This window comes from Enoplosus armatus, chromosome 17, assembly GCF_043641665.1.
Source record: "Enoplosus armatus isolate fEnoArm2 chromosome 17, fEnoArm2.hap1, whole genome shotgun sequence".
Taxonomy (NCBI): Eukaryota; Metazoa; Chordata; class Actinopteri; order Centrarchiformes; family Enoplosidae; genus Enoplosus; species Enoplosus armatus.
This window is the reverse complement of record NC_092196.1, coordinates 20,729,946-20,872,364: the sequence shown is the minus strand read 5'-3', so window position 1 is coordinate 20,872,364 and position 142,419 is coordinate 20,729,946. Positions and strand designations below refer to the sequence as shown.

Below are 142,419 nucleotides of genomic sequence, written 5' to 3'. Positions count from 1 at the left end.
ACCTCAAACCTTTTGTTGACGATTATACTCATCACACTGGTGTGAGTTGCATCTAAGCAACTCTTAAATTCTTTCACTGGACGGAGTTCATTTATTTTAGTACTGACCAAAGTACCATTTAAGTACTTTTAGTTTACATGAGTATTTCTGTTGTATATCAATATATTTCTACTTGTTTCTAGTCACTTGCACATGAAGATTTTGCAGACTAATGATTGGGATCCAGACAAAGTACCATTTTTAGCCCAATTTTTACAAGCACAAAAATTGTTCTTGTATTAAATATAGTGAATATAATAGAGGTCAGTGGGGGAAAACGAGGAGACTTTGCTTGTTCATGTGTTTGATTAGATGAATTAAAAAAGTATCAATAACTAAATCAATAAACATGTTCCAAATCTTAAATTCTGATTAAGTTCTAAATTACTTTAACCTTGAAACATTGTTAAATGTGTACACCCCCTGGTCCTGAGCGTTACACAGTGGTTTTCTTTCATTCATGACATTTAATCTGCCCAGCAAAGTAATATCAAAGAACCGTCTCCGGTCATATTCCTCACAGCAGTCTTCGTTTCCGGTTCGCCCTGCTGTGCACGTATTTTGTCCCTTCCAGGGACCCTTCTGACTCCATGGCAACGCAGCTACCGCCACAGCTAATCCCGTTCGTTTTCAGCTGCAGGCGGCAGAATTTGCTCTTTTTCTACAGTTAACGATAAAACAGAAAAATGTGACTTTACTTAAAACATACCAACGTGTAATTCTTTTTACACCGGACGCGTTTATGAAAGTACGGGACCACACAGAGCGGTAAGATGTTAGCAGTGTTAGCTGCCGTAAACATACAACCGCTCGTCCTGTATTCTTCTTTCACAAAACTTCAGTTATCTCCAAGTTATGTCATTTTCTTGATTTAGACATTTTCATAAGCATTTAACACTCTGAGGTACTACTCTATAAGTACTTTGATACTTGAGTCAATTTTACTGCTAATAGCTAGCTACTTGTGTACTTTTACAGTACGTTGGAAGCAGTGTTCTTTTGCAGTTTGGTATTTGTACACGTATCGAACAAAGGATTTGAGTACTTTCCCACCATTGAAAGTCGGAGAAATTAAACGGAACCAGACATCACATTTTGTTTTCTTGCCCCGGTTGTAAACAGTTAACTTGTCTCGTTTCAGTGCTTACAGTACTTGTAGTTAAATATCTAACGCTATACTCAGTGGTGGAAAGTGTATTTAAACTAGATCCTTTTCTTAAGTAAAAGTACCAATACAACAATTTCAAATAAAACATATGCAATCAAAATTGAAAAAGTAAAAATACATCAAAAGTAGAAGTAGTGATTGTGCATATATTGTGTGTTAGATTCTTACATAATATATAATATTTGACCATTATTATTATTGTTATTATGTTTTTAATAATATACATTACATTAATGTTTAGCAGTATTTACTTTGCAGTTACTGGTTAAGAGCTGATTTGAACTGTTGATATTTGAGATCATCATGTTTGTGATTACATTTTAAATCAGAAATCTAACTAGTAACTATAGCCGTTAAATAAATGTTTAAAATACAATACAGCAGCACACACATACTTCAGAATTGTACTTTAGTACAGTACTGGCTATACTAAACATAACATTTTAACATACCCCACTCAGATCAGACAGAACTTCCAGATATGACGTGACGCCTTGTGACAGTTAAAGGTGTCTTCTCAGAAAAGACAATGCAAGTAAGCAAGAATACTTGGATCTTTCATCCGGATGCCATTCATGAAATATTTACTCAGCTCTACTCCGTCAGATGGAGTTATACATGTCTTTGATCCTGTTCTTCAGGTGTTGCCTGTTTGGGGGCTTGCCATCCCTCTCCCAGCAGTGCTGATGATTACTCTGAGTCTTTACATGATCGTCCTGGGGATCGGGCTGTGGATCCGGTCCTGCCTCAAGGTTGGTGCTGCTGGTCCAGTCACAGCCTTTTGCTTTCTACAGTTGCTGAATAAATGAAATGTGTTGTTTACTGAAACTTGCTCAGATGTAGAGGAAAATAAATAGGAAAGTGGACTTTGACCTCCAGTTTATTTATGATCAGGATTAACTCAAGTCACTATGTTCCACTGTGTCCTTGTTTTTCACCACACACAGTAACAGTGTCAGTGTGACAAGTGATGCCGATTTTTGTCGCCGTTTTCTCTCTTCCAAAGGACCGCTGTTCTTCAGAGTGTGGTGATTGCTGTCCAAACATTTCTATATGTGAGCAGTGCTTCAGATTGGCGGAAATGTGTGACTGTCGGCTGCCAACGCTGCACTCATGTCGGGCTGAGCAGTGCCCTTCTCCTTCTGTAAGTAACCTCCAAACACTCTTATCACGAAGGGTTTCAGCTAACAAGCAAAGCATAGCATTAGATCCATTTCTAAGGCAGATGTTGGTTTGATTTTATTTCAGTCTGCTATGAAAATCAACTTACAATAGAATAGAACTTTCTTGTCCCACCAGGTCTGGGCATTTGTCCTTGTCTCACTAACTTGCAAAGACCAATGTGTAGACATTTGAAAACCTTTTCTCTCCATTTTGTTCAGTGGTTTCCTCCTAAAATGGGTCTGCGAAAACACTCTCCAGAATTCATGCAGAAACACATTGTAGTTTGGATCTCTGAGTTCAAGCTTGTCAGTGTCTCTTGTTGAATTGTTTTTTCCCACAGTGTGTCAAATGGGACTGTGCCTGCACCTGTCAGCCTCCTGAGTGTGACTCCTGCAACTGTCTCTGCTTCGAGATCAGGATCAAGTAGAAGAAGAGGATGGAGGTGCAGTAATGCCATCGTCAGCTGAGTGACTACAAGTACTTCAGCTTTTGAGTCCTTCATGAGGCCTTTGTTAGAGTTTACAGTGGAGAGCGAGTGATGCAACAAAGCTCCCCGGACCTGAACCGGAGACGTTGCGCTTCATGGTCAGCACCTTAAACCGGTCTTTAAGTTCTTGCTGAGCGTCAACATGACTACTCCTCTTTGACTACTTCCTCTTTTAACCTTTTACCTTTTAAAGAAGACTGAAAATGATTCTGTTGCTGCCATCAGATGGCGCCCCCTTTGTAATGTTTAAATGTACTTAACAGAACAGGGTCTCCTCAGTGTCAGCAGGGTCATCTGCTTTCACGTGTTGAAGGCTTCATCAAAGCTGCTGCTAGAAGTTATCTTCTGCATTTGTTCACTATCCTCAAATTTGATTGTTTGATTATTCATTGTATTCAGAAGGAGTGGGCGATATGGATAAAACCCTCTATCACAGTGTGGATTTTGTATCACGATATCTATATTTATCTTGAGTTAATGGATGAAATAACCAGACAGGAAATGTGCTTGTGTTTTGCACACTGATCGCTTAACTAACACAGTAATCACAGATCGGCTCACAGCATGTATTGTCACATCACACAACCCTAGTATTCAGGTTTCCCTCTGAAACGGTTTTTAAATTGTCACAGAATGTTAAAACTCAAACTAGAAAGGACATCTGTCCACACCACCTGTTGTTTAACTCTGCGTTTTGAATATGAGAGGCATTTCGTATGATATCTTTTATTTTTGATGAAAAAGTTGTTTCACAGCACTGCATTTAGCCTTACAGGCTTTCTTCTTGACTCTACATCGGTGGGATCAAACTGGGTTTGTTGCTGGAAGAGCCTTTTCTATTGTATATTTTTTACAATGGTTATGGTTTATAACCATAGTTATAGCTTAAAGCTGTTTTCATTGACAATAAATCTCACGTGCAGATCCAAACCAACGACCTGTCAGTGCGTCTCTTAGTCCTGTCTGACTTCCTGTCTGTGGCTCTCAGCTCATTGGTTCCTACTGAAGACGTCAATCTTTCAAAACACCTCACGAATATATGTTTAAAAAGACTCAGTCAATTCTTAAAACAGCTGTTCACTGTAGTTTGTAGGATCAAGTCATTGTTAGTTTTAGTCTTTTCATGCAATTTGTTGTCTAAAATAAAGACAGAATATCACCAGACTTGTACTTTAACGTTAGAAAATGGTGTACATGTACGAGAATGACTAAAGTGAAGTGGCTTTGTGCTGTTATTTTATACATCCTGCTTTTTGAAAGTTTGATTAAATTCAGAACTGTTTCAACCGTCAGTTGATGGAAGTTCTCATGTCCAGAAAACATTTAGCATAATTAAAAAGAAATTAAAAAGAACTTATTTTCCCCGATGCTGTCGACCGGGCGCAGCACTGCCAACTGTCTTTCTAAGTAGTTTTGAGGTCCTGGTACTATACATGAGTATTTCTAATTTGGGAGACTTTACTTTTTAAAAGGATTTTTTATTTTACTTTTTGTTATTAAATTTTCTGTGTTCTTCTCATATTCTGTTCCCACAACTCATGTCCTCTGCTTTAACCTACAGACGTCTCCTGGCTGGCTTTATGCTGGCACTGAGCCTGTATGGAAGGCAATAGTCAACAACTATCAGATGGATTGTGATGAAAGGTGCAGCCTCCAAAGTGATCATACAGGTGAATCAACAGGTGTCTGAACAGTTTCAACACAAACTGAACTTTCTAACCTTCATGAAGGAGGATTTCTTACAGGACTGTTGGATCAGACTCCGTTTGAGGTGCAGCAGAGGTGCTGTGAAGCAATCAATCACGTTTATTTGTCACATGTAATCATGTAAGGTACAATCACAGTGAAATGTGACGTGGTTCCTTTGATGAAAATCAAGCAGACAGTATGATCACTTCATTTAAAGGCAGGTTATTATGACAAAAAGACAGTGCAGTTGTATTCCATGGCAAAGTTTGGCAAGACTGAACATTTATCCTTCAAACCAAATAATTCTCAATGTAAAGTGCAGCTTAAGTATTTTTACAGAAAACATTGTGTTCACATTAAGTGAGGTGTCGCTTCAGATAGAAATGTACTGTTATGTTACAGTAGCTCTGGTAATATGAGGTAGATGATGGACAGGCTGATCATTGTCTCTGTGTTCCTCAGACCTCTAAAATATGCTTCTCCAAGTTTTTTCCAATCCATTTGTTAACAACTGCAGGAAATTCCATGACAGCTGATTTGTTTAATTCTTTCTGCATTGTGATCAATAAATACCGTCTCTTCTGGGATCCCTTTTGGTCATTTGAAGGAGAAGTTTTATGTAAATGTCTGGATCAACCAGGACGTAATGAACAATCATTCATCAAAATAATCTTCAGTAAATAAAAATTATATATTACAAAGACATCACACATTTTATCATTATATTGATTTTAAATCCTAATAAAAACAAGTGCAGATACTCTTAAGGTCCATGTAGCTTTAAAACCCATGAAATGCTGGGATGTTAGGCTGCATATACATACATTTGTTCAGTGCTTCTTTAACCATTCATTCTTCATTTTAGACTGAAAGCAACAAAAACAAAGTCAAGCTTGTGAGGACACTGACCAGATGATAGAGCTAACAGGATTAATCATGGTTTCATTAATTCTACTCAGGTTTTGAGTATGTAGTGTGTTCGCACTGAAAAAGTGACAAAAATAAGCACAGTATACTCAAAACAGTCAGTGTGCAGACTAAAATGTTTGATTTTTGAGTGTGCTTTGGTGGACACTCCAGTGGAGAACTGTAGGAACCCTGAATGCCTGATTTAACGTCACTCTGTCCCCAGCGGTCACCAACAGGCACAGTGGAGGATTAGTTGGAGGAGCGTTAATCCAACATCGTCTCTCAAATTCAAGGTTGTTTACATTCATTTGTGCTCGTCACATCGTGTAAATCACCGTTTACAGTTAAGTTGGAGTTTCTATGAGAAGAGGTGGAGACACATGGAGAAGATGAGGAGGTGGAAGAAGAAGAAGGGGGCGTGAGCGGGAGCGCCCCCGCTGGTGGTGGCCAGGTTGGTGGCAGCTGTGGTGGTGCTGTTGCTGCTGGTGGAGGCTGGAGATAAGAAGGTCCCCACTGTCTCAGCCAGGAACTTCTGAAAGTGGCTCAGTTTGGTGAAGACCATCACTGCAGCTTCTCGTGTTTGCCTGGTGCTGTTGTTTTCAAATGATAACACTGCTGCCTGGAACCACGAGCCGTCCTTCTTACACATCATTGGACCGCCAGAATCCCCCTGAACAAACAAACAAGACGGTACATTTAATGGCTAATTTAACATCACGGGACAGCAGGTGAACAGACACATTTACAGTGACGTTGATCCATGTGCATTGTCCCTGAAAATAAAATATACACAATAAATAAACAAGAGATAAGTAAATATGAAGCTACAGACGGGAGACACACTGTAGCTTAGCACAGAGACTGAAACGGGGGGAAGCTAGTCTGGCTCTGTCCAAAGACAACAAAATCCACCTACCAGCACCTCTAAAGCTCATGTTACGCTTCAGCTTTTTGCAGATTAAACAGAAAGGATGTAACATGTTAATTAGTGAGCTTTAGAGGTGCTGGTAGGTGGCTAGCTGTTTCCCCCTGTTTCCAGTCTGTACGCTAAGCTAAGCTAAGCTAACTGGCGGCTGACTTTAGCTTCATATCTAGCGGACACACTTGAGAGACCTTTACTGAACAGCAGCCACTGTGGCCACAAGTGGCAACTACAGAATAATGGGAAATGATCAAATGCAGCGTAACAGCAGCATGAGCATAGAACTTATTTATTTTCATTTGTAGGAGGAAGACTGTTTTGTATCGTCTTTCAAAAGTTATGCAGTCTCACTTTAATGAACTCATTGTCCAAACTTTACATTTGAGCCCACTATCTAGCTCGTAAGAAAACGTTCACATTGTGCCATGGACTGAACTCCGAAGCTAAAAACTAATGTTTAGAACCAGAAGAAAATATCTCCAATTCCATGACAACGGGCTAACTCCATCTGTCAATAAAGATCATGTGATATGAACTAAAGCTTCAGAAGCTACAGTTTAGAGATTGTTTCCTCAACTGCTGTTTCTAAGGTCAAGAACAAACTTTGGATGTGAAGTTATTTAAGGATCCACAAATACCTTGATCAAATAGAAAGACATATTGCTGTCATTACTCACCTGCTCCAGTGTAAAAGTTCCTGTACAAATGGTGTCAATCGTTGACGCATTCCTACAATTTACCACCGAAGTCTGGAACTCTTGCAGAACTTGTTCCTCTAAAGTTGGGAAAGATCAGAAAATCAGAAAATTATGAGAAACATCTGAATCAAGCCCAGATGGCAGGAACCTAAACTAAACGGGCATACATACTTTTACCAATTTGTTCGTGCCAATTACGATGTACAATGGCCTAAATGTTGAATCTGAAGAGGTGAAATGATGCAGAGAGTTAGCATTACTGTGGACTCACCCCCTCCTCGCCCGGAGTTCCAGCCAGCAGCCCAGCACGTCGAGCCCACGGTGAAGGTTTGTCCGTTGTCCAGGCAGATGGCCTGGATGTAGTCGGACAGGGTGGGTCGGGTTGCCAGACGCAGCACTGCTACATTAGACCCAGTGAGGGTGCTCAGAGTGATATTTGTCACATTCAGCGTCACCTCAAAGGGGTTGGATCCATTCTGTCTCAAACGGCCCAAAACGACGGTCCATTCAGACGCTATGGGTGAACTGTGGGAGATAAAATGAGCTGAATCAGGACGTCTGATTGGTTTAAAACAAGGACTGGTCCTTTAATCTCATGTGCATGTGGTTAGGTGAAAAGTAAATGGGCTAAATATACAAAAACATATGATCCTAAAAAAATTGGTCTCCAATGCCTGTCAGTCAGTCGCTCCTCCAACTGGACGGATTGACATGTAATTTGGTTCAGACATTCGTGGCTGACATGCTAAACTGGGATGGTGCCTCACAGAGCTGCGAGCAAATGGCTCAAACATTAAACAGATTGGCATGATACCATCCATAACATCACTCCAGGTGTCTCACCTTGAGAAGCAGTTGGCGTTGCTCAACACAGAGTCCACGGCCACCAGAGTCCCTCCACACACGTGACTTCCATTCTTCTGTAGGCTTGCCATCCATGGCCAAATACCAGCTGTCGCCACCGAGCTTCCTCCCAAAAGACGTGAATTCATAGGGGCTTGGCCGCAGACCACAGCTGCTAATAAAAGATATTTCTTTAAAAGTGTAAAGCCTCAGACCGGATACTGTCGATCCATCATTACCATGTCACATTGTTTAGTCCCAAAGTTTCCAAATATACCATAATATAACAAGTCAAGCTGAATTTTGGGTCTTTGGTTTGAATATTTAGAGCTGGAACACGCTGATACAGAATATATATGAAACTGTTGAAAAATAGCTGATGTGAAGTACAAATGTAAGGTTAAAAAACAGTGTTTACAAAGTCTGGACATGGCAGGGACTCACGTTTGGCTGTGGTTGTTGGAGCTATGGTGGTTGGAGGTGGTGGCAGGCCAGGACAGGTGACGCTGAGGTCACCGTCAGTCCCGGTGGACGTGAAGATGACGAAGCCTGGCTGGTTGCTGGTGATTTGGCTGTTGATCCAGGACTGATACTGGGACACTCTGGTGTAAACTCCTGGGAAATTTGGCTGGGCACAACCAATTCCAAAACTCACGATTCCCTCCTGGATCCAGCGACTGCCCTGCTTGCTCACCAGCGGACCTCCTGAATCCCCCTTTAAGGACAGAAACATTCAGGAGGAGGAATCTTTGCAGGAGGTCAAATCTGACAGAAGCCCTGGTGTAAAAGTGATCACCTGACAGGAGTCCTTCCCTCCAGCACGTAACCCGGCGCAGATCATGTTTTCTGTGATTGTGCCCACTCCGTAGTCACAGTTACACTGTCTGTTCCCCACAATTGGCACCTCCACCTCCATCAGGTTTTCTGGGGAGGGAAGGGGCACTAAAGAGACACAAATACAGTTTAATAAACATGTGGTGAAATATGGTTTCACACAACACAGACTGTTAAATAATAAGTACATCAGGAGGTCTGTGGCACTCCTCAAGTACTGCCAGGTGTTTCTCTCTGAATCAAACAGACCATGTCGTAGCCCTTTAAGGGTACAATCAGTAATTCCAACATTAAACAGGAGGACAGGCCCACCACCAACCTCAGAGACAGACCCTAGATCCAAGTAAAAACAATGTTATTATTGATCTTCTGATGCTGTTTACATCACATCTCAAGTTTGTGAAAAGAAATCTCTTGCCAGATTGCCATGAAATGTAATGTGGATATTCATGCTCCCAAGAGGATGAATCCTAATATTTCTGTTCCTCTTGCAGTTTGCCATGAGCACATTCATGCTCCTCAGACAAATGAACGCTTTGATTTTAAGTTTCACTCTATTCAACTGCTCGACAGTTGGTGGCAGTAGTGCAAAAAGTGTAGAAATGGGGCAACAAAGGCAATGACGAAGAAGACATCTAGCAAACAAACATGGATGTAAACAATGCATAATCTAAAATCTTTAAAAAAAAAAGCAGTTTACTGCAAAAGATTATGACAGATTATGATTAAAAATATTCCTGAAAACTGTAAGTTACAGGAAGGTGTTGTTGCTCCACTGGGTAAAGGAAGATCTATAGTTTTGCATATGATATCTGAGAAAACAGCAGCCATTGTAGTCACATTATCTATGAAAAGAATCCAGTGGCTTCATGACCCACCTCCAGATCCAATGTTGCCCCAGCCGGTGACCCAGGAGTCAGTGCCGCTGTTGAAGGTGCTGCCTGGGGCTGCCAGGCAGACGGGCAGGATGAAGGTGGTGAAGTCCACCGGTGAGGAGAGCTTCAGGAGGGAGATGTCGTTGTTACTAGTAGTGGAGTCGTAGTTGGGATGATTGATGATCTGCGTCAACGTCCTCGACACCTCATTGGGGTTGGATCCCTGTTGACTCTGGCGACCCAGATACACAACCAGATTGTTTGTGTTGGCGCTTTGTGAGGTAATCAAAAGAAAAACAAAAGTTGTAAACATAATTTGTACCCTCAAATTAATCATTTGTGCTCTTTGCATGTGTTGCTATGGAGACCTCCGACACACCAAAGCTGATTTTTTTATGAAACTACAAAGTTTATTAAACTGGGAGATGGAACAAATGGAATTGGGTGATAATGCTATTATTTGGACGGCAGTATTAATTGGATAGCACGATTCATTAATGGACACGACTTGTTAGGTTGAGGGAACAAATTGATCGATTGAAGGTAAATTAAGGAGCATGTATTTAAAATACCTCCCTGTCAAAGTAGTGGGGGGGGGGGGGGGGGGGTTAAACCTGCAATAACTGAAAACCTTGTTTTCAGCAGAACCAAGTTGTTAACACAACATTAAAATATCTGAAATGTTGAACTTATTTTCACATCCAGCAGCTACAGAGCAACATGGTCCTCCATGTGGAGTCACCTGATGGATGAAGTCTTCTCTCTCTGTTAGCTCTGGTTCTGGTCTCCTCCACCTCCTGAGGGAAACATCTGGCTCTGTAGCTGCTAAATGCTACACTATGTTCAGCAGCTGGTCTCTGAGTCTGTCTGCTGTCTGTGGACCAGGACAGGTAGACCAGGAGCCGAGAGTGGACCAGGACAGGTAGACCAGGAGCTGAGAGTCGCTATAAAGCTCCGTAAAGCTGCAGATTCAGTTGATAATAATCTGTAGGTTCATCACTACCAGACACCCAACACACCGTCACATTGACATATTATCATTATAAAGACATGGATGATAGCTGCTTTAACCAGGATATGTCTGTTACACCAGAGGGGCTCTTGGGTCACTTGAATACCCTTCTGGTTAGTTCTAGTGCTACGTAGGACCCTAAAATGCAGCCTGAAGTCTTGGTGCCCCTTTAGAGCAGTAGTTCCCAATGTTTTTGACTGGTGGCCCCTCAAAGTCAAGCACTGTCTGTAAATATGAGTTGTTATCAGCTCAAGAAGCGACAGAACAGTATGTCTCTGTTAAGATTTATCCCGTGACCCCTTTGAAGGGCCCTGACCCCCGGATTGGGAACCACAGCCTTAGAGAGGCTGCATGGCATGTTGTTTTTAGTTGGCTCACCTTGGGACGCAGTGAGCCGCAGTCATCACCCATTCTCTGTTAATGAGGGATCCTCCACAGAAGTGGCCCCCAGGTCCATGCAGACTGGCCTGCCAGGGCCAGCTGCCTTCGGGGGCCACCTCTCCTCCAACAATCCTGGTGTTGAGCGCAGGCTGACCACACACTGAAGAGAGACAGATGATAAGAGTGAGCGGTACTGCCCCCTCCCTGGATGGACTCCGACTGGATTATAAACTTTAACTGTGGCTTGAGGTTATTATGATCCCGGGGGAGGGCTGGGATGCTCTCAGCTGTGAAAGCTAATATTCCTGAGTAACACATTTAAAACTGTTCTCATTTCGTTGTCTAGACGTTTCATTGCTTTTACTTGACTAACAAAAATGAAACTATAAACAGTCTCAACATGTTTAAAATGTCCCAAATACAGGAAGTAAAAAAACTTTGACTCACCACCTTGTTGTGAGAGAGACTCTGAAAAGAGAAACCAAAAAAACAACATTTAAAACAACAATTCTGTATGTATGAATATAAATATGATATGTCTCTTGCTATTGTGATCATCTGTAACATTTATTACTAAACTCATTCAACACAAAGACTTCTTTTTATTCTTATTATTTTGGGGGCATTTCTGCCTTTATAGACAGTGACAGTTGCAGAGAGAGAGACAGAGGGGGGGACATGCTGCAGAGAGCTCAGGACTCAGCCTTAGTTTACAGTACAGGCTCTGCCAGATGAGCTGCCGGGGGGGGCCACAGCACAAAGACTTCTGATCAAGCACCAACCATCAGTTCGGAAAAGTTAAAGTTAAAAAAAACAGAGAAAAAAGTGCCAGGAGAGCCCCACCCAAGTTGATGGCCCCTCTTCCATCTACAACGTCTTACATGTGATGTTAAATAACGAAGACATCCAGGTGGTTTGAGTGTAAACACTGGAACTGAATACATGCGTCACTGAAAGTATGTAAACAGGCAGCAAAACAAACAAAAAAAGGGTTTCGCACAAAATCCAGAACAGAACGACAGCACCTGCAGCGCCAACATGGCCTGCCATGAAATCTTGACTGAAGTGCAACTACTGCCAAGCCAAACCTTTCGAGTTGACATACTTTGCAACAGCCACCTTTTACACGCTGTCATGTTGTTTTAACGGATCTCTCTGTTATGTAGAACCAAGCTGTCCCATCAAACTGGTTTTACTGCCTCGTCTAATTCAGCTTTTTTCTTCTTCTACAAACAGAATACACTGAAAACAACGACACGAACACAATACAAAAAAGAAAACCTAGTGCGACCCCCCCACCCCGTCCCATACCCATGGATCCATTTGATCTGCCAACATGCTGAACCAGTACCAGCTCCAGCACCATGCACTCTGGCCACTGATGGCTGATTTTATCAACATGTGTGTTAATCCATCACTGTGACTGTGTGAGGCGCCTGAGAGGAGCGAGTCTCTTTGTTTCTTTGCCTTTCTGCTCAGACAGGAAACACAGGGAACATATTTCTGCTAAAGCATGTTGTTTGTTAGCCATCATGATGACAGACGCGAGGGAATGTCAGCAGAGTGAGGTAACCACACACTGACAGACCGCTGATGATCACTGACCGACTCACTTTACATGTATACGCAACATATATATGTTATACTACTACTGCTGTTACTGCTGCTAAACGTATTACTACTACCAAGTTGTATTACTACTGTTATTGCTATCATCTCTCTACTGTCCCCCAAAGAGCAGGACATTTATGTGTAAACAAAGCATTCTGAACGGATCAGCTGGAGTCAAATGATGGATTAAAGGTCAGCGAAGTCGGCTGGTGACGAGGCGGTTTTTGTTGAGCAGCATTATATTCCCAAAGACGTATTTCTATCTTCCGTCTTCAGTCTGCTTGATGTTGTTTGGATGTCTGCTTTTAGCAGTTTTTATCATGAAATATGGTTTTATGTAGTTTTCATCAATGGTTTTACTTTGTGGGTATTTATTTCCTACGTTTTGGTAGTCGGTGTAGGTTGATTATGATGGGAGCATTGTAATTTCCATGTTTCTATGGATAAATCAAATGAACCTTGAACCTCATCTCTCACCACTGCCGAGGTGCCCTTGTGCAAGGCATTTAACTCCTGAACCTGCAGAAATGTTTGTAAAAGTGTCCTTCTTTCTTTCTTTCCTGCGTAAGCGTGCAACACCTTATTACTAAAAAGAGAATACTATTTTATATGAATTACAACATAATTCAGCATCGTGTACCTACAGAAAACCATATCATGTCATTGTATATTACTGAATATGTATGTATATTGCTCCACATCTGTTTTAAGTTTGGGTGAAACATTTCGGTAAATTTTAGGTTAAAGCTCATTTGACTTCTCATTTTCCACAATTTCCCCAACATTCAGAGAAGGATTGGCTGTGACGTGGAGGACGCCTCACTCTGAGATGACCAACTGTTCCCCTCAGTTAACGCTTTGCAGTCAGGGACATAAGGAGGTGTGGCTCCATGAAACCCACCTACTGTACACATTTCTCTGAGCCATGATGGTGGAAATCTGTAGTCACACGATGTTGGTACAGTGGCCTCGAACATCCCTTCCAACAGCTTAAAGTTGCTGTAATCTATTTATCTATCTAATCTATTCATGTAACCCTGAGAAATTTCCAAATTTACTATTTAAAACCCTTAATCTTACTACAAGGACAGACTGAAAAGAATATGGAGGTTTGGGCTTCGTTTTCGTAGCCTGATATCAGACAGAATTGATAAAACTTGTTTCACTCTGACATCGCCTCCACTCTAACCGATTGGGGGAGGGCGTAAGTCCCGCCCGTGGAGCTGATTGGCTAATCGTTAGTCTTTCATTGGATTGATTGCTTTTCAACCAAGTAACCGCTGTTTCATGTCACGATGCCAGACCAGAAGCAATCCCGGATTCAAAGGTCTGGTGCCAGGCTGTCCTTTTGGTCTACTAAGGATCAAATTACACAATTATACCCATTAAAGTGACTGATCTCCTGCACACGTCACCTTCGTGTTAATGTCATTTTTTTAAGGTGGCTTTAAGTTGTAAAATTAAATGACTCACAGCATGTTAGTCTCTTCAAACCTCAAATAACTGAATTAATGTCAAACATCCTTGAATTAGTTAAAGGTGGAGAAGAATTCATTAGTATTCTACTGTCTACTTTCTCTGAAAACACACGGGGGGCTAATCTCAAACCCTCTCATTTCTCAATGTAAGAGCTTTTTAAGTGGTTTGGTGTCTTTGACAGAAAATAAATGGAATGCCTTTGATTGTCAAATCAAGCACGACTGAATGTAATCAGTAAGGGGTTATTTAATAGACTTTAATGGTTTACAGCTTATTAAAAAATCTCAGCTCCGGACCAATTTAAGACTAATTAATACTTATTGAAGCATGTTCTGCAGGTGGAAGATTTTGCGTCTGTTCCATGCGGCTTGTCAATCAGAAGAAGAAATCACAGGTGTGACATAGAGTATATATACAGTATATATATATATATATATATATATAGCCTCTTAAATGTTGTTGTGTGGCGATTATAATCACATTACACTGTCGAAAAGGCTGCACTTAAAGTTCAGAAGACTAAATAGGGAGGTTAATTAAGTAAACAACTTAATTAAAAAAGATTAAGATTTCTAACCTATCATGTCAAACAATTGCCAAATCATGAATAAATCCCTTGAAAACATGGTGGGCTGTGTGAAGTGGAGGACATACTGCTACAATGAAAGATGCTGCGATTCATAGTGACTGACTTTATTGAATTACTTGAATTATTTGAATTACGGGCTGTACAGTTTCATGCAGACATTGATTGACAGGAACATTTCACTCCCTAAACTCCTTTAAAATAATTACCTGCTATAAATACAAACTAGTTCAAGCTCTTAGTCACATCGATAATGACAGTGAGGTTGTTGATGGCAATGAATGTGTGTCCTTTTACTTTCATAAGAATTTACTCAACCTAGGCAAGACTTTTCTTCTCTCCTAGATTTGATCATTTTCATACATGCTTTGGTTTTGTACATCTTATTGCTCCAATTCTGTAAGAAGTTTAATTTGAATGCAGGATCTGCACTTGTGATACTTTTCCCTTTCTTGTGCAACAACTACTCTCACGTAATTCAAATATTCTACTTCCTTCTCATACAGCAGTCAGTGGATCTCAAACATGATTGGTTCAGGTGTGTACAGTGAAGAGGGTCCTTACCTTGTGTCAGGAGAGTCAGCAGAGACGCCACACAGATCACGTTGTAGAGAGCCATCACTGTAAGTCCATATCATCAGATCTGCACCGACATAAATAACCTTCTTCTCCCCTCCCTCCCCCTCTCTCTCTCTCTCAAACACACCTCTCTCTATCTCTAACAAACATTGTCACCTGTCCAATGACACGCCCAACACCTCAATGCAAGTTGCCTGTTTCAACAAGGAAATTTACTCTTTACATGTATTCAGTAGAAACTATAACTTTTTTAGATTAAGATTTTACATAAAAAACATGATAAAGCTTAAATACAATGCAGGAGTTTTAATCAGTTCCACCAAAGAGACATTTCCACTCTAAACTTCTCACATGGTTTCATTTCAGTAAATGTTTGAGGCCCAAAGAGGTCAAATGATCCACTATTCTTTTTAAAGTCAAAGATCAGAGAAAATTTCAAAAACTGAAAACAGCTGTTATATCAGAACATCTCCCATGAATCATCTCATGAGCCCTCAGATTTATCTGGTGACAATTTGGAAGGGACTGACCCCTAGGTTGGGAACCACTGCACTACACTAGCTAACTGTAGCCTATATAAAGTAGTCCAAACAAGCTAACTGTATAAAGTAGTCCAAACAAGCTAACTGTATAAAGTAGTTCAAACAAGCTAACTGTATATAACGTAATTCAAACTAGCTAACTGTATATAACGTAGTTCAAACTAGCTAACTGTATATAACGTAGTTCAAACTAGCTAACTGTATATAACGTAATTCAAACTAACTAACTGTATATAAAGTAGTTCAAACTAGCTAACTGTATATAACGTAGTTCAATCTAGCTAACTGTATATAAAGTAGTTCAATCTAGCTAACTGTATATAAAGTAGTTCAAACTAGCTAACTGTATATAACGTAGTTCAAACTAGCTAACTGTGTATAACGTAGTTCAAACTAGCTAATTGTGTATAATGTAGTTCAAACTAGCAAACTGTATATAACGTCGTTCAAACTAGCTAACTGTATATAAAGTAGTTAAACTAGCTAACTGTATATAAAGTAGTTAAACTAGCTAACTGTATATAAAGTGATTCAAACTAGCTAACTGTATATAAAGTAGTTAAACTAGCTAACTGTATATAAAGTGATTCAAACTAGCTAACTGTATATAAAGTAGTTAAACTAGCTAACTGTATATAACGTCGTTCAAATTAGCTAACTGTATATAAAGTAGTTAAACTAGCTAACTGTATATAAAGTAGTTCAAACTAGCTAACTGTATATAAAGTAGTTAAACTAGCTAACTGTATATAAAGTGATTCAAACTAGCTAACTGTATATAAAGTAGTTAAACTAGCTAACTGTATATAAAGTGATTCAAACTAGCTAACTGTATATAAAGTAGTTAAACTAGCTAACTGTATATAAAGTGATTCAAACTAGCTAACTGTATATAAAGTAGTTAAACTAGCTAACTGTATATAACGTCGTTCAAATTAGCTAACTTTATATAAAGTAGTTAAACTAGCTAACTGTGTATAAAGTAGTTAAACTAGCTAACTGTATATAAAGTAGTTCAAACTAGCTAACTGTGTATAAAGTAGTTAAACTAGCTAACTGTATATAAAGTAGTTAAACTAGCTAACTGTGTATAAAGTAATTCAAACTAGCTAATTGTAAATATTAAAATTGGCAGGCTTTAACAGACAGTCTGTCCTGAAGCAGATCTCACCTTGCAACATTCCTGCATCGCTGCACAGAAGTCTGGTTGAATTTGACACTCAGTGAATGCCGTCTGACCTCCTGTCAAAATGTAAGCAGCCCTTTAAAGTTTTAGATGGCAAAGGTGAAGCTAATTTAACTGCCGGCAAAGTAAAGTTGTAAAATCAATGTAATGAAGGAAAAAGTACAATATTTCCCTCTGAAATGTTGTAGAGTAGAAGTATAAAGTGGCAGAAAATGAAAATATTCAAGTGGAGTACAAGAACATCAAAATTGTATTTAAGTACATGCCTTGAGTAAATGTATTTTGTTACTTGGTGGATTTACATTATTGCCTGATAGCACAGTGCTTCATTTTGAAATGAATCAGTGAGTCAGACATGATGAACTGAAACCAAAGACTGCCCGTAAGGAAGGAAGTCAATCGAAAAACTGATAAGATGATTTGGAAACCGACAGGAATGTGAGGTAACCATGTTTTGTAATGATTGGGTTAAAATCTGCAAAAACACTGGTCCTTTTAATAGTCAAATCAAGTCATGACAGCCCTAAAAATGTTGTAAAATGTACAAGATCGAAACCAGTTGTGAACCTGGGGACCAACACAAAGTGCTTTACATAGGCAACCCGAGAAGAGTAGAAGACATTCAAAACAGACGACAAGACAAAACAAACAGGAAAGAGCAGATAAACAAATCAGAATTACAACCAAACAACAAAAGGTGTGAAATGTCAGAAGTGAAAGGCAATACTAATCAAAATCACAGAAGCCACACCCATAAATAAACTTAACACAAACCACAGGAACGAAACCTGCGGTCCCTCCCAAACTGAATTACAGGCCTTTAAATACAACCACAAACACTGATACAATACAGGCCCACATGTGCACTAAAGAGTAATTAGTTGCTGTAATAATTCCTCCTGTTCGCGGTCAAATCAAGTGTTTTAGCAAAAATTCCCTCCTCGTGTTACTGTCCGTCCACTGCAGCGCGAGGAAACATTGTAGACACACAAAAGGGGAATTTTGTTCTAAAAAGACTTTAATTTTGGCCTCCTGATTTGTTTAGTACATATGGGCATGTGAGTATTGTATCAACAACAAGGCCGATATTTTCAACAATGATCAAATGAGAAACACACAACATAATGTCGAGATGTCTGTGTAAAAACTAAAAAATGACTTTCAACGCTGCACACGGAAATCCAGATCAGTCCTTGCAGGTGACGCAGACGGCTGAATGACGCCGATTCACCTTCTCCATCCATTGACTGTGAGACAGTGAGGAGCCCTGCTGCCTGCTCAGGAATGAACTGGTCAAACAGCCTCAGGCTTCCTGTGAACACATGAACTCTAAACATCGTCGGTTCCATCAGATAATGATTGTTTTGGAACAAGAGGAACCAGTAAACACTGGATTGTATTGTAGTGTCCAGCATCCTTCTTCCAGCTGTCTTCACAGTCTCCCACGTAGCTTCTGGCTAACTTTCAAAAGAAGTACTCAGATGCTTTACTTAAGTAAAAGTACCAATACCACAATGTTAAAACATCCTCTATTATACTACTTACTGAAGTATTATCAATTAAATATACTGAAAGGACCAAAAGTAAAAAGTAATCATGCACACTGTGGCTGACGCCGTACTCTTTTCATTGCTTGCTGATTGATTGAACTGTTCTCCAACGGACGTCCAGGAACTTGTTGACCCGACTTTTCCACCAAGTGATTCCCAACCAGGTGCAGTTGTAGCCCAGGTGGTAGCTCTGCAGTTGTCAGGGAGTGCTTGAGAAGATTGTATTAAGTAGTTAGTTGATTAACAAATATCCAAACACTGAGCCAGCTGTAACACCTGAACACATGTCGCGATTGAGAGTGTGTGAAAACTAGTGAGCAATGGTTAAAAAGTAGCGTATAAATGGTTTAAATAGTAAGTGATGGATAAATGCATGAAATGCATTGTTTATGTAAAAGGTAAATGGTTAAAATATTGACACAGTAAATGATTGAGACGTCCAGGAGACACTGTTGTTGCTTTGTCTTCATGACATATTGATGCACCAGAAGTTGGACCCTACAGGTGTTTTTATACAACCATCAATGGAAACCCTTTGAACGCACTCAGGTGATCTACATGTAACTAATAATGTGACTTCTAAATCCAACTGGCTGCACCAGTGATGATTCAGGTGTGAAGGGGATGAATGCTGTTGCAAACCTGTATTTTGTATTTTATACTTGTAATTAATTTAGATCTGTTTTCACTTTGACGTTAGAGTTCTGTTGATCAGTGTGAACAAAGCCACATTAAATCTACTTTAATCAGCGGTTAAGGGGAGTTTTAGGGGGATCACATGACTTTTCACATGTGAAGTCCAAGTTGATCTGCCAGTTAGAAACTGACATATTGAGGTCATCAAGGAAGTCTTCACTGAAAATACAGGTAGGACGACAGGAAATGTGCAGGAATGCAGAAATGCAGAGTCATTGTGGCAGATTCCACACGGCAGCAGGAAATGAACCCCGAGCCGGATAAACCAGTGAGACGAAGGAAAATCTGAGATAAAGAGCTGAAGGCTTTTTTTTAGCTTGAAAAACAAACTCGTACAACACACAAAAAAAACACATACAGAAAACAAACAGACACAACAAAATACATTTCATTAATTACAGGACTGTTGTATTAGACTGCACATAATAAATCTGTGCATACATTTTTACTTGTTTTGACAGCAACAACAATGATTTAATAACAAGACTAAAGGCGCGTTCAGACCATAAACGAAGTGATTACATGCAAAGACACGAATAGACACAAATTTGAGTCGCAAAAGCCTGTCAGCGTTGAGATTCTCCCGACGTCACAGGTAATGAGAAATAGAGGACTTATTTTCCCCTGGTCTCAAACAAGTCTTTGACTTTTTATCAAAGTTGAGAAGAAATAAAAAGCACCTGGATCTCCACGATTCAACGTCTGTACAGACGGAACAACAAGGGAAGAGGAGGAAAGTGAGCGAAACCTTAGGCCGACATGAAAGATCTGAAGATATCTGATTCCAGCTACCAAATGGACTTTACCACAAATCAAGTCAGCACAAGCGTTAGCCGCCTTCCCAGGACTCCCATTGGCTGTTCAGGGCGAATATTCACAGGTTGTGAAATACTCCAAAAAACACTCGAGCAGTCGTATTCGTGCAAGTAACGCCAGGCGACAAGTCCAGCTGAGGCTGATGAATGTAGTTCTGCAGGTATTTGGTCACAAACCAAAGTATGGGACACACGAACATGTTGACCTGATGAGTCAGAGGATCACCAGTTATTACAGTTCATCCAGAGGGGGACATTCATTTGTGCAATTTCATGACAATCCATCCAATAGTTGTTAAGACATTTCACATTAAATATGTTCAGTAGGATTCATCCTCTGAGGACCATGAATGTCTGTACAAAATTTCATCCATCAGTTATTTTCCTGATAAATCATTCATTGTTTAAAATGTCAGAACGTCCTGAGGTGACATTTTACAAACTGCTTGTTTTACCTGACCAACAGTCCAAAACCCGAAGCTGTTCAGGTCCCTGGATATTTATCTGGACATTCAGTGACGTGACGGCTCAGTGAGAAGCTGTTTGCTGCCTGTGTGCAGTCATGCAGTCATGGAGGTTACATGTTTCCCCATGTTCGTGTCGTTTTCCTGCAGTTGCTGTGGCTCCTCCTCTCCTCTAGTTAGTATGATGGAGACTGACATGGCACCGAGTTCGATGACTGATAACTGATCAACAGTCATTTCACATCATTACAAGTAGGCTGAAGTAGGTTATTATTCGGTCATAGCTCTATTATAAAAGCCTAAGCCTGTAAACTTACATTGTACTTTTCATTAGCAATCATCCGAAACACTTGGGGGAAATCATTGTAAATGTTTGTAGCGTGGTTTTGCAGGCGCGTATCGTGGCGCGCCACACGGTTTGTTACACAGAACCATCTGAGAAGTGGTTCTTGGAAACTGTTTGGAAAAGGGCAGGAAAGAAAATACTTGTCTAGGAGGAAACATCTTTTCCATTGAGGGAAGCCTTCAGAAATACTCTGTTGTGATGTAACTGATGCTACAGCAGCATCTACGCTAACGATAAGATGCCATGAAGGCCATTATCTGAATCTCAATGTTAAAATCAAAATCAAAAATGAGCCTGAGTGACTGAACCCTGCCCCTTGGAGGAGTTTTTAAAGCAGAAACTTTCAAACCAAATGTTTTAAAGCTGCAAGTCAAAGTCAATAAGAACCACAGATGCATTGTTTTGTTTTATCAACACTTTCATTTGAAAACCAGCACATGCACAGTACAAAAACAACTCATAAATAATAAATACACTATCAAGAGTTCTGTCTCAACAACATGAGGCCTCATTTACAAAAGTGGATTGACTTGATCATAGTCTGAAGATCTTCTTGTGAGGCAGAGGTTGTCATCTCAAATGAAATTAGTATTCAGTTTCAGGGGTGTGATGGTGGCACGAGTCCAATTCCGTTTGACAAGCGACTGTTGTTACACAGAAATCTCTGACCGTAAAAAGCTAAATGGTTTTGTGTTTTGTTTCCTTTACCACAAAAAGTTGCAGGAGTGGTTTAGTTTCAGTCAAACCTGTTCACAAACTGTAAAAGGAGAAAGACATTGAGCCTCATGCAAGAACATTTTCTTATTTTTACTTTTTACTGTGACGTTTGCAGAGTTCATAGTCAGATTCACCAAACTCTCTTATCGACTTGATGAATGCTATCTGTCCCAGAGGAGGTGCTGCATCTGTGAGATTTGATCATCAGCATAATCGAAACCCGTTGTTATAGAAGGTGACCTGTTTCATTCGTTCAAGTGTTACCTGGGAGAAAAAAGAAGAATTTCACAGTCCTGCTGTCAGAAATCAGCAGGCACAGTCATGAAGTTGGACGGTGAAAGTTTTGCTAAAGAAAAGTGGTCCATAACTTAGATGGGAGGCAGTCAAGAGGACTTGTTAGTTGCTGCCCTAAATGTTACTATGGAGGACGTCCCCTGGACAGCGACCTGCTTAAAGACCCTGAGGCTGTTGGAGTGAGAGAAAACGCATGCTGATGACGTGATACATGACATGTACGACTGGCCTGGACCACCCACGGTCTGAGAAAACGAGTGAATGTGACAGACTGGTACTAATGTGTTGTGTTGTGTGTTGGCTCTTACACCGGTTAAGCTGTCGAGCTGTTCTCTGACACAACCAGCAGAAATTCTAGTCTAGTTTGATTTCCCACAAAGCATGTTTTAAAGAATCTGGGTCTTATTTCCACAGTTTTGACCATTATTACCTTTTCACAAACTGTAACTCATTAACTTCATTGTTGACATTTGAGCATGCAGCAACAGTGGTAGCTACACGTCTTCTAATAGTGAAGACAACACGAGCCATCGGACAGGTCTGTAAATCCCCAGGTGTCAGTTATAACCATCCATTTCACTGCAATTACAAGTCTTGAAAGGCGATGCAGTTCTCACGTTAACTGCGACAGTTTGGGTGGAAAAAATGTAACGTTCACCTTTGTTCTTCCAAACCAGAATGACAGCTCATCCATGATCTTCTAAATGTATTTTACTGATGCATTTGTCAATGTTCAATTTGCAGGTGGAAATGCAACAAAATACACATATGGATATAATTACAGAATAAAAGAGCCAGATTTGTTTCATTCATGCAAGTGCAGCATGAGAAAATAATAATAATAATAATAATGTTGTTGATACATCTCCCATCTCCTCTGCACAATAATAACTAGTTACTGTCTAGTGTGAAGTTATAGAGCCGTTTCCAGTGATGATGCTGGTGAGTAAAGCATCACAATCATTAGGACTGATGGCCAAATATATGAACTCAGACTCCTTGTTTTTCTAAATGAGGCCCCACTGAGCAGAAGAGGGCAGTGTGGACAGACGTGAACATAGAGAGTGACATGAACAAGAGCAAACATAAAAAACAGGGACAGTCACATTTTGTACACACTGAGAAAAGAGGATGAAAGTTCACAGAGTTATAGAAAAGGTTTGGGCTGGGCCCAGTACAGACGAGGGTACACACACTGGTCTTTGTACTGAGTTGGGAGGGGGGAGAGTTTGTCCTTTGACGGATGATTTAGTAGGGACGGCCCCGGCGCTCCTGCCTGTGGTCACCCCTGGAAACAACAACACACTTATTACATCATCAGCATCCAACCAATGAACGTCTGCAGGATGAACAGGTGTGTGTGTTTGAACAGTGAGGGTTTTACACAAATGATAAGCTGAACGTGGGACCTTTCAGGGACATTCAGGTCACACCCTCCCAGTGATAGAAGAAGTATTTAAACCTTCCTTTATGTGACAGTTTCATCACTGAATCACAAGAATACTCATATATAAGTGATAAGTGACATTTCAGACAAAGCCAACAAGGTGGAAACCATCATAGTATCATAGCATTTGGTTTTTTGGTATTTGGTATATTAAGTTGTGAGCTAGTAGGTGAACTACTGCGGCAGGTGAGTTTACAGCTAACACTTTAGCCACCCAGGCTCGCACTAGTCAGTCAGAATAGCGCTGCAAGCTTCTTTCTATTTTCTCTGTAGTGTATTTTGTACATATTTTTATATGTCCCGTTACCATCAGTATGCACAGGAGGAACAATTACAACGACCAAAAACTGTATCATTCAACAAATGGACATGTGAGTATTGTTTTAAGACCTTTAATATATTAAGAATAGCCAATATGTGGGAAACACCGTATGAAACTCTTGTTTGGAACCAGGTGAAGCCCAGTTCCAAACTTAGAAGCCTATTTATCAAAGAGTGCTGTTTGTTTGAGTGTATCTGACCTTGCGTCCATCTTTCCAGGGCCGTATCCTACCCGGTCGCCTCCTCGACCCCCTCTGAAGCCCCCGCGGTCGCCACCTCGGCCCCCTCTGAAGCCGCCCCGCTCAAATCCCCCTCTGCGTTCTCCTCCGTAACCTCCTGACAGCAGAACAAGCAATTCTGTGACAATTTGTAAACTGCTGAAAGTCAAAGTGTCTCCTTTACGATGTTTGACCGCTGTCCTGCAGTCAGAGCTGCAGTCTGGCGCTGGGGAGTTATTGGGGAGTGGATGACTCACAGCAATAATATATTTCTCTACTGATGAAACCAAAACTTTCTGCACAACAAGACAAAGCCAGAGGTAAGCGAGTAAATAAGAAAATGTTTGTAATTTGGGTGAATTTACTCTTTAATAAAAAATGTTCTCTTCACGTTAACAGCATCATCAATATCTTCCTCCAATAAGAGACTTTTCTGACCATGTCAAGTGGTCACATGACATACAGACTGCAGAGGTCTAACCTCTTTCCATTGGGGGCATCCCACCAGCATCCTCAGGTTTAGGGGCCTTGCACTGGTTACACTCGTTACGCCACGAGAAGTTCAGGTTGCCACAGTTGCTGAAGAGAAAAACAAAATAATAATTATCATTATACTTTTGTCAGGCATTCTAGACAAGTAGCTATATGTGTTCTATGAAACCAAAGCAATAAAGAAATCTGCTTACAGTATTTGTATGAAGTTTTATTATGAATAATAAAGGTAAGATTTCATTGAGATCTTTGAACAAGAAGTGAATAATCATTTTGTAGAATAAATGCTGTGCAGAAACACGAGGGCTGTACAACATGTTTCTATCCAGATCCCTCTTCAAGTGACAAGTGGAATCACCAAATCCTGACTCACGGGTTTGAACACTTCCAGTCTCCAGCTCTCTGTTGTCCTCCTCCTCCTCCTCCTACTCCACCTCCACCTCCACCTCCTCCACCGCCGCCGCCCCCATTGCCTCCTGGGAAACCTCCACCACGACCCCCTCCAAATCCACCCCGACCCATTGGCCCTACACAGAGCGAAGAACCAAACCAGCCAGATCTTCTGTCAGCGAAACACATGTGACTGGTGACGCCTTCACAGGAATTATCAGGTGTTTGTGCCCTCGCAGGTTCATACTTTCAGCATGTGCTTATAAGAGACTTGTTACTGCACACAGGATGGTACTGAGATCTTTTTTTAATCACAGAATGAGACTTCAGCTACAAAATGGACATGCTGTTCAATCTCAATTTGTCTCAAACAGACTTCTAAAAAACATCTCATACTGCTATTAACAAAATGCCAACCTTCAAATTTTAAATGCAAGTTTAAAAAACGGGCTCACCTCCTCGTCCACGACCTCCCCTCATGCCACCTCGGCCTCCAAAGTCAGCTCTGCGGGTGGCAAAAGACACCTTGATGGGATTTCCATTGAAGTCCTTACCTGTCGAGGAAAGACAGACATCAAGGCAAGAAATGAACGTGCTCACGAAATGGATAAAGTTGAGAAATGAGAATAAGCACAGAAGTGAACACAATACAAGAAGAACTTGTACTTTAAAGAGCACAGCAGCTGAATCCATATCAGTTTCAACAGACTCCGCCACTTTCGCTGCTGTCCATCCTTATGCTCAGTATGATCCAACTAACTAGGCAAAGCTTGATGAAGATGGACAACTCACCATCAAACCAGTCGATGGCAGCCTTAGCTGAGGGGGGGTCATCAAAGGAAACTGTGGCCTCCCCCTTCAGCTTCCCTGTCTCTCTGTCTGTGTACAGGTTGATCATGGGCAGGCCTGTCTTCTTGTTGACCTAATGGACAAAAGGAGACAGGGACACTGCAGTGATTGGATTAGGTCACATGGTAGCCTTGATACCAAGTTAGAGTCACAAAAATAAATGCTCCAGCTGCAAAAAGGTCTCAAATATGGGCAGATATCTGTGTCCTGTAGTTTAATTTAATTAATCACGTTCCGAAGTTGAATTTGATCAGATTCAAGCTTTCTGAGACACGACCTCCACTCACCAAGTAAAAATCAATTAAGTACAAATTACACTTTTAATTACAAATTAATTAGCCTCCTTAATGGTGAAATCTGTGCTTGTTATCTTTTCCCACTTTCCTGGACGTATTGGATCTATATGTATGTATTGAAGACCTGAATTAGTGATGAATTGTGCTGCAACAATTTCAGCTTTTATTTCAAGAATGTATTATGCTGGGTTTTGTTAAAACCTCAACACATCTTAACTACTTAACTACTAATAAAACATTTATAATTTTAAAATACAAATTCGGATTGAACAAATTCACACTGATCATCATGACTCCTATCATTTCATTTATGCTACTGACGGGCCACCACGTCCCATGCTACAGTCTGATAGCCACACTGCAAACACAAGACCTACATTAATAAACTTATAAATTACTTGAATACAGGCAGTGATTGATGACACACACTACCTTAATGATCCCAATCTGCTTAAAAAAGTCGGCCACTGATTCGACAGTGTAGTCGTCTCCCAGGCCTTGCACGAAGATGGTGTTATTATCAGAGTTATCCTGGTCTTGCACTGTTGGAGGATAACAGGAAGAGATGTTAAGAGAGCAACAAGAGGCTAACCGGTGTCCGAGTGTTAGGTCTTGTTGCTAGCAGGGCAAAAATAAAACAATACAAAACTTACTGAAGCCGGGTCCTCCATGTCCCGGGTCTCTTGGTCCTTGAGAGGACAAACAAAAAATTAATTGCGGATAAGAAAATGATAAACCACACATAACCACATTGCACATATGGAAAATTCTATATTTACAAAACAGTACCAGTATTAAACTTCTAGTCACTCGGTATGTAGAGACATGATCTAAAGTGCTTACCATGACAGCCTGTATATTTTACCATCCTGTCTTTCAACTGCGTCGTTATTTAATCTCATCTTTCATGATTACCACACTTCACAGCACTTGTATGAAGAGGAAACAGTAGCTGATAATCTCTTGAAGTCCCACAAGTGTACGAAACAAGATTGCCCACATTTTTGAGATACTGCCTTCAAGTTGATTTTGAGCATCAGAGCAACCACCATACTTCTCACAGTGTACTGCTTCATTGGTTTGGTTGTTTTTTTGATCCAACGAGGAAACATAGCCATGTATAATTCTATGACACTTCATGCAGCGCCACACAGGTTGTTGGATGTTAAAAACAGTCCACAAGTCAATGTATTTGTGTTGATGCATCTCTTGATATACTATAAGAAATGTCCTTTCACACAAACATTACCAACTCCAACACATTTCAACACGATCCCTTTTTTGAGTATGTACACCTTCAGCTGACACAGTAATCCATGTCATTCATTCATTCCTTTGTCTACTTTGGTTTTCACAGAGATTAACAAAGGATTCTTGGAAATCGTCCCAACATACATCTTGTAAAGACCACCATGTTTGTCATTCTGAGAACTTGACAGATTTCAACGCGTTTTGTTATTTAGTACGACAGCTACGCACATTTACCCATTCATAGAACCAACTTCCAATGTTGAAGTTTTCAGAGGTTAACTGAGACACCTTAGAAATGTTTTGGTCTGTTAAGTTCCGTCACCTTTTGGAAAAATGACTGAAAGCTGTGTCATTGGCAGCTTGATTTACCAGTTTCTGGAACTGGGGAAAAAGTCCCTTCTTTAAAACAAACTGCATTGGCATCAGAAGCCAGAGCCAAACCCCTTTCATCAACACAACATGTAGAAGATAAATCATTCAAGTGACTGTGAAACCAAGCGAACCCTTTTTCGCAGCAACAAGGATAATTTTTTACTTTGAAGAACGTCACTCAGTGAACTGACTAGACAGCACTAAGCTTGGCAAAACAGGTAGATGACTCATTATTGTTGTCAGGGTGTGTCACCTTTACCATGGCGTTGCCATGTCACCATGGCCGATATGTACAGTTGACCGTGTCTCAGGTATCAAGTGCAAGATTTCAAGTCCTAATTTCACTTTGGACAGAGTGATTGGTAAATTAATTTCATGTACAATGACCGTACCTGACATTAAATATATACGTATGATATATTGAAAAACTTTTTTCATTGCAATGGCACCTTTCCCCAACATGTGTTCTGTTGTAGCTTTTTATTATTGATGTTTTGTAATGTTTATGTTATTATTTAATTAATAATAATTATTTAAAGGTCATCTGACCAACTGGTCTGTGAACTGCTCTGCTCAGGACCATAAAGCCCTACAGAGAGTGGTGGACCATTAGATCTACAGGACTTACACACCAGAGGACCAGAACTAGTAGGATTATGAGGGATCTTCAACACCCCGGCAATAGACTACTCCAGCTTCGACGCTCAGGCTAACGCATCTGTAGCCGCAAGTCCAACACAGAGAAACAACACATATTGTTTGTGTATGCAACAAATAAAAATAAATCAGCATTGCTGGTGCAATTTATAATTGCAACTGCACAGATTTTGTTTCCAACACTGCACCCTGTTACACTTCAACTACAATAATTATCATTACAAAATTAATACTGTAAATTACAGATACTGTAAGCAAAACATAGAAAACACACTGCCTTTGGCAAACATTTGATGGTGAAACACGTCATGTTATCACTATAAAAATAAGTAGTGTAGATGATATTGTAGATGTCACTGACACACAACTGCCCCTGCATCAAATCTGGTTTATAATAACAAAAAGCATAAATAAATAAAAGCAACTTCAAGCTGAATAATGTCAATGCCAAGTATCTCTCTGTCCTCACCACAGACCTGAGAGTAAACTAACTACAACGTAAACCTATAACATACAATCATACTAATTAAACCAAATGTGTGATTAACAACCTTTGGATGTGGTTTACCATTACAACAGATCAAGTTTGAATACCACCTGGTCTATTGTTCCTGACAGACTCCCACATTGTTGACAAACCACAAACTTTCCTTCCATTCACCATACAATGTACCAGTATCACGTTACTGGTACATTCCACAGTTGTGCAATCAGATCACTTTTTGCTAACTCTTATCTCTAAAGGGTAGAACCGAAACCTTCAAGTTTTACAGCCATGCTGGTAGGGGGAACAGTTCCCAATTCCTCACACCTTAAGAGCATAAAGGTTATTTCATCCATTCATGTGCGACACACAACCGGCATCATGATGCCAAACCTATTGGCACTTTTCTTATTTCGTTTCTTTGGTTTTTGACACATTACCCCATCAAACACTGCAGGTTTTATGACTCATAGAAGACAAAAGCTCTGAACACCCATTCATCAAATACAAACATGATCAAATTCCAAAGATGCAAGATAGAGTAGCAGAAGAACTACATGTAAAGCCATAATGTACCATTTAACTCCCTCTGCTGGTATTTTCAATCACTGAGTATACTTGCAGTGCCTGAGATTATTGTCCATTCGGACAACACCTAAGCACACTGAGGGTCTTACCTGTAAGGCCGTGCTATGGAAAACATTATGCATCACACTCTACCTTGCGTAGCATATTGCAAATATGTCATATTAATGTTTTTCCAACTGAAATCTCAATATGTTACACATAATCACTTATTTCTCTGCATGAGTTTACACTCCTCTGTAATAATCAGGGAAATCAGAGCTGAAGTATAAACAGAATTTTCTTTTGACTTGAACTTACTTCAAAAATTAAGAATTATACATTTTTACCCACTTCATGCTGTAAGTATACTGATGTCCCCTCCTTTTAGCTTTGACTCTTCAAACTCAACAAACCCTTTTGCTCAAGTCTAGTTTAGTCACTTACCACCAAACTTACTGAATCCTCCACGATCGCCCATTCTGATGAGGAGGAAGAGAGAAACGACACGCATTGAAGGTTGGTGCTGACAGCCATTTCTCTCAATGGGTTGTGGGTAACCTTCACTCAGTCTCTCAATCAAACCCACCCCTCTTCATTTGGCACTTAACCTACTGAACCCCTACTTGAACTTGTTCAGAGTCTCTTGAATATACCTCGAGGACAAGAGGCCAGTTTAAAGACCTTGTCATTATATGTTCACAAGCAGCTGAAATTTGCCATTTTTACCCTAAAGTTCTATCAAGTCTTTAAGTGACTAACCCTGTGCACCCATTTTATTTCATGATATAACTCTGTTGTGTGTCAATTAACCAACCCAAAGATTAATACCTTTGATCCCTGGATGGGTGTTGAGTATTTTTTAGGTCTCAGACAACCTTTATCCTTTACACAAATTGCAGAAAATCCAAAAACAGGTGTTCTTTGAGGCTTTTCTCATGATCTCCCAAATTCTTAGTATTTTCAATCATTCTTTCCTCCAACTGCAAGAAGACTATTAACTGTCTGCAGACTCCCCCACGTTTGCAATTTCCCAATTGATGGCTTAAGAGCAGAAAGCCAGCCTGGAGAGAAGATAAAAGCCTAGGAGAAGATTCAAAGATTGATTAAAGCAGAGTATGACACAGTGATCCTGTAAGGGCGGGGTAGGTACTGGTAACAGGTGACAAAGGCAGGTGATGGTAATGCTTTGAAGTGTGTTAGTGTGTGTGAGTCAAGGCCACAGTCTACTTGCCATTTACGCAAGTTCTTGCAGTCAAAAAGACAATTGTGAAAAAACACCAACTTGGCTTTGGACTTTACAGTGCGTAGAGGATTACAGGCCAAGCTAGCTGAATATTTTACACGACTTCCAATGCATAGGGTAAAAATAAAAGTATCAAATAATTAGTTGTGATGTTGTGTTTTGGGCACGTGTGTCTTCATATAATAGAGTTATACCTCAGCCTTTAGTTTGCTTTTAAACACTTTAGTTAGTTTGTGCCTTTAATAAACCGTACAGACACTTTATTATACCAAGATATCTCGTCTAGTATGAAAAAACTGAAGTGTGGAAGGACACAAGCACCAGTTGCTTTTTTTTTACTCACACTTACATGTTCCTCCATTTTAAAATCTTAAACCAAGATCACTCAAAAACCACTTTAACTCTTCAATACATGAAGATAAAAATCATCATTTAACAATGCTTTTGGAGGATATCGGCTGATTACTGCTCAGTGCCATCTGCCTACTTAAAGCATACTGTGATGACGCAAATGGGGATTGACTTCCAGTATATTGTAATGATGGGGAAGGAGATTCGAATATAGTCCATGATGGATGAGAGAACATACAATGAAATGGCAAACTAACTCATCTATGAGTTCATCACCAACATTATGAGATTACAAGGAAGTACATGAGATACTGTACAACCTCTATAAGAAAAACATCAACTTACCATATTAGTCTCTGCTTCATAGCTTCACTCATTCAACGATGAGGCTCTTGTTGGAAAATCTTTGTTCTGTGATTTCTCTCTGTCCTGTCCGGTCTCATTTATTTGGCTTGTAAAGGTTTGCCCCAACCCATAATCTATTTCTCTGTATTTTTGCATGTTTATGTTTCTTTCTTGAATTTGCACAGAAACAGAGTTTGAAGAACAGTTTGTTTAGGTTTACTGAAACGGTTTGAAGTTTGTACAAATGACTTCACTAAACAGAAAGTAGCTTGTGAATTGCTGACTGTGTTGCAATCAATTCTCAAGTGCTGCATTTCTGAGCTACACACAAACAGCCACCGCAAATTCATTCTCAACCTATGTTCGATGCTACATTTTTAACAGAACTTCCTCTTTGCCAAAATGTGCAGATTTTGAAAATAAATTAAATTCAGTATTGCAACATTGCTGTTGTTCATAACCTGGTTTTCATACAATACTGAGGTTGAGTGTGATGAGCATCATTTCTGTAATAATGATGGAATGAAAGTTTGGGACCAGAAATTTAGTTCTTATAAAATCTCTTTGTCTGAGCACGAGAGAGCACCTAGCTGGTTTTTGTTTGGATCATCACACCGGTTCACCACAGGTTTTTTGTGTTTATAGTAATGTAAAAAAGGCAACAAGACCACTACCAGGTAAAGGTTTAATATCACGTATTTAATACAGACTTGCTGTAACATCACCGTGCACCATATGCAGCACCATCACCATGAAAAAAACACCATCATATGGTTATATGTTGCAGTTCAGTTTAAATAGGGTTTGTTAGTTGTTGTTCTCTCTGTGATCTGGTAGCGCAGATGTTTGCTATTAAAAGCTTTGAATTTGTGCTGTTGATGTTTACAAATGTAACTTACAGGCACATGTAGTTGACCTGTTTATGGTTACACTTTGGCCTTTCCCTCTTTCCTTCCCACATATTCGCTCTCTGTTGTATGTAAAGAATCCCTGAAACAAGCGCCTTTCCTCAAATGACTGACGGTGAGGGAGGTCATGTTTCATAACAAAACTGTAATTTGCAAGGTTTCAAACAGAAACAGGGATAGAAACTAACTGAAATCTGTTAGCCGTGGTCAGCCAGTCCAGTGGTAAAAGGCCGTAACTGAAGTGACTGAATGCTGGACCCAGCGCAGTGATTTACCCTGGTTCATAGTTCCTGTTGTAGCACTTTCATTCAAGGATCCATTTTTAATGCTTCATATGAGTCAATTGCATGCTCATTCCAACTTCACACAAGTGTCCTCTTGCTTGTGGTGGTAATAATGATAATATAGACTTTGAGGATATGGTTTCTGACCAGCATTCAGCCACAAGGACCTTAATTTAATGAGCCCAGCATGGCAGACAGCAGACCCCCATATGAAATGATGTCAACTCTGAATTTTACCCATTTTACAAGCTCAACTCGTCATTTGAAACACTACCTTTATGTTGTGCTTGGACACAGGCAACCATGTTTTCAACATTATTAGTTAGTCCTGCTTTGAGTTTTGAGAATCGACACTAAAGATACAAAAAACAAACATTGATCCGTCTCACGTTAGATCACATTCTGGACACATGAACACTCTTCTTGGTGCATGCCCTCTCTGCTCCTCTGCTGCTGTTGTGTGCATGCATGACGCGATCACCGCGTTAGTTCAGAGAATTCACACAATTAACATATTTATCGTTAAAAATTGTATTATGTTTTAACATGCATGTGATTAAGTAATAAAAGAGTAAAAAGAAATGCCTGATGTTTGGCATAACAACGTATTCAGAAGTAGCCTATTGATGCATTCACCTTATAAATCATGACACATGGCTTCTCCCTCTGTCATAGTACAGTAGCAGCTTTTAATAATAATGAGTATCAGGATCAATATTAGTGATGCTTGCCGTGGTACTATTTGGTAATGGATCAGAACCGATTTCATGTTACTGCTCACCCCTATCGGGCAAATACCCAGAGTTGCAGCACAGCACTTGTACCTTTCCTCAGTTTAACTCAGGGAGGTGCTGCGACACACTGATGAACTTTTAATGTGAATGTATATGTTCACCTTAGAAAGGTACATATACAAAACAAACCAAACTTTGTGCAGTTTTCACTGCAGATGGAGAACATATCAACTGCTTTGTGGCAATTTAAGAATCCCAGGGATTCATTTTCCTCAAAAGCAAGTGGGAGGGGACACATCAGCACGCACCTCTCAATTGCTTTAGCATGTAGCTACGAATGTGAAACAGTACTCTCACTCCTATTTAATTTTCCTCTACAGAGTTCCACACGTAACCAAAGGTGAGGAAACATTTACATGCATCACTGTGCTCAGATTCAGTCCAGGAGTCCTACTAAAACAGGACTGATAACATGGACATGGATGATTTTCAAAACACTTACCCCATGCCTCCTCTTCCTCTTGGTCCACCTCGGCCACCTCGGTCAAAACCGCGATCATATCCGCCACCACCGCGACCTCCAAATCCACCCCCACGACCCCGGCCACCACGGCCATCCTGAGCTAAGTAACCTCCATCAGGACTATCGTAGCCTCCACCTCCTCCTCCACTCAGCGGTGGGCTGTCGTCTCCATATCCTGAGAGAGTTAAGACAATCAGACGTCAACACATTTTACCCGTTTGAGAGTGCTACAAACACTCTGAGTGCCAAAACTGTATAATAAAAGCCAAAGCTATGTAATAGTTTATTTTCATCCAAGCCACTCTAGAAACTGTGGACACAGTGTATGTTGAGGTGAATGGAATAAAATGGAGATTAATGGAATTTGAGTTGCTTAATAACAGAAAAATTACATGTGAAAATCCATCCCTTACCTCCACCTTGACCATACTGGCTCTGCTGACTGTAGCTCTGTGGAGGGGGGGAGTTGTAGCTCAGAGGCTGGTTGTAGTGACCTCCTCCGTGTTGGGATGGTTGTTGGTGGCTCCCGCTGCCCCCGTATCCACCAGTCTGACCTCCACTGCTGCTGTAACCACCACCACTCTGTCCACTGCTCGGTGGCTGGTTATAGCCAGGGGCCTGCGAGTTACCTTCATATCTGTTGACGGTGGGGAGAAGAGAAGCATTAAAAAAAAATAGAAAGAATTTGACAGAAAACACATCCACCGAAGCTTGAAAAGAAACCTTAATGAGCAGTTTCCAAACTTTTCTTAAACCACATGATCCCCATAATGACCTTTTTGCATTTTTTGTAGCTCTATTTACAATGGTTGTTTGTGTCTTTTAGAGCGACTCAGTCCTTACAGTGTTTAGGAAGTCCAGTTAAACTGATTGTGAAGCTGATTGTGTCTTACCCTGCAGAGGACGAAGAGGAAGGCTGCTGCTGGCTGTACCCAGAGAAGGATGACTGCTGGTTGTAGCTCATGTTGGAGGGCTGGTTGCTGTTGTTGTAACCTCCAGAGCTGTAGGACTGACCGGAATGACTATAACCACCACCACCACCACCCTGGTTAGAGGGTGGAGAACCGTACCCTCCTGGGAGAAGAGAGGAGACAGGACAATTAAAGTTAACTACACAACAATGTGTGACAGAAGTGGGTTTGAACAGTTACTGAGTCTTCCTCTACCTGATGGGGGTTGACCATAGCTGCTATATCCTCCCTGGCTGTAGGAGCCGGAGCTGTTGTCAGGGCTCTGGTTGTAGCCTCCGTAGCCCTGCTGGCTATAACTCTGGCCAGAAGACTGACCATAGCCCTGGTTAGCACCGCCACCACCACCTCCACCTCCACCTCCACCACCATACGACCCATAGCTGCAAGAGGTAAAAGAAAAAAAGAGTTCACACATCAAACATGGACACACCGCTTAAAAATGTTGTGCATTGAGAATGAGCACTTTCCCATACATTTCCAAGAATATACAGATGCTTTAACCCAAACTCAGGACCTGATTCTAATGTCCCCAAAATGAGACTTATGTTTCTATTCTAGGCATTTATATAAGAATGAAGGGAGTGCTTGATGTATTATATAGGATGCATGATATATTCAAAACACTAAACAAATATGAGCAAGTCTTATATTCCAGTGACCCCGACCCCACAGTTGAGCGTAACATTACTTACCCCTGGGCAGATGTTTGGGAATAATCTATGGAATAAACAAAGTGTTAATATATAAAAAACGTCTTTTTAAAAGTACAGACATAATTAGGGTGATTCAAATGTGACAAAGTGTCATTCACACTGGAATCACTCTCAAAATATAAAAAGATATTAATGATAGCAAAAAGGAAATTGACTCAGAGGGATGCCGGTTTCTGTTTGTATTAATTATCATTAATTTAAAAAAAGACACGGTTTATTGTCTTTTGTAATTTAAATAACACCACCATCTTCTAACAGAAAGAAAAGCTGTGTAAATGAATAAAGTTAAAGCTGAAGCTGTTACACTAACTATGTGGTTCTTTGCCCAACTGTCAAGCGACTTTCATTAATTTACGACAGAGTTTGAGTTTAACGTGATGTGCTTTCGTTAATAAGAAAAAGACATGTATTGACTGTAAACTAACATGTAACAGACATCATCCTGTCTCCATCATCTAAACCATACCGCGTTAAACCCGCAGTCTGTGAGCACAGAGGCGGGGCCGCCATCAGAAACTGGGTCAGTGGCACAAGCGCCCTACTGTACCGTTAGCTAGCTGGCAGCAAGGAGCCCGTTAAGCTAAATGCTAAGTTAATGTACCGGTGTCTTCGTGCTAACAGTACATAGGACGGTGTTAGCTTCCCGGTAGGTTTTCCTCCAGTAGGGCAAACGATGCTACGAGATCCTTCTGTAATCCAATCGAGTAATTTGAAAAGAAAAAACGGCACATTTAAGCATTAACGTATGTTTAACGTCAATTAGCAGCTAGCCAATAACTAACATGATTCGACCTCAACGTTAAATACTAACTAGCGTCTGTCACTAGCTAGTCGCCGGTTACGTTACATCTCGGTGAAGATATTTTCTAATATTAGCTAACTAGCTTGTTAGCCTTCACTGGTAAACGCAACGTTTTTCAATCACTGAAGAGAAGTTCGATTTTTTCTTACCATTAGACGACATTTCGATGAACGAGAAACAGCCTTTCACCTTAAACAGAATCTATCAAACAGCGCGTTGTTTACGGACTGACTGGACCGAGGGGGAGGAGGAGGAGGAGGAACAAGATGAAGATGGATGCACGAACACCGGGCTTCCTGTCACAGTCCAGTCCTGCAGCTCCTCTTGCGGCCGCAGGGGGGCAGCACCATCTGTCTTCTTTTTAATCAAAGAAATAATAAATCACAAGGCGAGGAGCATTATTTATATTTAGACAATATGTAGTAGTTATAAAGTCTTTTATAGACATTTAAAGTCCAAAATGAACTCAAAACAAACTTTGAAAGAGAGAATAAAAGCAATATTGATGGTAGGATCAAATTGGAAACACAATAAAAGTGTTCGGTTCAGTTCAGGGGGGAATTCAACTTGCATCAGAGCACAGATAAACAATGACAGTACACAAACATAACAGTTCAACAATAAACTATAAAAAATGTATATATATGATATATGACTTTTATAGGATTGGAGATAAAGTGCTACCTTGCAAAGTGCGAGCAAAAAGTGCACAGGTGCAACACTTGTGCAAGTTAAGTATGTTTATTGCGCTAGGGACAAAGGCATTTTGCCCTGGGAACCCTGTAGCTCTGACCTGAAGGGAGAAGATCAGAGAGAGGACGGTCTGAGCTCCCTGAAGTAGAAACATAAAAAAACAGGGCAGAAAAATATTTAAAAGCAAATAAAGGTGCCCAGTCAACCAACAGGCTTCAGAAGTGAACTTGGATTCATTTATAATGTTTATGTTTGAAATTGCAGAGTGTAAATTCACTCTACAGCCTTCTTGTTTTCTTGTCACCGTGACAGCAAAGTATCCACAGAAGCAGCCCGGCTTATCTCAGGTGAGTAACAACAGAGCAGACGATGAAGGTATCGCCATTAATTCACCTAATTTCATCATGTGGGTCTAAATTCTCTCTTTATTCTTTGTTACACATTTCAAAAGGGATTTAATTTTGACTTATATATGTTGCATTTAAATATATATTGATTTCTTCCTGTAAAGCCTTGATGATAGACACATTTCCCTCAGCATTCAATGATTGAGTGCAACATATGTGGAGATATGGTGAGGTTAAAAACATCTGTTGGATCTCCACCTTTGTGTTTAATTTCAGATTGATATTTGTCTTAGCTTGCAGTGTTAATAAAATCACTAATATTCAGAGAAAATCTACACTCTGGTAAATGTACCAATAATCAAGTATAGCAGAATCAGCACCATGTAACTTGACTGTTGAGCGCTCCAGTTGTAAAATAATATTGTAAGAAGTAGTCCAAGAATTGAGTAAATCACAGTTGGGTTGAAACCCCCTTTTTATAAATGAAGCTGCAGTTGAAGCTGCAAAGAGAATTCTGTTTTCAACGTATCTGAGATGAAGAGCTGGGGAAGACTCTATCTTTAAGATTTACAAAGTATGAACACATTCTCTCGCTCTCTGAGATTCAAGCAGGAACTGTGAACCCGTTTTCTGTATATTCTGATTTATCTACTGTCGTTCAGTCAATAAAAGACTCTCAGAAGCTTTGGCTCAGGTGTCGACATGAACAGTCTGGTGGACGGTCACCTTGGTTGTCAGTGTCAAAGTAAAGCAAAGACCTCCAGACCGAGGCATCTGCATCAGAGCACCCTAAACTTGGGTGACACAGCACCCTGCTACACCACCACCCACAACCAGGTCAGCCCACTGTTAATAACTGATTCTGGAGTCAGATGAATCAATTTGAGGACGATACTCAGTCTGCAGTGGTCTCTTCATGTTTGTCAGAGTTATTCTGGAAGGTCGGCTGATGGACGTCCTCTCATCTTCCATCTGAGAGATCCCAGTTTCCCCTCACAGCATCAGAGCCGGCTGCTTCTCAGTAACAACACCACACCGCTGCAGTGTTCGCTGCAGTGTTCGCTGCAGTCACACACTGCAGAGGTGCACGGCCCCAAACACATCACTCCGGTAAGGTTGCAGCGTAAAACTCCAAACATAACATCAGGAATACGTCACATGACTCCATGCATCCCTTTAATGCATTTCTATGGTTTTAGACAGCTTTTGAGTTGTTTAAATGTGCTATTTAGGTTCTTTCTATGATGAAATCTTTCATATGATTATATTAGAGATTTTATGATCATGCTGCTGATTATTTCTGATTTTGAGGATTTTTTTTATCTGTCTTTTGTTGTCTGTAACACATTGTTATTGGTGGCTATCTTAACCAGGACACTCTTGAAATTCGATTTTTAATTTCAGTTAGGCTTCCTTGATTAAATAAACTCTCTGCATCTCTGTCGTGCTCCAGAGGATCGACCTGAAGGTGGAAAACTGGGCTCGGTATCACAGTGGCCAGGCAGTCAGAGAGCTCACCAACCCACAGCATCCATCTGAGTTCTGGACCACCTACAAATCAGAGCACACACTCCCAGTAACTGACGGCTCGCCACATCTGGCTGGCGGCAGACCAACACAGTGGCACCAACACAACATACTGACAGGTAGTGTGAACTCTGCATAGGTTTATACATACAATTTCAGTTGCTCTTGACTCGTAGACTCGTAGTGTGTGTCAGCCTAGGCTGCACCAGTGTTATCAGAGGTTTAGTCACAGGAATATTAGTCAGGTTTTGGGTCACAAAAATGTTTTTGAGTTTTTGATTGATCTGGGACAATTTCTCTGGTTGCATGATACCCAGGGTGATCAGTAAGGTCACAGTTACACCTGACTAAAGGTCACTCTGAATGGGTTCAATTACACCTAAATTATTCAAACATGAGACTGGCATGTAAAATGTTCAGTATACTATAATGAAGTGCATGTCTGAAAGGGGCTTCACTGTGACCACTAGAGGACAATGAACATGACTACAACTCCCACACACTTCAGCTGGAATAACAATCACGAGTGTTCACTGCCCTCCTGTGGTCAATACGCCATATTAACACACATATCAGGATAATCGTTATTATCAATATGCAACAGAATGTTTCAAATCAATGAGCAGGACTTTTTATGAGTTTGTGATGTGAAGTACCTTCATCTGTAAGTGTTTTTTGGCTGGTTCAGTCATAAACACACACACTAATCTGGTCATTTGATCCATAAACAGTTTTATCAATTGATCACCTGCTCCTGGTATTACATGGTGTAGGGGGTTTGATTAGCAATTCAAAGTTATGGTGAAATGTCATATCTACCTCTGTTATACTGTGAGGCAGTAGGCAGAGTATTGTCCTGACTAAACGAACCTGTCTGCAGGTGAACAGAGGCAGACGGCTGGTCCAGTGAAGCCCAGCAGACGGTGCAGAGACAAGCTGCTGAGGGCAGTGAGGCTCTGGGAGACGGACTGCTCTGCACTCAGACTCTACTGACACACTTTACAACCATCATACACTGAACTGCACTGACAGGAAATGACTGCACACCAACCTCCATTAAATATATGACTAGACATATCCATGACTCATCTGATTTCATGAGGTTCAACTTGAAGGATGAACCTTGTAATGAAGGTAGAAGTAGAGAAATACCTTCTCTTGTCGCTAGAAAGTGGCTCATCAGTAAAATTCCTTGATTGCCCGACTTCCATAGAAGAGCCGAGTTTCCCCTCTGTGCAGCTCAGTGAATATCCATGATAATCCGATCATTCAAAATGAATTGTAATTGCAGGGTGTGTGTCAGACTTGCAGCAGATTACAGTGAATATTCAGTGCGGCATGTCACCAGACATCTTCCTCTAAGAACTTGTTGTGAAAACTGGGAACAGCCCTGGAGGAAAACAACATGGAGTCTCAGTCATGTAAGATATGCAGCTACAACAGAAATTAGACATTTTAAGATCAGTCTGAGGGAGGGAAACAAAAGCATACTGTTTTAATTGATGTGCATGATCGGACCACATCTGTAAGCAACCCCATGAAACTGGTAAAAATATGAATTTGTTTTGAATGTTGTTGTACTGTAACACACTGAGAAACACGCTCAACAAGTCTGTCAAGTATTTATGGAGTTACATCACAGGTTATACCTGGCCAAGTGATCTTTTTGTATGTTTTATGAATTCTTATCAAAAACCTTATATAATCTAAAAATCCAAAAGATCCTCATCTTTGGCTCAGATTGCCACTTCTCCCACATTTCTTGTTTTGCTTTTTCACCAACACACAGCTTCCCGTTGCTGGTGGCCAAAAACCAAAAACCATCAGAGCGGCGAGAGGCCAGAAAACCAAAACAATGATCTGAAAGACGCTATGAAACTCTGTAAACCAAGAAACAACCTACAAAAGGCCAGTGAAAATTCATTTAAATCAAACTTTATTCATTTTTGTAAAGATCTCCAATAAAGACAAATAATGAAATGAGTTGAGAGACAGTGATCAGACCAGACACGATGAGACTGAGGAGGAAAGAACACAGATAAATAACAGAGAAAAGGATGACTGACAGGGATAGAGTCTGGGATAGGTCTATTTACACAGACGCCCACACCAGTAACACACTGTGGGGTTTTATAAAAGAGCTAATAGACCACAGAGTCCAGCTAGCAGCGGTACAGCAGTAGGCTTGTATCTAGACAGTTTCACTCCCGACGAGCTCTGTTTTAAATCCAGTTTTGTTTTCAGCGCTATTTTTAAATACAACCAAAGCGGAATAAGCACATATGGTAAAATTTACATGACCTGTTCTTATGTGACAAAAAATGTCCTGAAACAAAAAAACATTTGTGAGGAATCTATGAGAGTTAAAATGATGCAGTAATGCTACAAATACTTCTCAGTAGTCACTTTGTCTAAGTAGAGGGAATGGCTTAAAAGCATTACTGACATCTTAAAATGAAGCACAATCAAACTAAGAAACAGAAGGAACTTTGTGCACATGGCAGGGGAGTGCGTGTGCTGTTGAGCATTTCAGTGTTGTGTATGAACGTGTGACAATATCAGATAAACTTCACGTGGTAGTTGCATGCAAGGCAGATCAACTCAAAAACAACCAAAACAAATCATGTGGGTGATGAGGTTGAAATGTCAAATGGTGGGAGGGAGAAATGAAACTTATCCAATGTGTGAAAATAAAAATAAAAAGTGTGTCTTCCTCCGTGGCAGAGACCAAGGAAGCAGGAGGCTCTTTTTTACTTTTTGCTCTCCTCTCTCTTCTTCAAACAACTTCCTTTCACCTTCAGTGTTGTGGTTAATCTTTCAGAGATTCTCCTCCACACTTCCGTCTACTCGTTCTTCTTCTCCTTCTGTTTGAGCAGTTTGTTGATCTCCCTCTTGGCCATGGATGCGTATTTAGTGATGACGCCGTGCTGGTTCAGGCCGGGCAGCAGCAGCAGGAAACTCACTGCAGAAGAAAAAAAGTTAACAGTTTAGGAGTGCCACAGGTTAAGCTTTTATTCATATCATCTAATCACGTGGCCAAAAAATATTTTTATTACAGTGCTGCGATTACACAATAAAAGGTACATGTTAATACACTGATAGGATTAGTTTGAAAGATAGCAACCACATCTTTAACACATAGTGCAAATAGTTCCAATGAGATTTGAATCCAGACTTCTAGGGTCTGGATGTTTACCAAATATTGTATGAAAGGCTGCTAAATAGAGTTATATTTGGCAGACAGACCTGTGGGAGCCCTAAATTGCTGACTTCAAAAGAAACTTGTGAGTTCTTGTTTTTGACGCAGGAAGCTCAGCAGATGAAACGCTTGATGTTCAAGTGGTTATCATGAAAATACTGCTGCTAGACAACTGAAAAAGATGCCAAACCATTAACAGAACTCCAGTTTCTAAATCAAAAGGATGTTTCACATTCCAACACAACTCTGAGGAACAAGAAGAGAGTGGATACAGAACTATCAGAAAACCCCTCAATCAATTCACTGAGCAGTGACTGGTTCTCTTGACCTCATCTGAAGGCACCATCGAGCCTCATGTCTGCCTGTATATGATCTTTTTCAGTACAGGTTGGATGGTGAACGGACAGCACTTTTTAATACAGAAGGTATTGATAGGATTGTGGGATTAAGTCCTAGAAACATGAAAGCAGCTAGTGAACCAAGTGAGCCTCAAGAGAAACGTGATCTGAGAGTAAAATAAAGAATACTTTGTTGTTCAGAGTCATGCGCCCACTGAAGTCATTTCTTCTTTCTACATGGTTTTCCCATCGGATGAATACTTGACATGTCTCAGCTTATGTAACTGATGGCTCCCACACAGCCAGCAGACCTGCTGATTCACTAACTGTCGCTTTCCCTGAGGCACCGCTGTGCCTCTGCAAGGCTGACAGGTTTGTCCTCTGTTCATTTGAAAATTCACAGTAGAGCTAAGAGTCCATCTCAAGTTTCACTGCATTTTCCTCCCATTTTGGTCTCAATTTGCAGCACAGACAACTTCCCCAATGTACGTCATTAATAAGGAAGAAAATACCTCATTTAATTCTACTGTTACTGTAACTGTCTCAGGGATCCAGGTATTGATCTACATTAATGCTGCACTTCTGAGTCACAGTTCCAGGAAGCCGTAATGACGGGCAGAGCTCATGTGATGGGAGGAATAAATCCCTTTCCACAGCAGAGGTACTGCAGATTTTCAACTCCAGAGTCACAACATGCAAAACAGCTGCCTCTGAAGGCATTGAATGCATTAAAAACAAAAAAACTCATGACAAGCAGCAACATTTGCAACTGCTGACAGAGAACTACTTCCTGTTTCTGTCACGTGTGAATAGTGTCAGACCTGTCATACACTCATACACCACAGCAGCCACATTTACAAGGGTAAACCTACACATTCAGTGAATGCAGCTAAAGAGGATCAAGAAGCATTTCCTGACTTTTGACTTCAAAATATAACAAAACCACAGATTTCCTCAATAACTGTGCATTTTGTGTTAAAGAGCAATAGAATTAAAAAAAAATCCATCAACACATGGACAAAGAATGGTTGATGATCATGTCTTGTAATAGCAGCATTTTAAGTTATAATGGCAGCGTTATGGTTCCGATGTTTGCTCACTTTACTGACAATCACACTGTAGTGCAATCATTATATAAAGACAAAAGAAATGCATCAAGTCTAAACAGGCAAAATAAAAATTCATGGAACAAATGCCAATCCAGAAAATTAGATTATCAACACAAGGGGATTTTTAAAAAATGGGAAATTAGTTGTTCAAACAGCACAATTACTGTATGTTGTAATATACTCACCAATCAAGTAGGTGAGGAACAGGTTGTGCACCTGCTGTCCGATCCAGGCCACTGCCAGCAAGCTGCTGATCACTGAGGCAAAGTACTGAGGAGAGCAGGGAGGTCACATTACAACACAGAGCAGTTCAGCTACTCAAACACACAAACTGTATCCTGACTGCACGAAGACCTTAAAGAGTTTAAAAGGATCATTCTTCAGATGTATTGCAACATAACTCTTCATTTTTATTAACAGAACATATGCTGAACCAACAAAGCCGTCATTGAATTAAAGAATGTGATTTAACAGTGTGTCTAATAGTGTTAAAGCATGCTGTGAAAAACCCGGTTATCACAGCCTGTAACCCACTTTGAGGTCTGCTAAGTGGAGCAGCAAAGCCAAATCAGCTGAGGATATTTTTATCTGGAGCACAGAGAAAGCTCACCATTGTAATAAACAGAAGGAATGGAAGGCTCCATTTACTGCAGTCAGCTCTATGGCTGATGCCTACAGTATGTAACGGCCAACTTTCAGTGACGGATTCAGTTTCTTTATGTGAGGGTGGGGAAGAATAGGATTAAACTTTTATATTTTCATTTACCATTTTGGGCTTCTCCTCCTTGAGGGCGCACAGACGCTTCCACCAGCCAACGACCCGACGCTGGGTCTTCACCAGGTTACCGCAGATCTCGTGGAAACGCTGTTGCTGCTCCGTGGTCCTGTGCACGAGCAAAGGTTGAGAACAGTTGAAGCAAAGGCCAAAAGGATGCTTTGATAGACGAATATTCAACACGAGGAAGATAAGTTCAATGTGGTTTGTCACATAAACAAATTTGCAACAACTTCCCTCATTCATGTAGACTGTAGAGCTTGTGTTGTTACATTAATGTTCTTTATAACATGACCAAATGAAGAAAATAAATACCAGGTTTCATCAAATTGTTCACCATGTGTAAGTCGATTAGGAGATAGACAGAAAATTAATCTGCAATTATTTTGATAAGAAATTCTTTAATTAAAAAAGGAGAAATCATTTAAGAAAAAGGTCCAAAGAGTCACAGAGTTGTTAAATGTGAATATTTGTTGGTCCTTAATCTTTTGTTATAGAAAAGGATATTTTTGGGTTTTGGCTCAACAGGCTATTTGGAGACATCAACTTGGGCTCTGGGCATTTTTCAGTATTTCACTTGAGAGGAACACCTGATTGAGAAGTGGCAATCTCTTATTTCCCTATAACCACTAGTCAGGTATGAGGGGACAGAAAGAATCCTGCATTTGTACGTTATGGTGTTGACTGCAGGAGGGAAAGAGGGCAGCTGGGAAAAGTGGCCTTCATTTTCTGCTTAGCCATCGTTCCCTATTTCCATCCTTGTTGTCGGGGAGCCAAATGGGGACCATGACCAGACTTTAATAGCTGCAGGCTCAGTGAATAAGCAGCAGCCTGAGGTACACAGCATAATCTCAAAGAATCTTGATCACTCTTCAGAACAATACCACTGAATATGAAGGGTAGCATGCAATTCAAAAGCACCCTGAAAACTCTTCACTTAACGGTTTCTCTAAATAACGCACTCACTGCTACTCCTCGCTGAACAGACCCAGCGTGTCTGCTGCCTCAGCCGGTGGAATGTGCTGCAGTGCAATAGTGTGCAGGTCATGCTCTGCTGATGCAGGGTTATATATTGAGGCTGAAGGAGTCTGGTGGAGGAAGGACGTACAACACACTCTGCCAACCGCAGGCTGTTACTCTATCCTGTCCTGGGTGTCTGGTTCTCACCATCAAATACACGCAGCTAAGTCAAGGGGCTGTTCGGTAAGCACTGTGTAATGTCAAAGCTTTGGTTGGACACCCTATAGGACAGGTTTCAGGTAACAACATTCAGACTGTCTCCAACTGATGATTTGGTTCCAATTTAATACCACTATTATTGGCTTTGGCTCCTGCTACCAACAAGAATGCAAATGAACAGCTTCATTTACATTTTATTGTAGTCTGATTTGGAACTACATAACTTTTTCCTCTATGTGCTCCCTTTATAGTTCATTATTGTTGATTTTCAGTCTGCTTTCTATGTCGTGCAGATCACGTTAAAATGGAGTAAAGGAAAATAATGTCCCACTTACTCCAGACTAAGCAGGTATATTTTCGGATTACAACACGAGACAAACACATTCACTGAATCTCCAGGAATACACATCTCTAAATGTCAGTGTTAATCCATCATTTCCTAGGCTAGAAAAACCTGCCTAAATCTTGCATGCCCGGTCCTTGTACCAAGGCTTTTGTTCTGGAAACATCCACTAAGATTTGATTGGATGCAGCTGCTAGAATACAGAAAAATAAGATGTAGATGACGACGTGCCTTTCGCTCAATCATGATTTATGGCCTGTTTTACTCCTGACAGAAAATTCCATTTGAAATTCCATGACTAGCAGAAACCCTTCAACAAAACATAGGGAAAAGGACATTGAACGCCAAAACAGAAGAACATATTTTATAGGTTGGCAATAAACATGATTTTATGGTCTAATGGAAAACCTTTTTAAACTTTTTCCCACAAAAGTGACTTTATTCCTCTGGCTCTCACCACTTATTGGAGCCGAAGACTCTGGGTGCGAGGGTGGGTACCAGGTAGTCAGCCAGGCAGAGCAGCATGACGGAGCAGGAGAGACCAGTCAGCACTGATGGGTCCAAGTAGTAAATCATCCTGGAGAAGGAAGACAAAGCAGTCAGTCATGGTTATGAACCAGATTCATATCAAGTGCTCACAATGGAACTAAGAGCATTCTGTATCATCTGTGCATGAATTAAGATGTCTGTTGTTCACTTTCCCTTATCTTATAGTGGTTTCAATAGTTGCTTGTTGGGATTGAGAGATCAGTATATTATGGAAAGTGCCTTTTGAGTCTCTTGAAAAGTGCTATATAAATTACTAATAGTATTGGTGTTTGGGCAGACCTGCTATGCGATTGTCTTGGATTGGATTAAATTCAACAGTTCTGTAGGCCGCAGCCAGGTATACTTGCTGGATTCTGCACCTACAACGTTATTCAAGAATTACTCCACAAACAAAAGAACATTATGACCTAAGCTCATTTAACAAAATATAATGTGGTATAATCTACATTGTTTCCTTCTTCAGGCTTTGTGTTTCAAAAACGTGGGAAAGCTTAACATCACCTTTGAACCAGAGTGTTTTAAGACAATTTCATCCACCTGAGAATTTGAACCAGTGTAGAGCAGCTCAGTTAGTGTAGATACTTCTTGTCTTTCGTCTTGTTACAGATATCTCACTGCTGAGAGGAAGGAAATGTGTGCTATGCCAACTATGTGCCCAGCTGAGTGTAACCCTGAGGCAGCACACAGTAAAATTGACTCACAGGAAGAGCATGGTGGTGGCACCTATCAGGGCTCCAGGGAACCAAGGTTTCTCCCAGCGCACGACGCGATCCCCGGCCAGGATCACTTCACCCCAGCCCTGCAGCTGCTCCTCCAGCTGGGCCGTTTCCTGAGCCTGCACACAAAATCACCACATTACCACAACAACCACATAACTTATCAGTCTGTTCTTGAAACGTGACAAAATGTCTTTATCAGCACAACGTGGGAGTGAACAGGGACATCTCTTCAGAAGTTGGGGGCATGCAGCTTGGGCGTGAATGTGGATTTATTCTATGGCCATATCTATTCTAGATAACCAGCATTATACTCAACACGTGTATTCATCTTAAACCCCTTCAAAAAACTGACAATGTAATATCCGTTTACCTTGTTGCAAAAGTATCAGTAATTCAAAGCACAATTTTGTCTAAATTTAATTTAATTTTAAACCTTGACAAGAATTTTATTCTGATAGACTTCCAACTGTGCGGGATTTTTTCGGTCATAGGTGTTTTTGGAAAATAGTTGGTTAGGTCTGAAACAATGCCATGTATTCTGAATTTGAATGATAACATTTTATTTAAATCTGAAGGCTAGGGTGTGTGTGCCTTAAGCGATAAGCAAAGCAACGCTAACGGTATTTTCCATTATTGCTATGACTGTGCAGTATAAACCTCCATGCAAGAAAAAGGACATGGCCAGCGCTAACCATACACACCATCAAGCTACGTCGAGAGGAAATGTCATAACTCGATTCCAGGCTTCTATGCTTAGGTAACGTTACAACAGCTGAAAAGGCGTTAGCTCCGCTAGCAAGGTTACAAAGGGAAACGACTCTGCTGAGGCTAACTGAGTAAAGGCGTATTAAGCTAGCTGGCTAGCTAGCTGACGTTAGCTGCTGTCACCGTCACAACCTAGCGGCAGCGCTCTGACGGATGGTCGGATAAGGGAGCTAACGTTAGTTAGGTTGCTCGCTACCTTGGCGAAATTGAACAAATGTACAAATAGGGGCCATGTTCGGTTGCGTGAACGCCACCAGATTAGCAACATCAGTTTATGCTAACGTTGATGTTAAAACACACAGAACCCTTCAAATTCACTAACCAAAGAAAATTTGGTTAATACTCACTAGCATGTTTGCACTTTTGTTATCTCCTTCAGCCATCGTTACTGAACCAGCGTCGGTTTGGTTTCTATTGTGAAATTCGCAGTATATTTGTAGGGAAACGACCCCGCAGAACAGCGGCACACACGCCTCCTATATTGGCTTCAGCGTCACTAACCGTCGTATTCTAGCAGGATGTCTTTATCTCAAAATTTGCGTCAAAACCAGCCGATGGCATTCTGGGAAATGCAGTTTTGTATTCGTTGTGTCAAGTACGAGTCCTGGTCACACATAGTTCATTAACATATTTTTGGGCTGCTTTTTCAATGAACTACAATGAAATGAAGCTTGATAAAAATGTGATAGTTACTGTATTAAAAACAAGGTCAGGAACGTGTCATATACAATGTTACATGATGTAGAATTTATTCTGTGACAAATATACATGAAAGATTTAATTAGATTGTTGAAGATTAACTTACTTTCAGTATATTTACATATATTGTCATGAGCTAGAAAACGTTACTAGAAAACTTTACTAGCTTTTCCATCTTTTGTTTTATTTTGATCAGAATACGATAGATAAAAGCTTGTCAGTTGTAGTTTGTTTATTTTACTTGGGAAATCTCACCAAAGAAAATGGTTGTGATAAATGTAAACAGCAACAAATGTGTTACAGCAATAGGCTACTGAAAGTAAATTAATTAGTAATTAATAGTAAAAAAGCATTCAGAAGTTAATATTCTAGTTGACTTTAAAATGGTAGTGTATGACCCCTGGCCTTAATTGTAGTATAAGACCCCTTTCACTTTCTCCACCCAGATTTATCTTGCCAGGCATTGAATTGACAACCTTCCGGTCACAAGCCCGCTTCTCTAACCTTTAGGCCACTACTGACCAAAAAAAACTCTGAATGTGAAACCCACATTTCCTGAGTAAATTTGGTTCTTGAATGGAGTCAACTAAACTGTACTCTACTGTATGTCTGTGTGCAGTCCTTACTGTGGCCTATTTCTCAACTGGTGCCCATTGTGATAAATCACCCTGGACAATTTGTTCACATTGAACTGCTGACCAGTAAGTATCATCCTTGAACCTTCCACTTATATTTATCAAGAAGATGGAATTGGAGTTCTGTTCTTTGCCACAAAGGGGCAGTCTTTATCAACGTAAGGTGAACCTTGAAAAACAATTCAAGACTGCAGCTGCTGAAACTTTGTTCCAATCAACTCATCAACTTTTAGTAACTGAAACAAACATGTTTGGTATAATTTATGGCACACATAATTACAAAATGTACTAATATACTTGCGACAACTGGGAAACATCAATGGTCTCCCAGTCCATAATTAACTTCAAGTCAACATGCTTGAGTGAGTTCAACCTGACACAAAACAGCTCAAACTTAAACTCGGGCTTCAGCAGGGTTTACTCTGGGTTTTTCCACTAATCACTTGGACTTAATTGAAGAGAAAACATATTTGGGGTGTTATTTAGGGGATATTGTTAGCAAATATACACTGTCCCAGGAAACACAAAATATATTCTTCCACAAAAAGGGGGTGGAAACATATTTTTACACACAATATTACACCAGGGTAGGAGCAACCACTGAGTGCTGAGGTCAAATGTTGAGCCAAAACCAACCAGTATTTCTACACTGGAATACTATCCTGTCCCAGGTTTGCTGTGACACAGTTAGTTCAGTTTTGTGGAATAGGGAATAGATGTATAAAAAATATCAGCATAATATCAACATGAACTGAAATATTGTAAGTATTAAAACTCGATTTTTACATAGGCCTCTCTCAAGACAAGGTCTCAAGATTAGGTTAAAAAGAAACAAAAAACAATTTACCACAAAGTAATTGCCACACAGAGGAATGATGCACAAAGGTCAATGATCTTGACCCTAACCCTAACCCTAACTACTGGTTGTAATGTCACTTATTTTAGAGTAGAAAGACCCTTAATATTAAGAAATACTTAAAATGGCTAATTGCACAAGTTGCCTGCTTTGCTCAGTTGATAATCCAACCTTGTATAACACATCTGTATTCTCACACATATATATTCTGCGTTATCAAACATGTAATTGGAGCTATATGATAATTACACATACTCAGATATTCAAACCCAAGACGTCATGCTTTTTATTCATTAAATGTAGATTACTTCTGGTGCATAATTTATACATCATTTCACCTTTCATTATTAAACATATATTGTACAATCTTGCCCCCAACACCTGAACGCATCGCAGTTTAGACGTGCGTCTCGTACGTCTGACGTCATTAGTATTTCATCTCGTTCCACCTTTGGTTGGAGATCAGAACAGCTAGCTGATAGCTAATTAGCCATATTTCTTTATTTGTCACAGTTCTGAAGACGCCGTTATTGTATGGTCTGTTTCAGCGTCTGATTCTACAGGATATTATTTATCGGCAAATTCCTTCCGACACAGTTTTCTCTCCGTTCCCGGAGAAAACGCTGGTACGTAACAAATACGTTAGCTAGCTAGCTAGCTTAGATTGGAATTGTTCGCTAACGTCACGCATAAGTGTGGTTGGGCCTTAAGAAATAGTAAAGCATTACATTCACCCTGTTGTTTATTAAACTAAATATTAGAGCAGACGGTTTAAGCCCTGTTAGCCTGATCTAGTGAGTCCTATTGTAATACTCGATGGTTTGTCTTAGCCTTAGTCATCATAAATGTGCTGTCTTACATTCAAACGTAGCAACAGGCCCATTCTGGCGCACGTGTTAATGCGCGTCAAAATGATTTTTTATCGGGAATAAATTCCCAAGATATGAACCACAATGTATTTTTAGATCTGACAAGAGACGTGTAGAAGCCTTTCAGCAACTACGATACGTTGCGTGAAATCCGGGCCACACTTCTCATAAAACTGTGTCAACAAAATGCCGCCGAATTAACTAGTAGTAGTTTGTGTTGGTGTTCAGATAGCAGTGATACCATGAAACTGTAGTACTATATCTGCTGTTTAGTCTGCCATCTTTTTATATAGTTTAGGATTTCGAATGCAGTCGGGGCAATGATCTTGACTCACTACTAGTTTATTTATGTCAGCCATTTTAGAATACCAACTCCCCCAATGTTTTAAAATGCTTAAAATGGCAAAGTGATAAAAGAGAAGCTTGCGCTGATAGCCTTTCAGTTAAAAAGTTACAATACATAAATGTTAAGGATATTGGGTTCTAGTCTTGATCCGTTTTTCTTCTCTGTATTTTGGAGATATGCCTGTAGAGAGATTCGTTGTAAAGTGAGATCCTGGAGATCCTGCAAAAAAGGATAATTATTATCAAATGCTGGCCTCAGAGTAACCTCCCTATGGTCCTTTCTGTAGACACAGTCAACCATCTAAGCTTCATGTAAAATATGTAAGAACTCTTCAACTACTGAAAGACGAGGGTGAAAAATATTTGATCAAATGGGATTGTTATGTACTGGAAACATACACTGATTAGTGCTGTTTTTCATTATCTTTTATTCATAGTTTTTATTTTCAATATTAAGGAGTGATTGTGCCTAAATCCCATTTTTTGCAGAGCCATGTATAATGGAATTGGCCTGACAACTCCAAGGGGCAGCGGCACCAATGGCTATGTGCAGCGCAACCTGTCGAGCCTGCGGGTCAAACGGCCACGGGATGAGCGTGGTGGCGAGCGGGATGAGAAGGACCGGGAGAGGCTGGAGAGTCAGCTCAACAGGCAGCCCAATGCTGACATCCTGGAGCACCAACGGAAGAGGCAGCTGGAGGTCAAGTGTGCTGAGCTGCAGGACATGATGGAGGAGCAAGGGTAAGACGCTGTATATTTACACCAGCCTCCTGTGTGTAATCACACTAGAATTTGTGTAGATTCTTGCTTAGAGTTTAAAGCAATTATTGAATTTCAGGCTGTAAACAGTTGTATAATATCTTAAACCTGTGGCCACAACTATCAGCTATCTTTATTATTGATTAATTAATTGCTTTTCAATAATGATTGGTCTGTCAAATGGCCATCACAAGAACCAGAGCTAAAAATGATGTCTGCAGGTTGCTTAGCTTGTTATTACAAACAGTAACAAATCTAATGTAAATATGTAATTATTGAATTATTATTAAATCATTATTAGAAATGTATAATAAATTTATGTGTAAAACTTTGGAAAGCTGCATATTCTCTCTTTTTAAAGCTGTAACCATCACATCACATTTTGGATATTGTACTTGTTGAATTATTAGCTTGATACAGTGAGAGTAAAATAAGAATAGTGGCAAGATTGTTGCTTTTAATCTGTACAGTGTTAAATACTCTTCTCTGTTTGGATGGGCAGGTATTCAGCTGAGGAAATTGAGGAGAAGGTGAACAGTTTCCGTATGATGTTACAGGAGAAGCAGGAGCCGGCTCCCGCCACCAATGAAAGACCAGCGTGAGTGCAACACAAACAAACAACAAGAATTCATGTGGCTCCAATTTATTAAAAAAAAAAAAGTGTCGAAATTACAAATACTCTTGTCTTTTCAGTCAGTCACTGTGGCTTCACCGTAATGCATTGTTAGTCATCTTTGGTGAAAATATGGTGTAAATATTGAGGCTATCTATCACTGTTTCATTTTGCATTGGTCCCTCACCATTTACTATTCCAGCCTGTTTGAATACGTGCATGAAATGTTTTGATTCCAGAACACAATAAATTGAAAAACATGAAATGTCATCATCAAACTCTGTAAGGTGAAACAGCAACACAAACAATATCAAATGTTGTGCTGTGCCACATTAAGTACCCAGCACATCTCATTGGTTCATATTGCGCAGTGTCAGTAATACAGAGCTATTTGATTTGTTTCCTTTCAGGGTGACCGAGACTCATGCTCTGGCTGCAGCCAACCAGCAGAAGAATGACCGTCTTCGTGCTGCTTTTGGCATCTCCAGCGACTATGTGGACGGATCATCCTTCCACGCCGACCGCAAGGAGAGAGAGAAGGAGAAGAGAGAGCAAGAACGCCTGGAGAAGGAGAGGCTGCAGCAGCAGAAATATACGTGAGAAGGCCAAGCACAAAACACACCCTCAGTGTTGGTGTGCATATCAAATGAATGGCTCTTTTTCATTTCAGTATAGCAGAGTAGCAGAGCTGGACAATGTGGCTAAAAATAATTGTCAATATTTTCCAGCAATGGTAAAAAAAAAAAGGCTTTAAAAAAGGACATTTAATTTACAGTGTTTGCCCACAGCATGTACTGCACAGCTAGACGTGCAGGTAACTAGATCAACATGCAGTCAGAAAAAATAATGTGTTGGTGGTAGTGACAGCACACTCAGCCCATGTATGATATATGATCCAGAATCTTTTTTTAACACAGGGTGGTGTGTTTTGCTCAGTGCTTTATCAGACTCATGAAAAGATACAGTGGGCCAAAGGCTTGTGTAAAAACAGCAGTTAGTGTACTAATCATAATTTCAAATGTATTTTGCATGAAAATGCAGTTGTGAGCGGGGCCTGTTACGAAAGGGTAGTTTCAAGTGATATAATCCGTTCTTAGACCATAAAGAAATGAAAAACAAGCTTCAAGCTCTGAAGAAAGCACAGTGTTACCAAAATGTCAGCTGATGGAGAAAAGCTCATTCTGCATTTCTGTCTGAAGTGGAACCTGCTTTTTACAACATGGGAATACTTGTTACGTTCTTTGTTAATCACAAAACCACAGTTGTGCTCTGGAAAATAGTTGGAAGTAGTTCACCAGTTTGGAGTTAATTGACTGAAACACCCCCACCAGCATGGTCACATACTATAGTGTAACGTACACCCATCACCCAGCATTATTTCAGTCCCTGACTTGAGGTCTGTTGTCTCGACACTCTCAGGTTGGTGGAAGATTCAGACAATTCAGATTCTCCTCCCAAGAAGCGTAGTCGGAAGAAGAAGAAGAAAAACAAGAACAGAGACAGGTGAGAAAATAAACTTGATGAGAACAGAGAAGGTCCTGACAATGAAGAGAGGGTCTGACTATTAGTTATTTGATCCCTCTGTCGGCAGCTCAGAGAGTCCCTCCCCATCTCCTCGACGAGAAAAGAAGAAATCCAAAAAGAAGAAAAAGAAACGGTATTCCATCATTGGATTCTTATCTTAAGTTTGATTGAATTATTTCACGTTGACAGTGATTATTGACTGGAAAGTTTGTGTTTCAGTGAGGCATCAGAAGACGAGGAAGAAGAAGACGACAGGTAGGTGTTTTTAAATCAGTCCACATATTGTCCTGCCTCATAAGCAGTCAGCACAGCATTGTTGCTTTGCTCTTGTTCTGAAATAATTCATACTTTAAATAGATAAGTTTATTGGAAAGAGATTTGTTTTTTTGGTCTGTCAGCTGTAGCTCCAAATATGTTTTTATAAAAGTTCAGTTCTTTTCTTGATTATTGTTATTTGAATCACCAAGCCTGCGTTTGTTATACATTTATAACTAACAGAGATCATTTTTAGTAGTTGAGGGGCACTGAATGTATGGGATTAAGCGTCATCTTTAAATTTCTGACCCCCACCTAGTCAAAGTTCCTCAGATGGGAAGCAGAAAGTGTCAATGAATAAAAGAAAGAAGAGTGAAAGTTTGAGTCCTCCAAAAGCAAAGGCAGCTCGACACAGGAGCGCCTCCTCCAGCTCTGCTCACAGGTATGAGATGAAAATATGAAGACGATGATGATGAGGGGGAAAGGGTTTTGTTGTACCTGGGTGGTTAGTCTCTAATTTGTTAATGCTAAATACTTCACTAGTTTGTGTATTGGGATAAACCTGATCGAAATCCATTTTCCAGACGGGCGTCTCAGTATTAATAATTAATTTTTTTCTATGATATCTACAGCCAGTCTCCAGCTCCACTGAGATCACGTCAACAGGACCAAACTGCAAGAAAAGCTGATGAGGGTAGAAAGGGGAGATCGCCAGACAGGAGGAGACGAGGCTACGAGGAGCACAGCCCACATCATCAGGGAGGCGATGGGGTAAGACTGAGGCTGTTGGACCAATAACACTTTGAGCAAAAGAAACATCCAAATGAAAGTTTCATAGTATCCCAAACTAAATTTTAATTCATGTATTTGATCATGTATAGATATTTTACTCTTTTACTTCATTGTGAACATAAAATTGTGTGTAAAATGACACCAACAAATCTTTTCTCGGTCATCTAGAAGAGGCCCAATCTTGAGAGAGAAAAGGAGCGACTGAGTGAGATGGAGAAGACCTCCGCCAAAAGGAGACATGACTCTTCATCCCCCTCTCCACCACCACAGACAGAAAAAAGCAGGGAGAGGGAGAAAGGAAGGAGATCCAGAAGCAAACAGAAAGAGAGTGAGAAAGGGAGGCGCTCCAGAAGCAGAGAGATGGAGAAAAGGAGGCGTTCCAGGAGCATAGAAAAGGAGAGGGAGAGAGTGAGGCGCTCCAGGAGCAGAGAGATGGAGAAAAGGAGGCGTTCTAGGAGCATAGAAAAGGAGAGGGAGAGAGTGAGGCGCTCCAGGAGCAGAGATGTGGAGAAAGGAAGGCGATCGAGGAGCAGAGAAATAGAAAAAGGGAGGCGTTCAAGGAGCAGAGAAAATGAGAGGCAGAGAGGGAGGAGCTCCAGAAGCAAAGATGTGGAGAAAGGGAGGCGTTCAAGAAGCAGAGACCTGGAGAAAGGGAGGCGCTCAAGGAGCAGAGACCTGGAGAAAGGGAGGCGTTCAAGGAGCAGAGAAAAGAGGGACAGAGGAAAGGAGAGCGTTCCTCAGAGGACCAGACATGACTCCTCCTCGTCCCCTTCTCCTCCACCTAAACAGGAGACTAGGGGGGAAAGGAGCAGAGACATTGAGCGGGAAAAAGACAGGAATAACCAGGACAAAAAGACGAGACACGATTCCTCATCCCCCTCGCCTCCCCCTGAGAAAGAGAGGGCAAGGAGGGAGAGGAGTGGAGAGAGGGAGCGCAGGACTGAGAGAGATCTGCACTCAAGGGCGCCAAATGAAAGGGACAACAGGAAAGACCCTGGGAAGAGACAGGAGAGAGAGATGTCTCCATGCCAACAGAAAAATGACAGGAGAAGGGATGGACACCCGTCCCGTGATTCCCTGTCACCGGCCTCTCGCTCACCTGTCACTAATGGGCGTCAAAGAGAAAGAGAGGAGGAGAGAAGAAGAGAAAAAGACAAGGAGAGCACTAAAGAGAGGGACAGGCATCTGAACAAGCAGAGGGAACAAGACAGAGAGCGAGGTCAAGAAGGCGGCAGAAAGAGAGATGAGCCTCTCCGATCGTCTGCAGAAAGTAGGCGAGACGGATCGAGACCTGCGGAGAAAGACCGAAGACCAGAGATGAGTGAGAGCCAAGAGAAGACAAGAAGCCCTCCCAGAAAGGAGAAACGTGATGAGAAGGCCAAACCGGCTGAGAAAAGGAGAGAGAAGAGCAGCAGCAGCAGCAGCAGCAGTAGCAGCAGCAGCAGCAGCGGTAGTAGCAGCAGCGGTAGTGACAGTGATAGCTCCTCGTCCTCCTCATCATCTTCATCTTCCTCTTCGTCCTCATCCTCTGAAGATGAGGGCAAGGCGAAGGAGGCTGGGTCTGCAGGGAGGGAAAAAAGTAGCCCCTCGAAAAGTGCACCATCTGCCATTGGGGCTGCAGTTCAAAGGTATCAAGCCAACGGTAGAAAGGAAAGCCCTGCCTCTGCTTCTGAGGGCGACGGACTCAAACGAGTCCAGAAGGAGAGAGAAGGTGGAGGAGACAAACGTGAGAGGGAAAGACCGGCCCACAGAGCTCCTGCAGAGAGTTACCCGTCCCGGACCAAAGGTCAGGAGCGATATAGCCCCACACAGATGGACAGCCCCAGTCCGCCTCCCTCCCCATCCAACAGAGCGGACACCAGCAGAGGCAGCAACAGGCCCCCCCCCCCTGTGGCCAAAGCAGAGAAAACCAGGGTGGAGGCGAAGGTCGGGGAAAGGGAGAGAGGGAGGGAGAGGGACACATCCAGGAGGCCTGTGAGGTCTAGCCCTCCGGCCAGGAGGTCACGTTCTCCGCCCCAGACAACTTCCACCGCCTCCCCAGTCCGTCGCACTCCACCAAGGCAGTATCAGGAACCCCCGTTCCGATCCAGGAAAGCTTCTCCTCCTCCGTCCTGGTCAGACCGGGAGAGGGAGAGGGAGAGGCAGAGGGACAGAGAAAAGGAGAGGAATAGGGAGAGAGAAAAGGACAGGGAACGCGAGCGGATTACCAGGAGGAGCAGGTCTAGAAGCCCGCGGAGGCGAAGCCCCCCCAGCAGGTAATAAGAGAACCTGCATGGTCTTAACACCTGGCTACCCTTAAAGACTGCCCCATCTGAGTGTGGGTAAATGGGCTGATATTATGAAGTGATGGTTTGGCTTAGGAGTGGTAACACATTTTTAGACCTTCAGTACACAGAAATCAGTAAATGTCACTTACATTTACTGACCTTACTGACCGACTGAAGGAAAAACAAACAAGTTTTACTTATGTTTCAATGTAAATTCAGGCTGTAACTTTTAGAAAAAGTTGAATTGAATTACAGATAGATCATTTATTTATTTATTTTTTATTAAGGAAACATACTGCATTATATTTATTATTATTATTATTATTATAACAAGTTTAGCATTTTGCATCTTACACACTTTGTGGTGTTGTTTTTCTGGATAAGTTAATACATAAAGCTATTTAGCAATAAATGCTGGATGGACTATTAAATTAAACATTTTTCCTGTTTATAAATATTCCCGATGAAGTAAAGATTTTAGGAGCATCGAAGATTGTAGATAATAGATTGATTCCTTGATGTTGCATCAACATCATCATGATTCTATAAGGGAACATATTTTAATGGCTGAAGTGAAAATCAATTGTCTTTTATGTTTTCCTCGTCCAGGTCCCGTCGCTCTCCTTCTCCACAGCGCCGCAGGAGGAGCAGTCGCTCCCTCTCCAGAGACCGAGCGAGAGAAAGGGAACATGAGAGGATCAGGCAGAGGGAGGTGGAACAAGAGAGACAAAGGGAAAAGGAGCATCTGCACCCAAAAGATGTTCCCCAACCCCGCAGGTCCTCATCATCCTCATCTTCCTCCAGCTCCTCCTCTTCCTCTTCATCCTCACCTTCACCACCGCCGCCCGAGAGGAAAGACACAAAAGCACTAACGGAGAGAGACAGAAGGACAGAGCGAGAAGACGAGAAGAGAGAGGACAAAGAGCAGAAAAGTCGTTCCTCTTCTTCGCAGGGCCCTTCCAGACACTCATCCCATGCTCCAACCTCAGGTAGAGGAGGCTCCCAGTCGGGCTCCAGGCGCCCTGATGTGGCCTCCAGAAGGTCTCCGGCCAGCAGCCAATCAGAAACCAAACAGTCGTCACGTGGTCCAAGCAGGAAGCAGTCACCAGTGACACCCCCTCAACCGTCAGACCAAATAGTCAGAAGTGAGAGCGCTGTAAACGGGAAGGAGGCAAATGCAAACAAGAAAGCCAACAGGAGCAGCAGCTCCAGCTCCTCTTCCTCGTCGTCATCCTCCTCTTCGTCCTCCTCTTCGTCCTCCTCTTCAGACAGCTCTGACTCTGAAGTAGATCAAGGAACAGGGTAAGAAGGAGACGGGGAAAGTGGAGCTGTGAGCAACATGAGGCACAGAGACATCCAGGCTTCCAGCACATTTTATATGACAACATAACTGATTAATCAAAAACGACTTGGTTATTAATTGAAGTTATTTTCTTTTTAACAGGAAGACAGACAAAGCTCAGAGCTCTCCTTCCTCATCCTCCTCATCAGAGAATGAAAAGGAAACTAAGAAAAAGAGGTAAGAAGAAAAGAACTGTTAACATGATGTCACCCATAAGGTGTAGCATCATTTATTAGAAGCTGCTGTGTGTAGAAGTAGTGCTTTCTGCTACATTAAGAGCAGTGGCCAGTTGCACAAAACCTCCTTAAAGAAACATTCAGTCACCACATCCCCAACTGTTATTTGAGATTTAAGTAGACTGCACCAAAGTAGAGTTCTACAGCAGGGTGGTCGTGTTGAGACTTTGATCGTTGTGTTTTCCTCACAGCCCTGCCCGGTCTGGGAGGGTGCCTGCTGATTCACTGAGAGATTCTCGCTCACTCAGTTATTCTCCTCCAAGGCACTTGAGAGCAGCGCCGTCCTCGCCGAGTCGCAGGTCTGTAGCCACTGTGAGAGCGTGACAACAGCTTTTTACTAGAAACCTACCTGTGCAAATGGTGGTGTCAGATATTAAAGGGATGACAGCAGAGTCCCTTATGTCACGGCTGCGGGAGATGATGCTCTGTGAATGTATAGAAATGCCTACATTTACCTGCAGTTGTCTTTAAATTTTTATCTAATCATACATTTAATTTGTTACTGCCTTTGTCTTAACACATACAACAAAACCAGTTTTTTCGAGGCTGTAATTGGTAAGATAAAAGGAGAAAAGTGAGAAGGAGGGAGACAGTTAAACCTGTTGTCTCCTCCTGCTCACTGTGGCCACAAATACTGTGTTTGGTAACAAATATCAGCAAAACAACTCAAAACTATATCAGATAGGCACTTTAATTCAACACCAGATGAAGAAGAACACATTTAAGACACAGATGTTGGATGACTTAATTTAATAGGATCATTTCCATTGATCCTATCTTGCACAGATAGGAAATGTGCTGTACAAATACATTTTATTGAACGTGTGAGAGGGTGATGCTGGTGCACCCTGAGCTCTAATAAGTTATTTTCCTCTCTTGTCCTTCCTGGTAGGAGTGGCAGCAGGCCGTCACCGAGCCGCTCGTCAAGCAGCAGACGGAGGAAATGAGCTGACAACTTGAGACGCTTCACTTCTTCTGTGTTGTTTCTCTGTTCACCTCTGGCTGGTTTGAAATGGACTACAACATGGACTTCACAGCCAGCGATCAGTGGATATACATCTGTGAATGTCAGGGGACTCATTTTGGTTCTGAGCCGCCACACAGTTATCAACAGTATGTTTCGTTTTTTAAGCAACGATGACCAGAAGCTGGCTTGTACATTTCTTTTTATGAGCTGAATAAGAAACGTATGCATTCAGTCATACACACAAACATAGTTAAGTAAAACGTAACTCCAAAAATGTTCCTCTGTACTTGTACTGTTTGTTGCGTTCTACCTGTAGATATGAGCTGTCTGTATTTTGGTTATCAAGTAACAGATATCCGATTTCCATTTAATGTGAGCAGAAACTGAAACGTGGATACTTTCTTTGTTGAAAATGGTTAATAATAATAAAAGGCAATTGTACATTTTATTTGTGTGGAATTTGTCCATCTGGGGGGGGGGGGGGGCAGGAGGTAGAAGAGAAAGAAAGACTTGAAAAGCTAGAGGTAATAAGCATAAACCTTTGTAATTAGATGAAATCTAGGAGGCCGAGTTCATTCCTCTTCTCTCCAACACTGTCAGAGCTGTCATGTATGTTTATACACATTTTAGTTACTGTGCTGCTTTAAATCCTGTACAGAGAGGATGAGATTATTACAGTGTACTTTGGGATTCACTCTAATACAGAAGTTTACTCACCTTGAAATTGGGATAGAATTGCTCATGTATTTCTGTCATTTTTACAACTTGTCCAAGCTTTTTGTGAGAGGGTGAAACAGACTTGACTGGAAGATTACTCAGTGTTAACTGTGACCGGACACTGGTTTTGGCTGCTGTTGCAATACTGAAACTGGGATGATGACAACAGTGTTAGGCGTGTCTTTACTGGTAGTTTCATCTCACACAAATCTCAGATAATACCAATGTAGTTTTTCATCACTATTTTTTATCATTTTTGTGTGTGAATTGAACTGAATGTTAGTTTTGGTGCAGATGACCTAGCCTTGATTAGAAATGGTTTGGATCTTGTTCACTTATTTGTCAAGAGTTGATGTTTGCACTGTCTGTCTGTGTGTCTAGGAATGCTAAAATGCTTTTTTAAGGCCTGCAGGGACAAACAAAATCCATATAAAGCGTGGACGTTTTTATTTCTTATTATTTGTGTACCCTGCTCTCATTTGTTATCCTTTATTTTTGTGTAATTAAGTAAAAAAAGATGTAGTAGCAGGCCCAGAGTTGGCACACAGCGGTTGTACGGTATAGGATATTCCCACATGACGTGAACGCAGCATCAGATGATGAGAGTGGGTCATCAGCTGCAGACAGTCAGGTGTGGTCGGCGGGGAGACATTCCGACCGGAGCGGAGATCTAGCGGACTGCACCGGGGAAAATAAACAACGTCTACCGCGGATCTGTAAACATGACCCACCGACAGAGCTCCAAGTACACCAACATGACCAAAGTAAGTGTTTTATAAATGGCGGTTCAAAGTTTCTCCAGGGAGTGAGAAGTTTTCAGACGTGTTGGTGTCGGGAGCAAGTCAGTGGCAGGCCAGGGTCAGGCCCAGGGACTATCACTCCAGACTGGATAAGAAATCTGGAAGTTTTAAAGTTTTCTTGCTTCTTGGCAGCGGTATACATCTTATCAAACACGAATTCACATTTTAATGACTTGTTATGGTCTCGTTGCTACTCCGGTTGAAGTAGTCGGCGCTTTACTTAAAGAACATTTTACTTAATTCGCTGTTTCATACCGCTCATGCAGTACCATCAACGATAGTAGCCAAACCTTAGGTGACAACTGAAATAAACTGCAGTTCAACCTCAAAACAAGCCCACAATTGTGTGCCGAATGGAAGAACGTCTTTAAAGTTGTTATGGACATGCCCATAGAAGTAACGTAATAGCTAAGCATCGCATCAGTACATTTCTGAAAAGTAAGACATTTTCGAGGGAAGTTTGGCGTTACGACCTGGTAAACCGAGAACGTGTCGGACAAGGTGAGTTGTTGCGTCAGTGTCAAACTCCAATCTCATTGCTTTAACGGCTCAACTACAACCAGATTAAAAAAAGATTAGTCTTATTGCAGCGGTTCCTTTACAACATGTACATTTAATGTCGACCTTCCGTTGAACCAGTGGTGCTGTGGATGTCCTTCTGTTTTCTGGTTGACCTGTAGCAGCGGATTGATGCCGCCTCGCGTTCGTTGGAATTTTACGCCAAACTACGTTCAAAAATGTTGATAAAAAATGCTTGTCTATTGGCAAGTTCTAGTACCCCATATTAAATCAATTAAGGCATTTTCTCAAATTGTACCTATTATACTTGAATTCGTCATCTGTAGATATACAATGATGCACTAAATTAAACTTTTAGTAAATAATTTGCTGTACCTCACACACGGCTGTGCTCCATTAAACGCACTACCGAAGTCTGATGCAAAAGGATTGATGTGATATTTTTATTGAAACTCAAACTAAGCCGAATTGAACAATGGTTAATATATGACTCAACAAGATCTGGAAGTGTATTGTAGAAGGTGTTATCTTCGCTGATATACAAAGAATTAAATTCAATTGCAGGTTTTCTAAGCGGCGATTAGTGTTAAGATAACGTATTGGCCCTAGTTTAACTCGCATTAGCAAGGGCAGCGGTAGCCTTTCCTGTTTTCATGGAAAATTGTCCCAACGTTAGCTGACCACGCTCCACTGTCCTGCTTCCCTGTTTAGCTCAGTGTCAGTCAGGGAAAGGCAACGACAGCTAGCCAGTCTGTCAGGGAGCTTTTGTTGTTGCTACCTAGCTAACCCAGCTAAGTTTTAGGATGGGGGTGGATAAAGCAGGATGAGGAAGTTATATTTAGTGACTCAGCTGTTGTTTGAGTAGCAGGGAGGGAGGTGAGGAGGGCCTCACACTGCACAGCAATCAAAAAATTAACTGACAATCACAGCAGTGAGCTGCCTGATTGATGTGATTGTGTCTAACCTCTTATTACTTTTTTCCCTCTGTCTTTATTCAGCACCATTTAAACCTGGGCTAAAGAAGCAAGAAGTGAGAGCCCTCCTCATGTAATGAAACAGGGAACAGTTGACTTTTTACCCAACCACCAGAGGAACTGAAGTGAAATCAAGGGATCGGCTTAAAGGAACCTCAGCAGATGTAACCACTACTGCACTGCAGCGAGAAAGGGGAGCGTCTCAGTTTCTCGCTTTAAAAAGGGATGGAGTTAATGAGTGAGCGGTGGAGGAGTTCATGGCAATAACTGGATTTATGATCAGCTGTCAAGTCACCCGTCCATTTGGCTGTCAGAGCAACAACCACAAAATGCCAAATCCCTCGATCGTGGAGCCTTAGACGTGTGACTTTCAGTGTTTAAATGCATAGACCCCCGTTAAGACGTTGCATTCAATGTGGGACTGCATCCAAAGGAGAGAGGAGGGAGTGTCCACACTGCACTGACAGAACTGTGAATTTAAAAATCAATAAGTGAATGTAAAAGTCTTGAGTCGTCACAAGTTGGAAATCCCCTGCAGGAGTGTCATTTGGGTGGAACTGGAACTAAGGTGGAACCATGCGTTCTCCCTCCACCGTCAAGCATGAATCATGAATGCAGAAACGCTTCATTTTTGTGGTTTCACTTTGACACCAAATACAATAACGTGAACATCTGAACTGAAACTCAAGGATACACCAAAACTAAAAAGTGCAGAAATTCAACTGGAAATGTCTTCTTATTGGCGTGGGAATGCCTGTGATCTTTAGTCAAACTCTTGTTCTACTCTGAGCTCGTAGCATTGAAAGGTGGAAAAACAAACACTGGGGAGATAAGGGACATCACCTCCTCCTCCTATGAAACTGATTTTACTTGGGAATTCAGTAAGAGGGCATCCAAATGGCGGGAAAAGACTACAATCATCTCTTTAAACTGCTCATCATTGGAGACTCCAGTTAGTACATTTTGATTCATTGAAGATTCATGTGAAGTGAACACATGTTGATTATGGAGTCCCAGAAGGGACATTAACAGGCGACCTGCCTGTGAATGCACATCTGAAGTCAGTGGTTCCCAAAGTTTGGGAATGCTTTGAATGAATGTCCCTCCAACATGTGAACCTTTCTATCAGCTGGTGACAATACTAGTGATAGTAATACTAGTGAAGTACTGTTTGCAAAATGAAGCTCCCTGATATTCTGGTGAAAAAACAAACACTTGGATATTCTACAGATCTGACTCAGTGTTCGTATCAGTGAGAGCTTTTGCCTCCGACATAAAGGATCAGTGGTTTGATCCTCCTGTTAGCTGAGTGTGTTTTCTGCAGATTTTCAAATCTGAGGATAATTGATCCTGTCTGATAATGTTATTGATAAGGAATGTTGGTATAGAAAGTAAACTAAAGTGAAGACAGGTTGAGACATCCAAAATGATTTCAATCTTCCATCACACATTTTGTTGCACAGAATATAGTATAAGAGCTGGGTTTATGTGACTTTGTAAGACGAGTGAGGGTGCTTATGAACACTTTATTACAGTAACTGTGCAGTGGCTGACCACGACTACACCTCACAAACTGTGTGTCTGACTCAGTGAACTCTCTGATGAAGAAATGCCCCACAGTGGTTCAGACCAGTTTCAAACCTCCCACTGGTTCACTGTCAAGTAGTCTTCAGATTTCATCATTGTTTTAAGCAAGTTTCAAACTGCGTGCTTCAAACTTGCTTCAGAGTGGTTCAGTCATCACTGCTTTGGAATATTGAAACAAGCCTCGACGGTTTGGTATCGGACGCAGTCACCACAGTTCTCTGGAAGTGAGTTGTCCACGTTTAAGATTGGGAATTTTTTTTTAGATTTTATCACTTCTCACTGGTTTACTGATACGATTCTTATGGAATTCTGTCTCCGATTGTTGTTGTTCTGTCTCATTAGTTGAGTATGAAAAGTCACAAAATAGCAGGTTATTTTGGAACGCTGGCTGTTCTCCACTTGTTCTTACACGAGTTGGATGTTTTTAGCATTAGCTGATTGTGTGACATTGTGACTATGATGGGGAACAAAATCTGTATTTTTAGACCTGCCGCAGAAAATGCTGAGTCGTTTTAGATCAGCTTCCTCTCTGCAGCAACGTGTTCATGGACAGTGATTAGATTTCATTGTGTCACTACTGTCTACTGTGAATACGATGCGTTATTTATGGATGCATTCAAAAATGCCCTGACTGTTTGTGACATTTGTCGCTTCTGGGACTCCATAGTAATGTGGAACAAATGATCAATATTGTGATCAATCACGATATTTCTCCTGGAATAGGATTGTGCACCAGTAGCTTTGAGGTGTTTTCCTCTTTGCCTGCAGACATTCAGACCTTTTCCAGTTTCCGGCAAAGCAAGAATTCTGCCGTTTTATACTTTTACGTCTCTTTACACAGATGTTTTTGTTACCGTGGGTGAGATATTGTGATAGTTGTGTGTTGTACTGTTATTTAGCAGCCTGCTGCTGCCGCTTCATTCTGGTTTGTCAAGTCTGTTTCGAACAAGTCGCCACTGGTTCTGTCAGGGCAATTTTATCTTTCAGGATTGTAGTCTCTTGTTAATCACACTATTCAAGCTCATTTATTTCCTGCGTGAGTTCAACCTTTGCCCTTATTTCTTTCTTTGTTTCACTTTTGTGATCCTGCCCCTCATGTATATTAGAAGACAGGGCTGGGAGGAGTCACTCAGGATGGGATGGACTGGTCTTTATGAGAGTAAACCTAGACATAACTGGCTTGTCTGTTCCTGCTTGGTCACATTCATTTCCTCAAATTGAATTACATGCTTATCTTGTCCCTCTGATCTGTTTGTCTCTCAGATGTTGGGAAAAGCAGCCTCCTGCTCCGCTTTGCAGACAACTCCTTCTCTGGTGAGTTACCACAGTTTGCTGTAAGTTAAAGGACAGTAAATGCCTCAATACTGAGGCTCATGGTGATGAAGCATCCCAGAGCAGGAAATCAGTCCTCCGAGTGACCCACATTAGGCTCTCCTTAAAGGCAGAGAAGTAAAAGCATTTGATCAAGTATCTTATCTCCTTCAGGGTTTAGCAGAGCTGTCCGAACCTGTCAGGAACTGTTGCAGCCATGTGGCATGCACTGTAACTATTCGGCCACCAAGAATGTGGAACTTTTGATTTGAAATGACAGAAATCTTCCTCAAACATATTGATGGATGAAATATCCGTCATGTAATCGCTTCATCCACAAAACTTCCCATTTAGCAGAAAATATGTTTCTTGCAATTTCCACTTAAAGGCCCAGCGTACAGATGCTTTCAGTTACTTTGGGTCATTAGACTCCACTAGTGAGGTAGATGTGTGAAGGGGCTTTAAGTGGCAACAAGGACATGCAGCTGCTGCAGCAAAGCATTACAAAGTCCCCGTATAGTTATTTCATTTGTGCATCCACCAACAAAATCACTGTTTTAAAAAAGGGGTTTCACAAATTGGGAATTCATTTAAACATAATATCATAATTGATTATGGATGCAAAATCTTTGTTGCTCTGCAAATTGTAACGGACATTCACAGATAGTTGTAATAATTTTAATGTTTACCTTTGTTTTGTCTTCCAAATAACTTAAAACTGTAGAATCGGTGGTTGTTTACAGTCTGAGATCATCTGATTGTTCATGTTGCTGAAATCACAAACGTAAAACCCAGGTTGTAAAAAAACAACAAAAACATTCCCTTAGATGTTTGTGCTTCCAAGCTGTACAAGATGTGGTCCTGTTTGTCTGGATCTTAATCTGGAGTAAACAAGTCATCCTGACTTCTGATGGTTCGCTGGTCTCCTGCAGGCAGCTACATCACCACCATCGGTGTTGACTTTAAGATCCGAACAGTGGACATCGATGGAGAGCGGGTGAAGCTGCAGATCTGGGACACAGCGGGGCAGGAGAGGTTCAGAACCATCACATCAACGTAATAATCTCCAGACCTCCAAAGCTGGTTTTATGTTCAGGAATCTTCCTCGCTTTGACTGTAGCCTGGTGTTGTATCACTCACTTCATACTGTTTCACCCTTCTTTCTCCAGGTATTACAGAAACACCCACGGTGTCATTATTGTTTACGACGTGACAAATCCAGAGTCGTTTGTAAATGTTAAGAGGTGGTTAAATGAAATCTCCCAGAACTGTGACAGCGTCTGCAAGATCCTGGGTGAGTCACCTATATTAGTGTGAGTTTAGAAGAATCAAAACGTCATGTAATCTGCATGGTGGAGTGTTGCTAAAGGTTCAGAATGGCACATTTATTGGCTGAACAGTCTCATTGTTGTGTGTCGCAGCTCGCTCAAGAGCTGCCTCGGCAGCAGGGACTTCTTAGGACCCAGGAACCAAAACTAATACAAGGTTTCTGTGGTTGAAATAAAGATAAAGTTCCTGAGTAAAAAGGTTCCTGGAAAAGGGCTTCCTGTGTGCTCTGTAAGGTCTGAAATGTCTAGAGTCGTGTCTGTTGAGTTTTTAAAGTTAGTTTGGGGTGGAGGTCTATGGAGCCGAAGCGTTACCTCAAAGCTGTGACTACAGTAAATACTTATAAGTTTGATGACAATAATAAAAGTTTAAACTGTACCACCCTGCACCACTACTGAAAGAGTTGAAATAAAGACAAAATCTTTCCTGTTCACTTTCTCAGTGGGAAACAAAAACGACGACCCTGCCAGGAAACAGGTGGATACCCAGGATGCTGTGCGTTTTGGGGAGTCGATGGGGGTTCGGGTGTTCGAGACCAGTGCCAAAGAGAACATAAATGTAGAAGAGGTAACTTTAATATTATTTAATATAAGATTCACTCCAGGTTGTAGCCGACATTTCTTAGACACACATTCTATAATGTTACTGATGTGTAAGTTGTCCTATTCAGATTGGTTGTTTTGTCCAAACCCCAAAAACGTTTCACTTCACCTTTTTATGGAAGGCTAAAAAAACCAGTCACTGTTGTGTTGCTTTGTACAGATGTTCATGGCCTTCACACACATGGTGCTCCGGGCCAAGAAGCAGAGCCAGAACAGAGCCGAGAGGGAACGAGAGCGGGAGAAGGACACCGTCAACATCAACGCCCAGAGAGACCGAGACCGCAGGAAGAGAGGGAAGAAATGCTGCTGAGACCCGGACAGACAACAAAGCCACTTATTGCTCGTCGCTTACGCAAAGAGCTTTCAAACAAGATTGGGAAAACCGTGCCTTAGGAGATAAGTGTTTTGTGTTTCAACCTGCAGATATGAATGTTTGAAACTGTGCGGTTCATTCTTTACTATGCCAAGTTACAACACAACAGGCTACAGGTCAGTCTTCTTAACTGCTGGTTGTGAATGGAACGGAGGCCGAGGGAGTTCCAGTCTGTCAGCGCTGACGGTGGAGCAGCCTGGAGGTTACATGAGTTAAAGGATCATTCTGGGGTTTTGGAATTTTTTTTTTTGTCCATTTACTACAAATCACATTCAAAGCTGTAGTGTTTCAGATGTTTGCAGAAGATGTTGGTTGGCTCCTTCCAAGACATCTCTGCAACAAACTCCCCAGATTACCATGACGTCTTCTGTACATGCTCCCCAGAGGATGAACCCTAATGTTTTCAGTGGCCTTGACCTTTTCATTAGTGCCAACATCAGGTTAAAATGTCCACTGAAACAAATCTATCAGGCAGGTTGCCGTGACATTTAGATCACATTCACATACACTTTTGATTTTAATGACTTCATGACCTTTTTAGCACAACTACCAGTCTAAGGTTCTATGAATGGCTTAATTATTAGTGTGTTTGTTATAGGACTGCAGCTAACAATTCTTTTCATAATCTATTAAACTGTTCTGTAATCAATTATTTTCTTGATTTAATAATTTGTCTATAAAACATCAGAAAACAGTGAAAAAAGAAGCCACGGTGATGTCATCAGATGTCTTGTTTGACCAACAGTCCAAAGACCTTTGGGTCAACACATATTTTCCAGAGTCTAGAGTGCCATGACGTGTGTGGATATTCATGCTTGCCAGAGGATGAATGCTAATAGTTTTGGCAACTTCCAACCTTTCTTCTGTTAGGCTCTAAAAACCTTTATTGTATGAGACCAGTTTTAGCTTAGACATCTGGCTGGAGACAATCCATCACAGCAGCAGGAGGGAAAAGTCTGCACTTCATTTCCACTAACGAGTAACATACATGAGCAGACAGGATGTAACTGAACTCAGTGAAGTTTAAAGTAGTGATGGAACTGCTGCCTGTAAGGTTGATAAACTACATGAATCAAAAACAATCTGCTTTGAAAGATGGCGGTGAGATATAAAGTGTATGTGATTGTGGTGAATGATCTAAAACATAGTAAAACACTGACATGATCCTTTAACTTTCCACTAGTGAACCACTGTCGTGCTGATGTTGTAGTTTTTTTTGTTTTTTTTTAATACAGTAAAAGTATTTTACCACTGAAAGGGAACTGTTTGCATTTGTAACAGGACACACTAACAGGTGTGATGAGTGCAGTCCATCGTCTGTAAGCCTTATTTCAGTTCAGATGAGGCCAGTAATCCACGACTACAGTATGTGTGAAAGCCCAAGTTCAAGTCTTTAGTATGTTGTTGTTTTTTATGTAAATCTGTTGCCTAGCAAATGTGTCCAAATCCAAATAAAGCAATAAATCCAGAGTTACTGTTTGTATCACAAAATATGTCCTCATACAGGTGGAACGATGATTAATGTACAATTCAAAGGTTTACTTGTCAACCTGCTCCCAAATGAAAAACAATAAGAGCACCGAGAAGCATCAAATCAAATAGTTTACACCAGAATTTAAAACAGAGCTTGAGCTCATGTCACCAGAAAATCATCCGTCTCATGAAAGTTAAGAGTGACTGTCTCTTTCTGTTTGGCTTTGGAGAGTGTTGAACGATAACTTAACACAGATTAAACTGTATTTAAAGATATAAAACCCTGAATTTGTTACAATGCCCAATACGGTCCTGAACTGCCACATTAGTCCTTCATCTTAGGAAGTATTTCTAAGATGAAGGATGAAGGAGATGCAGTTTATAGGTGGTTATAGGTGGTTACACTAATGGTTAAGGGGTCCATTCATATTGCAAGTTTTAAAGAATTCAAATGCTGTAGAAAGAATGCAACCATGTTGGGGAAACTGTGCTGTAGGAGATAAGTGTTCTGTTTCAAACTGCAGATAAATGTCTGCTGTAACAGCCAAACTGAGCTAGCAGTCAGGAAAAATGTTTGATTCAGTTCAGACAAACACACGAGACATTAAAGAGCTTTTATAATTATAATGCGTCAGTATTATACATCAGTGGTCAACACCAATAACCTTCACAACAACTTAATCTGCAGCTGCAGCACCAACACATCTGCACTGCTGTTTAAGAGGGTGGAAGTGCTTTTAATTTGAAAACCAAACCTTTCAGAGGAATAACCTTCATACAATTCTGCTGCATTCATATCACGGGGAAATCCAGTTTAACAGGCTGGTGGAAATTCTGATGAATTACCATCTGAAGAATTCGTCCCATTCTCTCAGCTACTGACAGTTACTTGTGGGTGATGTCAGTTAATCTGAAAAACAGGGTCCGTCATTTTCCTATATTTCCCACAGCGTCACACACGTCCTCCTTGTTTTGCGCTCACGCTCCTCCTCCGTCAGTTGGATTTGGGGAGTCTGTAGACGCCTGCAGAGACCATCAGCTGATGCTCTCTGACCTTCCTCTGCAGGAAGGCCTCCAGCTCGTTGACGTCCATCTCCGTGACGACCGGTCCCGTGGCGACGAACATCCGGAGCATAGAGTGGATGCGGTCCAGCGTCATGCTGTCCAGGTTGGTCAGCATGGCCTGGATGTAGGCCCAGAACAACTGCAGAGACGAGGAAGAAGTGGTGTTTTAAGATGCTCCTTCAGGTCAGGTGTGTGTGTGTGTGTGTGTGTGTGTGTGTGTGTGTGTGTTGTGGGCACCTGCAGCTTCTCCTCCCTCTGCTCAGACTGGGTGGTGGTGTTGGAGTCCCTCTCCTCGTCGCTGTCGATCAGCATCACGCCTCTCTCCATCTTCTCTTTGGACGAGCCTGTCTCCACCACGTAGTAGCGCCCCCCCGCCTCCTCCCTCAGCACGCCGTGCTGCTGCCACAGAGCCAACTTCCTGTGCACCAGCTCCTTCGGGGCGCCCAGCTTCACGCTCAGCTCCTCCAGCGTCCAAGAACCTGGTGGAGGTTGATTATAAATGGATGTCAGTGATTTCTGGTAGTTGTAAATTCAGAGGAACAGTAACTCGTATGTTTGTATTTATGTATTATTCCAGTTAATATTCCATCTGTTGACACTGTTTCTGCTTTTAAATCCTTCCAAACAAACCAAGACATGAAAGGAGTTTGAAATGAAAGGTCTCACTTTTTTCCTGGAAGTGCAGGATGATGGCAGCGTGGATGGGGGAGACAGTGAGGTTGGTGAGGGTGCGGTCCTCCAGCTCCAAGTCCAGAGTAACTGAGCCCAGGTGAGGCTTCCAGCTCAGCGTCCTCATGGCCTGAAACACAGAAGACAAACTGTTGTCACCATCTATTCACACACAAAGCTTCACTCGCACCAGTCTGACTGAAAGTTGCTGCTGCGTGTTGAAGTTCTGCGATGGGTATTTTGTGGTAAAATAATGAAAAATAAAAAATAAATGATGTACTGACTCAATCAGTAAAAAAAAAAAGAAACAATTAAGCTCATGGGATAAAATAACTACAAGCGTGAAATTGTGAGAGAAAGTCAGACAGCAAGATATGAGGTTTTAGAAATAAAACAAACAAACGTATAAACAGTAAAGTTTTTGAGGTGGTGTATTCAGGGACAGTATTTAATACCGAATGAAGCGCTGCATTCATGAGCTGCTGTGTGGTTGTCTCTGAATCTCATCCTGAGGACAAGCAATTAGCAAACATGGAGGTCGAAAACAACACAATGTGTAACTAGTTGTTTCCTGCATTTAAATTTAAATAACTCTGAAGCCTCAGCTGTCGTAGTGTCCTTGAATGCACCGACAATGAAGATGTTTAAGGCCCTGAGTAAAAAACTGCGACGATTGTACCTACAGCAAAAAATAAAGGTGATGACATGCTGAGTGATTAATTAGCTGCAGGAAGTTTTAAGTCTAAACTTAATTTTAGTTGATTGTATTGAAATTAATTGAAAGAAATTAACTAAAAAGTGTTGATACACTTTATAAAATCATAATTCTAAAACAAAAAAATCTAAAACATGCAAAACCACCTCAGTGCTACTAATTCCTCCCAACAGAACAACCAATGGCTCGGCCTTAAGCAGCAGGTGAACTCCACCTTGAGTTTCTCGTAGCGGTGTGTGTAGGCCTCCATGGCCTGGCAGACGAGCTGAGGGAGCTCCAGCTTCTCCTCCTTCAGCGGAGGCCAGAACTCAGAGGACAGGATGATGGACGACAGGGACAGCGGCGGCTGCTCCTCCTCGCTCAGCCTCGACTCCTCCTCACGGATGTTACTGTTGATCCTCCGAGAGTCCGCCATGTCCTGGATAGATCAGTCGTTCGGTCACAATTTCCCAGAGCACGGTGAAGTGTTGCTTCTTTTGTTTGACCAACAGTCCAAAACCCAAACTTATTAAATACTCTCACATTTGAGACGCTGGAACTAGAGAATGTTTAAAAAATGATTAAATTTCCCTTGATAGAGGGAAACTACATCACTAGACTGTGACAGTAAAACTCAGGAGGAGAGAAGACAGAGAACAGAGCAAATATCTGCCCCGTATGTCAAGAGTATCACAGCATGTCATGCGATCAGTGGATGGTGGCGGTCAGGGTGATAGTGTTTACCTTCAGCATGACCTCGCAGTAATGCATGTGAGACTCCCCAAACCTGAGCTTCAGCAGCTCCACGTTACGAATCTCCCTGCAAACGCAGAACAGAGGACAAAACTAGAGAACATCAGACGATGACGCGTCACTACGATCACAGACAAAATACTGACACGACGAAGCTGAAACACCGACTCTGCTGCTCTCCTTCATTAGAAAGAAGAGAAAACCTTTATGCTGCCTATAGTGTTGTGATGGTGGAGTGCAATGATGGTAAGGAATTTGTTTTCGTTTGTTTTGAACATGTCTGTACATACAGGGACGGCAGTGCACACTCATTTGATTATATGTGAGGAGGAAGAAGAAGAAGAGCGAACCTGAAGCTTTAGTCTGAGTGTGTTTGTTCAGCTGTACCTGGCAGTGTTGTAGTTGAGTTGGTGCAGCAGCCGGTCAGCCAGCACGGCTCTGTATTCATCTATGAAGATGTCTTTACTGCCGTAGATGCTGACCAGCAGGCTAATGATGTCTGACGAACGGCGTTTGGAGCCCATCTTATCTGAAAGGAGCAGCAGACTCTCAGTAAAACACCAAACAGTGGATGACGAATACAAGCCGCAGAAATATCAAAGGATGTGTTTACTGACCGGGGACGGCGTCGGTGGGGTCCGGAGTCCAGTCCTCTGGGTCGTTGCCTTCTTCATCACTATCCTGCATCTCCAGAGTCACCGGGTCTCCTCTGGACAGCTCAGAGGCCAAGTCTGTGCAGCCCTCAGCGTCTCCCGTCAAGCCGGCTACGATCTGCCTCACCGTGTCCTCCCGAGTCCTAAAACACACCACAGAAGCTTCAACCAAACTCTACAAAAGATTATAAAAGTGGCTGCTTCCTTATTTTATCCGTTTCACCTGTTGGTTTTTATCATGCTGTTAAGTCCTCTTTGTTTAAAAGGGTGCTGAGTTTAAATAAAGTTTGTTTCCAACTGATGTCAGACTTCATACCAAGCAGGAATATAGAAATGAACATAAATCATCATATACATCATTTTATCTTATATTAAAAAGAATGTTTAAAAAACCTTAACAGAGTGTACACTGACTCACCTGAGGTACTTGCGGATTGGTTGGCAGGCAACCTGCAGGATGACCATAGACGGGTCCAGCTCTCTGAGGGCCTTGATGGCGGAGATGTAAACCGTGAGGATGTCAGATGTGTGAACTCCTGAGACAGAATACAGAATAATTCAAATTTAAAATGGCTTCTTGTTCTGCTGTGTTGTTACTGAACAAATATGGGGCTATACTTGGCCACTAACCTGGATGCAGCAGACGGCTCTCGAAGGCAGATTTGAGGGAGGTGAGGAGCTGCTGTCTCTGGTTGGTTCTCTCCAGACAAAACTTCAGATCTTCAATAGCAGCTTTGGATTCTGGGAAATCTGAAAGAGATGTGAAACACGACAATAAGCACAAGAAAAGTCAGGCAACCCGTGCCTATGAATCTGTGCATGTAAATGTAGTATATCAAAGTTAAAAGTCCACCCACAGGCTCATCTCTGCACGTACAGAGATATGTTCTTATTTAGCCTAGCTTAGCACAAAGACTGGAAGCAAGGGGAAACTGCTAGCCTAGCACTGTCAAAGGTGAAAATAAACAGCTTCCAAAATTGAGCAATTATCTTTGGAGATTTAGTTAAAAATTCAGTTTGTGCACAAAATCTTCAGTTACGCAAAAAACATTTTTTATTCAATAAAATTCCAATTAATTGTGAATTCTTAGTAGTGATTTGATTTCCATCCTGAGAGACTAACACGCCGTTCCCTCTCTCACCTCTGATAATACTGAACAGCTCCTCGATCCTCATGTTGACGTAGATCCTGCAGAAGAACTGGTGCATGTGGCATCTCCACTGCTTCAGCACGGAGCTGGCAGGCTGGCCCCACTGGATGCTGGGAACACTGGGAACACCGGGAGCACCGGGAGCACCGGGAGCACCGGGAGCACCGGGAGCAGGTACCAGACCGTCTCTGTCCGCCTCGCTTGCAAACACTTTGCTCAGCCAGCCCAGCACCAGCTCCAGCCACTGCTCACACAAAGCATGAAGAAATGAAGGCGCTTCAACATAATAAAGCCTCGACTGCTGGTGGAAAGTCACACGGATGTTTTACCTCCTGGAACTCCAGCAGGAAAGAGCGTTCGTATTCTCCCCGGCAGTGCTGCTCCATCCGCTGCTCGATGAGCTTGTGGAGGATGGAGGTGACGGCCTCGGAGCTGACCCACTCCAGCAGCTGTAGTTTGGAACTACAACCACAAACAATAATCAACTGTTTGAAGCACAAAACATACAAACTGCACATACGTGACAGTGTGTGTGTTCATGGTACTGAAAGAATTATTAATGTTCCGTTCTGTAACTGTCCGTCGGCAGGTAGTGAACAGTGCATTTATCAGAGCTTGTTTCATGAAAACAGCTGTCTGCAGCTGGAAACACTGACTCTGAACCAGACAGGAAATGATCCGTAAAACCAAAACTAGGAGCTAAAAGAGGCTAAAACGCTGAGGGGAAACTGTTTGGTGGCAATTCTCACTACGAGTGACCCCCTTTACATATTGATCCACTGTTTCCATAAAAGTATTGATCAGTGCAGCAGAAGGTATTGCCAAGAGAAAACTAGAGTGTGTACATTGGAAACAGCAAAGGTGTTTGGAAAAGTTCATTATCTTTACTGTCCCTCTTCCTGAGTCCACTCACAGTATGTGGCTAAGCTCCTGCAGTTGCTCCAGCGCCTCCTGACACCAGCACTGCTGTGTTGGGACCCCGCAGCCCCGACAGACCCCTCCCTCTGGGCCGTCTGGAACCTCAGCCCCGTCCTCGGCCTCCCCCTCCTGGTTCATGTAGACAGAGAAGGTCCTGCTGTAAAACTCCAGCACTCGCTCCTGGAGAACAGGGGATGGGGAGAAGAGGAGGAGGGCCCTGATGATGGTGAAGGCCCGCTCCTGGAGGCCCCTGGGACCGGGGCCACAGAGACTGCCACGGCCCTCGTCCTGCCACGTCCCCAGCCTCTCCAAACCACCTGGGAGGATGAAAAGGGGATGTTTGAATATTGCTGCTGATGATAACCCAGAACTGAACTTATCGACTCATATTTGTTCTACTTGCCCAGGAAAGGTTCCAGTCGTTCTAATAGAGTCTGAAAGGCGGTGAGGAGAACCCAGGCCCTGCTCCGCTCCTCCAGCTCATTCTCCGGCTGTTTGAGTCCAGACCAGAACTCGGGAACCACAGAGGAGGACAGACGCATCTGTAAAGTCTCCAGCAGCCAGCCGCCCAGCAGCCGGCCCAGACCCTGACTACACAGCAGGGCCAACGAGTCCGAGAGGCTCTGCTCCGTCACCGAGCAGCCAGGAGACATCTACAAACAGGACCAAGATAGAAGATCTGTTCTCTCAGACACTGCAGGGCTGTGGTATCTGATCTAAATGTGTTTTCTCTGTTTCACAAACTGATCTCAAGTCTTGTGTTTGTCAAAGACACCTTAGATTTGTTTTTTTAATACATATTGTGTGACAAAGATATGAAGAGAGCCGACATTTTACAGCTGAAAATAAACTTGTCACTGCTTCTTTGGCGCATGAAGTATGTAAGAGCGTTTCGTATTGTCTCCATCAACATCTATAAATCTACAATAAGCTAATATCTCTGATATATTGGCCCAGATGATTTAGCTAAATTTAACAATATATTAGTTTAAATTCTGACCCCTGCCCCTGGGCCCCAAGACCCCTGAAGGTGACAGGATATACACAATACACACACGGTGGGAAGTGGTTGGTACACTGGACACTTTTCAAGGTGTGTTTGCCAGGGACGGGTTTGGGGTTGACTCCAGACCTGGACGTGAATCAGAGACCCTTGTGTTCAACTCTACTGGTCTTGACTACGTCACTGTACAGTATTCTGTAACTTCCTCATTAAAATGATGGCAGTGAACGTTAATAGGTAGCAGTTGTGATCGGGCTGTGCATAGAGATGGAGGCAAACAGCTAGCTAGCAGAATATAGTGCAGACAGGCAGAGAATAAAAGAAAACAGCGTTGCATATGTGCCGAATTTAACCGAATAATCCGACTAATTAGTGATCTGTCCTAAATCATATCCCACCGGGTATGAACCATTGCTACAAGAAGAACACATTAAATCATTAAATATTTGAATCGAATTCGGCATCTTCACTCCATGTTCGCTTCTGTCATTTGGCTACATGGGTCCAGTGAAAAAGACAACTCACCAAAGCTGCAGTAACAGTTTCCCAAGCATCAGCAACCCCTAGTTGTGGTCCGGACCCCGAGAGTTCGGCTGATTCCGATTCCATCACCATCTCCTCCATTTTCTTAGACTTTCTTCAGAAACAACCAACTAGCTAGTGAGTAAACCATTTAAACCTGATTGTTTTGTCGTGTTATAACGTCGCACACGTCTACGTACAAGTGCGCATTATGTCTTAGATGTGTTTTATTAGTGTATGAAAACAATAATTGCTCACATCAGTAAAACCTTTCTGTTATGAATTTGAAATAACGTTACACGGTCGCTGATTTCGTATCGCGGGTTTACTTCTTCTTCGTCATCTCCTTCTTCTTCCAATGAGTTTCCGGCAAACTGTATGCCAAACCGCGTAACACTGCCCTCTACTGTTCACAACACGCATGTAGTTGCAGTCCCTCACGCCCTCCAGTGGTCACAGTGAGGAACTACACATTGTTTAAATTTGTGGCCATGCACAGTGTTAATATGCGTACAACTGTTATTGATACGAAATGTACAATCACTATTAGTGTGATTATTACAAACAGCAATTGTTGTATCAGTATTTATAATAACTGTATTAATAACGAGTTGTTTAATAAGTTTTGTAACATTTACTTACCATTGTTAAGCAGACACATCTAGTGGCCACAGTAAGTTACTGCAACTGTAATAACATCATTAGAACATGTTACGTACAATTTCCCCCCGGGGGATCAATAAAGTATTTCTGATTCTGATTCTGATTCTGATATTAAGAATATACCTACTTCCGGTTAAAATATTAAAAATGAAACAGTTATAGTTAGGATTTTTGGACATTGGAGAGCAATGCATACTCACCATTATAACTCATGGCAAATATAGCTGCTAAATCTTCCATTAAACACATTCAAAACAAAACTTTTCTTTTCTTTATTGAACACAAAACAAACAAGAACAATGACAATGATTCATCGCTATTTGAATCATGTGTGTTCACTGCCCTCCAGTGGTCACAGTGAGGAACTACAGCATTACGTTAAAATTTGTGGCTAACACACAGTGTTATTATCAGTATAATCGTCATCAATATCAAAATGTAGAACTCCTAATTACAAATAAAAACATGAATATCAATGTTTCCATTAATTGTATTCGTCGTTTTAATAACGTTTCTGTATTTAAATATGATTGATTCTGCCCTCTTGTGGCCACGATGAAGAACTACAACTACAACCCCCCTCATCAAGCTAGAAACATCAAGAGTAGTAGTGCTTCCGGTAAAATCACGTTATCACAATAAAACGTTTACAATAAGTGTAGTTACAAATTCTGGCCACTGGGTGGCAGCAGTCTTTACATAGGAACGTCAGCGCGCTGTGAGTTATAATTCACAGATATGATCTCTCACTTTCTCACATCTAGAATGTGTCGTGTGATGTTTTTCACTGAAAGTTAAAATATATTGTTTAGTTTTATTAAAATCCATGAATGTAAATATTCTATAACAATAGAACTGTCAAATTCCAAAACAGAGATGTAGTTACGCACTCTGACCACTGGAGGGCAATAAACACTCGTGATTATTCAATCACCGTAACCGTCAAGTCAGAGATAATAGTAAGCCAAGACTTCCGGTGAAGACATTCAAAATAAAATGTACAAATTACGCAGAAGTATAGATACGGCTTTTGACTACAGGAATAGAGATATTACGCTGGTAGCAGACGTAGCGTGGCTCAGTTTGTGGTGTGGTTACGTGTTTTTTAGCGTATTGAATAAAGCTAAAGATACTTCTTGCCGCTACTCCTCTATTTTGAAAGGTCTGTGACTTACATCAGTTTTCAGTAGCAGCTAACGTTACTAGCGGCTCGCACAGAAACATCATCATGGCAGCGGAGTGCGAGTGAGTTTGTTGACAGCATGTCTGAATTTTCGCCTCAAACCTCAAACACATATCATGACACTACTTGTATTTAGTCTACAGTGACTCTTTTCAGTGCCAGCCACTGAGTAAAATCTGGTGAAATGTAGCAGATCTAACATAGCTAACCCAAATTAGCAACACAATGTGAGCTAACACGCTAACGTTAGCTTAATTGTGTAAACGTTAAGCAGGTAGAAAATAACAGAGAAAGGCAGCTGTGCAAGCTAACTAATGTATTTGTATTTTCTCCGCAGTGTGCTGTCTGAAATCGAGGTGCTGCAGTCGATCTATCTGGATGAACTGCTCGTCAACAGGAGAGAGGACGGGTGAGACGACAATTAGCTGAAATTGCATCACTTTGCTTCATTAGCTTCGGCTTTGAGATATGATTATTCAGTGCTTGACGGTACAGGGCAGGTGTGAGGACTCCTACAGACAGGGAAGCTCTGCAATAAAGACAATAAACCAGAGTTTGGACCTATTACGATTATATATGTTTATATATATATATATATATATATATATATATATATGTAAATGTGTCACAACTGTGATAGTACAGATGTTAGGTGTGTGGTCACTTTGGTCTTTGTCCTGTAACTCCTGATGGGTCCTCACATATCGGTGCACTTTGACACAGCTATCAGAGGCCTATTTAGATACAACGGTGGCACCCTTTGTGGTAACACCAATCAAAATCCAGTATGTGATAAAATATGGTGAAAACATTTGCAGTGGCAGTAAAGCTGAAATTCCTAATCAGGTCATAGAATGTGATGGGTCACAGGTTTTGATGTAACACCATCCCAGGAGCTGCATGCAGCTTACAGTTCTGTCGACTCTGCTTCTCCATTTAAACTAACAGCTGGCAGATAAAATAAAAATGACGCAGAAAACCAAAACTGTGCTCAGTACTGCCGTGATGAGCAGAGCTGGAGGCCAGGCTGTTATTAGCTCACATTAGAAAGTTAACCAAAGCTCTGCCGTCTCATGGGGAGAGTATCACTCCAGTCTCGATTGAATAATTTGCTTATCAGATTCATGTACACACCTGTCAGTGAGAGTAATTGAACATTAAATTCACACATTTTTGAATAGAGTTTGCCACAGAGTGTCTGCGTAGAGCAAATGGTTTGTGTAGCCTGTTGAGCCTCGTGTTGCTGTTTTGTTGCATCAGCCTTGTTGATATCTGACTTCAGCACGGATGAAGACTTTACCCGTCTCCTTTGGCTCCCGTGATTTGTCTCCGTTTTTAAGGCCTGTTGCTAAAGCTGCTGGTGTGTTGTGTCCTCCAGGGGCTGGGAGGTGAGTCTGGTCCTGTACCCGTCCACAGCGGAGGACTCTGTCTCCCAGTTTGTCCGACTCACCCTGACTTTGACCCTCGATCAGCAGGTGCGCTCTCCGTTATCTTCTCCTCTCAGTCTGTGCAGGCTGAGATACTGAGATTCTGTATGCAGAGAAAGTATTCTGTGATACACTGATGCCAACATTTATTCTCCACACAGTGATAGTGGATTTGTAATGTATCGTAAAGGATTATGCTGGTAAATGTCAGCAAATCCCATAAAAAGACAAAAACCAACAACGTGTTGTCTGTCTCTCAGTCCTGTCTGACTTCCTGTCTGTGGCTCTCAGCTCTCAGCCCATTGGTTCATACTGAAAATCAAATTGTTAAGCACATACATATTAATATAACACATAACAGTGTGGCTCATTGATGTGAGGAAGAAGATATATCAGGCTCTATGATACTCACCATCTTTTCGTGGGATTTGTTGACAATGAAAGAAAATATAGAATATCACGAGACTTATCCTTTAACGTCCAGCTTGCTTGATCAAGAAACTCTAATGAAATGAATTTGTGTTTGACTCTCTCGTCCCTGTTTTGTTTGTTTAGTATCCCTCGTCTTCTCCGGCCATCGCCATTCATAACCCACGGGGGCTTTCTGATGACAAGCTCAGCAGGTAACGAACTGAAGCTGTGGGCTGATCAGACTCGGTGTCGCCGCTTTCTGCTCTCATGTTAATATTGTAAAATCCTCCCATCATGTGAAACCCTTTCTCTTAGTGTCCAGAAGTGTCTTCAGTTGGAGGCTCAGTCCTGTCTGGGTTCACCAGTGTTGTATCAGCTCATTGAGGTCACTATAGTGATTTTTTTATATCTATCATTCACATTAAGGTAACGATCAGCTTAAAGTCTTATTTCTAACTGTTTTCCTGTTTTTTCTCCTTCAGAAAGCTAAAGAAATCCTGACTGAAAGCAATATTCCTCATGGAAACTGTGTCATTTGCCTCTATGGCTTTAAGGTATGCTGTTACCCATCAGGCCCTCTATAACAAGGAGAAACATGATGGAGGTTATTTTTTACTCCGCTCACTGTCTGCCGCCATCAGAATCTCTTTTGTTGACTTTGGTCATTAATTAAAAGTAGGGTTGAGTTCAGCTGTCACGTTTTAAAGCTGCACTAATTGTTGTCATTTTGAAAGCAGAAAGTCCAGACTGTTGGTCAAACAAAACAGGCAGTTTGATGACATTACCTCCGACTTTAGGAAACTGTGACGGATGTTTTCTGGCATTTTTAATGAACAATTAGTGGATTACTGGAGAAAATAGTTGTTTTTGTTGTATCGTTTGAAAAGATATATATATAACACTGGCTCGACCTGCTTGTGTAGCTTTTGAAAAATAGTTTAATGCAGATGTTCCTAAAGTCTGATTCTGTTAAAAATGTAAGCAAACCCAGTCATGTATGTCTTCAGGAGGGGGAGACGTTCACCAAGACGAGCTGCTACCACTACTTCCACTGCCACTGCCTCGGTCGCTACGTCAGCCACTCTGAGAGCGAGCTCCGCCAGAGGGAGAAGGAGTTGGAGGAGGACAAGACCAGACACAGAACAGACTATCAGGTCCAATATCAGCTGGAGAGTTCTGGTCAAAGACATCTTTCTTTATGAGCTATTTAATCACTGACTCTTCTCGTAGGAGCTGACTGTGGTGTGTCCGGTGTGTAGAGAGCCTCTAACATATGATGTTGATCAGCTTCTGTCCTCCCCTGCACCCCAGCTGCCGGAGGTAACACCACCTCCTGACGCACAGTTTCACTTCTCACAACAGTCTCACCACAAGGTTCATTAGTAGCTGTTCTGGAGCTTCCAAGTGAAAGCAGCTACAGCTACTAATGGGTCCTGGACCCTGTGGTGAGATAGCTTAGCTTTTTCCAAGGTCAAGAATAAACATTCAGTCTCTACAGTTTAACAGTTTGAAAAATCAAAACATTCAAAAGCTTTTGTACTTTTCACTCAGCTGGACGAAGCAGCGATCGGTTCAAAGTTTCAACAGAAGTGGTGTGAACTCCAGAAGCTTTTAGAAAGACAGAGGTCTAAAGGTGGGATCATTGACCCGGAGGTGGAATCGAATCGTTTTCTCATCCATATCAACGAGGTAAGAATGGTACATACATACATTATTACCGTGTCTCTCATACTTCATATCACTGGCTTGGATAGCTCTCTGATGGAACTGGACATTTTAGTTGCTCAGGCTAAAATTAGTTACGTGAAGAGTGTTAAAACAACGAAGTGAGCAAAGGTAGGAAATCTCCTTAGATATTTATCAGGTAGAAAAAATAGGTTTAACGTACCAAAAACTCAGGAACTGAAAAAACTGAACCCTGTTCAAAATATTACATTTGTTGAAGAAAAACTGAAAGCAGTTGCAAACTGACGACCTAGCTGTATCAAAAGTGAAAAAATACACCTTCATGCGACTCCAAATCTGCCTTATTAATACTGTTCCTATATAATGTTACACAAAAACTCTTACAGTGATGCATGTCAACCCCCACAGGCTCCATCTGTTGCTGAAAATGGAAACCTGGACGCAGATGTCTCTACTGACCCCCCTGTACCCTCTGCTTCTAATATTTCGTCCGATGAAACTGGTGTCAGAGCGGACCGGTTTGTTCCTGGACTGTCCCACTGCAGAGGCGGTCAGGGCCAGAGGCGTCAGAACCAGATGAGGGGACCGAGGAGAGGAGGCAGGTCCAGACCACAACACCGGAGAGCCGCCCCCATCACAGAGCACCTGGACAAACTCTCTCTGTCCTCACACTGCACTGAAGGACCAGTAAAAGCCAAAGCTCAGGGTAACCACGGCCAACAGATGCAAGTAAATGCAGAATTCTGCCAGTCCAAGACGGGCAGGGATGTCTCCGCAGAGCCGCACAAGACCCTGGTGTCTCCAGACGATCAGCCAATGTGCCAGGCAGCCCTGGAAACTGAATGCCCAGAAGATGCTGCAGAGTCTGCAGGTGGTCGTGGTCATCGCGGAAGGAGAAGGGGTCCTCACCGATACGGTCCCCACACCGGGCCTGCGCACTACCACTGGGACGGGCGAGCTTCAAGAAGCAGGGGAGGGGCCAATAACCTGTACAGCAGAGGAGGGGGGCCCCGCCGGGGTCACAGCAGGGGCTTCCAACACAAGGTGGAGGAGAGAGAGAGGGGAAGAGAGGAGGTACTATGACAAAGGGCAACAGGAGGGCCAATGAACAAATGTATGTGTGCCTCCATCAGTTTGCATAGATTAAAGCCCTGCACCAGGAATGACATTCACCGTAGTATCCTATCCTCCTCTACATCGCCGTTATCCTGTTCTCTGGTATGCACTTTCATGCACACGAATATCAGATACAGATGGTTGTTGCTTTTTGTTGTGATGCAATATGACTTGAAAGAACGACAAATTAAATTTTCTCTGATCTCACTTTGTCTGTATTTCCTGTAATTTTTCATTGTTCATTCCAGTTGAGTTCAGTTACACTGACGGTTGCAGTTGTATTATATCTATTTTTAATTATGTATTGAGATTTTAATACATGTTGAGGCCAGAGTGGTCCTATGGTATCTGGGGTTCGGTCCTGGTAAGAATTTGGTTCTTGCTCTGAAAAGAACCAGTTTGTCCTGAGTGCTGCAAAGCTGGAACACTAATGTTTTAAATCACTGGTCAACTGCTGTCGGGCTCTAGACCCTCAGGGCCATGAAGGCTACACGTGTGGTTTTTGTGGTAATTTGATAAATTACAAATTGTTTAATGCTGAATGCAGTGCATGAAGCACACACAATCATTAGCATATAGTAAGTCAGCCCTTGGTGAAGGAGTTTTTGAGTTAAAATACAAGTACATTATATTTTATATTGAATAACACATTTCTAACACATACATACATACATAATGCACAGAAAGTGGGAGAAACCACAGTTCATCATTTCACATCTTCACCCCTGTTAATTTAAATGTCTCTGGTCCAAGTTAAGTTGGTGCTAAGACTCATGGGAGTTGTAGTTGAACAGGCACATCCTGGGCGGACGAGAGGCGGAGCCTGTGTTCCACCGACGCCATCTTGGCTGTTTGTTGAAGACCTGCCCCTCCGAAGAAACTGCGCAGGGTCGCAGAGGCGTGTGATTGTTTTTAAAACGGCCGAGGTTATGACTGGCGGGACCGAGTTTCACAAAAGCTATAATAACAACAAGGACTCTGAACCCAGAATGGATGTAGACATAGATTCTAGCCATATTGAAAGTGAGCGGGGTGAATTGGACAGTAGTATCCCGGCTGCGTGCTCTTCTAACGGCAGTGGCGGGGAAGAGGACGAAGCGGAGGCCGTTGGCCGAACGAGAGAAGCCGGGGGCTGTAGTAGTCAGCACATCCCGGACGGAGGCGGAGTGTTCTGCAGCGGCAGGGAGCAAGAAGTGTCGGTCGAAATTGGAGAGACGTATTTATGTCAACGAGCCGACAAGACATGGCGTGAGTGATACCTCTGTCCCGCATGGTTCACCCCGGCGTCAGTTAGCAGGTCGACGTTAGATTCGCGGATTCCCTTCCCTTTGTTTGGGAAGAAATTAACAACAAACTCCTTAAAAATGTAAAAGTACAAAGTCTCATTGGTTCTCTTGATAACGTAAGTGGCGGGAAGACGTAATTTATTTGTGATTTACGAATGCTCATTGGATCTTTCTGGAAAAGTCGGCTTAACGTTATCGTTAGGTGATGGAACCATAACAGTGCCAACAACCGGCCAGCCTATTCTAAAAGTTGATGTTTCTATTGGAGTAAATAGGCAAACGTTACAGTTTGGGGGATTATGAGATCACCGATTTGAGTAATGGCTCAACACATATCAAGCCACGATGTATCAGGTGAAATAACAGTAAGTGTTTTTGCTAATGAACAAGGAGGCATTTGAGTCGTAGAACTCTGAATGGAGTTTGGTGAGACGTCCCATCCAGAAGACACAGAGCTTGCATTTGTACCTGACAACAATTACTGTTGTCAGCGATTGTTGGACAAAACTGTCATTAACTGATGGATCTTGCTCTCTTTTCAGATACAGCAGAGGTTATTCAGTCCAGATTGAATGAACAGGAGGGCAGAGAGGAGTTCTATGTTCACTATGTAGGCTGTGAGTACATCACTTGTTCTTGATATGCAGTACACATAATTAAACCTTTACATTTACATCATCAACGTATGTTTCTTCACGATTATCCCTGCTCAACCCTCATTTTGCTTCCTTTCATACCTTTCTTAAATCGCCCATACCCTCTCTATTCCCTCACCTACTACTTCACTATGATCCTCATCTCCTTTTCTTTGGCATGCAGTCAACAGGCGCCTGGATGAGTGGGTGGGTAAGGCCCGCCTGGCACTTACCAAGACAGTGAAGGATGCAGTGAGGAAGAGCACAGAGATCGGGGGCGTCGGTGATTTGGGTGAACAGCCTGAAAGGAAGATCACTCGCAACCAGAAGCGCAAGCATGATGAGATCAACCATGTACAGAAGGTACAGACACTGTCTGTTACAGAGTATTTTGTGCTGTTTGTGGTATTATATATGTATATATATACAGTATATGTATATATGTGTAAGGTATTAAATGGTTTGTTTATCTAATGGAGTTTTCCTTTGCAGACATATGCAGAGATGGACCCAACAACAGCTGCCCTGGAGAAGGAGCATGAAGCGGTAAGAAGGAGTGTCTGTGTGTGTCTATTAGTTTATCTTATTAAAGATTAGATAAGTACAGAGCAAATATAACTACCTTGTTGTGCTGCTCTTTAAGTTCAGTTCAGTCCTGCTGTGTCCTCTTTTGTTATTTGGTTAAACTGGCTGATGTATGTACCGTTTAACTTCTTAAATGTTTTGCCATCTTTGTCTGATGGAAATAATCTTCCTCATTGTACCACCTTGCATGTCTCTCCCTCAGATCACCAAAGTGAAATATGTGGATAAGATCCAGATAGGAAACTTTGAGATCGATGCCTGGTACTTCTCGCCATTTCCCGAGGACTATGGCAAGCAGCCCAAGCTGTGGATCTGCGAGTACTGCCTTAAATACATGAAGTATGAGAAGACCTTCAGACACCACCTGGTCAGTGCAGCTTTCACTTCAGCAGGATGTAGGAAAGTTTGTGCCTCTCATGGAATCATCCTTTTCAAATGTAAAATGTTTTGTGTTTCTTTTGAAAACAAAGACATCATCTAGGAATAATAGCTGTTTGCCATCATTGTTTAAGAGTTTAAGAATGCAGACATGACTTGTGAAATTAAATTCACAGTTCTATCAAATGTTCTGCAGATAGTCCTCAATCTTTACTTGCATTTATTCAAGGAAACTGCAGCTTTCTTCTGCGACTCACATGTAGCCATCGGTGCATTTTCTTCCCACCTGTGAAACCCAAATCCTATTAAGTTTAGTACCAAGATGAACAATGAACAGTGATTAAATGATGTCCGCACATCCCTTGCAACCTGAATGCGAAATGTTTGACCTTTTGACCTTTTTCTCCTCAGTCCCACTGTCAGTGGAAGCAGCCTCCAGGCAAAGAAATCTACAGAAGGAGTAACATATCAGTGTATGAAGTGGATGGGCGGGACCACAAGGTGAGTACACATGAAAGTCTATGCCAAACTTGAAGATTTAAGCTGTTCTGGTCTCTGTCTCTTGTAGAAATAAAACTGGACTGGATTTCACTTGATTCTGTAAGAGATTCTTTATGATGTTCATCACTGTGATTCATTATTGGTGTCTGTTTGCAGATTTACTGTCAGAATCTTTGTCTACTAGCAAAACTATTTCTCGACCACAAGACGCTTTATTTTGACGTGGAGCCCTTTATCTTCTATATCCTCACTGAAGTCAACAAACAGGGAGCGCACATCGTCGGCTACTTCTCCAAAGTAAGGCCTGTTTACATGTTTTTGAGGCAAGTCGATTGAAACATATTTGCCATTCATCAATTTCGGACTCACTGACATTATCTCTCTGTTAAAGGTACCTTATTCTCGTAAACACAGATAGTTGTGTTTACATTCAGTGTTTCATATCAAAACACACTGCATGTATCCTTGAGGCATGAGTAACATGTTAAATGCATTTCATTTCACATAAAACATTTGTAAAGCTGATTTAAAAAAAAAAAAAAAAAAAAAAAGTCTGCAGTGTTTACATCCGTGTATTTCTTAGCATGTTGCCCCCACCATAGGTGGAGAGAACACGGAACTGCAATCATTGACCACTGTTGTCTTAACCTTTTTTTTCAGGAGAAAGAGTCTCCCGATGGGAATAATGTGGCGTGTATTCTCACACTGCCGCCTTACCAACGCAGAGGTTACGGAAAGTTCCTCATAGCTTTTAGTAAGTGAGAGACTGTGACGCTAGCTATAATATGTGAATCAGCACTACAGCTAATGATTAAATATATGATCAGGTTTTTCTATTAATTAAGTGTATTAGTAGGAAGTTAGCCTATAAATTGCACAGAATAATAAATAATAAATATATTAACCAAAGCCTGTTATGACAGCAGCCAAAAAGTAGTTGGACACACAAATGAATCATCACTTCTGGAATAACGTTTCTGTTTCTGCTGCTGTGCTGTAGGTTATGAGCTGTCTAAGCTTGAGAGTGCAGTTGGTTCCCCGGAGAAGCCTCTGTCTGATTTGGGGAAGCTGAGCTACAGAAGTTACTGGTCCTGGGTCCTGCTGGAGATCTTGAGGGACTTCAGAGGAACGCTGTCCATCAAAGACCTCAGGTAGACACACAAACACACTGTCCAATATCACAAGTTACACCATTGGACACCCAGCCATCTTATCTTTTAACCACAATCATCCAGTTAGTTCAAACTGTTCACAGCTCTGATTTTGATGCTCATGTCGGACCCTCCTCCCCCCTCTCTTTTCCCCCAGCCAGATGACCAGCATCACGCAGAGTGACATCATCAGCACGCTGCAGTCGCTCAACATGGTGAAATACTGGAAAGGTCAGCATGTTATCTGTGTGACGCCCAAACTAGTGGAGGAACACCTGAAGAGTGCCCAGTACAAGAAACCACCCATCACAGGTAAGTCCAGACAGTTTATATTCTTTTATTCCCTTATTTCTAACCTGGTTGTAACTTAAACCACAAAATCCAAATTCATCACTTTGAGCTGCTGAAAATTTATGGCCATTGTTCATATTTTCTGACGTTTTAAAGACCCAACAATGAATTGCTTATTTCAATGGATGCTCTGTATATTTTCTTGTTTTTTTGTCATTTGCCCATCACATGCCTGATTGTGGTATTTGTAATAGTTAAAAAGTGAAACCAGATACAAACAAACTGTGTATATGTAATTTCAAATTAGCTGAATTGATTGTATTAGTGTTCATTTTGGATTTTAACTGCCAGCTATGGCTCCTCTTAAAGCCATTTTGCAGTCTGTTTATTGACACTTCTGTAGTTCTTTTCACCAAGTGGGGGGATGTTGTCACTGTCAGAAATTCCAATATCTCAGACTCGGAGGCCGAGACCACACTTTTGCCGGGCAACACAGATTTTTCCAGATGTTCCTGCAGCACTGACTGTTGTTGTTGTACAGAAGTCTACACTGTGGTGTTTCTTCTTTCCATTCGTCTCATGAAGCCTGTCTCCTAGCAACAACCATGATGGAGTCCTCCGAAAACCATCGTCTTCTCTCACTCATGGCGTGTCTTGTCTCTTTCACAGTGGACACTATGTGTTTGAAGTGGGCGCCCCCCAAAAATAAACAAGCCAAGTTGTCGAAGAAGTGAGAGGCGGAGCCAGTGACGCCACATCTGTCCATCAGTCAACCTGTTCACTTCATCTGCCAAGTTCCACTTTTCTCCTCAACTGGCAAAACCCTGCTGTTCTGAAACCTCGGTGTATATAGCTATTAGTAGCATCTGTCAGTATTTTCTTAAAATATATATGTAAAAAAAATCCCTTGTCTCCCGATTCCTTCTTTCCTGAGTGTCAACTGGTTCTAAAAGTCTAAAATCTTCCTTTTCATATTCTTTTTATGCTTCAGAATAATAAAGATAGATACAAATACCATATTTATACCAACAACAGGAGTTAGAGGTCTGTTATTTAATAATCTAGAGAGAAGACAGTTAAATACATATATAGGCTGAATATATGGAGGAGTGTGTAATGGAAATCTCAGCTGTAATTTAATTGCTCATGTTTTTTTTTTATCATCTTTATACTGTTGAACAGGGTATCGGCTCAGATGACAGTATAATATCTGACTTCTTTCCTGTGTGTCTCCTTTGATGTTTAATTGACATTAATGTCATTAGTCTAAATAAGTAGTTAAGAGTTGAATTTAAACTTTACAAAGACTTCTCCGTACAGACTAGATGCTCCCAGCCGCATGTAACTATAATAATATACACGAGGGGGCAGCAGAGCTCTGACCACTGATGGTAAATGTAAACACAATCAGTTATAAACTTAGGAAACAGCACATTTCTCCTTAAAAGGCCTCATATTGAAATAACTTGCATCAGTTTGATACCGTGGGTATGATATTATGTACACTATGATTGTTGTGTGTAGAAGGTTTTTAAACTTTTCTAGATAAATCAATGGTAATATTATGACACACTAAGTCAGAACTCTGACTCATCACAATAGTACATCTCATGTTAGGATTATAAAATACTGTTAAATTATAATATTGGCAGATTAAGTTTTTTACTTACTCATAACTGAGATGAGATAATAATGATCTGTTTGTGTATTTCCCCAGAGGGAATGGCCTACAGTGTTATAAATATTAGTAATATTCATGAGGAAAAATGTTATACTTATGTTATACATATATATGTGTGTGTGTGTGTGTGTGTATAGTATAAGAACAACACACCCCCAGAAAGTTTTAGCATTCATGCAGCCATATTCATTAACTAATCAAATAGAAAGTTTCCAATATGACTAATAAATTAGTCACGAAAGGCAGAGGGGAAGAAATAAAATATTCATAAAATAACAAACAACATTAAATGAACAAATGTAGTATTCATTATATATTCATGAAGTGATAAATGCTGCTTTAATCGCAGCCCTCTTTTAATGCACTAACAAAGTGACATTATTGAGGAGGACGGCTGGTGTTGAGAGTCCATGAGAGGGTTTTCCCATCAGGAACATCGCAGACATTAACACACATGAAAGGTTCTTTGTCTCTGCAACACTTGTTTATGTTCTGAGCTGTGAACAGTGAGTTTCTGTGAAATGACCTATTTCTTACAGACTTGATATGGTAATTACAGCCGCGTCCTCCATGGGCTTCTGTATGTATGATTTAAGTTATGGTCAGCGTCACATGCTGGCTAACGGCAGCTTACTCTAATAATAATTAGCTCTGTCCTTCCAGCTGTGTGTCCATCGATCAGCTGTATTGATGATTCCATCCCCACTGGCTGTGGGTGCTCTTCACCGCAGATATGAAGTGTTCAATAAAAACATTTTTAAAGATATTTTCAGATCAAATAAGACAGGAAAAACACGAGTCGAGAAATTTGAAAAAAATCATGTATATTTAAAGGATTTAAGGGATTTTCCCGTGAAAAGACCAAAACCAACAATGTTCAATACTGTCTGACTTCCTGTCTGTAGCTCTCAGCTCCAAACCCATTGGTTCCTACTGAAGATGTAAATCTTTATAAACAACATGGAAATAGTGCATTTTCAGGGGACTATTTTCAGCGTTGGATGAATCCACGTGGTGCTCTAGTGAGTATTTGGGGCAGCAGGACGGTGTGTGTAGGACTGAGTCACAATAAACTACAGTGTGTGTGTTCATGGTGATGGAGGAACATGTCTCCCAGTGCAACAGCGAGGCTCACTGATGTGTTTTAATAGTTTCTTCTTTAACCAAAAGGCCTGAATTTAAGCTGCAGTTCCTCTAATGGCCACGACATGCTGCTCCAAGGAAACAGTGACATTGAAGTGATCTCTACTTATATAAAGTCTGTTAAAAAGATGTTAATGTCCAAAGAAGAGTATGTCTCTCCTCAGCTTTATCCAGTTTCTGCCCTCTTCTGACTGAATTTGGATTTTCTGGCTCAATGATGGCAGCAACCAAAAACTAAGACTTCAAATCGGCATTTTAAAATCTAAATCTAAATTCTAGTCTACTTCATAAACGAGTCGTAGAAAAAGTATTCAAGTATTCAACAACAAAAGTAGCAATATAGTGATGTAAAAATGCTCCATTGTAAAATGTCTTGCATTTTCCAAATTCTTACTTAAGTAAAAGTATTAATAAAAAAATCTTCATAAAGTATCAAAAGTAAGAAGAGTACTTCTTAGGCCCCCGTGAACGTTACGTCATTGGTTTATTACAGATGCCTTAATGCACAGAAGACATTTTCTTGACTAAGGTGAAACTCATTTCAACTAGTTCATAGTGTTTCATAGTTTATTCTATTTTAAGTGTCATATTTTATAGGCCCATCATGTGCTTTGTATGTGAAATCTGAATCTGTAAAGTAACATTTGCCTTTGAAAATGAGTGAAGTAGAAGTATAAAGTACCTCAAAATGACTTGCAGTAGTAGCTCCTTCACCTAATTTTATTGGGGGCCACTGAAGCCCTCTGACTCCCACAGCAATCCATGTAGATAGAAACATGAGTGTGAAATGAACCGCAGAGACACACAATAAAGGGAGATTCTGTTTTATTTAAAAAAAATTAACTTCAAAACCACTAAGGTCATTTATAAGGCATTCACAACAATTCTTTCTTTTTGTTTGGTTTTTGGACATTTGAGTTTGAGTTTTTGATGCTTTCAGAGAGGGTTTCCTAAAACAGGAGTACAGCTAAGGCACAGCACTACTCCCAGAGAGAGAGAACAATAAAGAAAAGCAAGAAAATAACAAAACGAACCGCCAGTAAGACAGAACTGGCACTGGAAGAAAAACAAACAAAAATAGGTTGGTACTGGGTAGAAAAGAAAACAGCAAAAATAAAAAGCATGAAGAGAACAAACCTCTCAGCTGGGATCTTCCTCTAGAATCTGAAGACTTCATCAACATCTTAACACTTTCACACCAGAATCTCTTAAAAACAGTCACATGACTTCTGTGGCACCATCACAGCACTGCGTCCAGAGAGCTGGACCTTTCTATGTCATTAACTTATAAACTGTACATCATCTATGAGCATTTTACAAAATACTGATTTACATCGACTCTCTCATCATATATCTTATCGGACATAAAACTCAAATCAACAGAGTAGAAACAGAAACTAAAAGCTGTATTTGTTGTCATTGTTTGTAATTTTCCTTAACTTTTTTAATGTTTAGGACTTTCTTTGAGACTGACATGACAGCGAAATGACTGCTGACATATAAAGATATTGAAGGAATTAGGGTGGCCACAAATGATGTTTGAACTTTGTGATAGGAGTGATTCTGACTGGCATCTATCATAACTAAAAACATGTTTATAATACATTTAAAGAGTAGAGTTTTGTACCTGGTCAGCATACAGTTTAACTGTTTGAGTTCAGCATTAGAATGAAACCAGAACAGAGTCAAACTCTCCTTATTTGGGACACAATCACAAAATCAGACTAGAACTCCATTATTTGATTTTACTGCGGACAGCAGGAGACGCCAGAAGTCTTTTTTTAACAATGAGTTGACTATTAGATTTTCAAGTCAGTGGAGAACATCCTCTTACAGGCTGATATACCCCTCGCACCACATACGGAAATAAGAGCTTACCATATTTTACAGTGTTCTGATATCAAAATACTGGTGATCAATCTAATGCAGATCAAACAGTTAAACATGGCCTGACTGGACCTCTTCTATTTAATCCTTTATCTAGTGGCAGTAAGTCACTGATGTTCATGCATGTTTTGGTCCTGTGCACTGTGCTGATCCACAACCCAAACATTTCCAATAATAAATTACTTATAATAGTCACAATCTTTTCCAGAACAACTTCCTGTTCATGTCCTTACTTTAAGTGCTGACTGTCGCAGAACAACAGTTCATTCTGAGCTTCACCCTCACGGTTAGAAAACCTCACTGGTCTCCAGTTTTGGTCCCAATAATATTGTCATATGTCAACTACACACATGATTAAATATTAGCTTTTATAGTAATGAACAATATAACTATCTGAAGATGAATTGCACCACCAAGGATTAAGATTTGTTAATTTGAGATTGCTTTGCATTATTTTGATTAAAAAATCGCAATGATTAATGTTCTGTCTGACACTGTATTCAATTTTGAAAATATGAGCAACATCTGTGTAGGAGTTAGGCTAGCCTGAAGCACACTCATTCACTTCCCTGCTGGCTGGAGCTTCATTTTCACCGTACAGACACGAGAGTGGTGTCAATCCCAGCATCTACCTCGTGGCCTGAAAGCGAATGACCATATTTCTCAAAATGTCGAACTATTGTCATATTATTAGCCCGTTTTGGCTAAAATTCAGAACGGCTGCAAATCCAGTTAAAACCTAACTCAACAGGTTTAACAGTTGCACAGATTTTGACATGAAGGTTCCCTGTGGAGTTGTCATTGTGGATTAACAGTATTGTTTACTGTATGTTCAGTGTTTCTCACTAAAACTCGCTGTGTGAATTCTTAAGGCAAAACAACCAACCTCATAAAAACATTAGCAAAGCCTCTCACACGGGACAACTTTTATCCTTACTGGTGCAACTCAGACTTGGTATGAATACTTTCTGAGCCAGCTGTCCATCGCTGAGCAGCGTGGAAATATAAAGGTGCATCTAAATGTTTTGGGTGGCCTCCTCCTCCTCCTCCTCCTCCTCCTCCTCCTCTTCCTCTTCCCTCCTCACCTGCTGCATCCTAACTCAACTGACAGCAAGTCAAATTAAATATTTTGTGCACATGTAAGTAATGTTTAGTATGGAAGGAAATCTGGTTAAAAACACAGAAATATGTAAAATGAGATTAATACAAAAACATAAAGCTGAAATGAATGCAGAAATATTGAATCACCGTTTCTTTCTGTTTTGAAATGTTTAGCCCTGAAACAACTTGCTGATTAGTTTTACAGTTAATTTAAGTGATAACCAATTGATTTGCTGTTTAAAGCTTCTTCTTATGAAGATTCGCTGCTTTCGTTTTCATTTCAAGTCATTATAAATTAAGTACCTTTGGGGTCTCAGTGCTCAGACACACACAGTACAATATACATGTGCATTTCTAAGGCCTCACTTGTGCTCTGCTAACTGTTGACGGGCATTTGCTGTTATTTTTTTGACATCTTAAAGGTAAACGATTAATAAAAAAAACATTTTGAGAGATTGGTTCATACAAAATATTGTAACTGTTACTGACCTATAAATGTCCAGTCAAACTTAAGGACAAAAACATGACTTAAACATCCGACTTAGTTTAAAATATGTAGCTGTACTTTAGCGCTGTGGTCGTAGCTGTAAAGTAGTTTGAAATGAGAGCAGATAAGTCAAAGGGCAGCGAGGAGAGGCGGCCATTTAACGCTGCCACCCAAAACTGACAAACAATTACCATTGCGCCTCAAACACTTGAAGGCCTTTACAGACAAAGGCAGAGGTTTTTGTACTAGAAACAAATATCAGCATATCAAATATTAGTCACTGACCAAAAAAAAGTTTATATAAACGTCTGAATAAATTACTCACGCAGCAGCTGTACGCTTTGACACAGTCACATCAGTTTCTACAGCCAAGAGCAGATAAAAAATAAGTGTAAAGTAAAAAGGACAAAAAGAGGAGGTGAATCTCTTCTGAGCTCCAGCATAGCGGACGTCTCACACTTCAAGTCTCAGGCGGTCTGAAGGATTCAGACATGGCACAGAAAGAAACACCCATCAGAATACAGAGCGGGTCAGTGTCAAGGGAGAAGAACTTCAACAAGTTCTTAACAGGTACTTTGTGAGTACTTAAGTAGTTTTAACTTTTTAACTTAATATATTGTCATAGATTAAACAACCCAAAGGCAGGACTTTTACTTGTAATGTCGTTTTTTTTTGTTGTTTTTTTAATTGTATGACTACATTAAGTAAAGGATCTGAGAACTTATTCCACCACTGGCAGTTTGTCAGTGTTTTCCAACATACTAATAATCATCTGCAGCACTTTGTGGAGAGGTGAACCGTGGTCTCTGCTTTGCACGTTTAAACATCCGGCAAGAGAGACTACGTTCAGTCAGAGCTCACTTTCAAAGTGAATGTTAACTTCATTTGAGGGTACAAGTAAGCAAGTTAAAGGAATTGAATAAATATTTTGTGCACAAATTAGTAATTTGAGGGAATAATTTATCAGCCCCCCCGCCCCCCCGACACATTCCTGGCCCTGTATGAGAACGTCAATGGTTGTTAATGACTTTAGGTTCTTTATCTCTTATTCAGGAAAACAAGTAATGCTCCAATTTAGTGTCTCAGGCCTGTTATCCCAAGATAATTAATAATTAATTATGGCCTCTCGATTTTATTATTTTAAGATAATGAGATAGTTTGATATCTCAAGAGAACTAAATACTTTTTTTTCAGTGAACAATTACACATGGTAACATTTGCGGCTGATAAAAGCTGTTGACTTTTTATTTGAATATTAAAAATAATGCCAACTTGTGTCACCTGTCTTCACTTATTGCCTCTACTGCATCCACCAATTTGATTTCACTTTCACCTCAGCAGACCTGCAACTTCAGCTGGCAGCAATTGTGATGACATTGGGGAAAAAAAGTTTGAAAAACTTTTAAATATGTTCCTATTTATATCCGTGTTAAAAAAGTCCTATGACTAGAAAGTTGTATTCAAAGATTTCAGGATCACGGGAAACCTTGAATTAAATTGTAATCTTGGGATAACAGTCTGAAATAAAATAAACATCATCACGATTAAAACACAGTTTATCTGAGCCCTAACTAAGCTTTGATGGCCTCAGACTTTGAGTTTCAGCATCTGAACATGTAAAACACACTTGCGTACCTTAACCCAGGGAAACACTCACGACAAGAGGTATAAAGTTCTTCTAACATACTGCTTCAACACACACTTATTCACTCACACACTCACACACACATACAGCTTTGTAGTCCCAAATAACAGTGAGAGCAGCAGACTGAATGAGGACTGACGGAGAATACTTTTCCTCAGTGTTTGAGTCCGATTCTCTTCATCCCGTCTCTGCCTCCAAACTTTGATCCATCCATTTCCTTTCGCTCTGACGTTGCACAAATTAAAATAAATAAATATCAGACACAAACGGGACATCGGCCTCATGCCTTCCTTCATTTGTTCCTCTCCTCCGTCCACTCGTCCTCCCTCAGTCCGTCCGTCTGCTACCTGATCCGCCCGTCCTCTTTGGGCGGGTTCAGTTCAGACTTGGGGTCGGGGCTGGCGTAGCTCCAGACGGTGAGACGGCAGCGCTGCATGACGGGACAGGCGCTGGGGCCCATCGAGCAGACGTCTGCGGCTGACCAGTGGCCCTCAAGCAGCCGGTCCAGCCAGCGACGCAGCGGCGCCCCCGTCAGGCCAGCGTTGGCCTCGGCCTCCTCCACGGCGCCCAGGCTCACTGGCAGCCGCAGGACCGGGTTCAGGCCGTGGAAACTCTGCTCCATGTAGGAGTTTCTGGCTGGGCCGCCGTGCAACCGCAGGGCATCCTCTGGATCGCAGGTCCAGGAGTTAGGAGGGGGCAGGAGGAGGAGGAGGAGGAGAAGAGGAAAGGAGAATTTTAAGATCAAGTTAAAAAGCGGTGGATCTGGAAAGCTTTTTTTCCTCCTCCACACTAGACAGAAGCTTTTTAGCCATTCACCAAAAAACTGTAGGCATCCAATTTTCTAGCCTCATTCGTGACCTCGACACATACCTTCAGGGGAAATACAAACGTTATTTTCCTTGCTTGTTGTCAGGCAGCGGTTTACATCTTCAAAGTTATTTTTCTCGATCTCTGTCTGCCTGGGATGAAAACGACTTTGCCCCGGGCCAAACCAAAGTTTAAATCCAGTATTTCCAGACTGCACAGCGAAGAAGATGTTTGTAGTACAATCTGTAGAACTACTCCATTGAAACTTTAAAGATGTTGTCAGAGATCAAGAAAATACCCTTTGAAGATGCAAACTGCTGCCAGATAACAGGTAAAAAAAAATAACATTTGAATTTGTCCCTTAAGGTCTGCGCTGAGACCAAGTTATGGAGTAACGTACAGAGGTCAAAAATGGGCCAAGCAATTTTCCAAAAATGAAATCTCCAGCAATCTTTAGGTAATTTAACTAAACTTAGTGCTGTTCTGGAGGTATTTACAGATCCTCAAATATTCCATCTGCTGCTAAATAAAAAGTTGTGCCTCTCTGTCAAAATGGTAGCTGGAAATGACAAACGTTCTCGCTCAGTTTGAATCAAGCATTTGTTTTATAGGTATATTTTTTGTACATTATATATTTTCATACAAAACAACGCATTAACATTGTGTTTTACAAAATGAGCAAGGACATATGTCATTTCCAGTTTGGGTTAAATATCTTTTTGTTATGTGTGGACGGATTTTGTTTTCATACGTTTGATTTAGGTGATTTAGATGTGAGCGCATATTTTAACATACAGGCACAAGTTACAGAGGCATGACACAATGACACAAACACACACACACACTCAGATCATCACGTCACATGACACTTTCACTTTATGACACCAGCCAATGAAACCCCACTGTCTATTCATGCACCAGGCTTTACTTAAGAGTTCTGCAGTTATCCCCTGTACACGTACACACACACACACACACACACACACACATACACATACACATACACATACACATACACACACACACACACACACACACACACACACACACACACACACACACACACACACACACACACACACACAGGTCTGGGAGGGTCAAACAAACGGTAACCCAGGAAAGGCTAATTTGGATAGAGGTGACCCTGTTTGTGCGTGAGTGAGTGACTGAATACTGACACTATAAATATACGTATGCATGGTGTTGACAGCTGTGGAGGAGGGCCTCTGCTCTGTGTGTGTGTGTGTAATTTAAGTATTAGATCTGTTATTGACATGTGAACTACAGTGACCCCTCTAAAGCTCTCAACAGGTGTCTCCATGAGAGTTTCTGAAGGTTGATGCTCAAACTTTGCGCCAAATTAGTAATATTTTTAATATTTCATTGACTCTTTGCACAAAATAACAGTAATAAGGAAGCAGTAGTTTACATATGATGTCACTCCAGAAAATGTTTCCAGAAAATCCATGTTACATCAAAAAGCTCCCGAAATTGAATTTCCAGAAAACGCATATATAGCAATACAGCAACATATCCTATAATTAAGGATGTCCCAGTTGTTTTAGCTCTGATCCTGATGTGAATCCTTTAATGTTGAGTATCTGCCGATTCCAATCTGAGACTATTTACTTTAACGTTGATTAAACAGGTATCTGGCACATTGAAACAACAGGTGTAGACCACCGGCTCACCTTGCTGTAAGGGCTGTTGTCGATGGAACTCCAGCGGAGCCACGATGAAGGTGGTCTGGCCCAGTGGGTTCCAGTGGTGCAGCACCCTCAGCGTCCACATCCCGGGCCTCAACGGCAAGGTGAGCGGTGGCCGGTAGTGGGTGACTTCAGCAGAGGCGTCCACCAGGATGTCGTAAGTGGCGGCGATGACGTTGGTGGGGTCGATCCACACCACGGTGGCCGTCAGGTTGCTCTGGCTTCGGCTCCAGCGCTGCACGGCCACCGGCTCGTCCTCGGGCCCCACAAGACCCCCCCAGTTCCTGAAGAGACGCTCCTTAGGATCCCAGTCCGTCCCAACCTGAAGAACAGGAAGAGTGTCAGCATCGCCCTGTTAGGACTGAGTCTCAGGCTCAGATTAAACCTCTGTAGAGGTCTAAGATTGCAGTCATTTAAGGGCTATCTGGCAATAATTATTTAAATGTTATTCACACCAGTTGATTTTTGACAATTCTGAGATATATGGTTTTCACCTGACATCAACAATGTGCAGATTTGAAAACGGCTAACTTACATGTTGCAAGCAGGTGAACAATAAATACATGCTGAACATATTTGAAAATATAATGTGCACAGATAATATCAGCTACTGGTCAAAACAAATATCGGTGTTAGATTTCAAAAGTCGTTGTTGGTAAAGTTAATATGAACGTGTGTGTGTGTGTGTGTGTGTGTATCTGACCTGGACATGCTGCAGCCTGTTGGTGGGGTGGGGGGGGCTAGCTGGAGTGAAGTGGTCTCTGGGTGTCACCCAGGTCTCCAGGCTTTCCAGCTGGGTGGAGGCTTTGTTAGTGGCCACATGACGTATCAGGTAGCCCTGGAACTGGTCTGAGAGGAAGTAGAGGTGGACCGACACTGGGTGGCTCATGGCCATGTACCTGAGAGACACATACATACTGTCCTTAGACCATGTCTGCAATAAAGAGGATTCATTTGAAAATGCATCTTTTCTTTCTGTGTTGTCGTTTCATCCACACAAAGCTGGCCCAGTCAATATTTCTAATCTTAAAGAACAGGGGCCTGAACCACGATGAAAGGTCAACATAGTCTGGCTCTCTTTGGGTGACCTGATCCTCACATTGGTGATCCTGATAACTGCTATCATGAAGCTGTTTATCTGTTTATCTCTTTCACATGAACGCGCTTTTTTACAGGCAACAATATACCTGCAGGAAAATTTGGTTAAAGTGACAGCAAAAAGTGATATTCAACAAGGTGAACAATATCATCACAGAACTAGAAAACAATAAGAAGTCGTAGAGACAAATATTAAATGAAAGGCTATAAATAAGTGTGGTAATTATTATAAACGTATTTATTATAGAATAGTAGTTAATGCCTGACAAGGTCTATCTGACTGAAATGCTGCATTTATAAATCATAGGAGATAATCCACACTTTGTGGATAATTTTCTAATAAAAGACAACAGTGGGTATAGTTTTTATTTCCAATTCTCATCACAAAGTTATTCTGAGCTGCACTGATCAAATAAGTGAGACACTCGACACTGTCAGGAATCCCGTCGGGAATGAAAGAATCTTTGTGCAATTAAAATGCAGCTATACTTGTGATTATATATTTAGATGGTAAACTATCCCTCCGTTTGTAAGAAGCTCTGTTTTAAAACCCGAGTGGTCACATGGAAAGCCTGGAACAGCAAAGCGTTTCCACTGATCTATAAAAATATTTATTGCTCTGTGTCATTTGTCACTATGTCGGGATCCAGCAGGAATAATGACTCAATTTTTCCAGTCATCTGATTGGTCAGTGGACCTGTTGGCAGGTTCTGATCTGATCATCTGAAGTTAGCCTGCTCTGGAATAAGTTAGCCGTGCAGCATAGGTTACCATGGTGATCTACCCCAGATAAAAGGGAGCCAGCTTTGTGATACCAGAAAACCTGAGTTAAGCCCAAAGATAGCCGGCTAACCCACTAATCTCAAGAACTATTAAATGTTTAGTGCTAATTATTGTTAATATACATTATACCTGATAAACAGCATGTTAGCATGCTGATGTGATCATTTAGCTCAAAGCTCTGCTGAGCCTCACAGAGCTGCTAGCATGGCTGTAGAGTAAAACAGCGGTTTAATAGAAGGTTTGAATGGAGAAGCCCAGTAATTAGCCAGAGCCCAGAACACTTGATCAAATCACTTTTTAAACTGCTGCAACAGTCTGACAAGAGCAGCACAACAATGTGAACATCATCTGCACCATGTGATCAGCTGTACTGAAACATAAAACAAGTGACCACAGAGAGTCACACAAGACTGAATGGAGCAAAAGCAGGAACAGACGCTGTTTGTTAAAGAGTTAACTTCAGACAAACACGTCACTTACTAGTTGGTGGCAGTAACGCACAATTTTGGGTGTTTCCAAAGCAAAATGGGAAGAAGAGATTTCACTGTTTCCTTGTTTTTGAGGGTGGATCAAAATCTGTAAGGAAGCTATCTCAAAGTACTCATGTTTGACATGTGGATGGTGTTTTCAAATGCATGCAGGTTAGTGTGGACGTGGTCTGAGATGTTACTTGACTGAAATCACAGGTTGAAGGGAACAGACTAGTCCTGTTTTAACTCCCCCCTCGTCCCCCCTTTACACACACACACACACACATTTCCCATAATGCTGCCCCCACCCATTCTAGCCACCAATCCCCACCCGAACTCCAACAACAAGTACCTCCTTGTACCTACTGTGGGTCCCCACACACACACACACAGCTGGAAAAATCCAGTCTGTGCAGACACTGTAGCCTGACTGTTCCTCAGGACAAGCTAGCGTTATCTTTATATTTAATTTGGACTCACAAACACACACAAACACCAGTGGTGGTGAGTTTAGTGGAAAGACACATTTCATCTGCCAGTCCTCCTCGCTCCTCTCAGTGATTGTGCAGTTTCTCTCTCTGCAAAAAGCACAAGGCTAAACTTTACTGACCCAACGGTTAAATTACTTATACAGGGCACCTTAATACACTCAACAACTCAACAACAGGTGAGCACTGATACCTGTGTATGAGGCTGATATTGGGCTTGAACAAAGCCAGAAACAATTCGAGCACAGACTACTTTTCTTCTCACAACTGTATTTCAGTTCATTTGGTCTGAACGAATGAAAAAATGATCCATTGCTTCCCTTTATTTTTGGTCCGTTTCCTGTTCACACTGACTAATTACAAACACACCAAGAGCTGTAAACATGAAGGTGATTGGACAGTTTCCGTGACCGCCATCATCACAACTACATGGACCCATGTGGGAAATCTAAGTTCAGGTAACTGACAGTAAGTGATGCTGTACGTTACTTTGATTTCTCTTCTCTGATTTCACAAATATGATGATTAATAATGGAGACGGCAGCCGGACCTGATATCTTAAATAGCGGCAAACGGGAAAGAAAGAGGTCTTGTGCCATAAATACGGAGGTATTTGTGGTGTGGTCGCTACGTTTCACACATATTTTAATGAGGAACTGCTAAAGTACACAGAGTTGGGCACAAACTAAACACACTAGTTTGAACTCTTTCACTTTCTGATGATCAGGTAAAAACCCTGTGCTAACGTGCTGATGCACATACATGCTACCATGGTTAACAAATGATTTGCATAAATATACACATCACTTTTACATAGCAGCTATGCTAATAGCACTGTAACACTTCACAACCAGCAATGGATTTAACAGTAGTTTGTCTTTTGAATTTGTGCTAAAATCATGTATCTAATAACACTAAATCTTGTGTCTCAGCTTTGCTTTCGCATGTCAGTCGCACCAGAAATCATTGGTGTGGACCAAACAACTACACCAAAACTGCCTGAAAAGTGGGTCCTTGGTCCAGTTCCCAGAGTTTGATTTACAGCAACCTAAACAATCCAAACCAAACAGGCAAACATGCCAAAAGAACCAAACAGGTTCAGCATGAAAGCATCATGTCTCAGACCACCATCTCATTTAAGGTTCTGTCTACCTGATTTATGCACTTCTTACGCACTCTAACTGGCATCATATAGTGAGATTGTTCAAATTTAAATTAATCTTGGAACCTGTGGACCCCCTACACAAACTCCTGGAACACCCCCATGAACCCACAAACCCACTAAGAACCCCTGGAATGCCTCCAAGCATCCCTTCATAACATTTAAGAACCCCTTGGGGTCTGTCTACGAACTCCTGGAGCCACTTAAAACCCAATAGAGCTCCTTCACAAACCCCTGGAACCACATTAAGAACCCCCTGAATCCTTTCAATAACCAAGGAACTTGTAGACCTTAAAGACTCTGCAAAGACCTCCTGGAACCTAAGAACCACCTAGTACCATGAATGTATTAAGAGAACTGGATATAGATATACAATCAAACACAACTGGCTCACCTAACACAAACACAACACAGGTTTTGTTTTTTTTCTTCCACTCTAATGTGCCCCATGGCATTTGCCCATTGATATAATTTTCGTACTGAGCTGGTAAGATGACATGACATCATACACTAAATAAAATAAAACTTTTCTGGGTTCTGAGTCAGTTAAACCTTAATGGTGTGAAAGTTCATGCCTGCTGTTCAAAGTGTCCTTTTAGAAGTTTTACAGATGAGTCTTTTATAATGGCTCTAATCTATGGGGAAGATTTTCCCCCAGTACTGCTGTTTGCAATAAATCCACATCTGGTAGCCATGTTCATACCTGCAGCTGTTGTCGTTGGGATGTCCCTGCAGCGAGCTGGCAGCGCGGGACAGTCCCATACGAGCGAAGGCGTGGTAGTGGCTGAGCGCGGAGTCTGATAGGCTGGCGGGACCATCCGTCTCCTGCTCATAGAGGTTTTCCCAGTAGGCCTGGAGGCTCGGGGTGCCTGAGGCGTATGTTCCGAACAGGTAGGAGTCCAGCTGGTTGATGATCTCCTGACTGACACTGGCCTCAAACTTCCTGGCAAAGAAGGTGGGTCTGGACGCTTGCTGTGGTCAGAAAAGACAGAAGGAGACGAGGAGGGATGATTACAGTGAGAACAACGTTGACCTAAAAACAATATATAAAACAAGGAGGAGTAAGTGTATAACTCACAAAGGAAACGTTATAAAATCAAGAAAAGGAACAATAGAAAATAAGACTAACAGATTAAAATCACAAGTCTACATTAAAAATAAGAATAGTGGGAAACTTCTGCACCTCGATAAATATCATCATGTCACTTTGAGTCCAACAGTCACTGTGGAAGGTGAATCTATGGACCTCATGAAACGTGCTGCTACAGATGCTTATTCACTCTCCTGTGTTTACATCCAACATACCTGCAGGACCACTTGTGTTAACCTGATCTGTACCAAAGAAAACATTAAATAAAGCAGCCTCAGAGCCTGATGCGTCAGTGGTGTCTGCGACATGATGCTGCTGTAAAACTGCACCTAAATGATGCTCATTAACACCGATTAGCCTGAGCCTTTGAACTGGAGCATTGGGGGTTAAATGCCTTGCTTCTAGGCACCTCGACACTAAATGTTGAGGTGGGAGACAAGAGTCAGACTGAAGATGTGAAAGGACGGCCAGTGACTCTGCAGACGGACAGCTGCTGAGGGTCTTCAGAGTTGGTTCTTTCAGTTTGAACTGTGGTCACCGTCTGAGCCAAAAACAACTTTACATGCAGTTTCACACACGTGTTAAAAAACTGTCACTGCAGCAAATGACCTTCTCACATGTTCAACATACACACAAACTCTTTATATTGAGAGGAAAAAGTATGATTTCAGTTTTTATCATCTCATACTAAATCCAAACCTTATGATACTATGTCAACCACCGCTCTGGAAACACCCTGGAAACAGTCGCACACTACGGCCGACACAGTTGACACCATACCAGGATATCAAACCTAGAAGTGAAGGGCTCTCCTTAAATCCCCAGAGATAAGAAGGGCCCAGAACCACTAAGATAACCACGCCACTAAATTCTAATACAGTAAGAATTTTGTTGAATTTATGTCCATTTTTAAGTAATTAGATTTGAAAATGTCCTTTATTTTGAAGGTTAAACACAAAGTGGAAAACTGCATCTCTGACTCTCTGACTATTGAACTCTCAAATATCGATATCGGTATTGGCCTCAAGGATCCAGTATCGGTCAGGCTACTATACACACACTTGTCACGTGGTCCAGTCTGGAGGAAGGAAGGGCGTGGTTTATGATGTCATCAGGAGGGCGTGGCCTCACCGAACCAGCTGTTGGTGGGCTTCGGCAGCACCAGCGAGCCAGGAAACCCCAACATAATAAGAAGCATGAGGACTGCCCAGGCTGCAGCGGAGCTTATTCTGGGACTGTTACCTAACAATCTGTGTCCTTACACAGCTAAAGACAACAGTGGAAACCACTAGTTATAGGGTCTGGGGGGGTTTTGTTTCCTTCATCATGAGATCACAGGGAAATTATATAGAAGTGCCTTTACTGTATGTTCTCTGCTGTCCCTAAAGGAGGTCAGCCAAATATTATTTAAGCAGCTGCTCTCTTGTTGGAGCTGTTTCGGCTTTATTATGTCGCGAATGAAGGTTTTAACCTTGTAAAACATGCTGTTTTGGAATCTAATTTTTCTCTTTTTGGTTGTTTTAGTTTATACACTTGAGCTGTAACTAAAAATATCTTTTCATTATTGATTATTTCAAAATACCCACCACAATATCCCAGACCCCAGGATCACAATGATATGAGAAAAGCAGGCAAATGTTTGATTATTAAAATCGTGTTGCGGATCTACAACTTGTGTTTTTTTAAAAACAAGAGAATCAGGTCTCCCGTTTGTAAGAGATTCCTAAGCTCAAAGAGTCTCAACCTGTTAACTAATGGACATGTAGTGTGTGTACTGTACCGTATATACTGTACATGTGTGTTTCGGTGCCTTACATTAAAAGACTCGCCGTCTTTCAAGCTGGCAAACCCCGGCATTATGATAATGACAACGTTAGAAACCTCAGTGGCAACTAGCTACAAAGGTCTAAAAATACCAACTGCCTTAAGTGTACAGCTGTTTCCAGGATCAGCTCTTCTTATAGAAACCATCAGTAGCTCGACCACAGACGCTGTCTTCAGGTCTGTCGTTACAGGGAGCCAAGGACCGCCTGCTGTAAGTAAAAGCGGCACTGCTAATTTGTGAATACGAAGCTATTCTGGTCCCCGGCCACCGAGGCCCTGAGAGGGAAGGGTGAAGACGAGAGCGACTGAAAGCCCACGGTTACTAAATGCCACCAGTCATTATAGGGATGCAACATCCTCATCATATATATATATATATATATATATAAATATATAAAGATAACCCATAGAAAGCTTCGTGACTATATTGAGAAGTTAAAACGAGATCTGTCATGTTCAAAGTTAAGTAATAAAACTCAGAGTTTCTTCTTCTTTTTAAGAAATAATCATACATGACACAGTCAACAACCAGCAGACTGCTGTGTTTCTTTCTGTCTCATCTAAAAGAGTCCACTGTTCAAACGATTAAACCAGGCTGCACAAAGACAGACTACCAGGTGCATTTAAGTTTCTTGGTTGCACAAAGCTGTCTGAAGGCGCCTGCACAGAAACACAGTGTCAATAGTCTGGTGGCTAAACAAAGTGATGCACTAATCAAAGCAGAAGGATATAAGAGCATGCCCGATTCTTTCACCTGGAAGCGCGGCAGATCCGAGGGCTTGAAGTCGTTGGGTGAGCAGCCGCACCAGTCCACTATGTGCTTGTACTGGCATTTACATCCCAGTTTGCGGTTCCAGTTGGTGAGCCTCAGGTTGTTGTCCACCATGGTCTCACAGTGGGCGCTGTTCTCCAGCACGGTGTGGAAAAATGACTGGAGGTGGAGGAGAGTACAGAAAGACAAGTTCAATCACATTTGTCTTCTAATCACAATAAAATCATACATCCAGTTTTAAACAAATATTACAGCTGCAAATACTGATTATTTTCAAAAGTGATTAATCTAATAATTATTTCTTTGATTGACAGATTAAGGATCTTGATGTGTTATACTGGTCTTAGTTATTCTTATGGTTTTAGACAGTTACTGGGTTGTTTTAAAGTCTTTTATATGAATGTATTAGATTTCATTCATGATTTTATGAACACATTTCTGTCTAATTCTGATTTGTGGTATATTTTGTTTGTGACTCACTGGCGTTTCTACCAGAACACTTTTGATAAAGAGATGTTTTATCTCAATGAGGCTTTCCTGGTTAAATAAAAGTTTCCTGTATTTGTATATAGAGTCTGAAGGGTTACTTGAGTGCATGTGTGTGTTACCTCAGCAGGCAGCAGTGTGTAGGCGTAGAAGCGCTTCATGCTGCTGACCAGCTCGTCTTGGGAGTTGACCACATAGTCCACAAAGGGCCGGTTGACCAGGAACCAATCAGAGCCTCCGTCCACTGCAATGCCCTCTGGGATTTTGCGGTCCCCGAGACGCCACATGTGGGTGTCGCACTCGTAGAAGAGACGGTCTAGACCCTGTTTACGGATGAAACTGAGAGAACACACGACATCCAGTGTTCAAAAACTAAAGTATATGTATAAAGTTTCAAATACCGGGTTTGTACAGCTTTTTATCATCACATGCAACTGCGAAAATAAAGTTTACGGGATTCCTTTATACACACAGCAATCAATGTATATTGTCACTTTGTTTAGTTTACCAGCTGTCCATAATAACTTTGATTGCATGTTTTTATCATGATTATTTAATGCTTGCTGAGATGCCAGGAGACAAAAATCTGCATTGAACTCAAGACAATTTATTCCCGTACAATTATCTACAAAACTACAAAAAATAAGATCACCATCAACATCAGAGAAAAAGACAGAGAGAAGCTACAGAGACACAGAGAGTGACGGACTCTCTCGCTTACCGTGCGTTGTCTCTGCCGTGAGATTTGATGAAGTTCATGTTGCGGTACTTTGACAGGAAAGCCACCAGCTGTTCATTGGTCCTGAAGAGAGACAGCAGCTGTCAATCATCAACTGAGACAAGCAGCAGCAGATCTGACATCACAGAAACACACCTTCAGCATCGCTTTGTAAACTCTGATTAGACTCATATGTCGCTTTATTAATCTAGAGGGCAGATGTCTAGCTGAGTCTAGCTCTGGTGACAGCAATGCCAGTCGGTCGGTCCACCGCTTTGATCCAGACATTCATGGTTTCCAGAGGATGAATCCTTTCATGAACCCGACTTGTCCTCTAGCGCCACCATGACGTTCATATAGTTGTTTCTTAGTGAAATTCTGATAACTTCTTTAACTTCAACTCTCCATCTAGCGCCATCATCAGGTCAAAATTTCAGTTTGTCCAATACTTTGGTTCCTGACCAAATACAAATTTAATTTAAGAAGTCCATTCGGTGCAGCCCAACCTCATATTTTGTCCACATTTACCTTGAACAATTTAATTGTCGTCATCTGTGTTTGGCCACATGAGGAAGAAAAACACCACCAAACCATAAAATAGACTCATGCAATGCACATTCCCAAAAGCTGTGTTTTTTTAAGGGAGGATTTTTTTCCTTTAATGGATACATGTCTGAGCAGGATGCTGGATGTTCTTGATGCAAAACAATCTCCCATTAAGGGGAATTAAAGTGACTCCATGTAACTCTGTTTGGGACAGCTGGTCCAGTTTATTTAGCTTCCTCTTCCATCTGAGAGGAAACAGCGAAGCTGCAGTGTGTGGCCTGAAGTGGAGGCAGCGCATTGAAACAGCCACTCCCTGCATGCAGTGTGAGCTGTAAGCACACTGGTGTCGTCCTGATGAGTAGACAGGACAGCACACAGACAGATCGCTTTGATTACAGTTGATTACAGTCGTTAAGACAAACTGCAGGCGTGCATGTGTGTGTTTGTGGGCATGTTTGTGTTCATCAGTAACTCACACACATTTACATATCTATTCTATCTACAGCTAGTCGTATATCACAAAATATGCTTCTCATGTATGGATTTGTTTTTGCAAATTATGATCTTTCAAATTGTCATAGCTGTATTTAGAATTTGGTTACTTGACAGAATATTTAGACATTTTGAGAAATAAACTTATTCGCTTTATTGCTGAGAGTTAAATGAGAAGATCGATACCACTCTCATGTCTCTATGCTAAAGATGAAGCTACAGCCGGCAGGTGGTTAGCTTAGCTTAGCACAAAGACTGGAAACAGGGGGAAACAGCTGACCGGGTGCAGTAACTTCCTGGAGTCTTGTTGTCATAGAAACTGTGCCCAGCCAAGGAGTAGTCTGCCGCATCACCCTCGTAAAACCGCAACATGCCTCGTTAAAAAAAACATTTTTCCCATTTCCAGTCTTTGTGCTAAGCTAACAGGCTGCTGGTTGGCTGTAAGTTCATATTTACCATACAGACGAGAGAGTGGTATCAATCTTTGAATCTAACTTTTGGCAAGAAAGCGAATAAGTATATTTCCTGTTGGGACTATTCCTTTAAATTCAAAACGGTCCGCAGGCTTGTATTCACAATGTCACAGAGTGCAGCTGTCAGATGTCTGATCCTCTGAACCAAACTGATATTCTGATTAATATTTCAAAAGTTTATGTGACCTTCACTTGACAGTTACAGAGAAACATACAGTAGCTACTAACACACACACACACACACACACACACACACACACACACACATTGTTCCATTGACTCACACTCCATGTGCCTTCATGATGTCACAGCTATTGATGGTGTGGTGCTAATGCTGTGGTTGTGCGATGGATTTTAGCTGGAAGGGTGTTCAAACAGTCACTTTGATGGAAGGACAGAAGAGAATGGATCAGTGTGTGTGTGTGTGTGTGTGTGTGTGTGTGTGTGTGTGTGTGTGTGAGAGAGAGAGTGTATTTCTATCCCTATGAGGAGCCCTCACAAGAATAGAAAAATGAAAAACTTACAATGCAGACGTTTTGTCAGTCTGTCAGAAGGAAACCTAATGTCTACTTTTAAGACAAAAAATCTACTATTTTGATAAATAGTTGTTTGTTTAAGTCATTTTTTAAGCAAAAACTCGAAGCTTTCTCTGGTTTCTCCAATGTGAGAAGAATTCACTGTAAACTGAATATCTTTTATTTACAAATGGTTCTAAAAATCTGAATTTTCCTTAAAATATCAACCCAGTTAGCTAAGATGGCTTGGCTCAACAGTGGTGGATCTCCAGCAGGACTGGTTGCCAGACCCTTATCAGACTAGTCATGAATGATGCACCAGAACTGGCACAAGCACGCTATAAATGAGCCAATGGAACTGTACTGATTTCATTGGCTCAAGCTAATCCAAGTGCTGCTTGCTGGAGCTGATCCTTAGCCCAAATCACGCATATGTGGCTACCAAAATCTAGGAACTCTTCACAGACACCCAGCCACAACTGTCCCGACTTCGCTGGCTATCTGGTAAAGACACAACCATCCGGACCTCATGCTGCTTAAAGAATCGCAACATCTCTGCACCGACTGACCATATTCTCCACAAACCCCTTTACGTTGCCTCTTTTCTTCACTGCTGTAGCTTCTGTGGGTGAATCATCAGTCAACATCACCACTGATCACAGCCAAGCCCCTTCCTCAACAATACAGATCCCCTCAAATCCCCAAGCAGCAAGACAGCCATTAAAGGGCTCTGCTTCAAAGCTATAGTCTCCCAATCCATTCAGAGTCGATGCACTTGAGGTCTATTGGCCACGTAACCTGATCCATAAGACCGAAAACAAACCAAACAAGGCCCACAGGGCTGCGAGGCCACTGGTTAGTGGTCATTAGCTGCCACAGTGCTTTAACAAATCAATGTGCTGTGTGTTCTGCAGGAACTTGACATGACGGGTAAATCTCCTACAGTCTTCTACAGGGATACAAAACAGGGAACAATGGAGGGATTTTCAACCAACCCTTTATGGATTAAGAGTCTCAGAGTTTCAGGGAGACCTTTCTCAGAAAAAACAGAAAACCTGATAAAGGCCATGGTTGCAAACTGTTATCCCGACACGATGAAATGCAAATGTGAACGATTTCCTTGAAAAAAGATTCACTGAAGTACAATGTCAAACTGCCTGCAATAAAAGCCCCCGCTTTCTGCTTCCTGTGACTGACGCAGTCTCTCACCTGATGGGGTAGTCTGCAGCGCTGAGGTTGATGAAGAAGTCCCAGGACCAGTCAGTCATTTTGAGTAGGTCCTCCATGCTGCGTAGGTACATAGTCAACAGGCTGGCCCCACCCCAGATGGTGGACATCCGCCAGGGAGTCACCCGGATGTTGGGATACAGGCTGACTAGAGACAGGACCTCTCTGTGGAGGTAGTTGGACCTCTGAGAAGGGTGGGAAATGGAAAGACAACGAGAATGAAGTTTATAGCACTTTTTAAGTTGCCATGATGTCCACACTGAAGCGAATCCCTGTCATGTGAAAATGCTGCTGGTAACCGCCCTATCTGCAAGTTAGCCTGGTCCCAAATATCCAAATCGTCACCCACATCTCCAGATTTGTCAGCGATTCAAATAGACCTGGTGTTGTGCTCATTGACGGCTACTTCCACAGTCAAAGGAATATGTTTGTTAAAGAGTTATATCTGTAAGTAGATGTGATATAGCTGCGTCAATCTCATTCACGTTTGTCGCTACTTTCTGGCCAATTTTCTGTCACTGTTTTAATTAATTAAATAAACTTGTTTGGATGTTATTGACGCAGAATGACAGTCAGTGGTCTCACCTGGTCTACATGGATGTAGTAGTAGTGCGAGGTGTGGTAGATGGCTTTGAAGAGACGCTGGAACTGGCGTGAAGCTCGTCCGTGGACGACCAGGACGAAGGCGATCCGTACAGGCACGAGGTGGGCAGCATCTGAGGGGTCCTCATCCCACTGTATATTCACATTAGCCTTACCTGGACAGAGAAGACAAGGACATCAGCTCATGAAACATACAGCACTTTTCAATGGACAGTTGAGAAATTATTGAACTTTAATGATGCTTTTAATGATGGGTTCATGTCCCATTGGAAATACAGTTCACGTCAGCACTCAGGTGGTGAAGACAGTATGAGAGTTTGCAAGGAAATGTCTGCAGTCTAGGGCTGAAACGATGAATGAATTAGCAGAAAATCCATTGGCAGCCATTTAAAAACATCAAATAAGTCACTTTCAACAACATTCTCTGGTTCCAGCTTCTCAAATGGGGGACTTGATGCTTTTCTTTGTCTTATATGACAGGAAAATGAAAAATCAGTGGTCAGTGAGTCAGACAAAAAAGCCATTTGAAAACATCACATTGGGCTCTGGGATATTATAAAGTGCATTTTTAACTTTACTGACAAATCAATTAGCCGAGATAATAATCATGAGATTAATCAAATATTGTGAATAACTGCTGCAGTTCAACTGTAGTCTGGGTGTAGTGTGATTTATATATTTAAACAAAAGGGACCTAACCAGCAATTTTCACACACAGTCATTGTGTCATCACAGTTTTGTTGCGGGTTGTAAGACAACGTCACCATCACTGTCAAGCCTGTCCTCCACTCCAGTCCTCCATCTTCACTTCCGTCTTTCCTGGAAATATTCTGTGTCTGTGTCTGGCTGAGCTAAATCTGTGTCTTGTATACAATCCCTCTGACAGCCTAATGCCTCGCCATCATCGCGCTCAATCTAAGGATGGCGCAGGTTGAGGCCTGCTTGGCCCCTAATTAGTGACCTTCCTGGGCTGTGGGGCATGTTGGGATTGAAGTTTGAGGAGAAATAACTGTAATCAGGTGACTCAGCTGAGCACTGCTGTGCAGACAGAGGGAGGCAGGGGGAGTGATGTTGAGGGACAAAGATGTACACTTAAGCCTGCATGAGCCCAGAAACACCAAACTTAGTTTCATCTTCCCTCTCGTTCTCTCTAAAAGACTGAGCACATGTCAATCAAACTCAGACTCAATGCAAACCAAATCATCTGTCACTGCTGCTTCAGTCTGTGAATATAATGACTAGTGTATCATCAAAGCAACCTATAATCATATAAATTAAACCTCAAATGGCTTGGGGTGGTTCCGAGAGCACGACTACAAGTAAATCATTAGTCAGCCGTTCCAAAAATAAGACTACAAACTGCTTGTTTAATTAGGGTGTAATTACACTGGGTGAGTATCATCCTCGTGGTGAGCCGCCTCGCTGTGTCCATTCATGCTTCCCTTCCCTTTCAGTCCCCGAAAATAGAACTGGCAACAAACTGGATGCCACTGCGTGCCACCGGCACGTGCCGGGTTAAAAATGTTTCTCAAAGGGTAAATTTGGGAAAAAAAAAAAAACTCTGACTTTTTGCAACCTGCCACTTCAAAGCAGACGCCTGTTCGCCCAATTCCTTTCAGTCTGTCACCCTTTCATTTGTTGACTGGCTCAATCGCTGGCTTTAGGGATAAATCAATCCTTAAATCATAGGTTAATACATTTAAACTAACTATGTACAATAATTCTGTGTGCTCATACTCAGGATTACACCCATAAGTACAGGGTACTTTAACTGCTACAGCAGTCCCTGTACAACTGCAGTCTAACAAAGAAGAACGTGTGACTCGACTTTGTCCGACATCTTTCCCGTAATGTTTTCAAGAGAATATTTTCCATACCAAAATTTGGACTGTTGTTAGAGGGAGTATATTGTGCTCTGAATGCTAACAGTGATGGATCGTATCATCACAGCTGTATTGTAGACCTCCTTTTCCAGGAGGATCCATCTACTGAGTGAATGTGAAGGACGGACTTTCATCATGCAGCAAGTTACTATCTGATGCTAAAAATGCTAACACTCAGTTTGAGTAACGCCTGATCTAAATTTAAAGGTTGATTATTTTCCTAATTAACCAATTAATCATCTAGTCTGCAAAATGTCGGAAGATAGTGAAAAATGAACATCAAAATTTTATTAACTCACATAAATCACACAAAACAAACGCATGGAGCAAATCCTCATTGAGAGGCTGCAACTACAGAATGTTTGGCAACTAATCAATTGACTAATCAATTAATTGACTAATCGTTTCAGCTCTGAAAGACATTTCCAGTAGGGGACAGTATAAAAATGACTGGGGTGGAAAAGGAGGTAAATCTTTTATTTAACTTTTTGACAAAGCAAGAAGTAACTTGTTTTTCAGGACATTTTGTCTGCAAATCAGACCACGCTATTACTAAATGAATATTGGACATGATGAATATTGTGTACCTCCCATATATTGCTGAGTCTATACCTGTACTCTGAGACCCATTGTAAACTTATATTTGTCTATCATACAATGTCCAACAAGTTCATCATGAATCCATCATTGTTTATAATGAAGGTAGTGTCAGTCTGCTGAGCTCACCTTCTATGGGACAGTAGCGAGGCACTTTCTCAGGCATCAGCACTCTCTCTTTGTGTTTGCAGTAAACCTCCGCGATCTGCTGCCGACACTCGCGGCTCTTGGCTCTGGACAGAGCAGAAATGGCTTCCTTCCCGCTGATCTCACACTGCGGCTGCTCCTTCCTCGGCTCTAAACCGGGTGGCAGCTGAGTGGCCGACTTCTTCACCTGGTAGAACGGTGGATCCTGATTGGACCCCTGGACCGGTGCCGAGACGGTTGGCACCTGGGGGTGGGGTTTACGGATGTGGGTGCGGTTGTAATTGTGGCCCATCCCTCTGGGTGGGACCGGAGGGTGCTTGAGGACCTCATTAGCTGATTTTCCCAGCATGCTCTGAGCTTGGACCCTGTCCAGTTTGCGTTTGCCGTTCGCGACTGGCACCCGTTGGCGTTGAGATCGAGCGCCCAGGTTGCTGTTGCTGTCGATGGTGTCAAAGTCTTTAGGGACCGAGTTCTCATTATTGTTGCTGTCCAGGCGAAGTTTCTCTTTAGGCCGGTGGGAATGGTAGACGTCCTGTGTGGGAGAAGACTAAATGAGTATAAAACCAAGACAATGACTTCCTGTAGCCCTGAAAGTACTTCTTAACTTCTTCACACAGAGAGGATAAATAGTCAAACATGGTGATGTAGTGATATTTCTTTCTAATTTTAAAAAAGCTGATCATACATGTTACATATTTGAACTCCAGAAAGTGAGTTAATTAAAAAGACGGTATTTTCAAAATTATAACTATTTTAAAATCTACCATGATAAACATTTTTAGCCATACGAACAGCATGGCTCTGGCACTTTGGTCCAGACTGAAAGATCTCAACAGCTATTGGACTTAAATCTTGTACACACATTCATGTTCCCCAGAGGATGAATCCTACTGACTTTGGTGATCCCCTGACTTTTCCCCTGGCACCATCATGATGTTCACGTTTGTGGTTTCCAGTTAAATGATTCGACTACTGTTGGATGGATTCACACGTTCATATTGTAAATAGGATAAACTGTAATCACTTTGATGATCCTCTGACTTGTCATTGTAAGCGTGTTAGCATGCTCACATCAGCATTTAGATTAAATCTCCACTGTGCCTCAGTACGGTCTCAGAACCACTAGCATTGCTGTGGCTGATTAAACACTTCCTGCTGCTGCTTCACATTAAAAGCTTCCACATGCAAACCACAGGGAGGCTTTTATTGTAAAGCTGATACAGAAAGAAACTGTTGACATCGTTACTCAGGTTAGGGGGCAACTCCTTAATCCTGGTGCATTTAAAATGATCTACATCCATATTTGTGACGTTGGGTTAGTTTGTGAAAGAAGAAGCAGCCAAATGATGGACGATGGAGATAGACAAAGAATACAGATGAATTTTACACAGAGACATTTTCATGTCGATACTCAAACCGCTTACATGCGAGTATATGCATAATATCTGTGTGTGTGTGTGTGTGTGAACCCTTTTATGTATTTTGGACTGAATAATAGTGTTGTCCCTCTCCGTCACAATAACAGTTCAGGTTCAAAGTCTGTAATGCAGCTCCACCTGCTCGAGACGGAAAACGACAGGACAGAGGTCGAGTCAGTTCTTTTACATTAACAATGGATCAAATGACTAAGTTTATATGAAAGGGATCGCTCGTAGTGAGACACTACAGAGGATTATCCCCAACTCTGCAGTTCCCCTCAGCTCTACGGGGGTTTTCATTGTTTTTATGGCCCACAACTTTTCTGCTTTTGTTCAGTCTCAGGGCTCTCATCATCCTCGTTTCCAGCTGCTGCAGGCAGCTGTTTTCAACAAACAAGCTCTGATAACACTGACACTGTACCTACTACCTGCCCAGCAGCAAACAGCAGACAGACTCAGTTAGAGACTAGCTGCTGAACATAATGGAACATTTAGCAGCTAAAGAGACAGATTTTTCTCAGGAGTTGGCAGAGACCAAAAACAGAGCTAACAGAGAGAGAATATTAGACATGACTCCACATGAATGATAATGTTGCTCCAGAACTGCTGGATGTGTAAATAAACTCACGTTTGCCATATCAACTTAAAAGGCGACGATATGTCAAAGTTGTGTTTACAGGCTGAACAAAATGCAGGTTTAAACAGCTACAAAATGTTTGGTCCTTATGATGAAACCAAACGTTTTCATTAAAAGGTTTATGTAATTTTCCCTGAAGGCAGGAAATCAAGACCATCATCATGCATACACCTGAACCCTCACCACAAAACAGAACATGAAGCTAGACCACAAAAACTACCAGAAAATCTAACCACCATAACCCTCATACATCACCAAACCTGATCAATGTATCTTCTGAAGGAATTATGATCCCCATTTTATCCAGTATGTTTACTTTAGTCCAGTACAGAAATTCCCAGACAGTTTCTGACTTCCTCATGCAGGTAAGTCCTCAAATTCACTTTCTCTTTCGAGGAGAAAAAAACCCCAGAGATGTGAAGAGGCACTAGGGGAAAAAGGCAAAGAAGGGAGAAAGGTAATGATTTCCTGACCTCAAGTGACCTTTGACCCCTGAGACACAGGCAGCTGTGGCCTTGGCCTTGACCTCCCAGAGTCAGGTGGTGATATACATGAATGTGTGTGTGTGTTTCAGTGGCAAGGCCACATGACCACGATGGGTATTTTAATCCCACAGATCGTCCTATATCTGCCTTTTCCAGGGATAAAGACTGCGTTTCTCTTTGTGTACACACACACACACACACACACACACACACACACACACACACACACACACACACACACACACACACACACACACACACACACACACACACACACACACACACACACACACACACACACACACACAGTGACGGTGGGAAGGCAGTAATATCAGCTCTTGCCACCTGCTCCTCAGACAACCTTTCATTATCTCATCTGTAATATCAGCTTAGAGGAATGTGTAATGTGTGTGTGTGTGTGTGGTATGCATGTGCGTGTGAGTCACAGTGAATATTTCCCGCTCTCCTGCTATCATTGTGAAGTATGTAGGAAACCAGGAACACACACACACACACACACACACAGGATTTATCTATTCTTAGAGCCTTACCAGTAGTCATGTTAAAAACGTGGAGTTTGTCCTGAGGGTGGCGCTAGAGAGATGTTCAGTACGCTTCCTAGAAATCTGGTCGGTTAGCTGCAGTGACATGTTGCTAAAAATCTGCACATTATTTTATCTATTAATTAGTAAATTATTTTAAACAGTGAGAAATGCCCAACAGTCCAAACCTATTCATTTTATTGTCAAACCTAATTAACAAAACCAGCTAACTTTAGATTCGGGAGGCTAAAACCGGTGATTTTTTGAACATTTTAGTATGAAAACTGTTGCCAATTAAGTTTCAGTTCATTAACTAACCAAACGACCGACTCATTGTTTCAGCTCTCGCTCTTTGATTTCTCCATAAACATCTGTCTAAACTGTGTCCTCTCACTGTCCAGGTGCTGTAATCCAGATGAGAGAAGCTATGAGTTGATGCTCATTAACACTATGAGCACATGGCAATAACCAGCAGCAGCAAATGTTTTATTTTTTTATTTATTTTTTGACTTTCAAGCGTCGACCACATGGTTGGTAGAGAGATAATACAGGATGAGAGTAATTAGCAGGTCTCTATTAGTGAAGATGCTAATTGTTTTCATCTGTGTGTGTTAGCTTAGTGTAAACCATATAAACAAAGGAAACAGCATTCACATAGTTTGATAGGTTGTTCACTTCTTATTGAATTATCACCCAAGTCATTTATCAACAAAAATGACAAACATTATCTGGCTTAAGCTTCTCAAATGTAAAGATTTGCTTCTTTTCTCAGTTTTATATCACCGTAAACAGAATATCTGTCGCTTTGGTTGGTCAGAAAAAACAAGACAGTTGAAGACTTCACTTTGGGCTCTGGGAACTTGTTTCAGTTGGCCACCTTTCTGTTTTCTGACATTAAATAGATAATCCAAAAAAAGCAGAGCTGAAACAACTGACAGAAAATTAATCAGGAACTATTTTTATAATATATATAAAACGCTAATTGATCGAGAAAATGATTAGAAGATTAATCGATAACGAAAATAATAATTAGTTGCAGCCGTAATATTGATCATTATCAGTCTTAAAAAAAAGCATCCATCTCTAATTGACTCATATCTCCTCAGTAATTCACTTCTCCTGAATAAAACCGTAAAAATGTCCTCAAATCGATTCTGGCTGTAATTTGCAGACAGAATAATACAAACTGCCGTTTCTCTCCTTCACAGATCCTTCTGCGTTTTTTCCCAGAAGGCTGTGCATTCCATGGAGACCGGCCACAGCTAAAATACCACCGCTTACCTACAAAGACATCATTCTTTATACACACACACTGAGTCATTGCTTTCTTGCGAACTGTGTTGTTGTGTGAGTCAGTCTGCTCTCAGCCTCTCTCCTCCTCAGCAGGTTCTTATTGAAGCCGTGTACGCTGCCTTCAGACCTCCTGCTGCTTGACGATAAAGGCTACAGAAAAGAGACAAGAGAGTCTGTTCCCTCAGGCGCCCGGGGCGAGAGACATTAAGAGGGGGGGGCCTGTTGCTCTGACATCTGTTGATTAGAAGCAGTGTTCACACTGATGAGGGTAAACCTGAAAATACTAGTGTTTTTAGATTGTTTTATGAATGTTAACTGGCCACAACGCTGCAGTAGTGCCCCATTTCATGAGGAGTGTGTTGCGATGGTGGTACAAGTGGCTGATGTGGATAAAATCCTCCATCACGGCATATATCATTTTATATTGCGATATCGATATATATTGTGATCTAGACTGAGAACAGTTTATTTATACAATAGTCAGAGGGGAGGGTCTGATTTAGGTTAATACAGTGAATTAAATCAATACTTCATCGTATTGATGCCAAAATCAGGTAAAAATCGATCTTGATGATTAGCGGTCGTAGCAGCTAGAAGAGCGATGTCACAGCAGGCGGTGTGTGTTTGGATATCAAAACTGAATGAATGCATCCGAGGTCAAATTTAGTAATTGGGCCTAAAAACATGGAAGCCTGAAAACTTTTTCAGTGTATGCACCAGCTGAAAAAAAAAAGAGTGGGGAGCAGACCTGGAAGACAGCATCCTTTCCCTGTTCTCCAGTCAGTCTGTGAGCTCTTATTTAAGGTCTCAGTTCAGCTGATGACACAGGGCAGGTGACGTATTATGATTATTTATCAAGAAAAACAAAACATTTGCTGGTTTCAGCTTCTCAAATGTGAGGATTCACTTCACTTTTCTCTGGTTTATTATGTTCTAAATACTAACTATAATTTTGGGAGAGACAACGTAAAACGTGAAAATGTTTGTTGTCTCCCTGCAAGAAAATATTCAATTTAAAGACATATCAGCACAGACAGAACAGCAGCTTCAAATCCAAATAACATCTAACTTTCTCACTTTAATATTCACTACAGACGGTGAAGGAGGGGATTGGCTGCGTTCTCTTGGCAGATAATTAACATGATGGTTTGTCTCTTCTCAGGTGGTTCATAATGAGCAGTTATAAGTGTGTGTGTGTGTGTGTGTGTGTGTGAGAGAAAACACCTTCATATCAAGCAATAAAGAGCTCTTTCACCATGCTGTATACAGCACCAAGAGGCCCCAGTTGTGCATTAATCAAACACGTGTGTATGTGCGTGTTTGTACTCAGTATTCCTGTGGGAACGTCCAGCCTGGAATTTATTGCTGCCTCACAGTGCAGTATGTGCCCAAAATGTCTTCAAGAAAACCAGCCTTGTTTTACCTGTTTATGAAACCATCGGACAGGTTGGGAGAGCTTTTATGAATGTCCGGCATCTGAGGAATTTCTTAAAAACACAAAACCATTTAGTTTTAGTTTTTAGCGGAGCATCAGATTTGTCGATCATCACAACACCAGGACGTATCGTGCGTGATCAGGCTGTAATGTGCTTTAATTATATTCCCCCCAGTGACCGTTTACATTCTTTCATTTACTTTGTGATTTGAGCGACGGTGGGACGGTCTGGTTTCCTTAATGAATATTAGAGACTATTCTTTGCTGTCATGCTCATGTGCGTTTCCATCCACCTACTTTGATGCTTGGCTGAGGTGGAATAGTTGTCGTATTGCATTGCGGCGTGCTGCTCTGATGAATTACTGTGAAGTGAACACAGATCCTGATGGATGCATCTCGTTATAATGTAGTTGCTGCTATAGAATGTCAGAAAAAAGAAAATAAATACTAATCAGATGTTCCTGGAGCTCAAGGTGACATCTTTACCTTACATGTGACTAAATCAGAGAAAAGCAGCAAACCCTCACGTCTGAGGAGCTGGAACCAGAATGACTGAAACGATTAATAAATAGTTGATTTAGTCAATGATTTATTCAGCTCTACTAAAACAACCAAGAGTCTTAATCCATGCTCATATCTCTTAAACAATGTTCATTTCACTCCACAACATACTGGTAATGGTATTCCTAGAGCCTTCACTTGTCCCGAGGGTGGCGCTAGAGGAGAGGTCTTGGGGTCAATTAAATCAAAAGGGTTCATCCTCTGGAGAGCATAAATCTTCTCATTATATATTCATGGCAGTCCATTAAAGCCCAAATACACAACAAGTCCTTTTAAAATAACAGACAAGGCGGAGGCGAGGACGTTAGGATGTGACCTCAAACTTCATATCAGCGGAGCTCATGACTTAAACGTCTCATTATCCCGGCATTAAAAAACAGATTTTGTCTTTCATACAGCAGGTTCAAATAAATATGATTTGCTAATGAGCAGAACATGAAACTGAAGATGGTAAAACTGGAGCGGCTGTTTCTTTTAAACTGTGAGCAGGAATTCATGTCTGACACCATCAAACCCATAATGGTATGCGATGGTCATTAGCTCCTTTGTCTCCCTTTTCATCCAAAGATGTAGCGAGAAAACGAAAACTGACAAACTAATGAGGATCACAAAACGCTCAAGAAAAACAGTCCCAAAGGAAATGAATAGAAGTTATCCATCGAAACAAAATGCTGAAAATAGAGCTGGAGAGACAAAAGAAAAACACGACCAGATGGACCAAAAGTAAGCGATATGGACTATTATGAGGGACGGGACGGGGCTGTGAAACCTGGCTGTAGTAGTCCAGGGACCCGCAGGACGACCCGGGATTACAGGAGGGATTAAGTCCATCTATGCCAGATTTAGTGAGAATTATCTCAAAGAAAATAGAAAAAAAAACATAAAGCAGCTTTCTGGTTTTAACATCAGTGTGTTGTGCTTGATCGCTAACAGACAGAAACATGCCATCATATGAGACTCTACGCCCTGCAGCTCTGACTGAAGGCACTTTGATGCTGCACCTTCAAGGCAACAGGCAAAAGAATAAATCATTGTAAAGATCATCATCAATCACATATTTCTCTGTTCTTACAAACTCGTAACCTCGTTAGTATATTTCACAAAATAATAAGACAAGAACTATAATTAGTGGTGAATATCTGGAGCAGTTTACATCAGTTCTTAATCTACTTTTAAACACAAACTATTGTTATTATCATTATTATTAGTATTAGTAGTAGCCACCACATTGTAGGGTCTTCACCTGTGCGAGGCAACTTGTGATTTATTTCCCCTTGGACCTCCTGTTCATTTTTTTATTAGGACGAAACAGACGTTTTGTAGTTTCATTTGGATCACCAGGTGCTCAAGGCTTCGCTTAGCTCTGCTCCATCTACCTAAATAATAGCTTATTAAAAGACAGCGAGACGCACAGAAACAACCATAATCTGGTAACTCAGTGACAAATAACAGGCTGCTGTGATATTAACTGTATGTGCAGTGCTTGTATCAGCTAGTTTTGTACTGAACTGAACGTAACAGCTTGGACCACAAACAGGCTGTATGATCAGTGATACGTTCACTTACTGACGGACATACTGAAGTACATTTGAACGGAAATGCGATGGCTTCGTTTCAAAAAAAGAGTTAACAAACAACATAATCAGTGACCACAAATCTTTGAAATTAACTGACCGAAATGAGGCGTTTGATTTATATCTGGACTAAATTTAAATTTAAACAACTTTAAAAAAGATGTCGCTGCTCCAAACAACCATCACAGCTATCTGCCTAATCCCAACCCAAGCAAACGTCCTCACTTTCCAAAAATGTTCTCACTGTCGAGGTCTAAAATTGGTCCTCACAGATACAGAATATAGGAGAGACAGCACACACACACGCACACACACACACACACAGTATTTAGGGATTATTGGACGATCTAAACTAGATTATAAACTATAAATCCCATCAGAGAAACCTGATCCAAACCAATCCTTTAATCTGATCTGACCTGGCTGTTAGGATGTGAATCAGCTCTGATACATGTGGTACACTGTGTGTGTGTGTGTGTGTGTGTGTGTGTGTGTGTGTGTGTGTGTGTGTGTGTGTGTGTGTGCGTGTGTGCATCCCTTCAAAGGTGTGATGAATGTGAGAGTTGTGCAACTGTGGCGCCATCCACGACTGCTGTAAACACACTCAACTGGACATCAACAGTCACACACGGTGCTACGGTATGATGGACGCACACACACACGCGCACACACACACACACACACACACACGCACACACACGCACACACGTAAACACTCCCTTCCTGCAGTCTGGACGCCAGAAAGCTGAACACTGCTGGTATTTTAAAGCATCTGTAATGTGAATGTGTGTCCTGTGGAAGCTGCTGCAGTGAAAGTTAAACACACACACACACACACACACACACACACACACACACACACACACACACACACACACACACACACACACACACACACACACACACACACACACACACACACACACTGTATAGGTGGGGGGTGTTTCAGTTTTATTGAGCTCCTTCAAATGATGTCGAGTCTTTTATTGGAAATAGGATGCTTCTTCCTGTCAATAAACCAATAAACACACCCCCTCCCCACACACACACACACACACACACACACACACACACACACACACACACACACACACACACACACACACACACAGTTTATCACCTTTACACACGTTCAGCCTTCACTGACATTCACTAGTTTCACAACAGTAAACAGAAACAGGACATGCTTCTATTCGAGCTGCACGTACAGATTATTTTCATTATCGACGAATCGTTTCAGCATTAGTTCTATTTTTCAGCCCCAGGAATCAACAAACAGTCAAAGCAGCTGAACTTATTAAGGCCACAGCAGATATATTAAAATCTACTGGGGAGTCTAACTGATTGATCAGCTTTAATGATCCAATGACCCTTCCTCTAGCGCCACCCTCAGGACAAAGTTTACATGTTCAGCCCCACTACTGGTAAAGCTTTGAGAATCACTGAATCTCCAGAACGTCTGAAATGATTAGTCGACCAACAGAACATTTATCAGCAACTATTTTGATTAAAGATTAATGGTTTCAGTCATCAGTCAATCCAGAAAAAAAATTCAATGGATGCAGGTTCTCAAATACGAGCATGTGTTGCTTTTCTTGGCTTGACATTATAAACTGAATATCTTTAGATTTTGAACCGTTGGTCTCTGAAGACGTCAGCTTGTGCTCTGGGAGATTACAACGGCCATTTTTCTGTATATGCTCACATTTTATACCCAAAACAACTGAACGATATTGAAAAAACACTCATTAGTTGCATCCCCGTATCAGCATGTTACTCGATCTACGCAACACTGCGGAGTGTAAAGAACACTGCGCCCTCTTCTCAGATCAACCATCGAATATTTTTGAGATTTGGACCAAACGAGGCGAGCTGACATTGAAGATGTCTCCTTGAGCCGCGATGGACATTTTGTCCTAATTTCTGATGTTTGACAGACAAAACAATTCATTGAGGAGATGATCAGCAGAATATTTGATAATGAAAACAACTGTTAGTTGCAGCCCTACATTCTTAGATCCACTACAGGTAAGAGGAATAACTCCACCGTCTTTACGTTGCTCAGTCTGTCCGACTCTGCAGCCCCTTCAGACCACCAGCAGAGGTTTTGTGTTCAGACCAAATGTGGAAGCACAAGAGCTCAGGGTCGATCAAAAGACGTGAGTGGAATCAAAACATTTGCTGAGATTAAATGTTCAGCCCGAAGCTGTTGAACACCTCAAAAGTACAGAAGAGGAAGAAAGAAAGTAAATTCAGAGCTGTCACTGAGCTGCTGGCTGATTCTTTAAGGAGGTTTGGTGATAAAAGAAAACTGTCAAATTAAAAGATGAATACTACTGGCTCAGTAGTTTTGATTTTAACATCAGATCACATCTGGATCCTCACACACGCTCACTGACAAATAAAAACACTGTAGTTATTTCCCTGCTCAGCAAAAAGTCTTCAGATCCCTCTAATTACTCATTTAGACGTTCTTCTTGCTGCCTTTCTTTCATTTTATCCTGTTATCTCTCTCCCTCTGTCTCTCTCCACCTCCCAAACTCACTCTCTATAAAAAGTGCTGGCATGTATCTCTACTGTTTTAAAAGCCAATAACTGTCAGGACGTATCACCGCTCTGACACACACACACACACACACAGAGGGAAGATCACAGGGTATCCGGTTAACTGTAATGAAAGGACGTAAAAATGGATGCCTGCAATACAGCCCACGTCTCTCTCTCTCTCTCACACTCACACTCACACACACACACACACACACACACACACACACACACTCTCACTGAGTAGCATATACAGTACGTTCATGTCTTAACAACACGAGAGAACACCTGGATCCCACCAGGTAAAGCAACACACACAAATAACATTTTCTGAACATAAAAACACTGTGGAATCTCCTCCATACGTGTGATTAGATGTTACACTGATATGAATGTCAGCCACACACACACACACACACACACACACACACACACACTCACACACACAGATTGGGAAAGCTTGACAGGGGATGTAGAGGATGCATACTGAGCTGGAAATCAAATGAAGTGAATGAAAGTGAGACAGGATCGAGTCATGACTGTGGGAAGATGGAAAAACCCAGAAGAAAGAAGAGCTTTAGCTTTGACTTGGCAGCAACCTGATGTTCTTTTCCCTGTAAATATTAATTACCATCATCGTTTTACAAGCTAATACCAGAAAGGGCCCACTTCCATGAATAAAATCTGGCTTAATCATTCCCCAATATCCTATGGTTGTCAGTAGGGTCCCTCGATTTCACCAAGAGAAGAGTTTTAATTAAACCCCTATATCACAAATATAAGACCTGACTCAACAGACTTAACAGTTTTATCCATTACAGTTACTTATTCTTTACACAGTTAGGCTACCTTGACATGAAAAGCTGAAATGGTCGTTAAGGTTTAGAATTAAGGGATTAAGGGAAGTATGGTGACCTTTAACATTAAAAGTAACGAAAATGACGTTCAACAAGAGAGACGCTCTGTTGCCTACAGAGTGGAGAAATGTCGCACCAAACTCCGTTGACAAAACACACAATTATATATGCTCTTGTTTCTCGACCAACGGACATGTATTGGAGAACACGAATGAAGATATTTTGGGACAATATCTGCGTCTTTCTTTATTCGGCATGGATATTATCAATTAATCGGCATCAATACTTCCTCGGTTCATGCTGATTGGTGGCTGTCACTACGGAATTAAGGAAAACTGGGTGAAACAAACATATTGATTCCAGTTCTGAGTTCTAAAATTGTTTAAATGCTGCTTGCACACTGGATGTGCTTACAGTCAACTGAGCAGTAACTACAATTATCCAGAAAGGCAAGCGAGGTCCGTTTTACCTGGTATATTGGCCATAAATCGATACCTTAAATTGGCAGATTTTTATATTAAGTTTGGCCTACCGGCACATCTCTCCATACAAGGGAGCCAAGAGCGGCCAACTGTGTTGATGCCAGTGCCAAAACAACAGGCGAGCAGCTGCAGCCACTCAGTCGCATCTTCTCTAGCTACCATGCGGTTTCCCTCGGGGACAAAACGCAAATTTTCCAGTCGGTAGAGGAAACACAGGTGTAAAAATCTAAACTCACACGAGCCTGTTCACCATCAATGCTGAAGCAGATATCATTCAAACCTACCGCCTGCAGCTTGTGTCGAACGGCCGCCTTTCCGAGCAGCGGCGGCGGGTCGCCCTTCTTCTGCAGCCCCCTCCGCGGGTGCTCCCTGTCGGCTTTGTTGAGCTCCCCGGCTCGGTCCTCTCTCTTCTCCCGGCTCCTGGCGCCTCCGTCCCCGCCGGCAGAGTCCAGGCTGCTGAAGTTCCACACGATGAGAGTCTGGACCAGCAGGACGGCCAGAGCGGCGACCAGCAGGGCGGACTTGGAGCGCCGGGCCAGCCTGCGGGCACACGGGTTACCGTTCATCTTTCTCCTCCTCCTCCCTCCGGCTCAAGCTGAGAGCCCCATCCGCTAAACGCCGACAGCGGGGTATGAATGCTCCCCTACGCGGCCTGAGAGGGGCTACTGGCAGGCAGAGAGGAGGAGGAGGAGGAGGAGGAGGGAGGAGGGAATTTGGCAAAGGCTTGAAATGAGGAGAGAGGTTTGGAGGTTTGGAGGCGGCAGAGAGGACACAGAGGCCCTCATGTGGCCATTAACGAGTCAACTGTTTAGTGAAAGCATTTATTTTCTCATTTAGAGCAAATGACGTCGCTGCAGGTCGTGAACCAGTGAAGAAGAGAGCATCAGGAGTCCTGGTCAGGGCCCGGAACCAGCATTTCTACAGACCCCGGGAAGCATTTTATTACCTCCCCTAAACAGCATACAAATAATAGTATAATCATAATAATTCATTTTATAGCGTCAGTCTTACATGAGATGCAGCTTTAAGTACTTTACACAGAATAGAAATATTTAAAAACACTTTCAAAATGTACAAATGTAGGATGAAAAACAAGAAAGCCAAAAACAATTTGCCCTTCGAGTCTTCAAACACACGCAAGCAACTCATTCACACACACACAAACCACAAAATATGATCATACACGTGTTGAAATACAAAAGGGTTAGTGCATATATTAGAATGAGAACTAGAATCAGTTTCATTGGCCAAGTATGTGAACACATACAAGGAATCTGACTCTGGTTTGAAGCTGCTCTCAGTGTTACACACAGAACACTTTACAGGAAAACAGAAAGAGACAAACAGCTTAAAACAAGGACAACAAAGAGAGGTCAAAATAAACAGGACTATTGTGTACATACAGGTAGGTGGGAAAAATATGTGCATACATATAAATATATATCAAAAGCAACAATGACCAACAATGTATGATGTCTATGTACCGTAGATTGTAAACAAATACAAATAGTGCAATTAGCATTATCCATCTATACACAAACCCTTTCTTGTGCTTTTTAAAAAAAGCATCACATAAGTTGATGAATGTCATAAATAATGAAGAACACTTTTCACATGTGCAGTCAGTCAGTCATGGGAGATGTGAGACACACACACACACACACACACACACACATTATGTATGCATATACAAACAAAGCCTCCTTTACTAACCTAAGGAAATGATTGCCTCTCCATACATTATGCGTATTCAGCCATGCACACACACACGCAGTATGCTCCAGCAGTTAAATGAATCTTGCTCTGCTCCATCACTGCTCGCCTTCTAATACACTTTCCACCAGATTAGTCTGATTTCATGCATATTGCAAAGAAGTGCCAGAAATCTAATTGAATGAACATCTAAAAATAGAGACAATTTCTTCCCCTTCCACTCTTTGCCCTCTCTTTGTCCCTCCCTCTTCTTCCAGATGCCTCATTCCAGACGTCTCTGGATCTTTGTCCTCCAGGAGACTCGGCCTCACCTTGTCTCTCTCTTTGTCTCTTTGTCTCCCTCTGTGTGACGTGTGTCCTGGCGTTTAGCCTCTTGTGTGAATGTGGTGAAGAAGTCATGTGGCTCAAGTTCTACCTGTTTTGGCAGAACCTGGAAGTTGCTCGATGTTTCCCCTAATCCATATTCTTCATATATGTTTACAGTTAAAAACCCTTAAAGGGCTTTTTTTTTTTTTAAACTAGCTTGATTTGACTGCTTCTGCTTCTTTTTAACCCATTTCTTAAAGTTTTAAAGGTTCTTGAACGTCACCTTTTTTTCTTGAAACCAGTGGTGGCAAAATAAAAACAGTTGGTGTTTTGAATTTAAAGTCCAACATTAAACTGTGCATGTTTGAGCCCATTTACTACAAAGCTTACATTACATTACATTTTCACACAGTCTTCCCAGACAGTTTCCATGAATTGCGGTCAGATCAACTTGCTGCAGTTACATACAGTAATCCATCAACTATACGTGATAGTCAGTGACACATTTTATATATTATGAGTTGATTCTTAAACCTTTATATGAAGCCAGATTGTCACATTTGTAATAAGATTAAAATCCTGTTGAAGAAATGAAACAAGGGGTCGTCCTACATTAAGAGGAGCCGACCAGGTATTGTATCCGTCGTCTTTAATTATTCATTAATTTGTTTATTTTGCTCCTTCTCTCCTACATTGCGGTGTTCTCAGTCACTTACATCCTTTCTTCCACACTCTGTATCTGTAGAAATCAGTGTGTGTATTGAAGGCACATCATTAGTCATGTAATCAGATCAGATTTGGTTCGTTCCTGTCAGAAAAAGATCTATTTACATACAGAATATATGTATTAGCCTTATTAGGACATGCATGTGTTTTAGTCAGTCAATTGATAGAAAAGTGATCTGCAACTATATTGATATTTGATGAATATTTCAAGTAAACATTTAATAGTTACAGCTTCTTAAGTGTGATGTTACTGCTGTCATACATTACAGTAAATTTAGTATCTTTGGGCTTTGGACTGTTTCACAAATAAAGCAAGACATTTGATGATAACTGATTTACATATATCCTGCATAATCATATAAGTAAGTTGGCTTTTGTCCCATTTTTTATGTTTAACAGTACAAACAACATGTGTCCAGACTTATGTGAAGTTCTGTATATGCAGATATATGCGATCAATCAGTCTATCACCTCTATGTCAATGACATGTGAACATATTAATTAGTAATGCATGTATGTAAAGTCACATAAACAGGGTACATTCATACCTGTGGATGATTAACAATATGCAGTTCACACCTTCATTCATCCAGGACCTGCTTGTTGTGAGGCGGCAGTGTTAACCATGGAGCCACTGCGCCACCTGGACACAACAACATGTATTACACGCCTCAGTGTGCACGATCATAGGATGTATGTAGACTATATTTATTTACCTGACTCTGAATGTTGTTTTCCATCATTCATAACAGTTTATGAGAGTTAGTAAACAGGAAAAGCAAATTAGTAGACTGACTTAATAGTGAGAGATCAGGGAGGATTCATGACATCTGTAACCGATCAAGAGCATTACAACTCCAACTCAACTCAAAATGCAAGAGTGTTTGCAAATGTATCACCTGATAATCTCTCAGAATTTAAGCCCACCATCTCCTCATTGTGCCATAAATGCCAAACAAATACTGGCAACCTTACAGTCTTTGGTTCTGTCCCAAATTACAAAGAATACTGGGAATCTGTCCTGTATGAAATGCAGAACATTTTGGGTACCGGGCTTGAACTGGATCCAGTATCTCTTTTCCTTGGTCCTCCTAGTATACACATTACAAATGTACATCCTATAAGGATCCCACGATCTCTGGTTGATATAGATTAACAGTGGAGCAAAGTCCGCTAGAACCACAATGTGGAAACCCTTTCTCGAATATGTAAATGTAAATGTATGAGATACTGAAGCCCAACTATGGTGCTTGTTGTTGTTTGACAGATGTGCCTGTGGAGAATGATGTGTTTTGTTTTGTTTTGTCTTTTGCTTTATTGTCTATGTTGAGCTGAACAGTGTTACATTTTAAATAAAAGAGGACTACTCATCACCCTCTGCTTTCAACATAACCAGACAGCAGCTCAGATTTAACACGTTCCATTTATTTAAGTTACAATGACACAGTAACAAAATGCAGCGTCATTTACTTTTTATTCAAATATATAAAAATACATTTAAACGTGCAAAATAGATTTGTAACAGCTCGTGGAGCTCACATATAGTTATGTGCACCACACCCCCCGAAGAAGTCTTGGACTGGGCGTGGTTTGATGGTACAAATGATCTGGATTCGATCAGGATCCCAGACACAATCCTCCTCCAAACCACTCTTCACCATTCCACAGTTGGGGGGCACCCAGGCGGTGTCATACACCTCGCCGTGTCTGGAGTCATGCCAGGTCTTCTGACGTGGGTGGCCCTGATAATTGATGGCGATCACTTTCCCCACGTTGACCTTAACCTTGATGACGACCCTGTCAGACTCAGGGTGACCAATGGGATAGCGGCTAGCTTTCTGCAGGTCCCTGCTGAGGTAGACGCCGGGGCCAAGCATCCCGCCTGCAGATTGCTGAAAACCTGAGGCCAGGATGCCTCGAGCAGCCTTACTGGTGGTGCCATGGTACATGACGTACTTTCTACCACTAACTGGCTCAGAGAGGCCCAGTTGACATACCCCAGAGGGCAGCTCAAAGTCATCTTCAGCCCACTGGTACTGCATGTTGGTGTCAGTATCACTGTAGGAAAGAGGATTATTAGTGTAAAGACTTCAGAAGGATTCCATTCGCAGAAAAACTAAACATCATCGCAAGTAAAACAATGCAGGAATGAAACCAGAAAATTAAGAAATGATTCAAGAACACACTACAATATTTAAGGTCCATTTTAAGTTCTGCGTTTGGCCTAGCTTAGCAGAAAGACTGGAGGAGCAGAGGGAGACTGTTAGCTTAGCTCTGTCAAAAGTGAAACAAAACCTCATAGTGTGGACGGGAAAAGTTCTAAAAGTTCAGCTGTCCAACCAGATCTGATGGGTTGGCACAAACGATGAGGAGGCTGCATTTTTTCATACAGGGATGAAGTCTGTCTGAAAACCTGAACATTTGCTAATTAGCACCAAACACAGTTATTTTCCTCCAGCACCACCAGTTTGACTTTAGTGATCCACTGAAATTTGTCCTGGTGCCACCAGCAGCCCAAAATGTTCACTCATCTGGTGAAATGTCTCAACAACTATTGGACTAGTCGAGTACATTTTATATATATAGCTCAATATCACAAATTTAACAAAACAAAGTGTGTGTTCACGTACCTCTCTCCAGGTTCCTCCAAGTGTGCAGGCTGTGAGTTCACGCTGCTATTTATAAGGCTTTGTAAGGGTTTGGGAGGACCTTTGCATAAAGGCGTATTCATTTTTCACTTTCGATTCGCTTCTTCACTTCACTTTGTTCTATGACTTTCGTTAACAGTCAGACATTATGTATTTATTTGGGTGTGGTCAACACAGCAGTTGGGTTTCCTTCCTGCCAGCCAGCAGCACAGTGATCAGTGATTTTAGGGCCTTATATGCAGATGTGAGCATTAGACTTATGGGACTTTCCTTCCCTATTAAGGCACAGATCTATGTTTTTACATATGTATGTTTTAGGTACCGGCAAGGAAAATCATAATTTTGTACCTCATGTACAGATTAGCTGCATAACAGTGAAGACAATTAATCAAAGACATCACTGTCCAGAGGAAACAGGTTTGGCAACTGAGAACTCCAGTCAGAACCTCATTCCTACCATATTTGCTTAGGTTTTCATTTTGCTCATGCACCTGTTTTCATTTCCATGACATAAAGCAGCTTGTAACTGCAGTATATTATATAACCTGGTATTTCCCTTGAAGAGGTTTTGAAATTTAGAAATCCCTCCCTGTGTCCCAACTATTCAGAAAACTTCAACCTTAACACTGAACAGGATCTTAAAGCAGCAACCACTGAACATATCACAGCAGCAATAAACATCAGACAACTGAGTTGAACCTATTCACCATGTCCTTCCATGTTGAGCATCATAATATATACATAGCAGCTTCATTAGAATTCATCAATCAAAGCCAAATGATTATCTACTGTCAGCATATCTCAAGGAGAGGAGTCTTCTTACCTGAGGGGGGCTACATAGATGATCTCAGAGAGGAGCAACACAGCACTTTGGTTGGATGTACAAAGTAAAGCCAAGTTTTATTGGAGTTTTATCAAAAAGAGTAAATGAATACAAAAATGCTCAAAAAGAAGAAAATATAACAATCAAGTAACAAAGTCTCACAAACAACCAAGACAAGAGCCCGAGCAGTCAGTCCGTCAGAGGTGCAGGTCTCCCCCAGTTCATTGTTCTGCTATTCCTTTTATAACCTTTACCCCCTGTTCTTGGGGGTCGGGGGTCTTTTTCTAAGAAAAACATCACAATGAGAACATAAACCACATTTTCCATGAGCTTCAACTTCCTTGCTTAGCGAGGGGCCACTATAGGCCTGAACGTTTGTGGTTTCTCGCTGCATAGGGTGTCAGGCAGGTACAAGAACCAGCGGCTTGTAGCTGCACCTTTCAGGCGTCAATATAGCAGATTTTTACAGACAGGACGTCCGGTCCCATATTCAGAGAACAGGTCATCTAAAGTACATCATGACCTCAACTGCTGAACTTAGTTTGAACTGTTAAACTGAATTTGAACTGTTACTTAGAAGAGAGAGGGGGAAAGAGGGTATGACTCGGACACAACACAGGTGGATTACTCAGCACCTGAATGTGGCCATTGTGACTCTATGGGTCATGCAAACTTTGTACTCGCCACCGACGCTGTAGAGATGTGAAACAAGGACACCAATGAGGATATAATTTTATATGAAACATTTACTCTTGTGTCTGAGCCCGTCTGAGTAGTTGTCTTTGTCTTTCTGTTGTTGTTTGGCATTTCTTTGCGGATGTTTTGTGTTTATTTGTAGTTGTTTTCATCTCTCTGTAGGCATCTTGCGTCTCGCGTGGTCATTTTGAATGTCTTTTGTCCCTGACACCTTGGACCAAGCATCAAGCAGGATCAAGCAGAATACAGTATTGGAAGAAATACAATGTCTAATTGTTAGTTTGATAGACATTTGATAGAATAGTTCTGACAAGACATCACATTCTTGCTAATACTGGAATTTTCCTTTAAGTTGTTCCAGATGATGAAGATGAGGAAGGACCAGGAGCAGATCTAGAAAGAGAGAAAACATAATCTGTGTCACTCCTGTGTCGCAGAGCCGTCCTGCTGGACAACAAGCCACCTGTCAACATGTTCCAGCAGTTCATTATTTCACTGTAAACGCTGTCATTATCTTTGAATAAACAGAAAAATGTCATTTTACCTGCTCAATGAGTCCGAGAAGGTGCAGCTGAAACCAGCAGCAGCTGCAGATCTAAAGAATAACTCATGAAGCAGACGGGGATAATGAGTCAGAGCTATATGTACACATATATATACATAGTTATTGTATGTTTTTTTTAACTTTATTTTTCATTTAAATACTCTAAATGTGTATATTTTTATTTTCCATTTCTTATTTTTATATTTTGTACATACTTTTAGCTCTAAATTATGCTACTTTCTACTCTTGAATGAGAGCACCGGTACTGTACAATTTCCCCCCCGGGGATCAATAAAGTATTTCTGATTCTGATTCTGAGCCGCATTCCACCACTGGACATAAATAGTTTGGAATGTTTCTTTGGTAGAAAGTAGCTCCAATGAAAACTGTTCATAGTGAGTCCTGTGAATCCAAACTCGAGTGGCTTTTGAATTTTTCAAATGTGTCAGCAAACATTTCAGAGGCGAATATCTCAAAATTAAAATATACTCATCACACTCTGCTTTCAACATAATCAGACAGCAGCTCCGATTTAACACGATCCATTTATTTTGCAGGTCACAATGACACAGTAACAAAATGCAGCGTCATTTACTTTTATAAAAAGATAAAAATACATTTGAACATGCAAAATAAATTGGTAACAGCTCATTCAGCTCACTTGAAGATCTGTAAAAACGTTCTAACGATGGATTGGATCGGACTTGGTTCGATGGTTCCAATGACCTGGATTCGATCAGGATCCCAGACACAATCCTCCTCCAAACCGCTCCTCACCATTCCACAGTTGGGGGGCACCCAGGCGGTGTCATACACCTCGCCGTATCTGGAGTCATGCCAGGTCTTCTGACGTGGGTGGCCCTGACGATTGATGGCGATCACTTTCCCCACGCTCACCACGACCCTAATGACGACCTTGTCAAACTCGGGGTGACCAATGGGATAGCGGCTAGCTTTCTGCAGGTCCCTGCTGACGTAGACGCCGCGGCCGAGCATCCCGTCTGCAGACTGATGAAAACCTGAGGCCAGGATGTCTCGAGCAGCCTTACTGGTGGTGCCATGGTACATGACGTAACTTTTACCACTAACTGGTGCACTGAGACCCAGTCGACATACCCCACTGGCCAGATCAAAGACATCTTCAATCCACTGGAACTGCATGTTGGTGTCAGTATCACTGTGGGAAAGAGGATTATTAGTGTAAAGACTTCACAAGGATTCCATTCGCAGAAAAACTAAACATCATCGCAAGTAAAACAATGCAGGAATGAAACCAGAAAAATGATTCAACAACACGCTACAATATCTAAGGTCAATTTTGTGTTTAGCCTAGCTTAGCACAAAGATGGGAAGAAGCAGAGTGAAACTGTTAGCTTAGCTCTGTCAAAAGTGAAACAGGACTGAGAGTCTACTGCCACGCTAGTGGCTCTGCGTGACTTTACTTAATGGCCATTCCGACTGAAAACAGGCTGTGTTGGTGGGGGCGTGTTGCTTCAGGTACTGGTGAGACATGAAATATGGGAATCCAACAGTTTGAAGGCTCATCAAATGCAAAAATACTGCACAGAGGTTTAAAAGTTTTGTTGCGATGATCGCTAGGAAGTCAAAATACAGAGTTCATGTTCAGGAATGTGTGCTTGCATGTATCTGATTGGCCAACGCAACGCCTTGTCGGATGATTACTTTCCTGCAAAAGTTGAGCCAGGTTTGACATTTTTGCAGGACGCTGTGTTTCCGTACGCTTCCTTAGGCACAGCAGTGTTTTGAGTTGAATGCTAACATCAGCATATTAACATGCTCACACTGACAATGCTAATATGCTAATGTTTAACAGGTATAATGTTTGCTATGTTCATCACAGTTCAGCTCATAGTTCAAATCTTGATGTACCACCACCAGCTCCAAATGTTCACTTATCTGGTGAAATATCTCAACATCTGCAATATGGATTAGTAGAACATTTGGAAGAATGCATCCTAATGACTTTGGAGATCTCCTGACTTGTCTTCTAGCGCCACCATGAGGTTGACATTTATGGTTTTGAGTGAAATATCTCAACAAGAGATGGTATGGGGTATATGCCCCTAATGGTGAACATCATGGCCTATACCTGCTAAACATCAGTATATTAACATTTAAATTGTGAGCATGTTAGCATTGAGCTCAAAGCACCACTGTGCCTGAATACAGCCTCACAGAGCCGTTAGCCTGTAGACTCTTAGGCTTGTTTTAAAATGGAGACAAACATGCAGCTGTTTCTTGTACTGGGTCCAAAGGTTATGTTAGTCAGGTGAAGTGGAAACTTTAAACTGTATGTAGTATAGAGATTACTCTTTGCTCTGCTGTGCATATATTTATAGACTGTTCTGTTACATGGATTGCTTCACAGTTTTCCAACCCTGACCTTATTCAAATGTTGTTTCCCATTATTTATAATACTGTACAGCATAATGTAACTAAAACCTGAGAAAAAGCGGCAGCTTCTCATCAGGATTAAACACGGTTCAGTGTGATCGTTTCGGCCAAACACCAGGATACATCTGTTGTTATCAGTCAGGAAGCTCACAGCTGAGTCAGGCACATAAAAATACTCCACTGAAGGCTTAAGCGCACACTGTCCATAAGAAAAACTGACTTCATCTCCTTGTATACACAGTATTGATAATAGTTACTGTAAAAATGTAGACTTTTTAGAAAGAAAAGTGTTCACGTACCTCTCTAGCTTCCTCAAATGGTGCAGGCAGTGAGTTCCCTTTGCTTTTTATAAGGGTCGTCAGTCTTTGGGAGGAAATTTCACAAATGTGCATTCAACTTTCACTTTCTCTTGTGCACTGGTTTATGACTATCGTTCAAAGGTCAGACAGGATGTACTTATGTGGGTGTGGTACATATGTGCAAAATGGAGTGTAAATACACAGAGGTTTGGTGGTGCTTGAGTTTGAGTGAGAAAACAGTTCAGGAAATTTGAAAGACGCAGTCATTGAATGCATTTTGTGTAAAAGGAATGAAAAGTGATCCCCAGTTTAGTCCACATTGACTTCTGCTGAGCGAACTGTGTGAAGAGCTTTTAAAAAGTAACCTTGTATAAATGTGAAATGTGAAAAACCACTTTCACTGTAAACATCGTCATTGTCTTTGAATAAACACAAAAATATAATTTTACCTGCCCAACGAGTACAAGAAGGTGCAGCTGAACTCATCACACTCTGCTTTCAACATAACCAGACAGCAGCTCAGATTCAACATGGTCCATTTATTTTCCAAGTTACAATGACACAGTAACAAAATGCAGCATCATTTACTTTTTATTCAAATATATAAAAATACATTTAAACATGCAAAATAAATTGGTAACAGCTCGTGGCGCTCACATATAGCCCTGTGCACCACACCCACAGAAGCCTTGGACTGGGCGTGGTTCGATGGTTCCAATGACCTGGATTCGATGAGGATCCCAGACACAATCCTCCTCCAAACCGCTCCTCACCATTCCACAGTTGGGGGGCACCCAGGCGGTGTCATACACCTCGCCGTATCTGGAGTCATGCCAGGTCTTCTGACGTGGGTGGCCCTGATAATTGATGGCGATCACTTTCCCCACGTTGACCACAACCTTTATGGCGACCTTGTCAGACTCAGGGTGACCAATGGGATAGCGGCTAGCTTTCTGCAGGTCCCTGCTGAGGTAGACGCCGGGGCCGAGCATCCCGCCTGCAGACTGACGAAAACCTGAGGCCAGGATGTCTCGAGCATTCTGCCTGGTGGTGCCATGGTACATGACGTACGCATTACCACTAACTGGTGCACTGAGACCCAGTCGACATACCCCATAGGGCAGATCAAAGTCATCTTCAGCCCACTGGAACTGCATGTTGGTGTCAGTATCACTGTGGGAAAGAGGATTATTAGTGTAAAGACTTCACAAGGATTCCATTCGCAGAAAAACTAAACATCATCGCAAGTAAAACAATGCAGGAATGAAACCAGAAAAATGATTCAACAACACGCTACAATATCTAAGGTCAATTTTGTGTTTAGCCTAGCTTAGCACAAAGATGGGAAGAAGCAGAGTGAAACTGTTAGCTTAGCTGTGTCAAAAGTGAAACAGGACTGAGAGTCTACTGCCACGCTAGTGGCTCTGCGTGGCTTTACTTAATGGCCATTCCGACTGAAAACAGGCTGTGTTGGTGGGGGCGTGTTGCTTCAGGTACTGGTGAGACATGAAATATGGGAATCCAACAGTTTGATCATCAAATGCAAAAATATTGGTCAGAGGTTTATATTTTTTGATGTGATGATCGCTAGGTAAACTGTCAAAATACAATGTTCACATTACAAATAGGCTTTTCACACTGCACATTCTTAGCCCAGGGCTATTCTAACTTGCTTGCACGTATCTGATTGGCCAACGCAACACCTTGTTGGATGACGTCACATTACCTTCCAGCAAAACTAGGTTCAACACTTTATCCAGACGACGCTGTGTTTCCGTACGCTTCCTTAGGCACAGCAGTGTTTTGAGTTGAATGCTAACATCAGCATACTAACATGTTCACACTGACAACGCTAGTATGCTAATGTTTAACAGGTATAATGTTTACTATGTTCATCATAGTTCAGCGCCTTGTTTGCATGGTAACAGATGCTAATTATCACTAAACAAAAAGTGCTTTCCCTATAGCGCCACCACAACTTTGTTTCTTAGTGAAATGTCTCAAAAACAATTGAATGACTTGTCATGAAATGTGATACACACATTAAAGGTGCCGAGATGATGACTCTTAATGACTTTATTATGGCTTATACCTGCTAAACAACAGTATATTAACATTTAAATTGTGAGCATGTTAGCATTGAGCTCAAAGCACCACTGTGCCTGAATACAGCCTCACAGAGCCGTTAGCCTGTAGACTCTTAGGCTTGTTTTAAAATGGAGACAAACATGCAGCTGTTTCTTGTACTGGGTCCAAAGGTTATGTTAGTCAGGTGAAGTGGAAACTTTAAACTGTAACTGCTGGTGACCTGGTGAGTGTTTTTACTATAATACTTTCCCATGTCAGTATAAAAATGACTCTTTTTTTCTGCTGTGCATATATTTATAGACTGTTCTGTTACATGGATTGCTTCACAGTTTTCCAACCCTGACCTTATTCAAATGTTGTTTCCCATTATTTATAATACTGTACAGCATAATGTAACTAAAACCTGAGAACCTGAGCTCCTCATCAGGATTAAACACGGTTCAGAAGTGTGACCGTTTCAGCCAAACACCAGGATACATCTGCTTTTATCAGTCAGGAAGCTGACAGCTGAGTCAGGCACATAAAAACATGTTTAAGCGCACACTGTCCATCAGACAAACTAACTTCATCTCCTTGTATACACAGTATTGATAACATTTACTGTAAAAATTTAGACTTTTTAGGGAAGTGTTCACGTACCTCTCTAGCTTTCTCCAATAGTACAGGCAGCGAGTTCACTCTGCTCTTTATAAGGGCCTTCAGGAGGAAATACCATATATGTTCATTCAAGTTTTACTTTCATTTCCCTTTTTGCACTGGTTTGTGCCTTTCGTTCACAGTCAGACAGGACGTATTTATTTGGGTATGGTCAACACAGCAGTGGGTTTTTTCTGATACACAGTGATCAGTGACCTTATCAGCAGATGTGAGCATGGGAGTCATGGAACTTTCCAGGCCTCTCCTACTAAATCACAGATCGGTGGTAGGTGTTTACTGCTGGTGCCTGCAAGAAAGATGAAAAATGTTTTTACCCAGAGGCTCATGTACAGTGTCAGATGAGCTACATAACAAGGGAGGACAGTTGTTCAGCTACACCTTCTTGTACTCATTGGGCTTAGTGGGCTGGGTGGAAACGCACTATGGCGGCAAGCTTTTCAGCACATGTTGCAGAATCTTGCTTTTTAACTCAAATAAATTCAAACAGTATCTGAACAGTAACTTATGTCTCAGGGATAAATTGATCTCACAGGTTTTTACAATTGCTAAGTCACATTTCTGCAGTTCATCTCGACCTGTGTGCCCGAACACTGACAACAGTAACACTTAACTCTACTGTCACTCAGCAGATATAGATAGAGAGATCTCTATCTCTCTATCTAATCACTAACAACAGGCAGCATTACAAATAGTGTCATTATTGTCTTTTAAAAGTATCTTTTATTTATTTAGCATAAACAAAGATTCCATCGCAACAAAAATAAGGTCACTTCTTTATTGCATGTTTTGTGCTATAAATGTGTCACAGATGAATTACAAATGCTGCAATATGCTTCAATAGGCTTTCCCCTTTTTTTAATTACAAGTGCACAAAATGAAACTAAAGTGATTCCAGTAATGCAATACAAAACTATACATAGAAATACAACAGTGCTAGTCAACCCTGACTTCTGCATTTGGCCACAAGTTCACATCCGCGTCACACCTGCTGTCCTCTCTTGCAGCCTGGGAAATGATCTTTATGCAGCCCTGATCCATCCTGGCAATCTTCTGCAGATGATGAACTGTCCACCTCCATGAGGAAAACAGCCCAAAGACTGTAATATCTAACCAGACAGCAGCTCAGATTTAACATGACCTGTTTGTTTTCCAGGTTACAATGACACAGTAACGAAATGCAATGTGCTTTACTTTTTATCCAAATATAAAAATACATTTGAACGTACAAAATAAATTAACAGCTCTTAGAGCTCAAATGAAGCCACATGCACCGGAGGCTTGGACTGGGCATGGGTTGATGATTTTAATGACCTGGATTCGATCAGGATCCCAGACACAATCCTCCTTTAAACCGCTCTTCACCATTCCACACCTGGGGGGCACCCAGGCGGTGTCATGCACCTCGCCATATGTGGGATCATGCCAGTTCATCAGACGTGGGTGGCCCTGATAATTGATGGCGATCACTTTCCCCCACGTCGACCACGACCTTTATGACGACCTTGTCAGACTCAGGGTGACCAATGGGATAGCGGCTAGCTTTCTGCAGGTCTCTGCTGAGGTAGACGCCGCGGCCGAGCATCCCGCCTGCAGATTGCTGAAAACCTGAGGCCAGGATGTCTCGAGCAGCCTTACTGGTGGTGCCATGGTACATGACGTACTTTCTACCACAAACTGGCTCAGAGAGGCCCAGTCGACATACCCCAGAGGGCAGCTCAAAGTCATCTTCAGCCCACTGGTACTGCATGTTGGTGTCGGTATCACTGTAGGAAAGAGGATTATTAGCACACTACAATATTTAAGGTCCATTTTCAGTTCTGGATGTGTTTAGCCTAGCTTAGCACAAAGACTGGAGGAAGCAGGGGGAAACTGTTAGCTTAGCTTTACCAAAAGTGAAACATGAGGTCACATTGCGGTCTGGCAAATGTTGAGCCAGGTTCAACGTTTTTGCCGGACCACTCTGCGTTTTTGCACCCCCATTGTGTCGCCGGACTGGCCCCATTCAAACGAAAGAGGAGTACACGATGCTAATACGCTAATGTAAAACAGGTACAATGTTTACTATTTTCTCCATCTTAGTTTAGTGTGTTTGCATGGTAACATTTGCTTATTAGCACCCTCAGATTCACTTATCTGCTGAAATACCTCAACAGTTATTGGATGGATTGCCATCAACAGTTGACACACATGTTAATGTCCCCCTCCAGTTGAATTACAGTAACTTTGGTGATCCTCTGACGTCTCATGCCATCAAGTCAAAAATGTAATTTGTCCAATACTTTGGTTCGTGACTAAATGCCTGCAAAACTAATGACATTCCCATCAGCTTCAATTGTCCCTTATGTTTAGTGCTACCTAGTGCATATTAGCATGCTGACATGCTAAACTACGATGCTATATGGTGGGTCCCCAATGGTAAACATTAGGGCTTATACCTGCTAATCATCAGTATATTAATATTGTCACTGTGAGCATGTTAGCACACTGATGTTAGCATTTCCATCATAGCACTGCTGTGTGTGAGTCCAGCCTTTTAATGGGTCCAAAGGTGTTTTTATTATGATACTATCTCATGTCAGTATAAAGATTACTCTTTATTCAGCTGTGCATGAATTTATAAAATGTTCTGTTAAATCACAGTTTTCCAACCCTAACCTTTAAACCTTACAAATTCTGTTTCCCATAATCTATGAAAGTGTGTGGTAAAACTTTACTAACAGTTTAGGCTCTGATGAAATCACAGTTTTGTGTGTGTGTGTGTGTGTGTGTGTGTGTGTGTGTTCACATACCTCTCTTCAGCTTCCTTCAAGAGTCCAGGCTGTGTGTTCTCTTTGCTTCAGGCTTTGGAAGAAAATACTCTTTTACCTTTGGTTTCACTTCTTGTACTTCTGTTTACGGTCAGACAGGATGTAGTTATTTGGGTGTGGCCAACACAGCAGTGGTGTTGGGTTTCTTCCAGCCGGCAGCACAGTGATCAGTGACTCTAGGGCCTTGTAGGCAGATGTGAGCAATGTACTTATGGGACTTTCCAGGACTTTTTGTTTTGAATCTCTTTGCAGTAACTTTGCATCTTTTGTTATGGTGTTATTTGGTTGACTTTCCAACAAGGAATGTTAAGGCATAAACACTTCAAACAGAGGCGCTGGCTGCAGGGCCCCCTGACCCCTCAGGAACCCCCGCGCCTGTGCATCAGGGTCAACTTGCTGGCTGTCATCAAGCAGTATACAATATGGGAAGAAATGCAATGTTTGTTAACACGTGTGATAGAATTTTCTGACAAGTTGAAAAATGCTGGGATTTTCCTTTAAGGTGGTGCAGGTGATGAGTAGGAGGAAGGACCAGGAGCACATCGGTGTCACTCCTGTGTTTCAGAGCCGACCTGCTCAACAACATGCCACCTGTCAACATGTTCAAGCAGCTAATTATTTCACTGTAAATGTTGCCATTGTCTTTGAAAGAACAGAAAAATGTCATTTTACCTGCCTGAGTACAAACAGGGTTCATTCATACCTGTGGATGATGAACAATATCCAGTTCACATCTTCATACATCCAGGACCTGCTTGCTGACTACACATCGCTGTATATATGATCACATACACAACAATCACTATATA

At 41.5% G+C, this 142,419-nt stretch overlaps 10 protein-coding genes across 12 annotated transcripts; 4 read left to right on the top strand and 6 right to left on the bottom strand.

Annotated features, from left to right (window-relative positions):
• Positions 1–4,651: 4,651 nt before the first annotated feature.
• Positions 4,652–15,331, bottom strand: LOC139300694 (polyserase-2-like). 2 transcript variants are annotated; one of them, XM_070923859.1, is made up of 10 exons: positions 15,262–15,331; positions 11,469–11,489; positions 11,019–11,181; positions 9,632–9,900; positions 8,716–8,861; positions 8,364–8,634; positions 7,920–8,094; positions 7,348–7,601; positions 7,056–7,153; positions 4,652–6,126 (listed from the first exon to the last, which is right to left on the bottom strand). In XM_070923859.1, exons 1-10 carry the CDS (start codon positions 15,314–15,316, stop codon positions 5,815–5,817), a joined length of 1,764 nt encoding a protein of 587 aa, XP_070779960.1. In that variant the 5' UTR covers positions 15,317–15,331; the 3' UTR covers positions 4,652–5,814. The 2 variants fall into 2 exon arrangements, with proteins under 2 accessions (XP_070779960.1, XP_070779961.1); XM_070923860.1 differs by having other exon boundaries at positions 7,920–8,091.
• A 7,354-nt stretch (positions 15,332–22,685) lies between these two features.
• fus (FUS RNA binding protein) lies at positions 22,686–36,266 on the bottom strand. Its single transcript, XM_070923863.1, has 16 exons — positions 36,254–36,266; positions 35,282–35,306; positions 34,785–34,969; positions 34,512–34,692; positions 34,032–34,255; positions 33,598–33,793; positions 29,675–29,709; positions 26,553–26,588; positions 26,332–26,441; positions 25,547–25,676; positions 25,210–25,308; positions 24,820–24,891; positions 24,738–24,780; positions 24,354–24,451; positions 23,855–23,990; positions 22,686–23,174 (listed from the first exon to the last, which is right to left on the bottom strand). The coding sequence occupies exons 1-16, from the start codon at positions 36,264–36,266 to the stop codon at positions 23,135–23,137; spliced, it is 1,623 nt and encodes a 540-aa protein (XP_070779964.1). The 3' UTR covers positions 22,686–23,134.
• A 4,324-nt stretch (positions 36,267–40,590) lies between these two features.
• Positions 40,591–48,132, bottom strand: arl6ip1 (ARL6 interacting reticulophagy regulator 1). The gene is made up of 6 exons (XM_070923896.1): positions 47,995–48,132; positions 46,865–46,998; positions 46,072–46,191; positions 44,084–44,201; positions 43,503–43,587; positions 40,591–41,633 (listed from the first exon to the last, which is right to left on the bottom strand). The coding sequence occupies exons 1-6, from the start codon at positions 48,028–48,030 to the stop codon at positions 41,515–41,517; spliced, it is 612 nt and encodes a 203-aa protein (XP_070779997.1). The 5' UTR covers positions 48,031–48,132; the 3' UTR covers positions 40,591–41,514.
• Positions 48,133–50,299: 2,167 nt separating this feature from the next.
• Positions 50,300–60,254, top strand: srrm2 (serine/arginine repetitive matrix 2). Of its 2 annotated transcripts, XM_070923844.1 has the most exons (14): positions 50,300–50,463; positions 51,541–51,792; positions 52,313–52,408; positions 52,834–53,019; positions 53,843–53,926; positions 54,015–54,080; positions 54,167–54,202; positions 54,522–54,644; positions 54,835–54,973; positions 55,163–57,249; positions 57,871–58,563; positions 58,706–58,780; positions 59,031–59,138; positions 59,732–60,254. In XM_070923844.1, the coding sequence occupies exons 2-14, from the start codon at positions 51,545–51,547 to the stop codon at positions 59,784–59,786; spliced, it is 3,996 nt and encodes a 1,331-aa protein (XP_070779945.1). In that variant the 5' UTR covers positions 50,300–50,463; positions 51,541–51,544; the 3' UTR covers positions 59,787–60,254. The 2 variants fall into 2 exon arrangements, with proteins under 2 accessions (XP_070779945.1, XP_070779946.1); XM_070923845.1 differs by lacking the exon at positions 59,031–59,138.
• An 893-nt stretch (positions 60,255–61,147) lies between these two features.
• Positions 61,148–69,485, top strand: LOC139300715 (ras-related protein Rab-35). Its single transcript, XM_070923895.1, has 7 exons — positions 61,148–61,287; positions 62,841–63,768; positions 65,667–65,717; positions 66,647–66,770; positions 66,884–67,008; positions 67,483–67,607; positions 67,803–69,485. The coding sequence occupies exons 2-7, from the start codon at positions 63,714–63,716 to the stop codon at positions 67,950–67,952; spliced, it is 630 nt and encodes a 209-aa protein (XP_070779996.1). The 5' UTR covers positions 61,148–61,287; positions 62,841–63,713; the 3' UTR covers positions 67,953–69,485.
• Positions 69,486–70,088: 603 nt separating this feature from the next.
• On the bottom strand, positions 70,089–77,003 carry anapc2 (anaphase promoting complex subunit 2). Its single transcript, XM_070923855.1, has 15 exons — positions 76,920–77,003; positions 75,795–76,044; positions 75,387–75,708; positions 74,803–74,935; positions 74,652–74,717; positions 74,465–74,576; positions 73,953–74,072; positions 73,741–73,858; positions 73,287–73,465; positions 73,057–73,198; positions 72,661–72,736; positions 72,152–72,355; positions 71,220–71,352; positions 70,791–71,032; positions 70,089–70,692 (listed from the first exon to the last, which is right to left on the bottom strand). The coding sequence occupies exons 1-15, from the start codon at positions 77,001–77,003 to the stop codon at positions 70,483–70,485; spliced, it is 2,391 nt and encodes a 796-aa protein (XP_070779956.1). The 3' UTR covers positions 70,089–70,482.
• Positions 77,004–78,729: 1,726 nt separating this feature from the next.
• rnf25 (ring finger protein 25) lies at positions 78,730–83,609 on the top strand. The gene is made up of 10 exons (XM_070923865.1): positions 78,730–78,824; positions 79,100–79,171; positions 80,141–80,237; positions 80,745–80,812; positions 80,916–80,985; positions 81,083–81,154; positions 81,608–81,754; positions 81,831–81,920; positions 82,152–82,289; positions 82,695–83,609. The coding sequence occupies exons 1-10, from the start codon at positions 78,808–78,810 to the stop codon at positions 83,367–83,369; spliced, it is 1,446 nt and encodes a 481-aa protein (XP_070779966.1). The 5' UTR covers positions 78,730–78,807; the 3' UTR covers positions 83,370–83,609.
• Positions 83,610–84,296: 687 nt separating this feature from the next.
• Positions 84,297–89,125, top strand: kat8 (K(lysine) acetyltransferase 8). The gene is made up of 11 exons (XM_070923864.1): positions 84,297–84,650; positions 85,231–85,305; positions 85,508–85,686; positions 85,816–85,869; positions 86,111–86,275; positions 86,698–86,787; positions 86,944–87,084; positions 87,448–87,541; positions 87,788–87,938; positions 88,096–88,250; positions 88,899–89,125. The coding sequence occupies exons 1-11, from the start codon at positions 84,332–84,334 to the stop codon at positions 88,961–88,963; spliced, it is 1,488 nt and encodes a 495-aa protein (XP_070779965.1). The 5' UTR covers positions 84,297–84,331; the 3' UTR covers positions 88,964–89,125.
• Positions 89,126–96,516: 7,391 nt separating this feature from the next.
• On the bottom strand, positions 96,517–126,454 carry LOC139300688 (xylosyltransferase 1-like). Its single transcript, XM_070923854.1, has 11 exons — positions 126,173–126,454; positions 114,043–114,592; positions 111,416–111,588; positions 110,813–111,015; positions 107,581–107,661; positions 106,982–107,198; positions 106,356–106,532; positions 103,391–103,659; positions 99,390–99,585; positions 98,672–99,008; positions 96,517–96,839 (listed from the first exon to the last, which is right to left on the bottom strand). The coding sequence occupies exons 1-11, from the start codon at positions 126,452–126,454 to the stop codon at positions 96,517–96,519; spliced, it is 2,808 nt and encodes a 935-aa protein (XP_070779955.1).
• A 3,583-nt stretch (positions 126,455–130,037) lies between these two features.
• gig2e (grass carp reovirus (GCRV)-induced gene 2e) lies at positions 130,038–141,716 on the bottom strand. The gene is given in 7 exon segments (XM_070923025.1): positions 130,038–130,691; positions 134,006–134,521; positions 136,713–137,231; positions 137,497–137,554; positions 140,066–140,276; positions 140,278–140,566; positions 141,593–141,716. Coding segments are annotated over 6 exon segments (2,100 nt in total). The 5' UTR covers positions 140,551–140,566; positions 141,593–141,716; the 3' UTR covers positions 130,038–130,168.
• Between the last annotated feature and the right edge of the window lie 703 nt (positions 141,717–142,419).

Bases quoted from the DNA above. Each gene is read 5' to 3' on its own strand.
- kat8 (XM_070923864.1), top strand. From the start codon at position 84,332: ATGACTGGCGGGACCGAGTTTCACAAAAGCTATAATAACAACAAGGAC. The intron at 84,651-85,230 runs GTGAGTGATACC...CTCTCTTTTCAG, and splicing joins ACGAGCCGACAAGACATGGC to ATACAGCAGAGGTTATTCAG. The intron at 87,939-88,095 runs GTAGACACACAA...CTTTTCCCCCAG, and splicing joins CTGTCCATCAAAGACCTCAG to CCAGATGACCAGCATCACGC.
- arl6ip1 (XM_070923896.1), bottom strand. From the start codon at position 48,030: ATGGCTGAAGGAGATAACAAAAGTGCAAACATGCTA. The intron at 46,999-47,994 runs GTGAGTATTAAC...TTTTGTGTGCAG, and splicing joins ACAAAAGTGCAAACATGCTA to GCTCAGGAAACGGCCCAGCT. The intron at 44,202-46,071 runs GTGAGAGCCAGA...GCTCGTGCACAG, and splicing joins GTCTTCGGCTCCAATAAGTG to GACCACGGAGCAGCAACAGC.
- rnf25 (XM_070923865.1), top strand. The intron at 81,921-82,151 runs GTAACACCACCT...CTTTTCACTCAG, and splicing joins CTGCACCCCAGCTGCCGGAG to CTGGACGAAGCAGCGATCGG. The intron at 82,290-82,694 runs GTAAGAATGGTA...CAACCCCCACAG, and splicing joins TTCTCATCCATATCAACGAG to GCTCCATCTGTTGCTGAAAA.
- fus (XM_070923863.1), bottom strand. The intron at 25,677-26,331 runs GTAGTGTGTGTC...TTTGTCCATTAG, and splicing joins AGCAGATTGGGATCATTAAG to GTCAACAAGAAGACAGGCCT. The intron at 24,452-24,737 runs GTGAGTCAGGAT...TTTTCTCTTCAG, and splicing joins GACTGGAAGTGTTCAAACCC to CAACTGTGGCAACCTGAACT.
- anapc2 (XM_070923855.1), bottom strand. From the start codon at position 77,003: ATGGAATCGGAATCAGCCGAACTCTCGGGGTCCGGACCACAACTAGGG. The intron at 76,045-76,919 runs GTGAGTTGTCTT...TCCTGTTTGTAG, and splicing joins AAACTGTTACTGCAGCTTTG to ATGTCTCCTGGCTGCTCGGT. The intron at 72,737-73,056 runs GTACAGCTGAAC...CTGCGTTTGCAG, and splicing joins CTCAACTACAACACTGCCAG to GGAGATTCGTAACGTGGAGC.
- LOC139300688 (XM_070923854.1), bottom strand. From the start codon at position 126,454: ATGAACGGTAACCCGTGTGCCCGCAGGCTGGCCCGGCGCTCCAAGTCC. The intron at 107,662-110,812 runs GTGAGAGACTGC...GTCTCTCTTCAG, and splicing joins GCTGCAGACTACCCCATCAG to GACCAATGAACAGCTGGTGG. The intron at 103,660-106,355 runs GTGAAAGAATCG...TTCTGACCACAG, and splicing joins CGGATCTGCCGCGCTTCCAG to CAAGCGTCCAGACCCACCTT.
- LOC139300694 (XM_070923859.1), bottom strand. From the start codon at position 15,316: ATGGCTCTCTACAACGTGATCTGTGTGGCGTCTCTGCTGACTCTCCTG. The intron at 11,490-15,261 runs GTAAGGACCCTC...TTCTCTTTTCAG, and splicing joins GCTGACTCTCCTGACACAAG to AGTCTCTCTCACAACAAGGT. The intron at 6,127-7,055 runs GTGAGTAATGAC...TTGTTTGTTCAG, and splicing joins GAACTTTTACACTGGAGCAG to GGGGATTCTGGCGGTCCAAT.
- LOC139300715 (XM_070923895.1), top strand. From the start codon at position 63,714: ATGGCGGGAAAAGACTACAATCATCTCTTTAAACTGCTCATCATTGGA. The intron at 63,769-65,666 runs GTTAGTACATTT...TTTGTCTCTCAG, and splicing joins GCTCATCATTGGAGACTCCA to ATGTTGGGAAAAGCAGCCTC. The intron at 67,608-67,802 runs GTAACTTTAATA...TGCTTTGTACAG, and splicing joins AGAACATAAATGTAGAAGAG to ATGTTCATGGCCTTCACACA.
- srrm2 (XM_070923844.1), top strand. From the start codon at position 51,545: ATGTATAATGGAATTGGCCTGACAACTCCAAGGGGCAGCGGCACCAAT. The intron at 54,974-55,162 runs GTAAGACTGAGG...TCGGTCATCTAG, and splicing joins ATCATCAGGGAGGCGATGGG to AAGAGGCCCAATCTTGAGAG. The intron at 59,139-59,731 runs GTCTGTAGCCAC...CCTTCCTGGTAG, and splicing joins CCGTCCTCGCCGAGTCGCAG to GAGTGGCAGCAGGCCGTCAC.